Source organism: Stegostoma tigrinum, chromosome 1 (assembly GCF_030684315.1).
Source record: "Stegostoma tigrinum isolate sSteTig4 chromosome 1, sSteTig4.hap1, whole genome shotgun sequence".
In the NCBI taxonomy this organism is placed as follows: domain Eukaryota; kingdom Metazoa; phylum Chordata; class Chondrichthyes; order Orectolobiformes; family Stegostomatidae; genus Stegostoma; species Stegostoma tigrinum.
The window spans coordinates 182,907,745-183,051,923 of NC_081354.1; the positions used below are offsets into that span (position 1 = coordinate 182,907,745).

Below are 144,179 nucleotides of genomic sequence, written 5' to 3' on the forward strand. Positions count from 1 at the left end.
AATTGGGGATTACTCGTCTCATTGTGCCAAGAGATCTGCAATCACAATATTACAAGGAAATCCTGGATGGCAAAACAAATTTATTATGAAGAAAGAATGCTAATATTTGTACAATGTCTTCCACAAACTGAGGAAAAAGCCTTGATTGACATTCCAACTGGCTCAACCCATTTGAAAGTGGAATTAAAGTAGATGAGTTGGCACAGACGAGAGGGAGTGAATTGCTTGTTCCCTGTTGCATGCCCCTATGACTGTCTCCAATTCCTTTTGAACTTCATGCATCCGAATATTTGGAAAATTTGTTCTCTAGACTAAGTTCACTCAACATGTTTGATCAGTGTTGCCAGGTCTCACCAAGTATTAGTCATGGCACAGTGGGCAGAGCTTAGCTGGGGGTGAGATGTTCACTTGTACCCGCAGACCTGGACACAAAATCCACGCTGAGGAGTGCCAGACTGCAGAGGACTGGGCGGCACAGTGGCACAATGATTAGCATTGTTGCCTCTGCCAGAGACCCGGGTTTGATTCTAGCCTCGGGTCACTGTCAGTGTGGAGTTTGCATGGTGTCTGTAGGGGTTTTCTCTGGGTGGTCCGGTTTAATCACAGTCTAAAGATATGCAGGTTAGGCGGATTGTCCATGGTTAATGCTGGGTTATGAGGTGGGGCAGGGTGGGTCTGAGCAGGAGGATTGGTGCAGACTTGCTGAACAGTCTCTATCTGCTCTGTAGGGATTTGATAATACTAGATGTAATTTCTGTGATGAAATGTTGGACCAGGGCCTGGTTTTCTCCCTCCATATCTGCCAAAAGTATCAGGGCCTATTGAAGGAGTTCCAGAAATATTTACCCCTGAAGCAGTATCTCTGAAACAGAGTTAGCTGTGAAGGGAGAGTGTGTGACACTGAAATTGGTAGTGAGCTGAAGACACACACGTTCCTTACCTGCCTCATCCCCCTTTATCCCCACTTTCACAAAGTTTGTCCATGAAACTGTCTGCAAGAGGAGGAAAATTCAGGCAGCCAGTTTTCGATGCTCACTTTCATCTACTTTAATTCCACTTTCAAATGAGTTGAGTCAATCGGAGTGCCAATCAAGGCTTTCATACGAGTCTTAATGACACCAACTCAGGCTGTGTGTTAGCAGAGTTGAATCAGAATCATTGATCATTTAAGAGATAGTAGGAACTGCAGATGCGGGAAAGTCCAAGATGACAAGGTGTGGAGCTGGATGAACACAGCAGGCCAAGCAGCATCTTAGGAGCAGGAAAGCTGATGTTTCTGGCCTAGACCCTTCTTCAGGGTCTAAACGTCAGCTTTCCTGCTCCTATGATGCTGCTTGGCCTGCTGTGTTCATCCAGCTCTACACTAGTTATCTCTCATTTAAAATGAGTATTACTTCCCACTGACAGGATGTTGCAATCAACTCAAAAAATTGTTCTGACCGCAACAAATGGGTAACGAGATTCAATGCAAGTGTGATGCCAGGTATATAGGCCATACATGTCAACTGACCATAATAAACCACATGTCTCCTAGACCATTCGCAATGGGCAGCACTCCAATCATTTGTGTGTGCTAGAAGCTCCAATTCTTCACTCACACAGAAGAGATGATTAGTTAGTATTGCTGCCTCACAGCACCGGGATCCCAGGTTTAACTCCTGCCTCGCGCCACCATTTGTGTGGAGTTTGCATATTCTCCCCATGTCTGCGTGAGTTTTCTCTGGGTGCTCTGGTTCCCTCCCACAGTCCAAAGACGTGCAGCTTAGGTGGATTGGCCATGCTAAAATTGCCCCATAGTGTCCAGGGATGTGTGGGTCAGGTGGGTTATAGGGGAATGGGTCTAGCTGGGATGTTCCGAGGGTCAGTGTGGACTTGTTGGGCCAAAGGGCCTGTTTCCGCACTGTAGGGATGCTAAGATTAACCCAAAGCCTTAACCCTGGCTGGGTCCCACCCACTACCTTGGAGATCATGGCTTCCTATGTCTAACCCTGCTTCATAAACAGAAAAGGCTTTATTTGATAGCTCTGCTGCTTATTATGTTTCGGTAATTAGTCTTTTTGTCTTAATTACCAATTTATTGCTTCCATTTCTTAAAATAAAATCATGTATCATATCTTTTCCAAACTTCTCTTTCTGAAACTTGCCCATCACTCCCTTGAATGACAGACCAATTGAAATGTGGATCCACATGTGAAAAAGGTTTGACAATCAAGCTCTACAGAACAGAAGCCAAAGAATCCCTGCAGAGCAGATGGGAGACATCCATTGGGTCCACACCGACCCTCTGAAAAGTATCTCACCTAGACCCAGCTCCGCCCCACCGTAAACCCATAATCCCACATTTGTATGGCTAATTCGCAGAGCCTGCACATCCCTGCACACAACGAGGCAATTTAGCATGGCCAACCCACCTAACCTGCACATCTTTGGACTGTGGGAGGAAACTGGAGCAGCCAGGTGGGGGGAAATCCATGTAGACATGGGAGGGAGAATATTCAGGCTCCACACAAATGAAGGCACTGGGCTAGAATTGAAGCTGGGATCCCAGTGCTGTGAGGCAACAGTACGAACCAATCATCTCTTCTAGGAAATCTCCTTTGTACCCTCTCCAAAACTCAGACACGTGAAAATGCAGCCCAGAATTGGACACAATATTCTTTACTGTGTTTTGATGTTAACCATTTAAACACCTCACACCAGCGTTTCGGAGCATCATGTACAGGGCACTCTGTGTTCCTCAGCTTATTTTGGTGGAGCTGACGTTGTAAAATGCGGTGGGAATAGCACAGAACCTCAGCCCATTCACCAAAGCACCTGTGCACAGTGATCTGGAAGCAAAGTCCAGTCTTGTGTTTCACCAGTTAACAGAGCACAATGTCAAGTGAACAAATGCAACATGAAGGGAAGCGCCTCAAAGCTATTAACTTGTGGAAGAGACTGCCACCTAGTGCAAGGTTGGAGTAGTCACAGTGGATCATGAAATGGAAAAGTGTATTACTGCAGGCTTGGACATAGATGTCAACTTTTGAAGGCCGTAAAACCTCTCCGAGAAATGGGAGTTGACTTAAATGACAGGAATGAAAGTCAAAAAGCAGCGTGGGTACAGGTGGCACTGCAGGTCGGTGGGTAGCACTACTGCCTCATAGCACCAGGGGCCCAGGTTCAATGCCAGCCTGCGGTTTCTGTCTGGAGTTTGCACATTCTCCCCATGTCTGCATGCGTTTCCTCCAGGTGCTCTGGTTTCCTCCCACAGTCCAAAGATGTGTAGGATTAGGTGGATTGGCCATGCTAAATTGCCTGTAGTGTCCAAGGATGTGGAGATTAGGTGGATGAACCATGGGAAATGCAGGGTTGGGGTGATTCTGGGTGGGATGCTCTCCAGAGACTTGATGCGGACTTGTTTCTCCTTCTATTTCTTTTTTGTTGTTCTGTCATGGCATATCACTGAGTGGATTAGGGTTAGTCTATTGCCCATCCCTAGCTGCCCTTGAGAAGTTGGTGATGAGCTGCCTTCTTGAACCATGTGCTCCAGGTTGACCCACAATGCTGTTAGAACATAGAACATAGAACAATACAGCGCAGAACAGGCCCTTCGGCCCTCAATGTTGTGCCGACCTGTGAACTAATCTAAGCCCCTCCCCCAACACTATCCCTGTTACGGAGGAAATTACAGGGTTTTGACCCAGCGACAGTGCACAAAGAATATGTCGTGTAACAGTGACACATTAACATGAGTAGGATCGGTCAGTTCAATTTGTTGGATAGTGATGCACAGTAACACCAAAAATAGGGAGTGGATTCAATTCCTGCCCCAGCTGAGGTCGTCATGAAGGTCCCACCTTCTCAATCTCACCTAAAGTATGGTGACTCTCAGGTTCAGCATGGCCACAGGTTATCTCTCTGTAATAACGGAGAGTTTCTCTGGGACGATGGTGACTTTACCTGCCCTACCATTCATTGAGATTATGGCCAACCTCAGCTGAGGTCTGGGCATACTGTCGTAAAGGAATTACATACATTACAACTTTAACACAAAGACAGAGGGTTACAGTCCAATAGGTTTATTAACTTTGGCTGACAATTACTTGTGCATTAAACATTGCTGTTGTAATTAATGGCCTGTATGGAAAAAATAAGCTTAAACGATTTGATCTCCTGTTCATTGTAACAATTTTTTTTTCATGACTCTCTCAGAGGATGAGGGATTGCTAGTTAAGCTCGCATTTATTGCCCATCCCTACTCATCCTTGAGAAGTGTTGGTGAGCTGGTGAGCTGCCCTTTTGAACCATTGCAGCTTGTTAATACTCCTTGACAACACAATAAAATGTAGCACTGAAACAAGCCCTTTGGCCCACCAAGCCTGCGCTGATTCCTAGTCCTTATTTAAACAGCTACTTATTGTGCATGGAAGGTTTCTCTCTCTCTGTTTTCCTCCAGTTCACGCGTCTGATCAAGATACGCCTTAAACTTTGCTAACACGTCTGCTTCCACCACCTCCACTGGCAGCATGTCCCAGGCACCCGGCACCCTCTGAGCGAAACAATTTCCCTACACTTCTCCTCTAAGCTTTCCCCTCTCACCTTGAACCTGTGCCCTCTTCTAAGTGGCCTATCCACCCTGGTGGGGGGGGGGGGGGGGGGTAAGCCTCTGCCTACCCAACTTATCTATTCCTCTCGTAATTTTGTAGGCCTCTATCAAGTCTCCCCTCAGCCTCTGTCTTTCCAGTGAAAGCAATCCAAGTTTGTCCAACCTAACTTCATAACTAAAATCCTCCGGACCAGGCGACATTCCGGTAACGTTTCTCCACACCCTCTCCAAAGCATCTATGCCCCTCTGGTGACCAGAACTGCATGTAGTATTTCAAATGTGGCCTCATGCTTTGTACAGCTGAAACATAATTTACTAACTTTTATGTTTGACGTCCAGGCTGATGTAGGCAAGTGTGCTGTATGCCTTCTTGACCAGCTTATCCACCTGTGTTGTTACTTGTAGGGATCTGTGGACCTGTACGCCCAGATCCCTCTATATCAATGCTCCTCAGCGTTCTGCTATTTATTGTACAATTCACATTGGAATTTGATCTTCCAAAGTGCATCACCTTGCATTTGTCCAGATTAAACTCCCTTTGACATCCAATCTATTTACAGATAAATTTCAGTTTGTTGCCCAAAGGTTTCTAATCCAATTTTTTTAATACTAATTCTGGTGTTGCAATGGATTTCCAATCGATTATAATCTCAGGCAAGGACTTTCTACAATACTGCCAAAATGTTATAACTTTATAAGTGTTATAACTTTGTAAATCTGTCCCTGATGTTTCACTATAAGCTGCTCCTAAAAAAAAATTCTTGAACACGAAACTGATCTGCGGACAACAGGACACGTCAGCTCACAAGTGGAAAATCACATATTCACTGATATCTTTTCCTTCCTGTCACTGAGTTAGTCAGTCATTGAGTTCCATGGCCTTCATTTTCTATATGAGCCTCACTTTGTTGAAGGCCTTAGCTCAGCTGTTAACATTCTTGTCTCTGAGCGAGAAATGTGGGGATTTATTTGAGTGCCACCATCTAGGCTGACACACTGAGGAGTTGCCGTTTGAATGGGTAGTCGCAGGAGATCTCAAGATATCGGCTCAAATCTTCCAAGATGGGGCAGTGCTAGTTGGATTGCTACTGTCAGACACTCCCCTGGCCTAACTCTGACACATTGCTGTGGGTCAGGAGTCACGTGTAGCCAGATCAGGTCAGGATGGCAGATTTCCTTCCCTAAAGGACATCAGAGAATCGGTGATAATGGGAACTGCAGATGCTGGAGAATCCAAGATAATGAAATGTGAGGCTGGATGAACACAGCAGGCCCAGCAGCATCTCAGGAGCACAAAAGCTGACGTTTTGGACCTAGACCCTTCATCAGATGAAGGGTCTAGGCCCGAAACATCAGCTTTTGTGCTCCTGAGATGCTGCTGGGCCTGCTGTGTTCATCCAGCCTCACATTTCATTATCTTACATCAGAGAATCGGTTGGGTTTTATCTGAGAGCTGACAACAGTTTCATGATCATCATTAGACTCTTAATTCCAGAATATTTTAAAAATTGAATTCAAATTCCACCGTAGCAGGGTTCCTTAGAATATTATCTAAATCTCTGGATTAATAGTTCAGTCATAATACCACTATCCATCATCTCCCGAGCAGATGCACAGACTGTTTAATGCCCACTTTGACGTACTTTGCAAATTAACATGTTCAGGGACGCCATTACACACTTCTAGAGCAGGTGGGACTTGAACCGAGGCCTCCTGGATCGGGGATAGGGATTTACCTCTGCACTACCAGAGGGCCCAATAAGCTACCGCGAATGTTAGTGAAAGAATGTTAATGGCTTGATCAGCGGCTGAGTGAGTGAATGGGTATATGAGTGATGGGATGAACGGATAGGTGTATGAGGTAGGTGGAGGTTGGTGGATGAGCAGTATGTTGGTGGGGGTGGTGCATGAATGATGAACTGGGTACTTGTAGCGGGGTAATTGTGCCAATGTGTCTAATCGTGTTGAGGAGGGGAAAGTGATGATGTAGCAATAATGTGATCGGACTGGTCACCCAGAACACTGGCGTTATCCAGATCGTATGGGTTGAATGGACATGGATTCAAATTTCATTACAGTGAAATGTGAGTTCAATAAATATCTGGAATTAAAAGGAAATTAAGGCAAATAAAACCGCCCTTTGGAGCATCTCACCCAGACCCATCCCCCCACAACCCACACACCCCTGAACACTACGGGCAATTTAGCATGGCCGATCCACCTAGCCTGCACATCTTTGGACTGTGGGACGAAACTGGAGCACCCGGAGGAAACCCACGCAGACACGGGGAGAATGCACAAACTCTGCACAGACAATTACCTGAAGCTGGAATCAAACCCAGGTCCCTGGCGCTGTGAGGCTGCAGTGCTAACCACTGAGCCATGGTGTGGACTTGTTGGGCTGAAGGGCCTGTTTCCACACTGTAGGGAATCTAGTCTAAAGACCATGTCATCAAGACCCTATTGATTCTTGAATGTGCTTTACGGATGGCCTAGCAAGTCACTCAATTGTTACAAAGTTTGCAGAAAGAATTGGAAGTGGACAGACCACTGTGCCTGCATTAAAAATTGCAGACTGGGGATCCAGGTTCAAATCCTGCCATGGCAGATGGTGGAATTTGAATCCAATAAAATATCTGGTATTAAGAATCTAATGATGACCGTGAATCCATTGTCGATTGTTGGGGAAAACCCATCTGGTTCACTAATGCCCTTTAGGGAAGGGAACTGCCATCCTTACCTGGTCTGGCCTACATGTGACTCCAGGCTCACAGCAATGTGGTTGATTCTTTACTACCCTGTGGGCAATTAGGGATGGGCAATAAATGCTGCATACACAGTGGCTGCCTCATCCCATAAATGAATATAGAAAACAACCTATTCAGATATATTACGGCATATTTCTGGAGCAGGTGGAACGTGAACTTAGGTTATCATGCTTAGAGGTAGGGACACCAGCACTGCACCACAACAGTGCATCAGCTCCTCAGGATGGTGTCCTGGACACAATCATTATCAGCTGTTTCATCATGACCTTCCCTCCATGATAAGTCAGAGATCATTTGCACAATAGTGAGCCCAACTTGCAACTCCTCAGATGATGATGTAGCCCTTGTCTATACACATCAAAATGCTCAGGACAAAACAGACTGCTTAATTAGCACCACATTCACAAACTTTCACTACCTGTAACATCACATATACCAAAGGCGCTGCAGAAACTCGCCAAGGCTCCTTCATTGGCATTTTCCAGTCCCACGGCCTGTACCACCGAGTATAAGGGCAGCAGCTACATGGGAGCAGCATAAGACCAAAAGATACAGAAGCAGAATTAGGCCATTTGGCCCATCAAGTCTGCTCCACCATTCGATCATGGCTGATATGTTTCTCAATGCCATTGTTCTGCGTTCTCTCTGTAGCCATTGATCCCTTCACTACTCATGAACCTATCCATTTCTGTCTTAAATGCAATCAATGAATTGGCCTCCAAAGTCTTCTGTGACAATGAGTTTAGCAGATTCATCGCCGCCTGGCTGTAGAAATTTTTCCTTATCTCAGTTCTAATGCAACTTTGCTCCAAGCCAATGAGAGTTGGGGCTTCACTGCTCCTTCAGTCTGTCTGAATCAAAATCCTGGAACTCCCTTCCTAACAGCAATGTGAGTTCTATAACTGTATCGGTGTCGCCTCCTGCTCTCAAGAGGAGCTCAAGCATATTCATCCACTTCACCAACACAAAAAACCTCAAGTTCACCTGGACCATCTCCAACACATCCCTCACCTTCCTGGGCCTTTCTGTCTCAATCTCCATTTCTGACCTAATAATCTCATCCTGGCCCCTTGACCTGTCCGTCTTCCCTGGGTTGATCTATCCCCTCCCTACCTCCCCACCCATACTCTCCTCTCCACCTATCTTCTCCTCTATACATCTTCAATCCGCCTCCCCCTCTCTCCCTATTTATTCCAGAACCCTCTCCCCATCCCCCTTTTCTGATGACGGGTCTAGGCCAAAAACGCCAGCTTTTGAGCTCCTAAGATGCTGCTTGGCCTGCTGTGTTCATCCAGCCTCACACTTTGTTATCTCGCATTCTCCAGCATCTGCAGTTCCCATTATCTCTGAGTTCGATATCATATGGACCTGAGTACCTCAAGACTGCTGCACCCCACCACTTTCTCCAGGCCAATGAGAGATAGCAATGAAAACAATTCAGATCAACCTGATCAAGGATGTTATGTCACACCTCTGGGGCAGAGCAGACCTGAACCCATAAGTGCTGTGCTAACCAGCCATGCCTTGGTATATTCCATCAAGAATTAATGAAAAGAAATTCCTCAAGCATGAACATTCAAATAAAACAAAGAACTGCTGAGGTTGAACATCTGAAACAAACAAAGTGCTGGAGAAACTCAGGAAGTCTCGTAGCATCTATGGAGAGAGGAAACAGAATGGTCAGTTCCAGGTCAGTGAATGCCCTTAGTCCAGTTTGTTTAATCTTTCATTATTTAACGATGTTAACTTGACAAGTCAAATCTGATGTCGCACTTTGCAATTTCTGGGAAGCTCAGAGCGATTACAGCATCAGACCAGGAGGTGGCGCTCCCCGCACGCGGAACGTGTCAATCAGCCTGAAGACCCGCTTCTGATTGACGGACCTTTCCACCCGCTGAATGGGTAATACAGCCATCAATCGAAAGGACTCCCCGCCTTCATCGTCTATTGGTTACATCATGCGGTAAACAGGATATTTATGTCCCGCCCTCCCCCTCCACTTATTTATTGATTGGCCAGATCCAAACCCCACCCATTTGTTGGTCAGGTGGCGTTATGATTGGTCAATGGCGCTGTCAATCAGCGCGGGGAGGCGGGCGCTGGTGGCCGATGGACGAGCGGAAGGTGTCCGTGTCCGAGCTGCTCAACTCCAGCATCTACCTGTTCGGTAAGCGGCGGGGCCTGGTCTACTCAGCCGGGCCGTGGGCAAGGGGAGCGGCTACAAGGCCTACAGGGACCTGGGCTCGCAACCGCTGCCCAGGATACTCTTCCCTCACGGTCCCCCATCTCAGACTTGCCCACTCCCCCTGGACCGGACACCCCCACCGCCTCCTCCTCCTCCCACACCCCCCCCCCCCCACTTGTACCCTACACCCTCTCCCTTCCCCCATCATCCCTTACCTTGCCGCCCCCACCTTGCCCCGCACACCCATGCTGCCCTCTCCGCCCCAAGTCCCGCTCCGTCCCCCCCCCCCCCCCCCGCACCCCGCACCCCGCACACACCCCGCACACACCCCACACCAGGTGCAGAATGGCAGGTATCAAAAGCGCGACGCCGGACGAATACACCAGGCCCAGCAGCATCTCGGGAGCACAAAAGCTGACGTTTCGGGCCTAGACCCCTCATCAGATGAAGTGTCGAGGCCCGAAACGTCAGCTTTTGTGCTTCTAAGATGCTGCTGGGCCTGGTGTATTCGTCCAGCTCCACACTGTGTTATCTTGGAACTGCAGATGCTGGAGAATCCGTAATCTCTGATCAGGATGGCTGCTTCCTTCCCTAGAAGACATTACTGAATCGAATTTTTTTTCTAACAATTGACAATTTCATAGACATTGGTAAACTGTAAATTCCAGCTTTTCTTCATTAAATTCAATTTCACCATCTGCCATTGTGGAATTTGAACCTGGGCTCCTGAGACGTTGTCAGGGTCCCTGGATTAGTAGACCCACCGCACTTTGTTGAATAACCGTTAAAATAAAATCAGTTGATATTCCACTCACCGTATTTCCTATAATGGCCTCTCACCTTTGCCGTTACCTGTCTCTCTTCTGTTCTCATGGGTTCCGGTTTTGTCTCATGCGTGCACACACAAAGTCCTGAGCCCTGTAGTGGATCATGGGCACTTGTTCTGATAACTGTTGGTCTTGCAGTTCCCGCTTCCACCTTGTCGGGGGAAGGAATAGCTGGCATCTGCAGAAGAAAAGTACTGCTTAGCTCGGTTGAGATTGATGCTCAGCAGGTTGTTTTGGATTTGTGAGGGATGGCAACACCACCTTTCCTGGACAGATCCTTGGGATACTGCCAGCTATGGGGCCTGGTAGGCGGGGCGCTGGTGGCTGAAAGTTTGGGGCAGCAGTTCAGCTCGGTGAGAGACCTTGGCTTAGAAGTCTGAGAAAATGAAGACAATTGGGTCACGTAAGATACTGCAGTAAACAATGTTAAAACTAATCTTGTAATGCTCATTGTGATTTCCTGTCCTATTAACTTAACATTAAAGCTAAAAGATGCTGAAAGAGGAAATGTTACACATAGACCCTTTGTGCTTTGTGTCTTTACTCTTGTCCTTCCACAATGTTCCCAAGGTGGGAATCCTGTCATTTAATTTTCAGCTTCAGTTACAGAGCACATGGGCATGTTTCTGTGCAGATGACTAACCCACATGCCACAATGTTCTGTTTCACCTTTGAAATAATGGAGACCCTCGAGTATTATCAGCTTATCAAGTTCATGTTCATAACAAACAGGGGCAGGAGTCAGCGATACAGCCGAGTCTGTTGTCATTAAGTGTGACCAAGGCTGATCATCTTCCTCCGTTCCATTTTCCTGGCGGTTCATTGTTTCCCTTCATAGATTTTTGATTTCCAAAATACAATTTGTCGCAGCCTCCATTGAACAATTGAGTGCCTTCAAAGAGAAAGTGGTTTGAACACATTCGAGGCTTAGTCCCTCAAAAGGGCCACAGAGAGCAAACAAATCCAGAGCTCCTAGATTAAGAAAAGGTAGGAATAATTAAGATAGAGGGAAAAGTGTGTCAATGTCAGGAAGAAAATGTAATGAAGAAAGCAGAATGCCGGAGTAGAAGAAATACATAAGAAAAGCAAAAGAGTTAACAAACACATGATAACTGACCTAAGAAGGAATCTCAAAGCTTATAATAGTACATAAATAGTGAAAGGATGATCAAAGGAGGAGTAAGACCGATTTAGGGCCCAGAAAAGCGATTTTAAAAATGAGGTTAACCATTTTGGCATGAAGAGATGTGCAGAGTATTTTTTCATTAGTAAGAGGTTAGAAAATTTAAATTTTAGAATTCCTATTGTGTGGAAGCAGGCCATTCAGCCCATCAAATCCACCTGCCCCTTGAAGATCACCCCACCCAGACCTACCCCCTACCCAATACTCGTCAGCCTGCATTTACAAGAGCACCTGGAGGAAACCCATGCTGACTCAAGGAGAATGTGCAAACAGACAGTCTCCTGAGGATGGAATGGAACCCTGACCCCTGTGAGACAGTAGTGCTAGCCACTGTGCCTTATAAAAGGATCTAGGTGTTTTTGTCAACAAGTTAGTGAGGTCTAACATGCGGGTGCTGCAAGAGGAAGTTAACAGAATATTGTTATTTATTGCAAGAGGATTTGAGTACAGGAGTAGTGAAGTCTTGCTTCAGTTGTATAGTTGCTGGTGAGACTGCACCTGGCGTAAATGTGCAGCTTTGGTTGCCTTGTCTCAGAAAAGATGATATCACAATGGAGGGAGTCCAGCAAAGACTCACCAGACTTGTTTCCGAGATGGGAGTCCTGCCATCAAGCCACAGGGTCATACAGCACTGAAACAGACCCTTTGGTCCAACTCATTGGCGTCGACCAGACATGCCAATCTGTTGTAGCCCCATTTGCTAGCATTTGGCTCATATCCCTCTTAAACCCTTCCTATTTGTGAACCCATCCAGACGCCTTTTAAATGTACTTGTACCAGCTTCTGCAACTGCCACTGGCAGCCCATTCCGTACTTTCACCGCTCTCAGCGTGAAAAAATTATCCCTCGGGCCTTCTTTGAATCTTTCCCCTCCTACCTGCATCCATCCAATATCAAGGATAAGATATTTCCCTGGTTGAGGAATCTGGAGCCAAGGGCACAATTTAAAAAGAAGGGGATGCCATTTAGGACCAAAAGAAAAATGGTTGACTGCAGATACTGGACATTAATAACAAAAACAGAAATTACTGGGGAAAAACTCAACAGGTCTAGCCGCATCTGTGCAGAGAAAGCAGTTAATGGTGTTCTGAGGAAGACCATTAGACTCAATGCATTAACTCTGCTTTCTCTCTACCAATCCTGCCAGACCTGCTGAGTTTTTGCAGCAATTTTTATGTTTGGTTTTTATTTAGGACCACAATGAGAATTTTTATTGCCCCGGGTTGTGAATCTTTGTAACTCTCTGCCTCAGATATGTGGAAGCTCAGTCTTCTGCCGCTGTTTAAAACACTTTGATATATTGCTGATTACTAATGGGAGTTTGTGGATAGTGTGGGTGAAAGGAATTGAGTGTTCAATCGGCCATGATTGAACAAAATGGAGTGGACTCATTGGGCTGAATGGCCTTCTCCTATTTCAATTATTCAATTGTTTTTATTTCTCTTATGACAGTTAATGTCCTTTTTTCTTTTACAAACATAATTGCAAAATTTTGCTGCCAACAAAAATGTGTTGTGTGCACCTTGTAAATGAGTTGTCAGGTTAATTTTTCCAATTTGATTCTTCAGGATGTGTGCTGGAAGAAGGAAGAAAAGAATACAAATTCCAGGTGCAAGATGATCGGATGGCGCACCAACTCATTCTAAGGACAGTGAGTGCCCTCCCTGATGGGAATGTCATATTAACATAGAAAATAGCAGCAGGAATAGGCCTTTCAAACCTTCCACCCTGCTCTGCCACTTAGTATAAACGTGGCTGGTCATCCAGTTCAGTACCCTGGTCCTCTTTCTTCCCATACACTTTGATCCCTTTAGCCATAAGAACTATATCTAATTCTTTCTTGAAAAGATTAGATTAGATTCCCTACAGTGTGGAAACAAGCCCTTTGGCCCAACAAGTCCACAACGCCTCTGGGAGCATCCCACTCAGACCCATTCCCCCGTAACCCACACACCCTGAACACTACGGGCAATTTAGCATGGCTAATCCACCTAGTCTGCACATCTTTGGACTGTGGGAGGAAACCGGAGCACCTGGAGAAAACCCACGCAGACACGGGGAGAATGTGCAAACTCCACACAGACAGTTGCCCGAGGCTGCAATCGAACCCGGGTCCCTGGTGCCGTGAGGCTGCGGTGCTAACCACTGAGCCACCGTGCCACCCCAAAAATTCAGCATTTACCCCAAGCCACTTTCCATGGCAGTGAATTCCACATTCTTGTCACTCTCTACATGTAGAAATTTCTCCTCACTCCTAGGTGGCCTACATCATTAATATTTCTAACCATCCTGTCCAGAAATGTTAATACACATTTCTGGCGCAGGTGAGACTTGAACCCCGGTCTATTCCCTCAGAGATAGGGACATTACTACTGCACCACAAGGTGCACTGTAGCCTCTGACATGCCCTTCGACTATGAGTTCTGGTTCTGGGTTCCTGGTCGTCTAGAAGACCATCTCTGCATTTATCCTGTGTGGGTCTGTTAGGATTTTATAGGTTTCTACAGGATTCCCCCTATTCTTGTAGAAGCAAAGTGTGTTAACGCTGGGCTGACATGAAATTCTAAATTCCAGTGACTATAATCCTAATTAATCCAGTCTCTCTTCATCTATCTATCCTGGCAACCCAGGAATCTGCCTGGTAAACCTTCTTGTACTCCTTTCACAAGGAGTTACAAGGATATCCCAGTCTTGCACTGCCCCAATTGCCAATCTATTGAAGGCAATGCTGACCTGTCTTTGTGTTTTCGCTATTAAAGTGGATAACATCTTATTTATCTGCATTACACTTCATCTGCCATGCATTTGTCCTGTCACTCACCTTGTCCAAATCACAGTGAATCATCTCTTTCATATGTCACCCTCCCACCCAGCTTTGTGTAATCTGCAGGCCAAAGGGTGTTCTATGCTAAAAAGAAAAGAATAAATGGTCTTTTCCTGATTGGCAGCCAGGGACTAATGGAGTGTTGCAAGAGCCAGTGCTTAGACCCCATCCATTCACAATATACATTAATGATTTAGTGGAGGCAATTAAGTATAATTGTCGTAGAGTTGTAGTTGTACTTCGGTCCAACTAGTCTATGCCAAATATAATCCCAAACTAAACTAGTTACACCTGCCAGCACCTGGTCTACATCCCTCCAAACTTTTCTTGTTTTTTTTCTTTATTCATTCATGAGATGAGGCTGCCGCTGGCCAGGCAGCATTTATTGCAAATCCCTAATTGCCCAGAGGGCAGCTCAGAGTCAACCACATTGCTGTGGGTCTGGAGTCACATGTAGGCTGGACCAGGTAAGGATGGCAGTTTCCTTCCCTAAAGGACATTAGTGAACTGGATGGGTTTTCCTGACAATCCACCATGGAGTCGTCATCGTCATTAGATCCTTAAGTCCAGAGATTTTATTGAATTCGAATTCCACCATCTGCCATAGAGGGATTTGAACCTGAGTCCCCAGAACATTATCTAGGTCTCTGAATTAATGGTCCAACGATAGTACCACTAGGCCATTCCCTCCCTCTTATTCATACATACATCCAAATGTCTTCTAAACATTGTAATTGTACTCAGGTTCACCACTTCAGGAAGTTCATTCCACACATGAGCCACCTTCTGTTTTTTTTTAAAATTGCTGCTTTTGTCTTTTATTATCAAGCTGGAGGGAGTTTAGAAGAGATTTACCAGCATGGTTCTGGGTATGGAACTTTAAGTTGTAAGGAAAGGATGGGTAGGCATGGATTTTTTTCCTGGAGTGTAGGAGGTTGAGAGGTGACCTTATAGAAGTTTATAAAATAATGAGTGGAGTAGATAAAGTTAATGATAGTTGTCTTGTCCCTAAAATGGGGAATTTCAAGACTGGGGGCATATTTTTAAGGTGAGAGGGGAGAAATTTTTAAAAAAGACATGAGGCAATTTTTTTTTATCCAGAGTGGTTCACATGAGGAATGAATTTCCTGATGAAGGGGGCACGATTACAACATTTAAAAGACATTTGGATGGATATATGGATAGGAAAGGTTTGGAGGTATAAGGGCCAGGAGCAGGCAGGTCGGACTAGTTCAGTTTGGTATTAAGTTTGGCATAGACTCGTTGGACCGAAGAGCCTGTTTCAGTGCTGTATGAATCTGTTATATTTAGTTCCCTCATCTAAATCATTAATACATGCTGTGAATAGATGGGATCCAAGTACTGATTTCTGCAGTACCCCACTAGTCACTGGCTCGCGCTCAGGAAAAGTACCATTTATTCTTCTTTTCTTAGCACAGGAACATGTTCTTTGGCTCACTGTATTTCTGCTAACCTTGATACCATTCTAAACTGCTTGACTCTGCCTGCACACGGTCTGTATCCCGCTGTTCCCTGCCTGTTCATGTGTTAATCTCAATGCCTCTTAAATGTTCCTGTCATATCTGTTTCTCCCCTGGCAGCATGTTCCAGGCACCTACCACCCTCTTTTTGTTTTTTTGTTTCTTTTTGAAAAAATAGTACTTGCCTTGCACATGTTTTAAGAATTTGCTTCCTTTCTGCCAAACAAATCTCTATCCATTCAGTGCACTACCCTCAATCCCGTGTGCTTTAACTTTGCATGCTAATCTTTTGCAACTTATTGAAAACCTTTTGGAAGTCCAAGTAAACCATATCACTGGTTCACCCTTATCAACTTTGCTAGTTACGTTCTCAAAGTATTTCAGTAGATTTGTCGAGCACAGTTTACCATTTGTTTTTCCATGGGGTTCAGTTGGAAGCAAAAACAGAGTTGCTGGAAAAACTCTGTGGGTCTGCCTGCACTTGTGGCGAGAAATCAGAGTCCATGTTTTGGGTCTGGTGACCTTTCAGAACTGATGGCAGCTAGAAAAGTGTTGGTTTATATACAGAAGATAGGCTGGGGGAAATGTGTAAGGAGTAAATGATAGGTGGGGATAGAGCACAGAGAAAGAGAAAACGGTTGGACAGACAAAATAATGAATAACAGTCAGCCTAGGAGAAAGACTAATGGAGCCTATTCGTGGCTAGAGTCCATTGGTAGGTTGTATGTAATACCAGTCCGTGTGACAAGTGTATAGGGGTGGAGGAAAGCATGGGGAAGGTGCTCAAGCATTAACATTGTTAAACTTGATAATTGTGTGGGGAAATTATGTATCACTAACTTGATGCAGTTTTTTGAAGAGGTAACAAAGAAGATTGAAGGTACGCTGTTAGGTATTGTCTTATGGACTTCAGCAAAGCATTATACAAGGTTCTGCATGATAGACTGGCGACAAGACAATGTGGAGTTGGAGGAACACAGAGGGCCAGGCAGCATTAGAGCAGTAGGAAAGTTGATGTTTCAGGTCAGGACCCTTTTTCAGAAATGGGAGAGGGGGAAGGGAGCTCCAAAATAAATAGAGGAAGGGTGGGGGCTGGGGAAAGGTAGGTGGGATGATAGTTGAGTACGGGTATGTAGTGGTGGGGATTGGACAGTGAGGTGGGAGAGATGATGGACAGGTTATGACAGGACTAGGAGATGGGGATGAGAGGGAGGGTTGATCATGAGATGAAGCTGGGACTGGGACTGTTTTGAAACTGGTAAAGTCCACATTGAGACCATGGAATTGGCTTGAAAGTACGACACAGGGTGTTAGTAGAGGGTTGCTTCTTGGAGTGGAGGCCCGTGACCAGTGGTGTGCCCACAAGGATTAAAGCATACATACGTACATAGGATGTGAATATAGGAAGGATTGTTTGTAAGTTTGCAGATGACACCAAAATAGTTGTTGTAGTGGACAGTGCAGATTGTCTCAGAATACAACGGGACCTTGATCAGATTGACCAATAGGCCGCAGAGTGGCAAATGGTGGTTAATTTAGATAATGTGCGATGTTGTATTTTGGTAAGACAAACCAGGACAGGACTTAACTGTATAATTTTGTGCTTTCCCTCTACCTTTGTTTTCCAAATTGTGGAGTTACACCAGCTGCCATCCAATGTTTCAGAATTGCTTCAGAGTCTGAGGATCTTGAAAGTTGACCTCTAATGTATCCACTATTTCTTGGGCCGCTTCCTTAAGTACTCTAGGCTATATATTAATTGGCCTTGCAGATTTAACAGCCTTCAATCCCATTAATTTCCCAATACCTCAGAAGCCCATGTGCAGCTCCAGACGTTGGTGCCAGAAATGAATGCTGGTCGCCTCACACACAATATTGCGAGTGCAGATGTGTAGCAAATAGACGCAGCTACAGGATATCCAGAGAAGCCTATCGAAGTGATTAGCCCCCCTCGAAGTTGGCTGGAGCTGCCCAGTCACAAGACTGGAACCAGAACTTCGTAGCCATATCAGTCCAAGGTAAAGGCTTTTAAGGCCTGAGCTGTCATTCAGTGCCCCTCTTTGACAAGGCAGCACTCCGTTGCTCCCCTGTTATGCATGCCGTTAGGTTTCTCTGCTGCTCCTCCAGGCTTATCTTCTCTTTGACCAGGAATATTACACAAGAACCATTTAAAGTGGGTTAATTAGAGACTTCAAGTCTCCTTCTTCTTTTCGTTTCAGCACTTATTTTTCTTTTCACATTTTAGCCAGAGGCTGTTTGTGTCATTCTTCAGCTAAACATTAACTGTTATTGATTCTCTGAGTCACCATTTCCCATTCGAAGGCCTTAAATTTACAGCACACTCTTTAATTTTATATGATTTTAAAGATGCTGTGGGATATTATTTTGGATAATGAAGGGAAATAGATTGCATAGAACATGGAATCTTGCACTTCAAAGATGATATAAACACCATTGTAGAAAATAAAGTACTGCACTTTTTCTTTCAGATTTTTAACTATTTCCCACAAGTTTCAGAATATTTCTTAAATGGTGAGAGATTGTGAAGTATTGTTGCCTAAAGGGATCTGGATGTCCCTGTTCATAAGTGATTTGAAAGTTAACTTGTACACGCAGTTGGGAAGGCACATAGTATGCTGGCTTTTATTTCAGAAGGATGAGAGTATGGGACTAAAGATGTCTTGCAGATTTTAGAACCTTGGTGAAACTGCATTGGGAGTATTGTGTACAGTTTTGGTCCCTTTACTTGAAGGTGGGTGTATTTGCCATTGAAGAAGTGCAGTACAAGTTCATTCCAGACTAATTCCTGGGATGGAGGGACTACACTTGGAGGGGACTGAGCCTGTATTCTTCAGAGCTTCCAAGAAGGCAAGATGACCGAGTTGAAACAAAAGTTCTTACAGGGTCATATAGGATGGATACAGAAAAGGCATTTCCTCAGGCTGGTTGGCCTCCAAATAAGAGGCAGGCTATTTAGGACTGAGATGAAAAGAAATTTTTTGACTCTCTATGTAGTTATAGTTACTCCCAAGGGCTGTGAAAGCAGTCATTGAATATGTTCAAAACAGAAATTAATAGATTTTTTGGTGCTAGTAAAATCAAGAAATATTATCAGAGAATCAAAGATGTGAGTCTAATCACATTTTTAGATGAAGTAACTGAGAATATGGATGAAAGGAATGCGCAAGGCATTGGTTAGACCACTTTTGGAAACTTGGGTTCAGCTCTTGTCTCCCTGCTAGAGGAAATATATCGTGAAACTGGTAAATCTTTTCTGAACTCTTTCACGGAAGTTGCCAGAGTTTGGAAGGTTTGAGCCATGGGGTGAGGCTGAGTAAGTTAAGGCTATTTTCCCTGGAGCATTGGAGACTGAGGAGTGAGTTTATAAAGGTTTTGTAAAATCGTGAGGTGCATGAGTAGGGGAGCTCAAAACTAGACGGCATAGTTTTAAGGTGAGAGTGGAAAGATTTAAAAGGGATCTATGGGGCAACTTTTTCACACAAGAAGGTGCATGTATGGAATGAACTGCCAGAGGAAGTTGTGGAGACTGGTACAATTGAACATTTAAAAGGCATCCAGAAAGGTATATGAATAAGAAGCGTTTGGAGGTATATGGGTTAAATGCCAGCAAATAGGACTACACCAGATTTAGGATATCTGGTCAGCATGGATGAGTTGAACCAGAGGGTTTGTTTCCATGCTGTACGTAGAGCCATTAAAAAGGTACTTAAGCCTATTGAGTCTATGCCAGTCAAAAATAACAGTTTAACAACTCTAATCCCATTTTCCAACACTAGGCACATGGCCTTTGTATGGCTTGGTATCGCAAGCGCACATCAAAACACTGCTTTAATATTATGAAGGTTTCTGCCCCTATTGACCTTTCAGGCAATGAGTTCCAGATTCCCACCACCTGGTATCTCCTCTAAACCTTCTGCCCTTCGACCAGGAGAAATAGATTTTAAGGTATTGTATCCAAAAGAAAAGTTTCTTCTTGTCGGTCCTATCTAGGGCCCCAAACGGTTATGACAATCCCCTCTGCCCTGGGCAAAACCATCCCCGCTCTGTCCTGTCTCTCTCCATAACTGAAACTGTCCGGCCCAAGCAATCTGGTAAATCTCCTCAACACCCTTTCCAATGCTATCACTTCATTCTATAATGTGCATTCAAGAATTGCACACAATACTGTATATTTAAGGATAGTGTGGGAAAGTGACATTGAAGATTAGCAGAGAAGGTTCAAGGGGCTGAATGACCTTCGCCCGTATTTCTATGCCCCTGTTTTTCTGTTTTTACAACTATTTTCATAATAATTGTCTTTAACACAGGAAAATGGTAGCTTTTTTGGGGAAGTGGGAGGCATGGGATAATAAACCAAAGAAACACAATCGAATAAAAGAACCATAAACTTGAACTGAGCTAAGTTTAATGTGTTCATGGAAACTGGGTGATGCTAGCTGACCAGCATTAATTGGTCACCCCTATTTGCTGTCAAGAACGTGGTGTAGGTAGCCCGCAATGCTTTCAGAGTGGGAGTTGCTGGAGTTTGACCCAGTAAGAGTGAAGGAATGCCGATCTATTTCCACCTCAGGATGGTGAGTGGCTTGGAGGGGAACTTGCAGAAGGTGGTGCAGAGTAACAGAGTATCAGAGTAACACTCATCCAGGCAAGCTGGGAGTATTCTGTCAGCTTCTGATGTGCATCTTGTAGATAGTGGACACGTTTTAGAGTGTCAGGAGCTGTGTTGCTTTCAGAATTCCTAGCTTCTGACCTGATTTTGTAGCTGCAGTATTTCTGTAGCTGATCCAGTTCAGCTTCCGGTCAATGGTAATTGCTAAGACATTGATAGACTTGTTTGTACAGCATGGAAATTGACTGTTAGGTCCAACTTGTCCGTGCCAACAAGATGTCCTAAATTAACCCAGTCCCATTTACCAGCAGTAGGCCCATATTCCTCTAAACCTGAGAGCCAAGCAGGCATCTCCACTTCTGACCTTAATGTGGAGTGAAGGATGCAGCTGAAGATGTTTGGGTCTCGGACTCTGTCCTGAGGGACTCCTGCGTGAGCTGACGTGACTGTTCTCCACAACCATTTTCTTGTATGCCTGGTATGACTTCAGCCAGCAGAAAATTTTCATCCTGATTCTTATTGACTTCAGTTTTGCATGGGCTCCTTGATGCCTTACTCTGTTAAATGTGTTATTGAGAGCAGCCACTTGCCTCACCTCTGGAATTCAGCTGTTTTACCCCATGTTTGAACTAAGGTTGTAATGATGTCAGGAGTTGTGATCCTGACTGAACCCGGCTGAGCTTTAATGAGAAGGTTATTGCGGCTGAGCAAATACTTTTTCTCATTTAAGTCGATGACACCTTCCATCAGTGATATTCAAGAGTAGGTAGACGGAGCAGTTATTGGCTAGATTATATTTTCCCTGCGTTTTGTGCACAGAACATTAGTGGGCAGTTTTCCTCGTTGTTTGGTAGATGTAGCTGTTGCTGTATTGTGACTGCTTTGCTAAGAATGCGGCAAGTTCCAGGGTACAATTTATCACTACTATTGGTGATATGTTGTGTGGGTCCATTGCCTTTGCAGCATCAAATACCTTCAACCATTTTTATCATAACATGTGAAGTGGATCAGTTTGGCTGAGGTAGATCATCTGTTCAACCCTTAATTCTACCTCCAGACAGGAGCGAATATATGGAATTCAGTGCCATCTGTTGCAGTAAGGCAAGTGGCATAAGCCCACTTGAGAGTGAATGGACTGAAGAATATACTCGGGACGTTAGGTGAAATACAGTTATTACTTAACAAATGTCTGTCAGTTCTCAATTTGCTTGATTTTATTGTCAAATGTACTGAGATACAGTGAAAAGTTTCATTTATGAACTGTACAGGCAGATCACAGCAAGCAAAGAATGTACAGATCCAACAGACTTAGAGCCATACGTTTACATTACAGGTTTCGTTTACATTATTTGAGTCTAGAGTCCATTCAGCTGCCTGATTATGGCCAGAAACAAGTTGTTCCTGAACCTGCTGGCGTGTGTGTTCAGGCTTCAGTATCTTGTGCCTGACAGAAGAGGTTGGAGGAGGTCATTACCGACATGATTTTGATTTTTGGTTTTGATCTTTGATTTTTGGCTGCCTTTCTGCTGCTGCGAGTCACGTAAATGGAGTCCGTGGATGGAACTTTGGCTTCTATGATGGTTTGGGCTATGCACATCTCTTTCTGTAGTTTCTTACGGCCCTGGGCAGAGCAGTTGCCATACCAGGCAGTTATGCACCCGGACAGTTTGCTTTCAATGGTGTATCTGTAGAAGTTGGTGAAGGACCTCTTGGATGTGCCAAATTTCCTGAACCACCTGGGAAAGAAAAGGCATTGTTGTGCCACCTTGACTGTCACATTTCTGTGGCAAGCCCGGGACTGGTTGTTAGTTACCATCAGTCTGAGGAACTTTGTTGTCCTCTCAACCTCACTTCCTTTGATGTAGATGGGGACATGTTCTCCTCCTTTCTTTTGTGAAGTTGATGATAAGTTCTTTTAGTTTTGACAATGTTGAGAGACGGATTATTTTTATTTAACCACATCAAGTCCTCTATCTCCCTTCTATATTTTGATTTGTTGTTGTTAGATATCTGTCCCTCAGCCAACTTGTAGATGGTGTTAGTTTGTAATTTGGCAACACAGTTGTGGGTGTACAGGAACACAGTAAGGGGCTAAGGATACATCCTTGGGGGGGTGCCGCAGCGTTGAGAGTTATTGTGGAGAAGGTGCGGTTACCTATCCTCACTGATTGCAGCCGGTCAGAAAGCTGAGGATCCAGTTGCAGAGAGTGGAGCCAAGACCAAGTTCATGCAGTTTTGAGATCAATCTGGAAGGATTAATGGTGTTGAAGGTAGATCTGTAGTCAACAAGCAGGAGTCTGATGTAGGTATCTTTGCTGTCTAGGTGTTCCAGGGATGAGTGCAGGGCTATGGATAAGGCATCATCTGTGGACCTGTTATGAGAGTAGGCAAACTGTAGGGGATTGAGGCAGGTTGGGGGTCTGGAGTTGATGTGAGCACTTCATGATTATTGAAGTCATAGCTATTGGGGGGTAATCACTAAGGCATGCTGCTTGCGTTTTCTTGGGTACAGGGATGATGGTGGTCTTCTTGAATCAGGTGGGGACTTTGGCTTGTAGGAGAGTGCGGTTGAAGATGTCAGTGAATACCGTGTGAAGTATTAAATGTTGTAAAAAAACTCCCTCCGTTGGGACGTTGCGTCAACTTGCAGTACACGGACTACAAGGCAGCTCACCACCACCTTCTTAAGGACAACTAGGTATAAACAATAAATGCTGGCCAACCAGTGATGATTGAAATTTCAATCAAAAACCCTTACCTGTTCCCAAGGTCTGCCCTTGTGTAGTTGCTTGTTGTTGATTTGAATTGATTTGGATTGCTTTCATCTCCAGACTCGCAGTTATTTCTATTACTAGAACTGACCTTTGCAATTCCCCTATCCATGCGGCTTTTCAAGTGTTTCCACAGTGTGGAGGTTTAGTCAAGTTGAGGTGCAATTTTAGTCACTACCTCTTTAAACACTAGCCTAGAAAGTAAATCATGCAGGATCAGAAAATACTGTTACTCTGTCCTTTGTCTTGTCGTTTGGCTAACAACATAAGGTTAAACTTTTATTGATATTCAATATGAATATGAGATTGTACGCTCAAGGGATGTATTGTTACTCCTTTTGTAATCACAGTTTTTATTAATAGAGGGATCGAGTTCCGGAACCAAGAGGTTATGCTGCAGCTGTACAAAACTCTGGTGTGGCCACACTTGGAGTATTGCGTACAGTTCTGCTCACCGCGTTATAAGAAGGATGTGGAAGCTTTGGAAAGGGTGCAGAGGAGATTTACTAGGATGTTGCCTGGTATGGAGGAAGGTCTTACAAGGAAAGGCTGAGGGACTTGAGGCTGTTTTCATTAGAGAGAAGAAGGTTGAGAGGTGACTTAATAGAGACATATAAAATAATCAGAGGGTTAGATAGGGTGGATAGGGAGAGCCTTTTTCCTAGGATGGTGACGGCGAGCACGAGGGGGCGTAGGTTTAAATTGAGGGGTGAAAGATATTGGACAGATGTCAGAGGTAGTTTCTTTACTCGGAGTAGTAAGGGAATGGAACGCTTTGCCTGCAATGGTAGTAGATTTGCCAACTTTAGGTACATTTAAGTCGTCATTGGATAAGCATATGGACGTACATGGAATAGTGTAGGTTAGATGGGCTTCAGATTGGTATGGCACGTTGGCACAACATCGAGGGCTGAAGGGCCTGTACTGAGCTGTAAAGTTCTATGTAGTTGTTAATAATTACATTTGACATGCACCATTACTGTGGGTGCTGCCAACTTGCACTAATATCACCTTTGTAAAGCTTCTCTTTCTGCAATAAAATTTTTCTTTGTTTAAACATTTTCACAAGTTGACCATGTAATTAGGGTGACACTTCCAGTGCAGTGCCATCAGATGTCTATTCAGGTTCAAATTCCTTGACACTATTTGAAAGAACTTTGTGTTATCCCAGCATCCTGTCTGTAACTTTCCCTTGACCAGCGCCACTAGAAACTGATTTAACAGGTCAATCGTTGTCTTTGCTGTTCCTAGCATCTTGCAAATTAGCTGCTCTGTTCATGAACACAAAGAGCAGCACTTTGAAATCAATCAACTGAAGGCAATGCTGTTTGGAGCACAGTGAAACTTTCCATTTTGAGAGACCATGGCCTGTACTGTGGTTATTAACTCTGTTAAACATGGCTCATTGCATCAAGGGTCTAGGCCCGAAACGTCAGCTTTTGTGCTGCTAAGATGCTGCTTGGCCTGCTGTGTTCATCCAGCTCCACACTTTGTTATCTCATTGCATTTTTGTTGTTTTATTCACTGTCATAATTAGTTGAGGCCACTAGGTGGTGACCTGCATTTTGGTTTTGCCAATGCTCAAATACAACTACTGAAGACTCGTGGCTGAATAACTAACTTTTCTCCCTTTTTAGCATGAATGATGAAGTTGATTTATAGACCTCCTTTTGTATGTATTTTTACTTTTTTTGTGAAAAGTCAGTATCACTATTTTTTAATTTTCCGGTGACAGGTATGTGTGGGTCCAGAAACAAAAGATGAGCTACATGTCATTGAGGTAGAGGCTATGAACTCGAATGGAAAAATGATCAAGGTGCCTTTGACATCTCTGAAGCCATCTATTCTAACTACAGTAAGTGCCTCAACATATGCACAAGTGTTTACATTTGATACGTTTAGTGTTAGTAGGTAAGTTGTTTGCAAAGCATAGTGGAAATCCGAAAGATTGCAGATGGCAGTGTCCAGAAAATGGGGCCACCTTCTAGCAGATGATCAAGTGCAGTCATGTGTATCCTTTCAGCAGGACACAGTGATTCCTGACTCACTTATTTGGATGCTAAAGGTTTTATAATTTCATGAGGGGCATGGATAGAGTGAATGCCAAAGGTCCCTTTCCTAGGGTAGGGAGGCCAAAACTAGAGGGCATAGGTTTAAGGTGCGAGGGGGAAGGTATAAAAAGGGACATAATGTGCAGGTTCTTCATGCACTGAGTGGTGTATGTATGCAGTGAAGAAGTGGTGGAGGCTGGTGCAGTTACAACATTCAAAAGGCAACTGGATGGGTACATGAATTGGAAGGGTTTGGGCCAGATGCTGGAAAATGGGACTAGATTAATTTAAGATATCTGGTTGATATGGACAAGTTGGACTGAAGGGTCTGTTTCCATGCTGTACAACTCTGATTCTAGTTCCTGCCCAATCTGTCTGCACCTGCATATTTATTCATGTATTTTTTTTAATGAAGCCACTGTGTGGGTCCAAAATGGAACTCCAAAAGAGAAAATGTACTTTCTTTCAGTTGGAAATGTTGGACTGAGCTGGTAATGTGACAGAGGCACGTTCAGTTGAATCATCTGGAAAGGAATTATTCTTCCCTCTGAAAAAGAAGGTTGAGCAGTGGTAAAGGGAAAAGCACAAGTTTGTTGTTCATTCAAGGAGTTGACACAGACACCATGGGCCAAATGGCCTCCAGTGCCATGAAATCCATGCTTCTGTGACAGGCTACAGTAAATGTTAACTGGTCCAGATATTAATTGAGCTCATCTCAGCCCCCTCTGACAACTTCAATTGTCGAAAGAAAAAGAAGATACCTGGAAATTCTGCAGAAACCGCTTAGGTTTATGCTGCAACATTTCTCTGTTAGAGTTTGCTGAACAATTCATGGTATGGAAGACATGAGCAACATCCCAAAAATTCGAGAGTCACCTTCAGACCTTTCAGTTTTTCCTAGTACCTTCTCCTCAGTGATGGCCACTATATTCATCTCCAACTCCACAACTCGTATTGTAAAATAGGGCAGAGTCAGCGTGGTTTCATCAAGAAGAGACCTTGCCTTATGAATCTTTTTAGAATTCTTTGAGGAGGTAATAAACACGTTAGACCAGAGACAGCCAAAAAATGTTAAATACCTGGTCTTCCAAGAAGATCTTTGATATGGTGCCGCACAGGAGGCTACTGATTAAGATAAGGGCCCATGGTGTTAAAGGCAAGGTACCAGCGTGGATAGAAGATTGTCTGTCTGGCAGAAATCCAGAAAATGGGGATAAAAGGGTTTTTCTGAGACTGGCAGCTATTGACTAGTGGTGTTCCACAAAGGTTACTGTTTGGACCACAAACTCTTAATAGAACATTCTGGCTATGTTTACAGATGTTACAGAGATAGGTGGAAGGGCAGGTAGTATTGAGGAGGCGACAAGGCTGCGGAAGGATTTAGACAGGTTAGGAGAGTGGGCAAAGAAGTGGCGGATGGAGTACAACATGGGAAGGTGTAGACTATTTTCTATTTGAGAACATACAGAAATCTGAAGTGCAGAGGGATTTGGGGGTCCCAGTCCTAGTTTCTGTTAAGGTGAACTTGCAAGTTTAGTCGATAATTAGGAAGGTAAATAAAATGTTGACTCTTATGACAAAAGGACGAGAATAAAAAAGCAGGGATGTACTTCTTTGTAAGGCACTGGTTCAGACAACATTGAGAATATTTGGTGAAATTTTGCGTGCCATACCTCAAATTGAATGTTCCGGCTCTGGACTGGGTCTAGAGGATGTTCAGGAGAACAATGCCAGGAATGAAAGTCTTAACGTATGAGGAATGTTTGAGCACTCTGGGTCTATACTTGATGGAGTTTAGAAAGATGAGGTGGAATCTGATTGAAGCTCAGAATACTGAACACCTTGGATAGAGTAGATGTTGGGAAGATGTTTCCATTAACTGAAGAGACTGGGACTTGAGGATACAGCCTTAGTGTAAAGGGAAGACACATTAGAATGGAAATGAGGAGGAACTTCTCAAGCCAGAGAGTGACGAATCTGTGGAATGCATTGCCATAGAGGGCTTTGGTGGCTAGGTCATTGAGTATCTTTTGGACGGAGACAGGGTCTTGATTGTCGAGGGGATCAGATGTTACAGGGAGAATGGGGTTTAGCAGCCATGAAGGAATGGCAGAGCAGACCGAGTCGAATGGCCTAATTTCTGTTCTCCTGTCTTGTGGTGTAATTGGGAGAGTGCATGAAAACATCCATTTACAGCAAAGGCCGAAATAGAAATGGACAAAGACAATTGCCACATTCATAGATAATTCAAATAAATGTACAGTGGAATTGAGAGGTGACTTCACCATTTCTGTCAGATTATTTTCTTTACAGATTTGTGTTATAAATAAACTTGTATATTGATACTACTTTTTTCAGATGCCTACTGTGAAAGGATCTGTTTCCCGTGTGATTTGTTTGATATGTGTAATAATTTTGTGATTCGTCCTACAGTAGTAGCACCTGCACTGTTCTCTTTTTTACAGGGGAACCTTTTCTGTCTGCACAGCTCATATGCATCTAAAGAATGTTGTTAGCTTAGCTCAGTTGTGGCGCCTTTAATCTCTGGGCTAAGAGTTCGTGGATTCAAACAATACCAGTCCATGTTGTGGATTGAGCAATGGAGTAACACATAGAATATAGAACAGTATATTCAGAACACTGTACAGGCCCTTCGGCCCACGATGTTGTGCCGAACTTTTACCCTCAACCTAAGGTCTGTCTAACCTCCACCCCTACCTTATACTATCATCCATATGCCTATCTAATACCTGCTTAAATGCCCCTAATGAGGCCAACTCCACTACCCTCTCTGGCAATGCATTCCACCCCCCTACTACTCTGACTAAAGAACCTACCTCTGATGTCTCCCCTATATCTACCTCCCCCTACTTTAACAATGCCCCCTCGTAATAGCTGCCTCCACCCTAGGAAAAAGTCTTTGGCTGACTGCTCTATCTATACCTCCGATCATTTTGTACACCTTTATCACGTCCGATCTCATCCTTCATCTTTCTAAAGTGAAAAGCCCTAGTGTTCTCAATCTTTCATTGTATGACCTTCGCTCCGTTCCAGGCAGCAGCCTGGTAAATCTCCTCTGCACCTTTTCCAACGTTTCCATATCTTTCCTGTAATGAGGCGACCAGAATTGGACACCATACTCCAGATGTTGCTGAACCAGGCATTTGTATAGCTGGAGCATAACTTCACGGCTTTTGAACTCAAGCCCTCTATAAATGAAAGCTAACTCGCCATACACCTTCTTAACAACTCTATCCACCTGGGTGGCAGCTTTCAGGGAACTTTGGACATGACCTTTGAGATCCCTGTGCTCCTCCATACTGGGAAGAATCTTTCCATTAACCCTGTATTCTGCTTTCAAGTATGTCCTTCCAAAATGAATCTCTTCACACTTTTCAGGGTTAAATTCCATCTGCCACTTCTCAGCCCAGCTCTACATCCTGCCAATATCCCTTTGTAACCTGGAACAGCCCTCCGCACTATCCAAAACTTGACCCACCTTCATATCGTTCATGAACTTATTAATCCACCTATCCACTCCTACTTCCAAATCATTTACAAAAATCACAAATAGAAGAGGACCCAGGGCAGATCCTTGCATTACACCATTCGTAACCAAGCACCATGTTGAATATTTTCCATCTACTACCCCCCTTTGTCTTCTAAGGGCCAGGCAATTCTGAATCCAATCTGCCACGTTTCCCCCTGTCACATGCCTCCTTACTTACTGCATGAGCCTACCATGGGGAACCTTATCAAACGCCTTATGTAAACACTACTTCATCCATGTGTATAGCCACCTCTTCAAAGATTTCAGTAAGGTTTTTGAGGCATGATCTACCCCTCAAATCCATGCTGACTATCATGAATCAAACTGTACCTTTCCAAGTGATCATAAATTCTATCTGTCAGAGCCCTTTCCAATAATTTGCTCACCACTGACATGAGACTTAACTAACCTGTAATTTCTGGTGTTATCCCTATTCCGTTTTTTGAAGTTGGGAGTGACTTTTGCTTCTCTCCAATCTTCTGGCACTGTATGTGTGGACAGTGAGGACGAAAAGATCATCGCCTTGCGATCTCTTCCCTCGCTTCGCATAGAATCCTTGAATAAATCCCCTCAGGCCTGGGGCTTATCTGTCTTCAACTTCCTCAGAATTCCTAGTACATCTTCCTTACTAACATCCACCTCTAGCCCACCGGCCTGTTTCACACTGTCGTCCCCTACAACAACGTCCCTCTCAGTTATGATACCGAGAAAAAGCATTTATTAAGGACCTCTCCTATCTCTTTAGGCTCCGTGCACCAATTCCCTTTACAATCCTTGATTGGCCCTACCCAAACTCTGGATGTTCTCATATTTCTCACATACATGTAAAAAGCCTTGGAGTTTTCCTTGCTCCTATCTGCCAAGGTTTTCTCATGCCCCCTTATAGCTCTCCTAAGCCCTTTCTTCAGCTCCTACCTGGATAGCTTGTATGCCTCTAGAGCCTTTTCCGATCCTTGTTTCTTAAGCCTTATACAAGCATCCTTCTTCGTCTTAACCAGTTGTTTGACCTCTCTTGAGAACCAAGGCTCCCTCACTCGACCGCATCTTCTGTGCCTGCTAGGGACAAACATATCGATCATACGCAGTATGCATTCCTTAAACAATCTCTGCATTTCAATAGTTCTCTTCCCTGACAGCATCTGTTCCCATTTTATGTTACCCAGTTCTTGCCCCTCAGAATTATAATTACCTCAATAATAATTCTCTTTCTCCCAATTATAAACCTTACCCTGCTGTATATACCTATCCTTTTCCATGACTATTGTAAAAGTAACAGTTATGATCGCTACTGCTAAAATGCTCTCCTACCAATAGGTCTGACACTTAGCCCGGTTCATTGCCAAGCACCAAATCCAAAGTGGCCTCTCCTCGTGTTGGTCTATCTATATACTGTGTGCATACTGTATATACTTCCTGAATGCACTGGACAAAATCTACTCCATCTAAACTATTACAACTAAAAAGTTTCCAATCAATATTTGGAAAGTTGAAGTCACTCATGACTACAACCCTGTGACTTCTGCACCTTTCCAGTATCTGCCTCCCAATCCGCTCCTCTCCTGCTCTGCACCTACTGGGAAGTCTGTTTTGTAAAACAAAAACACCCCCACAAAGTGACTACTCTTTTCTTGTTCCTGACATGAACCCAAACTGATTCTGTAGACATATCATTCTTGAACTGCCTTTCAATATCTGCTTTACTAGCCCTGACTAGCAATGTCACTCCCCTGCCTCTTTTACCACCCTCCAATGTACCAAGTACGTTGGGCGATGTCTTTTGAAAAAATGTCTTTTGTGCTGGATTTTCATGCTGCCTTGACCAATAGTTAGCTCTTACATGTTCCTACATTTAAATTCCATGTGCTGAGTTTTGCCCACTCACTTGGTCTATCATTATCCTCTTGTTGATTTCTTACGTCCTCATCACCCATGCCCTCCCGCCCATTTTCATATTGCGAGGTTTAGGCACAATACATTTTACCTTTTTCCTCCTCCTCCAAATCATTAACATAAATGGTTAGTAGTCTAGGCCCAAGGATTGATCCTCCACTATTTAGGTCTTACCAAACTGAAAAAGACCCATCAATCCAATCTGTCTTCTGTATTTTAATCAGTCCTCAACCCATGCTAAGACATTATCCCCAACACTTTCAACTCCTATCTTGTTACAGTACCTTTTTACGTGGTCCTTCTTCAAGCGCCTAGTGAAAAATCAAATTACACTACATCTCGTAGTTCCCCCTTATCAACTCTGGTTGTATGTCTTTTAAGTATAAATCATAGAATCAATCATAATATCCCTCCAGTGTGGAAACAGGCCATTCGGCCCACCTAGTCCATATTGCTCACACCCCCCACCCCCACAAAGAGCATCCCACCCAGTCCCATTCCTTACTCTTTTCCTTCAACCCGGCATTTTCCATATCTAATTCACCTAACTTGCACACCCCTGGATACTACAGGAAATTTAACATGGCCAATCCACCTAGCCTGTGCATCTTTGGACTGTGGGAGGAATCCGGAGGAAACCCACGCAGATACGGAGAATGTGCAAACTCCACACAGACAGTCGCCAGGGGGTGGAATCTAACCCTGGTCTCTGGCACTGAGGAAGCCATGCTAACCACTGAGCCATCGTGCCACTCCCCAGCATATTTATCAAACATAAAAAGGGAGAGGTGATGGCTTAGTGATATTATCACTGCACTGCTAATCCAGAGACCAAGACAGCGTTCTGGGGGACCTGGGTTTGAATCCCGTCACGGCACGTAGTGAAATTTCAAGTCAATAAATATCTGGAATTAGGAATATAATGATGACAGTGAATGCATTGTCGATTGTCAGGGGGAAAAAAAAATCTGGTTCACAAATATGCTCTGGGGAAAGAAACTGTCATCCTTGCCTGGTCTGGCCTACATGTGACTCCATCCCACAACAATGTGTTTGACTCTGAACTGCCCTCTGGGCAATTAGGGATGGGCAATAAATGCTGCTTAGCCAGTGACTCCCTTACCCCGCAAATTAATAAAGGAAAATCAAAATTTCTCTTTCACAAAAGTATGTTGGTTCTGGATTGCATTAAGCTTTTCTGAATATCCTGCTATTCTTCCTTAATGGACTGTAGCATTTTCCCCACAATGGATGTTAGGCTAACTGGCCTATAGTTTCCTATTTTTCTGACACCCTTCTTTAAAAGGGTTGCCACTTCAGTGGTTTTCTAATCATCTGGGATAGTCCCCAGAATCCACTGTGTTCTCAAACATTTTGAATGAAGTATCCAATAGTTTTGTAACTGCTTCCTTTAAAAGTGAATGTGCATGTTTGGCCTGAAGAATAAGGTGATGCATTTCGAAGTGGGAAAGAGAAGTAAAGGAAGCTCGATGACAAGTATACCTGTTGCTAAAAATCACACCAAGTTAGCAAGGCCATTTTAAAAAAATAAACTATGCTTTCGACCTGGAGGGATAGAAAATAACTAAGTTATACTGAAACTACATCAAACATTAATTACATCAGTGTTGTGAGCAGTACTGGTAACCATATTAAAAATTAATAAAGGTATTGGAGAAGATTCCAACCTTGGCTGTCAGTTTGGAGTTTCCATATTCTCTCTGTATCTGTGTGGGTTTCCTGCCACGCTTGAAAGATGTCAGGTTAGCTGGATTGGCCACAGGAAATGCAGCATTACAGGGATAAGGTGGCGGGTTGGGTCTGAATGGTGAGCTCTTTCGAGAGTTGATGTGGATGCGATGGGCTGAATAGCCTGCTTCCACACTCTAGGGATTCTAATGAAAAGGGCATAGTGAAGGTTTGCAAAACCGATGCCGGAAATGTATGCTACATATAAAATGGGAATGTATTGTTGGGCCTTTTTCCTTTGTTTCAAAAGGAAAACTTCAGTTCGGCAAATAGAGGCCTTCTTAGAAGAATATTTGAGACAAAATTCATGAGGTTCTTCTAGATTGAATTTTTATTCAGGGGAAGAGGGTAATTACAGGATGTTACTTTGGATAATCACAATGCAAAGGTAGCAGAGAATTTGGAAGAAACATTTTTCCCCGAAGGATGGTGAGAATGCCTGGCTCTCAATAGTAGAGGAAGTGATTTGAAGTGCTTGATTTAAGGGGAATCTGGAGAAGCATGCGTTAATAGGGCAAGAGATGGGAGGAGGCATGAGTGAAACTGTCATGGATTTGTTCAGAGGGAATGGAGTAAGAAAATAAGGAATTCTTGCTACATCTGTACCAGGCACAAGTAAGTCCACACCGACAAGTTCTAAGGTAGGGTCACCAGATCCAAAACTTTAACTCTGATTTCTCTTCACAGCCATGCTGAGCTTTTTAGCAGTTTGTTTTTGTTTCTGAGAATACTGTGAACTGCTTGGACTACGCCTATTGTCAGTATACCTTTCCTTGGGCAAGGGGACCAGAGAAGGTTCAATATGTTAGTCCCAGGTATGGATAACAAGGTGTGGAGCTGGAGGAACACAGCAGGCCAGGCAGCGTTAGAGGATCAGGAAACCTGAAGTTTTGGGTCTGACCCTTCTTCAGAAATGGGGCAGGAGAAGGGGGGTTCTGAAATAAATAGAGGGGGACATGGTGATAGAAGGTGGATAGTGGAGCAGAAAGGTGGGAGAGAAGACGGATAAGTCAAGGAGGCGAGGATGAAGCTGAGGCTTTCTTTATAAGGAGAGGTTGGTTAGGTTAAGCTTGTACCTATTGGATTTTAAGAGAATGCAACACAACCTTATGAAAACCTATTAAATTCTTGGTGCACTTGACAGGGTAGGGAGAGCGAGAGAGACCCTGCCACAAAGGGAAATGACTTAAGATCTGAGTAACAGGTCACCCAGTTAGGATAGAGATGAGGAATTTCTCTGAGGGTGATCAGTCTGTAGATTTCTTCACCGCAGAGAGACGTGATGCCTGAGTCATTAACTATTTTCAAGACTGGGATAGACTCTTAATTGGTGAGTGAATACAGGGTTATGGGGAGAAAGGCAGGCAAACGGATTTGAGGATTATCAGATCAGCTATTCATCCATCAGATTCAATGGGCTGAATGGCATACTTCTCCTCTGTCTTATGGACTTATGATAACTCTGGATTCATCCCCACCATCACGAGCTACAAATTAATTGTAGATTAGATTAGATTCCCTACAGTGTGGAAACGGGCCCTTCGGCCCAACAATTCCACACCGCCCCTTGGAGCACCCCACTCAGACCCATTTCCCCTATAACCCACACGCCCCTGAACACTACGGGCAATTTAGCATGGCCGATCCACCTAGCCTGCACGTCTTTGGACTGTGGGAGGAGACCCACAAGGATACTGGGAGAATGTGCAAACTCCACACAGACAGTCACCCGAGGCTGGAATTGAAACCGGGTCCCTGGCGCTGTGACCATTTCTAATATTGCTACAATAGTGTAACTTGGCGCACTACTTTGAAAATTAAGAACCTTCTGCTCTTTGGCCTCCACAGGAAGTTAAGACAGTTTCTGATGAACATGGACTTCATATTGTATGTGTAGAGTGATATGTTTCAGTGCTTGAATACAAATTACGTGCATGCACTTAATAAAACTGCTAATGTCGTCACTATTGAGTCAGTGTGAAATTAACCAGCAGGATAATTGGTGAGTCTGAAAGGGATCTTTAATGTGGTCCTGATAGGTGTTTATTTACTCAATACACTAATTTGAAACAACAAAACATCTCTCTTGTATTCTAGATCGTCCTGGGAGGTTTTGAGGTGTCCCCTCCAGTCTGTTTACGTCTGAAGACTGGCTCTGGTCCCATCTACATCAGCGGAGAGCACATTGTTGGTGAGTTTCTACAGTGCATTACCTTTGAAACCATTGAGTAGAATTTGACTTAGAAATGCAAGAGTGAAGAGGGACATAATGGTGAGAGGGAATTCTGGGGTTGTTCTGGTTTTCCTGAAAATGACTTGTTCATGTGTAGGTAAAATGCCAAATTTTATGAGCTTTTTGTTTCAAATTCTTTCATGGGAAGTAGGCTTTGCTGGCTGGGCTGACATTTATTGCCCACCGCTAGTTGCCTGGAGAGAATGATGTATGGGTTGCCTTTTTGAACTTCTGCAGTCCATTTGCTGTAGGTAGACTTGCACCGAGGGAGTTTTCTGACTTTGACCCAGCGACACTGAAGGACACGCGACATATTTTTATTGTAGAGTGTCTTGGAGGACAAGCATTCTGCTGTGTCCTGCTGAGAACATCTGGGCTCTAGCTACTGAGGAGCCTCACCTAACCTCTGTTAATCACCCTCACCCACTCCTGGAGATGTCAGCGTGCCATGTTTTAGCGATCCCTCCTTGGGCAAGAAGAAGTCGTCCCAACTGATAAAGGCAGCCTGGACAGAGGTGGCTGCACAATTCGGTGCCCATGCACTGCTGTAGCTGTAAGAGAGTAAGTGATCTGTGCTCTGACAGAGTATGGAATGTTTCTACTCGTTATTTCATGTCTGATCAGTGTGATTCACCTGATGAGTTGTCATTGGAAGTCTGCCACTGCAGTGGATGGGCAGACAAGAGGCTGTGGTTAAGGTTAGGTAAATGAACTGAAATGGTACACTGATAGAACTGCCTGGCTCCAAAAATCTTGTCTGTTCCTAAGGTTCTTGAGTAAATTTATAGCTCCGGTTGTGGATGCTGTGGTTGGTTCGTTAGCTCACGGATGTTTCGTTACCCTGCTGGGTAACATCGTCAGTGCAGCCTCTGATGAAGCGCTGTTGTGTTTTCCCGCCTGGTATTTAAACTCAGGGGTACGTTGGATTTGATTACCTCACTTCTAGTTTTCCTTCGCAGTGGTGTGTATATATAAGGCCTAGTTCTGTGTGTTTTATGGTCTTCTTGGTAGAGAACCAGTCTTCTAGGAATTCCTGTGTTTCTCTGTTTGGTCTGTCCTCAGATCCTGGTGTTGTCCTAACTGCACTGGTGGTTGCCCTTATCCATATGAATGGAAATGAGTGAGTATTGTTTGTGTCTTTTTGTTGCTAGTTGGTGTTCATGTCCTCATGTGTCCAGTTTTCTTCCTGTCTATCCAACGTAATGCTTGTCGCAGTCCTTGCATGGAATTTTGTATATTATGTAGGTTCTATCCATAGTGGGTAAGGGGTCTTTGATTCGAGTTAGTAGTTGGCATAGGGTTCACGTGGGTTTGTGTGCTACAGTGATGCCCAATGGTCATAGGAGTTTTTTTCAGTCTGGATATGTTCTTGATGTATGGTAGCATGATGAGTGTTAGGACATGCAGCATCTTCCTGTTATTCGTGTGATAAGCATAGTCTGATCCAGTTGTTCTGCTACCTGCTGTCCTTAAATACGTGGTGGAGGTAATGTTCTTCATTTTTGGCGTAGTTCTGGGTGGCTGCAATGTTTTGTTGCTCGCTTAAATTGTGTTTTTGTGGAACTTCATTTGTGGGTGTTGGGTGGTTAGCATTGAAATTCAGTACTTGGCCACTGTGTGTGGCTTTCCTGTGTACCTTTGTCAGGAATTCCCTGTTGGCCCTGGTGCTACCACAACGCCCAGGAGTGGGAGCGGCTCATTCTTTTCCTTTTCCCTAGTGAATTTGATGCCGGCGAGAGTGTTTATTAGTTGGTGTGTCTCATCTCTAGTTTGATCTGTTTGATGATGAAAATGTCATCCATGTACCAGATCCTTTGTTTGAGTTGGATTTGTGGTAGGGCCATGACTTCAAGCCTCTGTCACCGCTCCTGCTCTTAGTCCAGAGATAGGTGACCTCATGGCTACCCTGTTGGTCTGTTTGTAAAACATAGGGTTATAGTTTGCCTTTTTCCAATTTACCATCTTCAGCCAAAGACAGCAGTTATCCCTGGCCATGAATATCATAAAACGCATGGTATTATGGTCACTGTTCTTGAAATGCTCCCCCACTGAAACTTCACCTGCCTGTCTGTGCTCATTGCCCAAAAGCAGCTCTAACAAAGTGTAGAGCTGGATGAACACAGCAGACCTAGCAGCATCTTAGGAGCAGGAAAGCTGACGTTTCAGACCTAGACCCTTCATCAGTTTACCCCTTATTTGGTCTATTTAAATTACTGTGCCAAGAAACGCACGGAATGGTCCTTACAAATTCTGCCTTACCCAAGACCCTACCACAAAGTGAATCCCGGTCAATATAGGGGAAGCTAAAATCACCCACCACAACAAACCTGTCTTTACATCTTTTGAAATATGCTATAACTAGGTCTACAATGCCTTTAGAAGGAGAATTTCAGGATTTTGACCCAGTAATACTGAAGGAACAGCAATATATTTCCAGGTCAGGACAGTGAGTGGCTTGGAGCTTGCAGGTTGTGATGATCCCAAGCATCTGCTTCTCTTGTTCTTCTAGATTGTCATGGTTGTGGGTTTGGAAGGTGCTGTCTGAAGATTAGAAAAGTTCTTCAGTGTATCTTGTAGATAGTACACCCTGTTGCTGATGAGCTTTGGTAATGGAGGAATGGATGTGATACCAGTCAAGTTGGCTATTTGTCTTGGGTCGATTCAAGCTTCTTGAGTGGTGTTGGAGCTGTAATCGTCCAGGTATGTGGGAGTATTCCGTCACACTCCTAACTTGTGCCTTGTTGATGATTGACAGCCTTCGGGGAATCAGGAGGTGACTTATTGACAGCAAAATTCATAGCTTCTGATCTATAAAGTTTACAAATAAGTGGCCACAATATTTCTATGATGAGTCCAGTTCAATTTCAGATCTGGGTATCTCCCAAGATTTTAATGGGGAATTCAGTTATGGTGATGGGAATGTCAGGGAGCAATTGTTAGAATTTCTCTTTTTTTTAAATTCGTGAGATGAGGTTGCCACTGCTTGGCCAGCATTTATTGCCAATCCCTGTTTACCCAGAGGGCAGAAAGGGCCATCCACCTTGCTGTGGGTCTCGAGTCACATGTAGGCCAGACCAGGTGAGGATGGTAGTTTGCTTTCCCTGAAAGACTTTAGTGAACCAGATGGATTTTTCCTGATAATTGGGAGTGGTTTCATGGTCATCAGTAAATTCTGAATTCTGGATTTATTTTTTAAATTGGATTCAATTTCCACCACCTGCCATTATGGGATTTCGAACTTGGGCCCCCAGAACACTAGCCTATTAATAGGTTAACAATAATACCACTAGGCCATCATCTCCCCTTGGAGATGGTCATTTTCTGGCATTTGCGTGGCATGAATATTGTTTGCTACTTTTCAGCCCAAGGCTGAATGTTGTCCAGATCTTGTTACGTTTGGATGTAGACAGCTTCAGTGTCTGAGGACTTATGAAGGGTGCTGATCATTGTGGAATCATCCTGACTGTTCCCAAACCATCTCCTCTTTGAAGATTAGGAAGAATTCGGCTCAATACCTCTGAGTGAGACTGGGTAGTTCCATACCCAGCAACTATGTTTTTCTACTCTCTAGAGTTTAGAACAATGAGAGGAGTTCAGTGGAAGTATATAAGATACTAAAGGGGAATGACAAACAAGACATAGAGAGGACGTTTCCTTGTGGGGCAGTTTGGAATGAGAGATGAGGGGTAGCTGATGTAAAACAGAGACAAGGAGAAATTCTTTCTCTGAAAGAGTGAATCACTGGGGGAATTCACTCCCCAGAATTTGGTGGATGCTGGGATATTGAATAAATTTAAGGAGGAGATACAGATTTTTCATTTGTAATGGGTTGAAGCGTTATGTGGAGCAAGTGCAAAAATGGAGTTGAGGCTGAAGTGAGATCAGTCATGATCATACTAAATGGTAGAGCAGTCTCGAGGGGCTGAATTGCTTACTCCTGCTCCTAGCTCTTATGAGACTAAACTGTCTTTTGAAAGTATAAGTTAAGCATTTTTGAAACTTGTGCATTTATTAAACATTGAGTCATTATGTTTGCACTAATTTCTTTTAAAGGGTGTGAACTTAATTTATTTTCTTCGTCTTGGATGCACTTTTAATTTGAAACAGAGGCGTAGGCTCTTGTCAGAAATGAATTAACATGTTGATCTATTACCCCAGAACAAGTTAACAGCCTAAGATGTTTTAGGGTGAAAGTCTTCTCATTCAACCTCTAGGCTCAAGGAGGTGGTGTAGAAGCAGGAACCGTCACTTTAAGACTTCGGTTCACAAAGAAAACCTCATACAGCTGAGACCCTGGAGAGAAGTGTTGCCTCAGATCTTGATGGTGTCGGGAATAATCTTGGTAAGTACGTGGTTGTGAAAATTCATTGGAGTGCATTGCTCCATTGTGGCTTGTAAAACTCTACAACCGAAGTCTATGTAATTTTCAGTCTGTGTGAATATTAAAGAAATGACAAATGCCTGGGTAATTTATGGGCTTTACTTTCTGGTTACAGATTGGCCTTGATGTGATGCAAACACATTTTGAAGGACAGGTGACCCCAGTGCATCAGCCATACCTAGCACCATTGCTGGGGAGCCGTGCACCAACCTGAAGCACTTAAAAATACGCTCTTGCATTGCTATGATGGTGCGACTTGCACATAGGAGAAAGTTGATGTCGTTCAGCATCTTTCAGGATGTAAAGGACACATGACACATGTGGAAGATAAGTTGCTTTGGGAAAAGGATTTTGAGCCATCGTTGGGATCTGTCTCAAGAATCTGAAAAGTATGGATTTTGGTGCATCCAAGTTTGAGTGCACTTGACAGCCAAAGGACATTGGGGCTACATGCTGAATTTGCACAACTTGGAGTTGAATTTAAGTTGTTGATTGTCGTTCAGGACTGCCCTCGCTAGTCGAATTTTTCTTCAGACTGCAGCAGAAAAAGCCTAGGAGTAACTTGGCCAGTCTTATGCCACCTTCAAGCATGTGTTCATTAAAGTTGAAGAATAACGAGAACCCCAGAAACTGATAAGTCAGCTATGTGGAGGATGGATAGGTTCCTTTCTGATGTCATTTTTTTCATTGCAAGGAGCATTAAAAACACTAATTGAGCACTGATTTAATGAGAGTACTGACCTTGAATTACTAAAATGTGTCACAAATATTTGCAAATAAACATGATTGCACAAATAGTATGGTGGTTTCCTTATTCCTTCTAAAGTTGATTCAGACTAAGCATAAAATCAAAATACTGTGGATGCTGGAAGGCTGAACTAAGAACAAAATGTTGGAAATGCTGAGTCAGGAAGCACCTGTGGAGACAGTAACAGATTCTGGAGCCCCTTTCTTAACAACACTAATGTCTCCTTTCTCCTCGCACAGAACACAACACAACTACAGCAGTTCAAGAAGGTGTCCCACCCCTACCTCCTTGGACAAAAGTTGCTGGCTTAAGCCAATGACACCTGCATCCTGCGAACAAATAATTACAAAAATAACATTACATGTTGTGATGACCTTTCTTTCCAGGATAGATGGAGGACAGGGTAGATGCAATAATGCAAGATTCCATATGCAGTAACCAGATGTTAATGGAGATAGTAAAGAAACAGGTGCATAAATGAGGAATGAATGGCTATATGAATACCATCTAACTGCAATGTGAAGGAGGGAGTGAAACGACAATACTGAAGCAGCAAAATTAGAAAAGGAAACAACACTCAAAGTGAGATGATCGCAGAGGCCATCGTCTTCTAAAGAAGTTTATGCTGAGTTCTAAATGCTGTGGGAGTACCAAGCTGAAAAATAAAGTGCTGTTCCTCAAGTTTGCTGGAGCCCTGAATGGCTCCGAGATGGAGAGGTTTCAGACATGAGCAAGGTGGAGAATAAAAATGACAACCAGAAGCTTGCTTGTGTTAGGGGATTGAACTTGTGGAAGGTGTTCTACAAAGTGGTCACTCAGTCTTGTTTGTACTCCCGAGGAGCAATTGTGATGTGAGCATCACATACTGTGTAATAAATTGGCGAAGATGAAAGTAAATTGCCTTTTTGCTTGGAGGGGATGTTTGAGGCCTTTGAGAAGAGAGAAGGGAAAAGAACAAGGCAACTAGGGGGTAAGACAGTAAATGCTGGCCCATCCAAGGAAGCTCACAGCGCCCCCTTCTCTCCCCCCCACCCCCCCCCCCCCCAACCCCCCAATGCATTTTAAAAAAGCATCTTACATCAAGCAATGAATACTTGACTGCCTTTTTGCTTTTGAAGAAAATCAGTTATTGCGGCAGTTTCCTGTCCAAGGCCTCAATAGATGCAAGGTAGCATAGATACTTAGTTCAATCAGAACAGCCTTTCCATCCCAGCCTAAAGATTCCATCATAATGGAGCACTTTTACAGGTATAAAAAGACATCTTGATGATACAAGAGACGGTAGGGTGAAGCAGTTGGTAAATCTGGAGTTTTGGTTAGGTAAAGTACAAATCTACCTTTTCACATAAGCTGGATCAGGACAGCAGTGCTGAGATTCTATAGTATGTTTATAAAGACTCCAGGAGTCCTGGAAATGCACTATGGTGACCAGCTCAAAGAGAAGGGCTGGTTATGGTTTTACAAATAGATTTGAGAAAGCAGTTTTTTTTTTGTTAATTAAGTTTTGGATGATAGGAGGAAACCTCTGATAGGTTAAAAATGAAAAGGTTTGTTGCACAGATGCTATTTTTACACAGAAGTACACTTTGGGTTTATGTCTTTGTATCTCAAATAGTCTGTACATTCATACAAAATAAGATACCGTGAAGTACATGTGCCTGTCATGAAAGTGAAATTTGACAACTGAAATGTGCAGTAGGATCTCACTTGGTTTCTCATTTGAGAGTGTTGGTGGTCAGAATAATGGGCAAGATCCCAAACTGCTGAATACTGTTAATAGATCTTTTGATATATGGGTATGTCTACATGGATATATATTGGTGTGGGGTTAGCAATTCTTCAGTTAGGAAATGCCTGTTTTTCTTTCTACAGTTTTCATCCTTGTTTTCATTGCCTTCTGCTGTCTATCCTTAACTTCCTTCAGTGTTTGTCAGTTGTTATGTAACAGTAGATCTGAAGTACCTTGGGCTATTTTGGGCTGAAGCTGGCATGTAAGTAAAAAGTAAAGTGAAAGTCACAGTAGTCATATCAGACCATAGGGCTGCTGTCTCATTAGAGGCAAAGGGTGGTGGTTTGACCTGAGGGTCACCACGCCTCAGACAAGGGCAGGAAAGTCGAGAAGGAGAATCATTCGTGGTGACCTTGGCCCATGGAGAAACTGAATTCATGCTGTTGGTGTCACTCTGCACTACAAACCATCCATCCAGCCAACTGAGCTAATTTATTGTACCATCCATGCAACATGATTTTGATATAGTGTGGATATCTTTAGATTAATTTTAGTGTTGCTGTTTTGAAGTACTGAACAAGTACTTTCTGAAATAATTACAGGTATGTCTGACTCCGACTCCGAATCGGAGTCTGAATCTGAAGAGAATCACCAGATGAAGCTGCCTGTGAAGAAGGAACCTGTCAAACTGGCATTGTCCCCCAGTACACAGCACCCTGTTAAGGTATGGAGCAGAGGAAACTTTCACTTTTGTGTGGATCCTTGTTCAATTATGGATTAATCACTTTAAACCTATGGGTGAAAAATCTGAACTTTTTAAGTTTTAATAAGTGCAGTCTTGTCACATAAACCCTGGTGTAGTAGTGTAGTGTTTTTAGAGGCCACTTCCTGTGAGGTATGAGTCGTGGAGTCATACAGCTCCGAAACAGACCTTTCGGTCCGACCAGCCCGTGCCGAACATCATCCCAAACTAAACTAATCCCAAATGCTGCTGGGCCATAATCCTGCAAACCTTTCCTATTCACTTATCCATCCAAATGTCTCAAGTGTTGTAATGTACCCGCATCCACCACTTCCTCAGGAAGTTCATTCCACATGTGAGCCACCTTTTTGTGTAAAGAGAAAAATAAATTGTCCCCTGTCTTCTTTTAAATCTCTGTCCTCAAAAATATGTCCCCTAGTCTTCAAATTCCATATCTTGGGGAAAAGACAACTGCCATCAACTTTATCTGTACCTCTTGTTATTTTAATAAACTTATAGACGGTCAACTCTCAACCTCCTATGATTCAGTGAAAAATGTCCCACCCTATCCAACCTTTCCCTATGACTCAAACCTTTCATAAAATGCAACATCCTGGTAAATATCTTCAGAGAACAGAGGCATTGATCTTCACTTGAATTCAAGAATTGTTCATTGATCTCCCCTTGTTTAAAAATAATATTTTCCAGAATAATGCAGCCCTAGAGGAAGCAATAGGACAAATTTCATCAGTCTTGGCTTTGGAAAGGATCCTTTTGATTAATTTCATTTCTTCACTTCAAACCTTCAATAAATTTTGCTTCAAATATTTGACCAATTCCCTTTTGACAATTCCTTGTGGCAACTTCCACTTACCCTGGTGGTGCATTCCAGATCATAATAGCTTGCTGTGTTTATATATAAACAATATCTATTTTTCTCTTCTGTTTAGAGTTTTAAAGGTTCACAGCACAGAGAAAGACCCTTCGGCCCAACATGTCTGCATTCAAAAAAATGCCTAAAACACCCACTTAACTATTCTACTGCCATTTTCCAGCCCTTAACCCTTACTGTTAGAAGTGTGCATCTAAATATTTCTTGAATTCATGAGGGTTTCTGCCTCTATCACACTTACAGGCAGAGTTCAAGATTCCAACCATCCTTTAGGTGAAAAAGACTTTCCTCGTATCTCCGCTAAATTTTCTGTTCCTCCTTGCAAATCAGTACTGTCTGGTCATTTTCCCTTGCTGGTAGGATCAGAGTTCCTTCCTGTCTTACGGCCCTCGTAATTTTATATTTTTCCATTATATCCCCTTTCAATCTCCTCTGTTCTAAGGGAAAACATCCCCAGTCTGTTCAAACTGGCTTCATAACTAAAACTCTCCAATATCCTGGTAAATCTCCCCTATTCCAGCTCTTGGTTCTTCTGCTGATTACCTTCCATCTGTTCAATGATTCTGCTGTTGAACTCCTTTCCCATTTCTGTCTGTAAATCTTTGTAAATGTTTATGCTACATACGTATGAACATATTTATCCTGTACTTTCATCATACTCTAGTTCTGTCCTTGCATGTCTCACACCCTCTGACCTGCTGTTCATGAGATTCATCCCCTGTTCATTTCCCCTTTTCCAACTTGAGCGCTGACAATATAACGTCTCTTCTTGGTGCTACTGATGCTGATGTGCTGTCCTGCATCATCTCGCTTGTCAAATCTGAAGACATCTTTCTGCTTAGAGGTACAGTCCTTCACTTTCTGATTGCAAACTGCCACTCCCTTTTCCAATCTTGCTTTTTCTTCGAAATCCTTTTGACTTGTCACCTCCCAAATCTTTCCATCTATCTCAGACCTGGATGCATTGATCCCTCAAGCCAGGTTTTCATTCCTGCCGTTGTAGTGTAACTGGTCTTATGAAGTCAAAAACAGGATTGTATGTAATTGCCACGAAAGGTGAACTGCTCTTCAACCAGTTGTCTTTACCATCCTATAACAGCTGTCTTTTGTTGTCCACTGGGCAGAACTGGAGGTGCCATTGAGTTGTATCTCCCTAAAAGTTTTCAGATAATCATCTACAGTAGCTTCTCTCTTTCTGCTCACTGTGCGCCCCAAAAAATCTATCTATGGCTCCCTCCAGTTCTTCATCTACATATATCTTATGGTGACATTATCTGAAAACATTGCATTAGCTTTCATGTGTAAGTTGATAGCAGCAAGCTACACTGTCTTTCATTACCCTCCATACAGTACTGAAAAACAAATGCCTTCAAGTAATAGGTTATTGAGAATATTGAAGTAATTGCTTGAGTTCCCGTCTCAGAAATCTTTCTGCTTCCAACTCTCTCTCTGCCTGGCAACTGACTGACACCAAACATAGAAAATACATAGGAAAAACGTTACAGGTAGTTCCTTCGAGCCTGCTCTGCCATTCAACTTGGGGATAAATTAAAGGAAAGTCAATGGATAAGCAGTAGTAGACATTTAAGCAGATATTTCATAAAGCTCAGCAAAAATTTATTCTGAACTGAAAGAAAGACTCGATGTAAATGAACTATCTGTGGTTAACAGAGGCTGTCAAGGAGTGCATCCAACCAAAATCTAAGGCGTACAAGTCATGAAAATTAGTGGTAAGTGGGAGGCTTGGCATTGTTTCTAAAAGGCTAATAAACATGGAGACAATTGATCAGAACGATGCAAAACGACTGGTGGTCAAAACTGGCAGAACAAACACAGCAGTATGCAGACACTAGCAACACCAGAGCTTTTTGAGTCTCTGCGCACCATGTATGGACCGACCCGCCAACTTCAGGCCCCTTTGCGCTCTGCTGACGGTGCCAGTTTGCTTACTGACAAAGAAGCCATCGTGGACCGATGGACAGAACGCTACGAGAACCTCTTCGCGGACAATCGCCAAGTGCAAACAGCGTCCATCGAGAGAATCCCGCAGCAGGACATCAGATCCGAACTCGACCGCCCACCAACGCTGGATGAGGTTCAATCCGCCATCTCTAAGCTTGAAACTTCACAAAGCCCCCGGTATCAATGGAATTCCTGCAGAAGTATACACATTAGGAGGAACTTCGCTCCTGAACGAACTCACCAACCTATTTACACTCTGTTGGGAATAGGGTGAGGTGCCAGCTGATCTACGTGACTGAGATAGTCTCCCTGTATGAGAACAAGGGTGAAAAATTGGACTGTTCAAACTACAGAGGTGTCGCTCTGCTGTCTACGGCCGGGAAGATTCTCTCCAGAATCCTCTTGGACAGACTGATTCCCACCATTGTGGAGGACAACCTGACAGAAAGTCAATGTGGTTTTAGAGCGAACAGAGGCACATCCGACATGATCTTCGCACTACACCAACTTCAGGAGAAATGCCGTGAGCAGAATGTTGGATTGTACGATGCATTCATTGACCTCACCAAAGCCTTCGATACTGTCAGCCACGACGGTCTATGGAAAATCCTGGGGAAGCTCGGATACCCTCCTAAGTTCTTAACCATCCTACAGCAACTTCATGAAGGTCAGAGCGGCAAGGTGAAATACAACAGTGACCTATCACACCCGTTCCCCATCAGTAACAGCACGGAGCAGGGCAGTGTCTTGGCACCAACACTTTTCGCCGCCATCTTCAACATGATGCTGCAGGAAGCGAAGGAGGGCATCACGAACAGCACCTACATTTGCTTCCGCCCGGACGGCAATATCTTCGATCTGCATCGCTTCCTCGCTCGTACAAAGACAACACGGGAGCCCATCATGGAGCTGCTGTATGCGGACGACTGCGCCCTACTCTCTCACACAGAAGATGCGCTACAGACTGCAGTGACGCGCTTCTCCAAAGCTGCAAAGGCTTTCGGGCTAATGATCAGTCTGAAGAAGATGGAGATCCTGTACCAGAAGCCACCATGCAGCGCATACAACCCACCTCGAATCTCAATCGACGGCCATCCCCTCAACACGGTCGAACGTTTCATGTACCTGGGAAGCATAATCTCCAACAATGCTACAGTCACAGGAGACGTCGACAATTGCCTTGCAGAAGCGTGTATGGGGAAACCACTCGATAAGCATGTCGACGAAAATCCAGGTTTATAAGGCCGCGGTCATCACCACACTGCTCTACGGCTCCGAGGCCTGGGTTCTGTATTGGAAACAGATGCGGCGGCTGGAACGATTCCACCAACGTTGCCTGCGCTCTATATTGGGCGTCACCTGGCAGGACCGCGTCTCTAACAATAAAGTGCTGGAAAAGGCCCGGCTCCCCAGCATGGAAGCGACCCTTCTCCTGAAACAACTTCGACGTCGGAGCACGTATTGCGGACCGTCAACACCAGAATACCCAAGACAGTGTTCTTCGGGGAACTCTGTGACGGCAAAAGAAACTGCAGTGCCCCGCGCAAGCGCTGCAAGGACCAACTGAAGCAACAAATGTCTCAGGCTGGCATCACCTCAACAGAATGGCAAAAGCTGGCCTCTGACAGGGACGCATGGCGGAAGAAAACTACGACGGCGGCGGAGCAGTTCAAATGTTCGAGGAGAGCAGCTGCAGAGGACAGACCGAAACGCAGGAAGGAGCCCTCATCTCAAGCCCCACTGTCCGGAGCATTCCCCTGCCCGCACTGCCCCAGGATCTGCAGGTCCAGAATAGGACTCTACAGACACCAACGAAATCACGGATGAATCTCTTCCCAACTGAAGAATCTGCCTGATAATTGATCATGAAAGTTAATTGCCAAGAACTGTACAAAATAATTAACAAGACCTTCTACAAGTAAATAAGGAAGAGAATAACTGAAGTAAGTATGGGATCCATAGACAATGTAACTGAGGAGTTGATAGGAAAGCAAGGAAATAGCAGATAATTTAAACTGATATTTTGCATCGGTCTTCATGCTGGATGACACTATAAACATGTTGAAGATTACAAGTAAAGTAGTAATGTGAGGAAAGTAAATCTTATTCCTATTACAAGGGATAAAGTATTTGCCAAACTAATGGGACTAAAGGCAGTTAGCTCCCCAGGATTATGGCATGCATCCAAGAGTTTTAAAGGAAGTGGCTGCAGAGATAGTGAAGGCATTGGTAGAAATATTTGAGATTTTACTGGATTCTGAGAGGGTCCAGAGAACTGGAAACCTGCTAATGTGACACTCCTGCTCAAGAAGGAAAGGAGACAGAAAGCAAGGAACTAAACTACTGTTAGTCTACCATCTATCATTGGGAAAGCACTGGACCCCATTATTAATGATTAAATAGGACATTTAGAAAGGCAGAATGCATTCAAACAGAATCAACATGGTTTTGTGAAAGGGAAATACTGTTTGGCAGATATGGCATTCTGGGTCTTCCAACATCGATTGGACTACAGTTGTCGAGAAGGCGGTTTCCCACCACCAGCCAGCAATGCCCATGTCATATCGATGAATATAAAACAAAAATGCCAGAATTCTTTGAGGATTTGCAAACAGAGATGATAAAGAGCATTGGGATTTCCACAAAGTGCCTCAAAGGTGGCATGATAGCTCAATGGTTAGCACTATTGCCTCACAGCACCAAGGACCCAGGTTTGATCCAGCCTCGGGCGACTGGCTGTGTGGAGCTTGCTCATTTTCCCTTTGTCTGCATGGGTTTCCACCGAGTGCTCTGGTTTCCTCCCACAGTCCAAAGATATGTGGGTTAAAGAATTGGCCAAGCTAAATTCCCATAGGGATATGTAGATTAGGTGGGTTATAGGGTGATGAGTCTGGGTGGGATGCTGAGAGGTTCGATGTGGACTTGTTGGGCAGTTTGTTTCCACATTGTAGGGATTCTATTCTATTCCATAGGAGTTCTTAGTATTGGGGAATTGCATTAGTACAGATTGAGCATTTCTTAAAACACAGAAGACAGAGAGCCAGGATCAATCGCTCTTATTCAGGTTGGAAAGAGTTTGCTGATGGAGTGCTACGATGATCAGTGCTCAGGTCTCAATTATTTAACATTATTGACTTGGAGGAGAAGAGCAGAATATAATGAATCCAAATTTATTGATGATACAAAAATAGGTGGGAGGGCATGTTTTGATGAGGGCATGAGGATATTTTGAATAAGGAGTCAAAAACCCTTGGTAGATGATGTTAAATGTTATTTAAATGGAGAACGACTCCAAAAAAGCACACTAGAGAGAGCTTTGGGTGTTCTTGTGTATGAAACACAAAATAAAGAGCAGGCAGCTGAAACAAGTAATTAAGAAGGCAAATGAAATTTTGGCCTTTATTGCTAGAAGGCTCAATGGTTAACACTGCTGTCTCAAATCCCTAGGGACCCAAGTTCGATTCTCCTCTCGGGCAACCGTCTCTGTGGAGTTTCCACAATTTCATTGTGTCTCTGCGAGTTTCCTCCCACAGTACGAGCATGTGTAGGTTAGGTGGATTGACCATGCTAAATTGCCCATAGTGTTCAGTATGTGTAGGTTGTGTGGACTAGCCTTGGAAAAATGTGGGATTTGGGGTTGGGTGCCTTTTGGAGGGTTGGTGCAAACCCGATGGGCCAAATGGCCTGCTTCCACACTAGGGATTCTACAATTCTGAGAGGTTGGAGTTCAAATCCAGCGAAGTCTTGGTATAACTGTACAGAGTGTTGTTGAGGTTCCATATTCTGTACTGCCTTGGTGCTGTATTTTAAGAAGGGCATCAGAGGCAGTTCAAAAGTGATTTACTAAGTTCACTCCTAGGATGAAGAGGTTGATTTATCAAGAATTGGAGAGTTAATACCTAATGATATTGTCTCTGGATTGTTAATTGGGGGACCCAGGTGGTGATCTTGTCATTTAGTCATTTATTGTCACCTGTATCTTCTAACAAAAATAAAAGTGAATAGTATTTAAGTCACTATGTGACTGCACCTGTATTAATAATAGAAGGCCTGGATAAGAAAAGACATTAAGACAAAGTCTATCTTAGTTCAGTTCCCTGCTCCTGTGTTCGGGAATAGACAGTACTGCTGCAAACTGCCACACGGGGCTACTGGATTACCAGGCTGCTGGAATACTGGGTTGGAAGCCGCTGCCGAAGCTGGCCAACTGCATCAGGCTCTTGTCGATTTTGGGAAGGAAGATGTCTCAAAACACGCCCAAAGGAGTCCCAGGCAGAAACCACATCAATTCTATGTTCTAACTCTGCAGCAGCTGCTAGCCCTCGCTGACGTAGCTGCCGATACCAAGCCCCGTGCTCATCCCTCTGCCAGCCACTTCCTTGACGTTGCTTCTAGAGTCCCACTCTGGACTCGTCAGCTGCCTTACCACCAGTCTCTGGATCCCGCTCTGGGCTGTCTAGCCTGGGGACCTTGGTTCAAATCACAACATGTCAGATGGTGGAATTGAATTCACTAAGAAAAAAATCTGCAGTTAAGAGTCTAATGATCATCACAAATTCATTGCCCATTGTGATGAAAAATCCATCTAGTTCACTAATGACTAATACCCTTTAGGAGGAGAAAACTGCCATCTTTGTCTTGTCTGGCCTACATGTGACTCCAGACCCATAACAATGTGGTTGACTGTTAACTGTCCTCTGGGCAATGAGGGATGGATAATAACTGTTGGTCTAGCAAGTGACGACCTCAGCCCATGAACAAATGAAAAGAAAAATAAGATTCGGAGGGGGTTTGACAGGGTAGTCATTAAGATGTCTCTCCAGTTGTTCAGGTTACCTCACACTAGGGAACAAAGTTATGGAATAAGGGGTCATTGATTTAAAATTCACATGTAAAGAAATTTCTTCTCTGAGTGAATGTCTGAAATTCTCTATCCCAGAGAATTGTGAATACTAGATCACTGAAAATATTTAGAAGTTGTAGATAGGTTTTGGAAATAACAGGGAGTTGAGAACCATGCTAGGGTGGCATGAAAGAGGATTTCTACCTGGGGTACATTAGCCATGATGTTGAATGGTGCGATAGAATGACTGGCTGATTGGCCTACTCCTCCTCTTACATTATGTTCTTTGGAGTACCCTAATTTTAATCTACCCGTTATTTCTGTCCATGCTGTCAGCTGCTTAAATCTTGACCTCCAGAATTCATTCTTAAAACCTTGCTGCCTCCTCTTCTTTCCTCCTTTTAAGGCTTCTCTTAAAATCTTCTGTTTTAGAAACACCGGATCAGTAATAGGCCATTCAGCCTCGTGAGCCTGTTCCACCATTCAATGAGAACAGTGTTAATCTGTGACTAACTGTTTATTCCTTAATATTTTGTTAAACAAATATATTATCTCTTCCAGATTTAAAACTAACAACTAATCCTCGCATCAGTTGCTATTATGGAAGAGTGTTCCAAACATTTACCACCCTTGGTGTGTAGGAGTGCTTCCTAACATCTCTCCTGAGTTTTAGAATCTCCAACCAGTGGAAATACTTTATCTACCTCCCACCCCTTTTTCCTGTTAATAGTTTGAAGACTTTCATCAGATCACCCCTAACCCTTCTAAATTCTAGAGAAAACAGGCTGAATCCCTATAATCTCTCCTCCTATTTTAAACCCTGAAATCTGAGTATCATTCTTGAGCACCTGTGTTGTACTCCCTCCAATGTCAATATGTCCTCCCTAAGATGTTTGGTCAACTTTTTGGCTCCTTACACTAATACCTATACCTTTGTATAAAAATTCCCCTTATAATGCTGCTGCTGCATCTTGAGTCATTGTATTATCTTAAAGATGCTATATGCTGTAGGCTGCTGTGTCTTCTCCCACATTACTTCATTTAAACTTAAGTATCCGATCTACTCCTATCTCTCTTTTTGAGCTACCTACCTTCTCTTCAAATACATCTGTACCACTCACTTCAACCACTCTATCTGCATCTTTCATCACTCACTCTAGGTAAAAAAGTTTTTCCTGAGTGCTTGAATGGATTTTTTTTTGTGACAATACTGCGTTCTGCATTCAAATCCCTTAAGTTTTAATTTCTGTCTATTGTGTCCAATCCTTCATAATTCTAGCAGATCACTTTGCAATCTTTTTCAGAGAATAGAGCCCCAGCATGCTCAGTTTTTGCCTTCAAGTGTGATTTATTATATAATGAATTATTTCCAAGGCTGCTGACAATCTTAATTTCCTCATTGCTGGCCACCCTCTTCAGTACAATGAGTCCAGATATTTTCCAATTAACAGGTTTTCCCATTCTTGGTACTATTGCTGACTCTGATAGTCTTTTCTGTTTATAGAAAAAACCAGAGTTAGAAAAATCATTAAAAGATAAGGTGATGACTGATAAAACTGAAAATGATGATGATGCCGATGATGAAGATGAAGATGATGACGATGAAGATGAGTAAGTGTGTTCTTCACTTCCCCCTTCCATTTTTTTTTAGGGGCATTGAATTAATGAAACTCCTTATCATTCTGGAGATACAAGTACATTACAAGAGGAACATTCTTCTGTGTATACTCATGTAATCTGACCACTATATTATTTCATGTGGGAGCACAGGTGGTGTTCAGTAACAATATAATGAACGCACCGAAGCTGAACAGAGGTTTTGAATAGTTTTTGACAGATTTAATAGATGCAGAGGAGTATTATCAGCTGGAATCTCGTTGAAAATTGTCTGGTTTGGAAATTGACAGAAGGCCGGCTGGTGCAGGTACAGAATGTTTGAAGGAGTCTGACCAGCAGCCTTTATCATGACAAAGTAGAATATTGCTTATATGTAGTGTGTTAGATACTCAAGACTTAGGAACAAGCTTGAATCTAATAGACCAGTTCAACTAACTTTATATTTTACACATAATGAAAAGATGTGCAATTTACCATTCTTTCTGACTCCCGAAATCTGATTTTAGCTTCGAAGTAGTTGCTTGTGCCTGCTATTGCTATTGTTGCGCCTGTGTAACATGTCTACAAACGTTGCTTTTCCGGGCATTTGTCTGATGCCTGGAAGTTACAAGGAAATTAACGGTGTGATTTCATTATGATGTTATAATTGAAATATTTTTAAAAAATTGACATGGCTATTGGATGCAAATTAATGTCACATTGCTGTTTAATTACTAATTGAGCAAAAATTATTGAGGGAATTATTCATAGTTGTTCAGTAAAATAGGTGAAAGGCGCTCATGTTAGTTGTCCCTCAATTCAAGGATCATGTTAATTGAGGATCATGGGTTTCTGCCAGAGATATTCATGACTCTTCAGCAACCTGATTCTTGAACTTTTGTGTGCGTGGGCAGGCAGACCCATGGCATTGGGTAATCCAGAGGGCAGGATTTCCTCCCGAGAATATTACCACTTCAGGGAACTACAACTAGATCGTCCCGGGTTGGGTTTTGTAAGGGAAAAGGTGGAATTCCATGGTTTTGATAAATTGGTCAAGGATGAGCTCAAGCAGGGGTAAGTGCAAAGAATCTTGATTTGAAAGCCATGTGTCTGCATGCTGTAACAGTAAGGGTATGGATGATTAAATTTTCAATGTCACATGGGTAAAAAGGAACAATAAGAAATATCACTTGAAGTATTTTAAAAGGCCATAACTCAAGACAAACTTTTTTACCTGCAAATTAAAATGCTGTAGATGATGTAAATCAGATATGAAAGTAGAAAATGCTGAAAATGCTCAGCTGGTTAAGCTCCTTCTGCGGAGAGGAAAAAAGTTAATTTTTTGATTCAGTGACTGTTGAACTTGAAACATCTGTTTCTCTTCCCACAGATGATGTGTGACCTGCTGAGTTCTGTTATTGCCTTATAAATTGTACTGGAACCCTTAATTGCAGTAGGTATTGTGTATCATTTACTGAAGGTTTGCTGAATTTTATACCTGGTATTCTAGGGAGGAAGATGATGAAGAGGAGGACGAAGATGACGAGGACGAAGATGACGACGACGACGACGACGACGACGACGACGATGATGATGATGAGGAAGAGGACGAGGAGGAAGATGACGAGGAAGAGATTGTGAAGACTACTATTAAAACACCCATTAAAGTGAGTTAACGTTACTCTTATTTGAAACATCAAAAATAGGAACAGACATAGGCCATTTGACTCTTTGTACCTCCATTTCATATAATCGTGGGTGATTATTGTACTTAGTAACCTGTTCCTGCTTTTGTCTTGAACCCACTGATCCCTTTAGCCCTAGGACCTATATCTATCTCCTTAAAAGCATTCAATGCTTTGTCCTCAACTACTTTCTGCAGCAGACAATTCCACAGGTTCACCACAGTGTCGGGGAATAAATTTCTCCTCATCTCAATCCTGAATATAGATAACTAATACTTTTCCTCCGATTTGTGAGGGGCAAAGAAGCTATTGATACTTATAGTTCAGAATCGTGATACCGCTGGATTTGAATATGAAGCCATGAACATGATGGGATTCAACCTTTTCACATTAGTGCAAAGGAAGTCTCAGGGCAAAGGTCAAACTCTGAAGTGTTAGTTCCACATTTTTGTTTTACAACTTCTCAAGATAAGGGAATTTACAAAATTGATCCAGATAAATGCTGTTTGCTGTGGTTGAAAAATCCAGAGACTGAAAGGCATAACTTTTTTGAAAAAATACAATCAGTAGCAAGATGGTAAGATGGAAATAAAACTGCTTTCCAGCCAACTGCTAATGGAGCTGTGGAATATGTTACCAAGTCTATATTAGGCCTTTGAAGGTGGTAAGACGTATTGAAAGAATAGTTGACAACTTCATAAATGGAATTACTGAGTACAAAAGTTGAAGAGATATCCTGAACTGTAGTAGAGATCAGGTTAGGCTACAAATAGTGTATTGCACTCAGTTTTGGTCACCAGGCTGGAGGACAACTGTTAAACTGAAGAAGCTGATGTTATACTTTTTAGGATAAAGGATATTCGTTCGAAATGCTAAAAAATTAAAGGGAGATGGCGGTATCCTGGTAAGGTCACTAACAAGTAATTTAGGGGATCATTGGTTCAAATCCTAGCAGAGCAGCTGGTGAATTTAAATTGCATTATTAAGCCTGGAATTACTGAGACCACTTTTTTTTGTTTTTAAAAAAAACTATCCTGTTCACTCATGTCTTTGAGAGATGGAAATCAGTTGTCCTTATCTAGTCTGGTTTGTGTGTGATTTTAAAATCCACAGCGATGTAGTTGACTCTTATCTGTTCCCTGAAGTAGCCCAACGAGCCACTCAATTCAAGGGTAGTTAGGTATAAGCAATAAATACTGGTGAACCATGGAATTCTTGAAAAAATGAAAATAATCTGTTAGGTTTATGCAATCTCTTACAATTAGTTGACTGGGAAAATGATGTATGATTTGGGATAAAATTTGTACCTGGGTCTTGAGGAAGCTTTAATGACACGGAATTTTGTGTTTAATAGGGTGCTGGATGTGGAAATCATCAAGTATTTCAAATGGGAATTGGGTGAAAATTGTTTGGAAATGAGCCTACAGGCCAATAGGAATAGAGTGAAGATTGGGACTGACTGGATTGTTTTACAGATATCCAAGTGGCCATCTCTGTGCTGTAATTACTCCTTAACCTAAAAAAAATTCCAAGACAGGGGTGGCATCAAGTTAGATATGTTTTTAATAGCTTTATGCAGCACTGTGGCTCTCAGGCGTGCTCCCACATGATTGACATGCAACCAAAATCACTAAAAACAACAGGAAATGTAAAGATCCGATGGATGGATGTCAGAGTTCCTCAGCTCCCTCCCTCTAACCAAAGTTTTTTTGAACCTTTGGTCATTTTTGGTTAAACATTCGTGATACAATTGGCTGAGACAAAAATGCTTTATAAAATGAGGTTGTTCCTTAGATACCTTTTCAGGAGGAAGTACATGATTTGAATACTTAGCCAATTTTATTTATAACTTTAAGGAAACAACTAAATTCGATATCACCGAGTTTAACGTGATCATGGTTTTCAGTACATGGGTTTACACCATGCTGCCACTAGGTTGTGCAGTTTAACTGAAACCACCAGTTGCATGTCTGCAAGATGATCTGCAAGCCTGTAATGTCGTAAGTTCTCTCGAGAGCCATTATAGGGGATTTGAATTGTAAGAATTTGTTTGAATTTTCCTAGTCCATGTCACTTAGAAATTTGCGAAATCTTTCATTTTCTATTCTTTATATTTAACAACTGCTTTTGACTTTGTAGCAGGTGTAATTTCATGGACGTGTAGGTGAGGGGAAATAATGCCGCTATTAAAGTAGGGAAATAATTGCCTATATCATGCAACAACATTAAAAATGTATGTACTCGGTACATGGTCATGTATTCTGCTCTCAGTCACTTAATATATAGTGTAGCTCCATGAGCAATACGTGAGAAATTAGTGCGGTTAAGCCCCAGTCAAGAGGCGTTTTCTACATTGATGGTACATTTCGGCACTCCCTCAGTGCTCACAGTCAAAGCTTTTGTCCTTTACGGGTGAGAGATTCCTTCTGCCATTTCAGGTGGGCATAAAAGATTCCATGGAGACTATTTTCATGTAGAGTAAATGTTATGGCTGATTGTTTACCCTGCAACACAGTTAAGGAGATAACTTGGTTATCACGCTTTTGACTGTTGGACTGTGTTGGGCATAAGGTTGCTGCCACGTTTCAAAGAAAAAAGAAAATTACAGCAGGGGAACAGGCCCTTCGGCTCTCCAAGCCTGTGCTGATCCAGATCCTCTATCTAAACCTGTCGCCTAGTTTCCAAGGATCTGTATTCCTGTGCTCCCTGCCCATTCATGTATCTGTCTCGATCCATGTTAAATGACGCTATCATGCCTGCCTCTACCACTCCGCTGGCAGCGCGTTCCAAGCACTAACCACCATATGGCTTTTCATATGACGGAACAGTGACTACACTTCATTCGTACTTTGTGAGCTGTAAAACACTTGTCTGTCACAGCTTCAGGACTTCCACCATTGGAATGCAAGTCTTGCCCTTTTGCTATTGGTTGGGAAGTAGTCACAATGTATGTTTTGTTCACTCTTCCAACACTGCTAAACCTAGCTTGCATTCCTTCTGTGGAAAAATGTGACTGTATGGGCTAACGTATTTTTGTTTCTGCTTATAATTATGTATATGTCTAATTTGTGTAATCTTCCCTGTCATATTTCTCTGTCATCTACCATAACCATCCCTCCATCCGGTAGGGAAATGGCTAGTCTTTACTGCATAAGATCACCTTGCCATTGACCTGTTCTCTTCTGTCATTTCCATGCAGTTACTTCACGGGGTCGATAAATGTTGAGGCATGATACAGACTGAACAGAGGCGTTCTTTGCTTCTCTAGAAGTGGAGCTCATAGCTTGGTGACTTTTTAATTCTGGCAGTAAAGAGAATGAGCGTGTTTTGACATACATGCACCTTTTGCAAAATGATTTGATAGTCTGTTCTCCTTGGTGGCTGGAAGTAGAGAATGCTGCTGGAGTTGACCAAGTGTTGATCCCTGATGAAGAGGATCAAGTAGAGGAAATGGGGAGCAAGTGATATGATCTGCATGCCTGGCAAGAAGTGGTCCAAAGCTCAAAGGAGAAACACATTTCTAAACCTGTCCGAGAGATAGGGAAATTCAGTTAATTCAGTGCCTACTTCAGTGGAAAGGAAATGATACCTTTTATCAAGTGAAGGAAATGTATTAGAATAACCCGCATGGGTTCAGCCCGTAGAGCAGAAGATACTATAATTCAAGTCAGGAATCTACGCTCCCGACTTTGCCTGGATGAGTACAGTTCAAACAATATTCAATGTCAACGTTCAGAATGAAGCCGCCTGCTTGCTTCGAACCCAGTCCACCATCTTCAACATTTGCTTCCTTCTCTACTAAAACACAAAGACACCAGTGTGTTCTATCTATAGGGTGCAGTGCATCAACCCAGTAAGACAAGCAGAATTCTGGAGGAACTCTGTGCAGATCTTGCAGCATCAGTGGAGAGAGAAGCAGAGTTGATGTTTTGAGCCTAAAGACTCTTTTGACTTGAAGCATTGACTCTTTCTTTCTTTGTCCCCAGATGCTGTAAATCTTGCCAGGTTGTTCCACAATTTTCTGTTTGTTTCAGATTTTCAGCATCTACTGCTGTTTACACTTAATTTCAGCAGTTAAATGACTGAACCTCCTCTCAACCCACTTTCTAAACTGACCACAACTACAGCTTAGAAGGTTAAGGGCAGCAGATGCACAGGAACCCCACTATCTGCAAGTTCTTCTCTAAGTCACCTACCACCCTATGTTGGAACAATATCAGCATTCCTTTACTGCTAGTGGATTAAAACCCTGGAATATCCCAAACATCACTGGGTGTGTCTGCATTGTAGAGAAAGGCAGCTCACTACTTCCTTGTCCAAGGCAATTAGAGGTGGGCAATAAATGCCGGTTTTGCCTGAGGAGGAGGCCAGGTTTCCATCCTCTGATTGCAATCCTGGAAATCTCTGCTAGACAATATGCTTTTGCTGGCATTAAATTTGCTTCAACTGTGATACCTTCCAAAGGAGGAATGGTACAATAGCACCTATTAGTCAGGTTCAATGTAGTGATGTGAATATTGCCCAGAATACACAAACTTCGCTTTTCTTAAAGTTGCCAGCGGTTACTTGGTCAAAGTATTCACAGTTGGTTCCCATCCATCTGTTAGCCAGTGCTTTGAGAAGATGATAGAAATGAGCACAATGGGGGGGGAGAAAAGAGCCGCTCATTTAAAATAAAAATGAACTTGCCATTAGTTGAGGCCACAATTAAGTCACTTGCTTCAGAATCTTGCCTAAGATCTTAAGCTTAAATCATACTCCAGAGACTTGAGGATTTAAATCTTGGGCAACTCTTCCAATACAATATTGAGGAAATGTGCCATAGATGACATGTTGAACAGAGGAACTACTTGTCCTCTGATTTGAACAAATGTAAAGTACAGCGCAGGAGCAGGTCCTCAGCCCTCCAAGTGTGTCACATTGCTGTGCACAAATTGTGTCATTTCTTATAATATTGGCTAGGTGATATGGTGGCCCAGTGGCTAGCACTGCTGCCTCATTGCGCCAGGGAACCAGGTTCAATTCCAGCCTCAGGGTGACACTGTCACATTCTCCCCATGTCTGTGTGGATTTCCTCCGGTTGCTCCTGTTTCCTCCCACAGTTCACACATGTGCAGGTTAGGTAGATCAGCTGTGCTAAATTGCCCGTGGTATCCAAGGACTTGCAGGCTAACTGGATTGGCAGAATTACAGGGATAAGGTAGGGGCGATTGTCTAGGAGGGATGCTCTTTAGGGGATCAGTGTGGACTTGATGGGCTGAATGGCTTGTTTCCACACATTAGGGACTCTATGTACTCTCTATTGAGAATGTCTTGAGGTTGAGAATGGTATGATATAACTGCAAATTATATTCTTTCTTTACACATTCAAAATTAACAAAGTTAAATTCAAGTTTAAAATATTATCAATTAAAAAAAGTCTGAAGTTAAAAAGTATATAGTGAAGAAATAGTTATTAGAGTATGTAAAGAAAAAAGCTAATAGCATGTCCTGCAGAGTCTAAATTGTATGTTTCAATCATTTAACTTGAGACAAACTCTCAACCTGTTGAAATATGTGGTTTTGAATTTAATCATATGGGCCCAGCTTTGTAATCTCTCCTTTGCTTTCAGTCAGTAATTCCTCAGTAGTTCTCCATGCCAAGAAAAAAAGGGCCTAGCTGAACAAAGGATGTTTTCTTTTCCTCCTCTCCAGCTGATGACATGGCTACATTCACTTCCAACTGGTGCTTTTGTTGGCCGCTCTGTGCACCTGGGCTTTTTATTTTCAACTCAGGAGATTAACACACGAATGTGGCAGAAAGAAAGAGGGAAAAAAAAAGGTGCTCTGTGCTGCAGCAGAGCCAACCTTACATCAAAGCGCTACCTGCAACCCCTCTTATTTGTTTGTGTGCGGGATTCCATCTTTTTGGACAAGGGGGGTGGGTGGATAAGGAAGGGAAACAGAAGCCGCAAACATAAGCGTTACGCTTATTCATTATATAATCACCCTGGCTGTTTCTGGAATCATGTTTCAGCCTAAGAACTGGGGTCACCGTGAAGTTTCAGAAGATTGGTGAAGCTTAAGAGAGATGAGCAAAAGCTTTTCTCACCTCTTCTATTGACACAATAATGATTGGTGCCCTATCTTGCTGCTGTTTGGCCCCAAAGTCATTAACCCATAGACACTTGCTGTCTCACTTAGTTGAGACAGACTTTCTGTACTCTTAAGTCCAATTCGGGTGCTGGTCTGACCGTACTCAGAGACTTGAAACATAACCAAAATAGACACTCCAGTGCAGTACCATGGGAGTGTGGCACTGTCAGAAATGATGTTAGGCCAAGACCCTTGTTTACCACCTCAGGTAGTTGTATGTATTCCACAGCACCATTCATAGAGAACATCCCTCCCTATAACAAACCCTAGCGATATCCTTGTAAATTTCTTCTGCATCCTTTCAAGTTTAACGACATCTTCCCTAAAGCAGGGAGGGCAGACCTGAACGCAGCATTCCAAAAATGGCCTAACCAATGTCCTGTCCAGCCACACCATAACATCTCAGCTTCTACAATCAATGTACTGACCAATAAAGGGAAGCGTACCAAATGTCTTTTTCACTATCATGTCTACCAGTGACTCCAATTTCAAGGAACTATGAACCTGCATCCCAAGGTCTCTAAAGACAGGTGCAAGAATCATTTACTTCAGTGGAACTTATGGGAAATTGCTGTGTGCAAATTGACTTGTGTTTCAACAGTGTCTACGGGGCTGCCCCGAGTTATGGATCACGACGCAGTTGAATTCCACACTTCCCAACATATACTTCATTTAAAGCCCAAACTTATTCAAGCCCAACAGAAAATATTAAAAAGTATGGCCCCTTAAATTAATTCTAGATGATACACCCTTATGATTATTCTACATGTATTTCACACAACCTACACTTTCTCTGGATTCTGTAACATTGAGCCCTAAAGAAAATAAAAATCAAAATATGCTAATATTTGTATTGTCATTTGCCAACATGTTACTGACTGACATTTGCTCAATCGTAGTCAGTGATTTTCTATATTGGAGGTGTTCTTTCAGTCATCTGCAGTTTCATCTTCCGTACATATTAACTCATTCAAAACTCTGTTAACTTTACTGTTACTAATCCCTGTTCAGTCATTAACCCAGTGCTCACTGACAAATTGGCTACAACTTAAAGAACAGCTTGATTTTGAAGTCTTCTCTTTGGTGTTCAAATACCTCCATGACTTTGTGCCCTTCCTAGTTCTGTAACCTTCCCCAGCCCTACACACCATTTCTAATTCTTTGCTATAAAATCTTAAAGTACACCTGTAAAAGGGGATGTTAAAGACACTAAGTTAAGCACAGTTTGTTGCATTGTGACTTCCTGTCTTCCATACAGACTCCTTTTGGAAAGCTTTTAGAAACTGTTCTTGCTTTTTATTAATGCAAGAGTAGCCAATTAGTGCAGAGCAAGCTCCATCAAATAGCAATACCATAGAACCTCCTACAGTGTGGAAGCAGGGCATTCGGCCCATTCAGTCCACACTGACCTTCCAAAGAACATCCCACCCAGACCACCATCCTATCCCTTTAACCCTGCAAACTTTTGATTAGCCATGGAGAAGAGAAAGGAACCAGGTAAAGCTCTAAATTTAAAGAGATATAAGTTTGATGGGATGAGTAGGGATCAAATCAGGCTAAAATAGAACCAAGGATTGATAGGAACGTGTAATGAAACAAAGGGTGACCTTTAAGGAAGAGATGCTTCAGGCAGAGGGCAGCAAAGTTCTGACTGTGGCAAAGATAGGGGAACAGAAACTAAGGGGCCCTTGGATGATGAAACCAAAAAGCAAGTCAGTGTGATGTACGAGGTGAATTCTTCAAGTGAAAATCGGATAAAAAGAAATGAAGAAGAAAATAAGACTGGCAAAGAGAGAATGAGAAGGAATTAAAAATCATTATCTGGCTTGTAGTTGAACGAGGTAGAATACAAAGTGCCCATAAAAAAGCTAGTTAACTAAATTGACTTGGATGTCAGTAACAGATTCACTTTACTTGGCTGAAGGGCAAAAAGTAGTCAGCTGTTGAAAATGGTTTTTTTTTGGACTAGAGGTTTGGTGCTGGGGCAGTTTTGCTTTTGAAATGGTGATCAGAATACAGACCAAAAGTTTGAATTTGCCAATAATGCAACAGTTGGAGAGTAGAAGGCTGTGAATTGACGATAATAGGAAATGGATAGGCCATCAGAATGATTGGCAGAATTTAATACAAAGATAAGTGATGTATTTTGAGGGAAGGGTGAGGGTAAAGCAAGTAGCCTTACTGGTGCCATTCTAAATCTGCAGAACAAAGGGACCCAGCAGTGAAAATGCATGGATTTTTGTAGGTGGCGCGACAAATTGAGAAAATGGCTAGCGAAGACCTTTTATTACCAAGAGGTATTGAGCACAAGAGCATGGGAATTATACTGAACTGTTACAAAGATGTGTCAGAGATAATGGGAACTGCAGATGCTGCAGAATCCAAGGTAATAAAGTGTGAAGCTGGATGAACACAGCAGGCCAAGCAGCATCTCGGGAGCATAAAAGCTGACGTTTCGGGCCTAGACCCTTCATCAGATGGGTCTAGGCCCAAAACGTCAGCTTTTGTGCTCCTGAGATGCTGCTTGGCCTGCTGTGTTCATCCAGCTTCACACTTTATTATCTGTTATAAAGATGTGATTAGGCCAAAATTAGAGTTCTGGTCACCACTCTTTAGGAAGGGCGTGAGAATCTTTGAGAGGGTGCAGAGGAAATTTTATCAAAATGGTGCCAGAGATGGTGGATGCAAGGTTATTGAGGTTGAGGTTGTTTTCCTTGGAGCAAAGGAGATTTGTGATTTAATAGAGATCTACAAGATTATGACAGGACTGGAAAAAGGGCTATTCCCATCAGCATGTGAAAACCAAAAGAACTGCAATTGCTGCAGATTGGGAACAAAAACCGAAGTTGCTGGAGAAGCTCAGCAGGTCTGGCAGCATCTGTGAAGGAAAAAAAATCAGAGTTAACGTTTCTGGTCCGCTGACCCTGAGAACCAGTTCTTCCAGACTTGCTGAGCATCTCCAGCAACTTCTGTTTTTATTCCGTCAGCTTATGTTGCATACAGTGGAAGACAAAAGTTTAAGGATTTTGACGAAACATCCCAGGGGAATGTGAGGAAGAACTCCTCAATGCGGTAAGTGATAGCAAATTTGAATTCATCCATTAAGTTGGTGGAATGCAGAGACAATCAGTGATTTCTAAGGAAAATCAGATGACACTTAAAGGAAATTAATTTAAAGACCTACAGAGATACGATGGGGGAATGGGCCTAACTGGATCACTATATGAACAGCCAGCATGGTCACAAGGGGTGATTGAAGAAGCTGAAAAAGAAAATTTTGGATAAAATAGCACTATAATAATAGAAGAGATAGTCGCAGAATTAGGCTCTTTCGCCCATCAAGTCTGCTCAGCCATTCGATCGTGACTGATATTTTTCTCAACCCATTTTCCTGACTTCTCCCTGTAATACTTGATCCTTTTACTAATCAAGAACCTATCTATCTCTGTCTTTATAGACACAATGACTTGGCTTCCACAGCCTTCGCTAGCCATGAGTTCTACTGATTAGCCACTGAATCATTGGCACTGGGCAAGAACAAATATAAATGCTGTCACTTTAAACCTCCTGATTTTCATTCCATAACTTGATCTGTTAACATCTGGATGTTTAAGGTAAACAATATCAACAAACAATGTTTGAATTTAAATAGCACAGAATTTACTCTGTCACCTTCTCTTTGTAGCCCTATTACATTTTGCCACATTTCCTCGCATGTTGTGAAGCTGAAGGGACAAGGTGTGGGGCATCACCATAGGAGAGAGGAGGAAATACATCAGCCAGCAGCATTTGAGAATGCCAAGGTTGCAGAGTATCGCAGATGATGGAGATCTGAAAGATAAACAAAGTGCTGGAGAAGCTCAGCAGGTTTGACTGCCTGTGGAGAGCAGAACAAAGTTATTGTTTCCAGTCCAGTGTAACTGTTGAAGAGTTCTGAAGCAGTTATTTTGGACTCAGAATGTGAACTCTGCTCCTCTCTGAGCAGACTTGCCGAGTGATTTTCCTCAGCACTTCCCGTTTTTAAATCAAACACTCAAGCTGGCATCTCCCTATCACAACCTCAGCTTGTCTCCGATTCAGTCAGAGCTGTACGGTGTGGAAACGGACCCTTTGATCCAACTCATTCATACCATCCAGATATCCTAAATTTATCTAGTCCTATTTGCCAGCATTAGGCCCCTATCCATCTTAAACCCTTCCTGTTCATATTTCTATTTAAGATGCCTTTTAAATGTTGTAATTGTACCTGCCTCCACCGCTTCCTCTAGCAGTTCTTTCCATACACTCACCCTCTGCGTGGAAAAAGTTGCTCCTTTTCACTTTCCACATCAAGCAGATGTTCACCTGCACATTCGCCAATGTGGTATACTGCATCCGCTGTAACCATTGTGGCTCCCTCTACACTGGGGAAACCAAGCGGAGGCTTGGGGACCACTTTGCAGAACACCTACGCTGGGTTCACAGTAAACAACTGCACCTCCCAGTTGCGAACCATTTCAACTCCCCCTCCCATTCCTTAGGTGACACGTCCATCCTGGGCCTCCTGCAGTGCCATAATTGTGCCACCTGTAGATTGCAGGAAAAACAACTCCTATTCCGCTTGGGAACCCTGCAGCCCAATGGTATCAATTTGGATTTCACCAGTTTCAAAATCTCCCCTCCCTCCATTGCATCCCCAAACCAGCCCAGTTTGTCTCCGCCTGCCTAACCTGTTCTTCCTCTCCTCCCATCTCAAGCTGCACCTCCATTTCCTACCTACTAACCTCATCCCGCCCCCTTGACCTGTCCGTCCTCCCTGGACTGACCTATCCCCTCCCTACCTCCCCACCCATACTCTCCTCTCCACCTATCTTCTCCTCTATCCATCTTCGGTCTGCCTCCCCCTCTGTCCCTATTTATTTCAGAATCCTCACCCTATCCCCTTTTCTGATGAAGGGTCTAGGCCTGCAACATCAGCTTTTGCGCTCCTAAGATGCTTTTTGGCCTGCTGTGTTCATCTAGCCCCACACTTTATCTCTATTATAGACTGCAGGATTTGGTTTTCTGTCTCACTGATATTTCTTGAAGGATAAATGCACTGGGAATCTTCCTCTTCTGTTTAATGTACAAATGAGGTCTCAGCAGAAAATTCTCCAAGTCTAAGACTTCCTCAATTCTGCACTGTATTTTCAAGCTAGATTGTCTACCCAAATGCTAGAGTTAGGTTTGAGATCACAACCCTTTGCAGCTGGAGTACTCCTGTGTTGATCTGCCAACTTTAAAAAGTTATTCAAGTTTTTTTTTAATAGAAGAATTGCAGCAGAAATGCATTTGGCAGTTCTGTAGTTCAGTTTGCGTCTGAGGCAATCTTGTAGAACACTGTATACCACTAAATCATCATCAAGATTTACATGGTATTGAATATTACTTTTACAAAACGTAAATATTGATTTTAAAAAAAACTTAAAGAACTGTAGATATTGTGAATATTAGACAAAAACAGAAATTGCTAGAAAATGTCAGCAGGCCTGGCAACGTCTGTGGAGAGAAAGCAGAGTTAACATTTTGGATCATGTGACCCTTCTTCAGACAATAGATATTGATGATCAGGAGAAGCTTTGGACCTGTCAAAACTAATTCTTCCAACACCGTAATTTTTCCATTGTCAGCTTTCCTGACAAAATGCATCGCTGCTTTTTCAGGAAAGTACTGTGAAACCCTGTCTCTGTATAACTAGTAGAAAGTTACTTTAATGTAACTCCTTGAGTATGGCATCTGGAAATGTAGTAATAGGAGTAGGCCATTCAATCCCTTGAGCTTGTTCGGCCATGCAGTGAGATCATATATAAATTAGGAGCAGGCATCTTGGTCCATTGAGCCTACTTCACCATTCAGTTGCATCATAGCTGATTATTCCACATTCCTGCCTACCCCTAATAACCTTACATCATGCTTATCAATAATCTGTCTATCTCTGACCTGAAAGTATTCAAAGCCTTTGTGCCGCCCTCATGTTTTGTCACTATCACACCACTTGGCAAACGTTTATTCTTGAGTTGCAAGAAGGTGCTGGCCCAATAGATTAATTCATGGCCTGGTGTAAGAACCAAGAGTCTTGGTGTAAGAATCAAGAGTCTTGGTTTAAGGCTATGGTTCTGTTAGCTGGAGTCAGTGACCTTGGTTTAGAGTGGGGATTATTCAGCTGAGGTTCCAAAATCTTGATCAGAGAACATAGAACAATACGCTCCTGCAGTGAATACGTATATTAGGCGAGGACAGCGTGAAGCTCATAAAGCAACAACATACTGAAACCTGATGAAGGGTCTAGGCCCGAAACGTCAGCTTTTGTGCTCCTGAGATGCTGCTTGGCCTGCTGTGTTCATCCAGCTTCACAGTTTGTTATCTTGGATTCTCCAGCATCTGAAGTTCCTATTATCTCTGAACATACTGAAACTTAGTGGCTTGCAAGTGACAAATAGCCAGTTAGCTGCAGTTGAACAGGCATCTCCCAATGCAGAGTTAGCATAGCCCATTGAGTGCAAAGGAGAAATTATCAGTGAGATTTTCCGTGATTTTGTCCTTACCCACCCATCACTTCCGACACCCCCATTGCTCCTTTGTTTTCTTTTGCACAGCTGCTAACAGAACGCATTAAACTATCTTGATCCTAAACTAAGGATTTCCCTCTTTAAATCTCTCTGCCTTGCTAGCTCGTACTCTTGCCCTTTTGAGACGCTCCTTAAACCCAGCTCTTTGATCAGGGCTTCTGGTCACCTGTCTTGCTCCCTCCTTATGTGGTCTGGTATTAAACTTTGTTTTGTAACAATCTTATGAAGTGCTTTAGGATGTTTTGTTGTGTTTGCTATTCAAGTTGCTGAGATTTTAAAAGATCAAGGCTGCTGCCCTGAGTTTGAAATCTGTGCACATTTTTTACTTCAATATATGTCTCTACCCAATGTCAAACTCTAGAAATTTTTTAAGAAAACAACTGGGGTTTATAAAATGTACAGTACATTATCTGATATCCGACCCACCTACTTTGACGAGCCCATTCTATTCAATGCAGATTATAGCCCAGGTAAGTGAGAGGGGAGGGTTTATAAACACATTTTTATGCTTCGTGAAAGTATTTAAAAAATATCTAGTTATAAAGTTAATCCCCACACAACTGTTTGCAGTAATCCGCCTTTCCACCCGCCTCGAGTCCCCAACCCCCTCCCAAAAACATGCCAAAAAACATGTTTTGATCTTTTTATTTTAATCTTCTCTTTTCAAATCAAATCTTTCTAAAGAAGATACCACCAAAGGTCAAAGCTGAACCAAAGCTCGATTCAAAGTAGAATGCTACACCTGGGCAGGCAGGCACACTCACTACAAAGCTCAGTGCTAGGGAAATGCAGCAGAATTCCTCCATATTCATCCTTTTCTCTTTTTGTATCTTTATACGCTTTTGTTCTCCCCACTCCCGCCCCACCAAATTGCCCACGACTGGTTCACTTTAAGATGGATGTGAGAGAAGTGTGATTTCCAGTACTTGTTTAGGAGTTGAGTTTCTGACCCTCATTCAACATCAGGTTTTCAGGCACAAAGTATCCCAAAGAAATTTGAAGAAGTGTTTAAGGTCGTTCATTCCTCATTTGCTTCCTTCACTCCTTGAACCCCTCACCTTGTTCCATGAGCGCGCGCACGTGCACACCCAGACACACGCACTACCTCATCCCTCCACTCCACAAGCAAACCACTACCTCTATTAATAACTTGAGTCTTGTTGCAAAATATAGTTCTACTAGCACCATCTGGTCTCTGGACCATCAGTGACTGCCGAATGTTTATAAATCCAGCTTGGACTATAGCAATGCTAAGAAACTTCTCGTGAGGTCATCCTTTGTTTTGTTGACTATTTTTCACTGGTATGCTGTGACAGAGTGGAAAGTTGTGTATGTTTTTTTTAATGGTACAAAGTAAGTGCAACACATTGTTACTTCAGAAATGAATTCAATCTGCACAAGTTGGTTCTGTTAGTCATTAATACCTTTTGGATAATTTGGGCCTGCTTTGAAGGTGGTTCAGCGGGTTCCAATCCCTGGTCTAGGTCCCAACACCTCAACTCTCAACTTCTTCAAGTGCTGCTGTCAGCAAGGCGCAACACTGCAAAACTTTGTTGTGCTTCATCTCAAAGAGATGAGTGCCATGTGTGAATCAAGCCTGAGAACCAATTTCCATTCCACTTCGCTGGTTGCACGATGGTCTGAACCATCTAAATTCTTGGCCCAAATGTCAGTAGGACACTTTGATCTTTCTGAATGTCACCGATGAACTTGACCCTCTTTCTCAATGAACAATAATCTGCATTTTCCAGTTTGTTAGAATAAATGGTGCCAAAAACTTAGTAACCGGACTGATTTTTACTCTCCTCCTCAGTTTGCCAAGCTCATTTGTTTTCAGTTGCCAACATCCACAATGTCAGTTTCAGTATTATACATTTTTAATCAACCTAATCAAGCATGTAACGACTCACCTCCCGGGCAGATGGGACTTGAATTTTCTTGCCTGAGAGAGGGTCGCTACCGTTGCATCCACAGATCTCCTACAGTGTTAATTGTATGTCAGGTCTGCTGTCTTGTGACATTATCCATGTATTTATAATTCAGTATTAACTTCTAAAGGAGTTCCCCTTGCTAATGTAATTCAGACTGGCATTATAATACGAAGGAAATGCTACATTACCTGAGCTGCAGCCTTTCAGGTGAAGTAGTAAACCTGGGATGGACAGAAATGATTCCATGCCACTATTTATATGAAGACTGGGAAGACTATTCCACCGTATCCTTAGCATTGATTATTCTATAATTAATTAACGCCACTGAAATAGATTATGTGACTAGTGTTAGTGGAAGATTGCTATGAGCCACTTGGCCACCGTGTATTTTACTTCTGTACACTTACAAAGTGCTTAAATTCAGGGCTTGATTACAAAAATCAAAGTGCTGTGTTATTGAAGATACCAAATTTCAATTGAGATGTTGAACTGTGGCCTTATCGGCCTGCTCGGGTGGCTGCCAAAAATGCCCCATGGCGCAATAAGAAGAGTAGGAGAATAATCTGTGGGTGACACAGTGACTCGGTGGTTAACATAGCTGTCTCAGAACACCTGGGAGTCAGGTTCAACTCCAGCCTTGAACAGCTGTCTGTGTGGTGTTTCACCTTCTCCCCGTGTCTGCATGGGTTTCCAGTGGGTGCTCCAGTTTCCTCCCACAGTCTGAAGATGTGCAGGTTAGATGGATTGGCCATGCTAAATTGCCCATAGCGTTCAGAGATTTGCAGGCTAGGTGGATTAGCCATGGGATATGCAGGGTTATGGGGAATAAGGTAGAGGGGTGGGTCTGAGTGGGATGGTCTGTGTGGACTCGATAGGCCAAATAGCCTATCTCCACACTGTAGAGATTGTATGATTCTAATACTTGGCATCCTCGACAGTATTTGTCCCTTAATCAATGTCTGGTGCTTGTAAAAATTGAATGTAACTGCAAGTCTTTTTTTTCCCCCAACAGCTTTAATGTGCTTTGGAATGTCCTGAAAGTCATCACATGGATGCATGTCTGTTTTTATAAATTTTAGATAGCATTGACATCTGCTGCTTTAAAAGTTAAAGCAGTGGCTCGTGCAGTATGTCATCAAGTAACAACAAATAAGTTACGGGGTTGTGACTGCCATCCGGTATTTAATCTAGTTTGAAAAATGTTTTACTTAAATGTGTGGAGAAGGTTGTGGGAAGCTGGCTGCGGGCTAAACCATGTGTTGACTGTTCCAAAAGCTTTTTTAAGCCGCGTGAAAGCCAAGAAAGAAAAGAATGATTACCATCACTTGGGAGGACAGTGTTATATTGCAAACCTGAAAATGTACAAGGGATTCATTTTTGTGGGTTAATTACGCTAACAGGGATAGGTGATGGGAAGGAAAGAGCATTTAAAGTTTTAAATTCATACTCCTATTATTTTGCATATACACATGTTGATCAGGTGGGGGAGGAAAAAAGGATGGTCTTTATAATAACTTGCATAGCCTCTGGGAATTGAGAGCATTTTCTAGTCAATTAAATAGCTTTTGAGCCATTATCATTGCTATAATGTAGGAAACGTAGTAGACAATTTGATTTCAACAACTAATGAAGTAATGGTTAAATTGTCTCTCTTCCATGATGTCATCGATGGATTAATATTGGTACAACACAGAGAACTTCCTTTCTTTCCATTTTTCTTTCTTGAGCTGTGGGCATTGCCAGCAAAGCCAGCACTCGTTGCCCTTAATTTCCCTTGAATTGAACATTTCAATGGTCAGTTACCAGTCTATACACTTGCTTACCTCTTCAAAATTCAATTAGTTGTCCCATTAACTAAAGCTTGCTGACTGTTCTTGATTAATCCCTGCCTGTCTAGGAGACCTTCAGAAATAGGCTGAATGGCCTAATTCCACTCCTACCTTGTCTGCTCCACCATTCAGTCGAGGCTGATGTGTTTCTCGGATGTCATTCTCCTGCACCCACCCCCCAACCCTGGACTCTCTTACCAATCAAGAACCTATTTTACCCTGTCTTAAATACACTAAGTGACTTGGCCTCCACAGCCGTCTTTGGTATTGAGTTCCACATATCCTCCTCCTTCTGGCTGAAGAACTTCCTCCTAGTCTCAGTTGGAACATATCAGCCTTTTACATTGAGACTGTCCCCTCAAGTCTTAGTCTCTCCTATCAATGTTAACGTCTTCCCCATACCCACTGTATCCAAGCCTCTCAGCATTTTAAGTTTTAATGAGGTCCACCCCTCATCCTTCTAAACTCCAAATACAAACCCAACATCCTCCACTGCTCCTCATATATGATCAGCCCTTCGTCCCTGTGATCATTCTTGCAAACCTCTTCTTGTCCCCCTCCAACACCAGCACATCCTTGCTTAGATACCGACCCCAATGTGGTCTGACCAGACTCTGATACCGCCTCAGCAGCATTTCACTGCTCTTATATTCTAGCCCACTTGAAATTAATACTTATCTTTGCCTTCCTAACTGCCAACTGAACCTGCATATTAACCTCAATAAAATTCTGAATTAAGACTACCAAGTTGCTTTGTGCTTCAGATTTCCCCATTTAGAAATAGTGTCTGCCTCTATCTTTCCTATGAAAGTTATGATGTGGTGGTGCTGGTGTTGGACTGGGACGGACAAGGTCCAAAGTGTCTCAATACCAGGTTATAGTCCCGATAGACTATAACCTGGTGTTGTATGACTTCTGACCTTGTTCTTGTTGAAGTGCGTAACCTCACACTTTCCCACATTGTAGTCTATCTACCACTTCTTTGTCTACTCTGCTGGACTATCGAAGACTTCTTCAGCCTTCCAGCTTCCTCAACACTAACTGTACCTCCACCTATCTTTAGACCCAGTTGACGTTGTCAGTTACATACTTTGTCTAACTTGTTACCTCCTCAAAGAATTTTAACAGGTTTGTCAGGCATGACCTGCCCTTAACAAAGCTGTGTTGACACCACCCTATTTCACCATACACTTTCAGATGCCCCACAATTTCATGCATTCTAATGCACTCTCAAATTTCACCAGCAGGCAATAAGCGGCCTTATAGCTCCCTGTCTTCTGCCTCCATCCCTCCTTAAAAGGGGTGTTATGTAAACCATTTTCTGGTCCTCTGGGACTCTTCCTGACTCCAGTGATTCTTGGGAGATCACTACCAGTACCTGTACTGTCTGCTCAGCTGTTTTCTTCAGAGGTCTGGGCTGTAGTCTGTCTGGACCAGGTGATTTGTCCACCTTTAGACCTTTCAGCTTCCCTCGCACCTTCTCCTGACTGACCACTACCTTCACCTCTGCCCCTTGACTCTCTTTTTATATGTTCAGGGGTAGGTGGGACCTTTGCAAACAGGATGGTCTACACCTGAACCAGAGGAGTGCCAATATCTTGGTTGGGGGTGGGGTGTGGAATTTGCTAATGCTCTTCGGGAGGGTTTAAACTAATTCAGCAGGGGGATGGGAACCTGAATTGTAGCTCCAGTGTACAGGAGTTTGAGAGTAGTGAGGTCATGAATAAGTTTCCAGGTCGCAGAAGTGTACCAGCAGGCAGGAAGGTGGTTTTGAAGTGTGTCTACTTCAATGCCAAGAGCATCTGGAATAAGGTGGGTGAACTTGCAGCGTGGGTTGGTACCTGGCACTTCGATGTTGTGGCCATTTCGGAGACATGGATAGAGCAGGGACACGAATGGTTGTTGCGGGTTCCAGGGTTTAGATGTTTCGCTAAGATCGGGGGAGGTGTGCCACTGTTAGCCAAGGACATTATTACGGTGATAGAAAGGATGTTTGATGAGGACTCGTCTACTGAGGTAGTATGAGCTGAGGTTAGAAACAGGAAAGGAGAGGCCACCCTGTTGGGAGTTTTCTATAGGCCACTGAAAAGTTCCAGAGATGTAGAGGAAAGGATTACAAACATGATTCTGGATAGGAGCGCTGGTAACACCAGAGTTGTTAGGGGGCCTTTAACTTTCCAAATATTGACTGGAAACGCTATAGTTCGAGTACTTTAGATGGGTCAGTTTTTGTCCAATGTGTGTGAGAGGGTTTCCTGACACAGCCTGTCAACAAGCGGCGAGGCTACATTGGATTTGGAACTGGGAAATGAACCAGATCAGGTGTTAGATTTGGAGGTAGGTGAGCACTTTGGTGATAATGACCACAATTCGGTTAGGTTTACTTTCGCGATGGAAAGGGATTGATATATAGCGCAGGGCAAGAGTTATAGCTTGTGGAAAGGCAATAATGAGGTGATTAGGCAAGACTTAGGATGCATAGGATGGGGAAGGAAGCTGCAGGGCTTGGGCACAATTGAAATGTGGAGCTTGTTCAAGGAACAGCTACTGCGTGCTCTTGATAATTATGTACCCGTCAGGCAGGGAGGAAGTGGTCGAGTGAGGGAACCGTGGTTTACTAAAGAAGTTGAATCTCCTGTCAAGAGGAAGGAGGCGGCTTATGTAAAGATGAGGTGTGAAGGCTCAGTTAGGGTGCTTGAGAGTTAAGAGTTAGTTATGAAGGACCTAAAGAGAGAGCTAAGAAGAGCCAGGAGGGAACATGAGAAGTCTTTGGCAGGTAGGATCAAGGAAAACCCTCAAGCTTTCTATAGGTATGTCAGGAATAAAAGAATGACTAGAGTAAGATTAGGGCCAGTCAAAGACAGTAGTGAGAAGTTGATAACAAAGTGTGGAGCTGGATGAACACAGGCCAAGCAGCATCTCAGGAGCACAAAAGCTGACGTTTCGGGCCTAGACCCTTCATCAGAAGGTAGTGAGAAGTTGTGCGTGGAGTCCGAAGAGATAGGAGAGGCGCTAAATGAATATTTTTCGTCAGTATTCACAAAGGAAAAAGACAGTGTTGTCAAGGAGAATACTGAGATACAGGCTATTAGACTAGGCAGGATTGAGCTTCATAAGGAGGAGGTGTTAGCAATTCTGGAAAGTGTGAAAGTAAAGAAGTCCCCGGGGCCAGATATGATTTATCCTAGGATTCTCTGGGAAGCTAGGGAGGAGATTGCAGAGCCTTTGGCTTTGAACTTTATGTCGTCATTGTCTACAGGAATAGTCCCCTAAGACTGGAAGATAGCAAATGTCCCTTTGTTCAGCAGGGAGAGTAGAGATAACCCTGTTAATTATGAACCAGTGACCCTTACTTTGGTTGTGGGTAAAGGATTATAGGAGATAGGATTTATAATCATCTAGAAAAGAATAATTTGATTAGGGATAGTCAACATGGTTTTGTGAAGGGTAGGTCATGCCTCACAAACCTTATTGAGTTCTTTGAGAAGGTGACTAAACAGGTGGAAGAGGCTAAAGCGGTTGATGTGGTGAATATGGATTTCAGTAAAGCGTTTAAGGTTCCCCATGGTAGGCTATTGCAGAAAATACAGAGGCGTGGGATTGAGGGTGATTTAGCGGTTTGGATCAGAAATTGGCTAGCAGGAAGAAGACAGAGGATGGTGGTTGATGGGAAATATTCATCCTGGAGTTCAGTTACAAGTGGTGTACTGCAAGGATTTGTTTTGAGGCCACTGCTGTTTGTCATTTATAAAAATTACCTGGATGACGGCGTAGAAGGATGGGTTAGTGGAGTTGTAGATAGTGCGGAAGAATGTTGCTGGTTACAGAGGAACATAGGTAAGCTGCAGAGCTGGGCTGAGAGGTGGCAAATGGAGTTTCATGTGGAAAAAGTGAGGTGATTCACTTTGGAAGGAGTAACAGGAATACAAAGTACTGGGCGAATGGTAAGATTCTTGATAGTGTGGATGAGCAGAGAAATCACGGTGTCTGTGTACATAGATCCCTGAAAGTTGCCATCAGGGTTGACAGGGTTGTTAAGAAGGTGTACGGTGTGTTAGGTTTTATTGGTAGAGGGATAGAATTTTGGAGCCACGAAGTCATGTTGCAGCTGTACAAGACTCTGGTGTGGCTGCACTTGGAGTATTGTGTACAGTTCTGGTCGCCGCGTTGGAATGGGTGCGGAGGAGATTTACCAGGATGATGCCTGGTATGGAGGGAAAGTCTTATGAGGAAGGGCTGAGGGACTTGAGGCTGTTTTCATTAGAAGACGGTTAAGACTGGAGAGACATACAAGATGATCAGAGGATTAGATAGGGTGGACAGTGAGAGCCTTTTTCCTCATGGTGATGGCTAGCATGAGGGGACGTAGGTTTAAATTGAGGGGTGATAGATATAGGACAGATGTCAGAGGTAGGTTCTTTACTCAGAGAGTAGTAAGGACGTGGAATGCCCTGCCTGCAACAGTAGTAGACTTGCCAACTTTAAAGGCATTTAAAGGGTCGTTGGATAAATATATGGATGATAATGGAATAGTGTAGGTTAGATGGGCTTCAGATTGGTTTCACAGGTCGGTGCAACATCGAGGGCCGAAGGGCCTGTACTGCACTGTTTTGTTCTGGTGTGCTGCTGGTATGTTTCACTGAAAACCGATTCAACGTACCTATTCAGCTCCTTTGCGATTTCATTGTTCCTCATTACTGCATCTCTAACCTTATTTTTTTCAGTAGTTCAGTGTCGACTGTTGCCATTTTCTTACCTTTCAGATATCTAAATTAACTCTTGCAATCTTGTTTTATGTTTCAGTCTGTGTTGACTGGCCCCTTATCTGCTGAGTCTAAAATTGTGTTCCTGATCCTTTCCATGCTCTCTAACTTATTACTTGTTCTGGAAATTTTAATAACCTCTGCTGACCTCTCCTCCTTTAACTTTACCCGTAATTTCCATGAAACTGCACCCACCTTCCCACTATTTAGTTTAAAATCCCATCCACAGCCCTAGGTACACCATTCACCAGGACTCAGGTCCCAGCATGATTTAGGTGGAGTCCATCCCATCAGAGCAGCTCCCTCCTTCCCCAGTACTGGTGACATTGTCCCAAGAATTCAAACCACACCAATCTTTAAGTTGCAAATTCACCTTTAATCTTGTTGATCTTGTGCCAATTATCTCATGGCTCAAGTAGTAATCTAAGTTCTGCTTTCTAATTTAAGCCCTCGCTGCTCATACTTCCTCAGCAGAACCTTGCCCCTCTTTCCACCAGTATCATTGGTACCTGAGTGGACCATGACAACTGGATCTTTCCCCTCCCGCTCTAAGTTACTCTCCAGCCTAGATGAGATATCCTGCTGGGCACTAGCTGGGCAATGCAGCCTTTGAGACTCTCAATACTGGCCACAATTCTGAGAATTGCTCCCAATAGTTTCTCCATCACCAATGTTGGACAGGCTGTTCCATAGTTTCCTGCTTTATCCCTTTCTTCCTTCTTGAATAATGGTGCCATGTTGGTTGCCCTCCAGTCCTATGTCACCTCTTCCATGGCCAGAGAGGAATTGAAAATCATTACTAGAGCCTCTGCTGCTTCCTCCCTTAATTTACTGAACAACCAGGGAAACATTCTGTCTGCCTCAGGATGTTTATCTAGCTTTTAAGCCTGCCGACCACTCAGAACCTTTTCTCTGTATATGTCAATTCCTTGAATTATATCACAGGCCTTCTCCCTGATTTCTATGTTCATATTTGTGTGTCTCTCACCAGTGAACTCTGGCACCAAGTATTTATTTTTAATGCTACCTACGTCCTGTGAGTCCACACACAAATAACCACTGTGATGTTTAGTAGGCTCTACTCTTGCCATTAATTGCATTCTATCTGCTAAGTTTTTGCCCATTCATTTGATGAATCCTTCTGCAAACTCTTTTTTTGTGTTTTCATTACCATCTTGCCTTTTCCATCTATTTTTAGTGCCATCCATAAATTTGGCTATAGCACATGCACTTTCTTCAGTGGCCATTCTTCAGAAAGGATAATGTCATTGGCCCCAGATCGCCTGGGCCTAGGAGAGTGAATAAAACCTGGCTCTATGCTTGTTATGGATTTTCAGTCTTGCAGGTTTTCTGTGTTTCTACATAGGTTTTGCTCATTTTATTTTTTTCAGTCATGGGACGTGGGCATCGCTAGCTGGCCAGCATTTATTGCTGTCTGTAGTTGCCCTTCAGAAGTGGTGGTGAGCCACTGCAGTTGCTGTGCTGTACGTAAATCCACAATGCTGTTGGAGATGGAATTCAGGATTTTTGCCCCAATGACGGAAGGAAAGTAATAAATTTCCACTACAAGATGGTGAATGGCTTGGAGAAATTGCAGGTCATGATGTTCCCATATGTCTGTTGCCTTTGTCCTTCTAGATAGAAGTGGCTGTGTGTTTGAAACATGTTGCCTGGGGATCTTTGCATTTCTGCAGTTCATCTTGTAGATAGTACACATCGCTGCTACTGAGCGTCCGTAGCAGATATAATGGGAACTGCAGATGCTGGAGAATCCAAGATAACAAAGTGTGAAGCTGGATGAACACAGCAGGCCAAGCAGCATCTCAGGAGCACAAAGCTGACGTTTCGGGCCTAGACCTTTCATCAGAGAGGGGGATGTGGAGAGGGTTCTGGAATAAATAGGGAGAGAGGGGGAGCGGAACGAAGATGGAGAAAAAAAAGATAGGTGGGGAGGTAGGGAGGGGATAGGTCAGTCCAGGGAAGACGGACAGGTCAAGGAGGCGGGATGAGGTTAGTAAGTAGGAAATGGAGGTGCGGCTTGAGGTGGGAGGAGAGGATAGGTGAGAGGAAGAACAGGTTAGGGAGGCGGGGACAAGCTGGACTGGTTTAGGAATGCAGTGGGGAGAGGGGACGAGCTGGGCTGGTTTAAGGATGCAGTGGGGGAAGGGGAGATTTTGAAGCTTTGTGGTATACTGTGTCAACTGTACCTGGTGTGACCACCTCTACATTGGGGAAACCAAGCAGAGGCTTGGGGACCGCATTGCAGAACACTTCCACTCGGTTCGCAATAAACAACGGCACCTCCCAGTCACGAACCATTTTAACTCCCCCTCCCGTTCCTCAGACAACATATCCATCATGGGCCTCCTGCAGTGCCACAATGATGCCACCCGAAGGTTGCAGGAACAGCAGCTCATATTCCGCTTGGGAACCCTGCAGCCCAACGGTATCCATGTGGACTTGACAAGTTTCAAAATCTCTCCTCTCCTCACTGCATCCCAAAACCAGCCCAACTTGCCCCCGCCTCCCTACCCTGTTCTTCCTCTCACCTATCCCTTCCTCCCACCTCAAGCCGCAGCTCCATTTCCTACCTACTAACCTCATGCTGCCTCCTTGACCTGTCCGCCTTCCCTGGACTGACCTATCCCCTCCCTACTTCCCCACCTATACTCTCCTCTCCACCTATCTTCTTTTCTCTCCATCTTCAGTCCGCCTCCCCCGTCTCCCTATTTATTCCAGAACCCTCTCCCCATCCCCCTCTCTGATGAAGGGTCTAGGCCCGAAACGTCAGCTTTTGTGCTCCTGAGATGCTGCTTGGCCTGCTGTGTTCATCCAGCTTCACACTTTGTTATCAGGAGCGGAGGGCTTTGCCCTGGCTGGTGTCAAGCTGCTTGAGTGTTGTTGGGGCTGCACCCATCCAGGCATGTGGGGGAGTGTTGCATCACACTCCTGACTTGTGCCCTGTAGATGGTGGTCAGGATGTGGGAAGTCAGGAGATGAGTTACTCGTGTAGTGTTCCTAGCCTGTGAACTGCTTTGTAGCCACTGTTTATATAGGAAAATTATTGGAGAAGATTCTTGGGGCAAGACTTAATTACGTTTGTCAAAGAATGGCCTTATTAGAAACAATCAACATGGTTTTATGCAGGAGAGGTCTTGTCTCACAAACTTGGTCGAAGTTTCTGAGAAAATGACAAAGATGATTGATAAGGGTAAGGCAATAGGTATTGCCTTCGTGGACTTTACAAAGGCCTTTGACAACATAGAACATTACAGCACAGTACAGTCCCTTTGGCCCTCTGTTGTGCCAACCTTTCATACCGATCTGAAGCCCATCTAACCTACACAATTCCATGTACGTCCATATGCTTGTCCAATGACGACTTAAATGCACCTAAAGTTGGCGAATCTACTACCGTTGCAGGCAAAGCGTTCCACTCCCTTACTACTCTCCGAGTAAAGAAACCACCTCTGACATCTGTCCTATATCTTTCACCCGTCAATTTAAAGCTATGCCCCCTCATGCTCGCCGTCACCATCCCAGGAAAAAGGCTCTCCCTATCCACCCTATCTAACCATCAAAGTAGGAGGGTCCCTCATAGTAGGAGAGATAATAGGAACTGCAGGTGCTGGAGAATCCTCGATAACAAGGTGTGGAGCTGGATGAACACAACAGGCCAAGCAGTATCTTGGGAGCAGGAAGACTGACATTTCGGGCATAGACCCTTCATTGGAAAATTGGCTTGGCTGTAGAAGCCAAAGAGCTGTGTGGAGGGGTGTTTTACTGACTGGACGTTTTCAGCCAGTGTTCTGCAAGGATCAGTACTGTGATCTCTGGTAATTTATATAAATGATTTGGATGAAAATGTTGGTGGTTAGATTAATACATATGCATATGATAAAATTAGTGGAGTTCTGCATAGTGAGGAGGAATGTCAAAGGATGCAGCAAAATATGGATCAGCTGGAAAGTTGCACGGAGAAATGGTAGATGGAGTCTAATGTGTACAAGTGTGAGCTGATGCATTTTGGGAAATCTAATGCAGGAGAACTATTTACTGTAAATGGCTGGAACTTTAGGAGCATTGATATTTAGAGGGATCTTGGCGTCTCCAGTCCAAAGCACCACTTCTTCACAAGAGACTGGTTGAGACTGGGGCTCTATACCCCCTTGCCTTAAAGCATTCAACAAAATGTGTGAATTATCATACTGTGGTACCAGTTTCTGTTCTCCCAATAAGTGTCACATGAAACCAGTTACCTGAATAACGATTTCAAGGATGAAAATTTACCATTCTTGCTTTATTTGGTCTATACATACACCACGGACCCTGGTGAAGTGGTTGATTCTTGATTCTTGCTGCTTGACCTCTGAAGTGGCCTAGCAAGCCACTCCGTGTTTAAAAAAGGTGGATTACTACCACGGTTGAGAGCGATCGTGGATAGACAAATCAAGGCCTTTTGATGTCCAAGTACCATAAATTTAAATTTTTTTAAAAATGTATTCATTACATGAAAAGATTCATTGCGGAATGAGTTTTATTTGGAGATACCTTACTGTTTTGCTTGCTAGCATGCCATAAGTTAAACATGGTTTGCTTTCTTGACCCTTATTAACCTTTTGATAAATATTACTAGGTCTCTGTGACTTGTGCAGAGTTTGATGAGTGGTTTGGGTTGGAGTGACCTGCAATCACTCTCAGTTCTTTCATACATGGCTCTCATTTATAAAGATGGAGCTGATCAGCGTGGCTAAACTGTGCAATATAGAATACATTCCATTCTTCAGATTCATCCAGTCGTGGATATACTCTTCCTCAAAAAAAAATGCTTGGCTTTTGTAGGATATATTTGAGAGATTCTGCTAGGTTTTCACCCTTTATTGGAATCAAATTTATATTAGAACCTTTACAGAGGAAATTGAACCAATTGTGTTGTGATGACTCTGAAAGAACAATGAAACTTAAACCAGCATTTCTGCTAACTGGCCAACATACTTTTAAAATTTCCTATGGACTTGAGCTTTCACAACCTTTTTGAGGTGTTCAGATCCTGATACTTTGTTCAAGTCCAGACCCTGGACAGGTCGGAATTGAGAGCAGGAATAATGCATTTGAGCTTTGCAGCATGCTTCACCATGCGAAAAGATCATGGCTAACCTGGATGTGGCCTCAGCCCCACTTATTTGTCTGCCACCCACCCTGTCTTGTCTGTCAAAAAACATCTAATTCAGTCTTGAATAAATTCAATTGTGTAACTACTGTTATTTTCCAGGGAAGAGAATCCCACACGTGGGTGAGTTCATAGCATAGCAACACCACTGAACTACTGACCTGAAACCTCAGATGTATGTTCTGGGGAATTGGGTTCAAATCCCACCGCAATAAATAGTGGAAATTTGAACTTTAAGTTGTTTAGAACAACAACTGGTGTAATGGCAACTATGTGACCTTTGTCGATTATCATTAAAGCTTAGCTCGCTTATTTCCTTTAGGGTAAGAAATCTACCATTCTTACCTGGTCTAACCTACATGTAACTCCACACTGTTAACATTGTGATTGACTGCTAAATATCCACAGAAATGGTCTAGCAAGCCACTTAGTTCAAGGGCAGTAAGGCAGGGCAATATGATAACCGAAAGGACTGAAGATGCTGTAAATCAGGAACAAAAACAAAGTTGCTGGAAAAGCTCAGCAGGTTTGGCAGCATCTGTGAAGAAAAAAATCAAGGTTAATGTTTTGGGTCTAGTGACCCTTCTCCAACATGGGCTGAGCCAGTATATATTGCCTATGACACCCACATTTCATGAACAAATAAAAAAAATTGGAAAAAAGAAATTACCCCCCATCTCCATCTTTAGGAGCAAGACCTCTTACCCTTGAATGATTTCAAAGAGTACCTATGCCCCCACCGACTGGTGGTGTATGTTGGCCAGACTGGGTAAGGATGACACATTTCCTTCATCAAAGGGCATTAGTCAACCAGATGGGTTTTGCAATGATCGACAATACTTGCCATGGTCACCATTACTGAAACTAGCCCATTAGAATGGACTTAATGCATGTATTACAGGATGAAGTGTATATTGATTGTTGGAATGCTTCATTTAGTTTGCTGAGTTGGTCTACAGATTGGATGGTAATAGAATGTAAGCAAAAGAAAACTAATTTCTAATAGCCTAGAAGCATTTGTATTTCATGAGATTATAGATATAGTTTTAAATATATTATAAGTTTATAAATACATGATTTCTTGGTGTAAAAAAATTTAAGAAGTTTTTGTCTTCAGCCACTCTCAAGGCAGTATAAATGTTAACAATTCTTTGACACTAATTGAAGAACAATTGTCAATTTGCCCAGTGCTCTGTGAACATTCTTGCCTCTTGTCTCCATCGGATCAAAATAACTGGTTATTTAGTGCAATGGTGTTTGTGGGATCCTATTGTGTACTGTGTGACTTGTTGCACGGGCCTTTGTAACAAAGGGAAAATAATAATTCTGTTGTGAGGAGCTTCAAAATGTTTCTGAGAGGGCTAAGGTAGCGCACAAGAGTGTCAGTTTGCTTCCTTGAAAGTACCATGAAAGTTTGATTGCAATCCATCCGGTGACTTCTAACTCCCAGAGCTCAGACTGTCTGGAAGAGTGCAAGTGATCACAGCTTACTAAACCTGATGGCCTTAGCGGGCCTGATTTATTCAGGGTGAACTGTGCTATTCACCATTTTGAGGAGAGGTTGGGGTGTAATTATACTTAAATTTTCTGAAGACAGTTGGAAAGGCTCCCGCCTGAGGCTTCTAAACAAGGTAAAGGTGTAGGGAATTAATGACAGATTAGCCAGCTGTGCTAAAAACGGGCTTGGTCGCAGATATCAGAAAGATATGATAAGCATGTTAAACTTTACACTAAAGAAAAGTGATGAGCGAAAGTTCAGAGACCTCTCTAACTTTTTGCTCTGTCTCCTAAATGATATAAAGGTGAGGGCACGTAACTCATTTAATCAGATGAACCTGACCAGGCTCATTGTTCTGAATTGATTCACCACCTCAACCACAGGGTGAGTAGCACTTCGCTTGGCCTTTTTGTGCAACTGAAACAGGGAAGATGAAAAAGAAGAAGAAATGGTAATTGCTGTAGAAACTCAGCAGGTCTAGCAGCATCAGTGGGAAGAAACCTGAGTTATCATAACCTGAAGTTTCTGACACGGTGTCATGGAGCTAGAAACATTAACTCTGCTTTCTTTCTGCTGATGCTACCAGGCCTGCTGAGTTTCTTCAGCACTTCCTGTTTTTGTTTCAGATCTCCACCATCAGCAGTTCTTTGTTTTATTTTTTGAAAAAGAGGAAAATGTGCCAGGTTTCCCGTTTTTGAGCTCTGCCCATTGCATGTGGCAAGCTGAAAGCATGTCCGAGGAGAGGATCAAACTCCAGTTTGATGTCCTGTTGGGTTGGATGTTGTTAATGTGTTCCTTGAGTAAGAGGATTGCCTGTATCTTTACAACTAGTCTTTAACCAATAAGAGAGTACCTGTGTAGTGTGCTGACTGCCTTCAGTTCATCCAAGGCTGGAAAGGAAATACAAAACCAACCAATCTAAGATGCTGCTTGGCCTGCTGTGTTCATCCAGCTCCACACTTTGTTGTCTCGGATTCTCCAGCATCTGCAGTTCCCATTATCTCCAATACTTACCTCAATTTTATTTTATTCCTAATTTTATTTGCTTTTCTTCAGCATCTCTAATCTCACATGGATACTTGCACACCTTCTGGATCTACTGATTAGTACTCTATCTACTCCAAGTTAGCGTTAACTATAGAATAACGCATAACGGTGGGCATACAGATGCTTTGTGTCTTTCCATTTCAGTCATGGCAGAGCAAGTACTAAAAGAAAATGTGCCCGAGGTAGTACAAGACAGGTTTCATCTTCCCACGCTTGGACTTGAAAATCTGTAGCTTTATACACCAAGGTAAGTAAACAGTTAGTAATTACTGGTGTCTCACTGGGGATTAGAATTAAATAGCAGTGCTGCATCACACTGGAACAAGTGTGATTTTCTGTCAGCCATAATCCTGACAATGCTGCCACTGATTTAAATTGCATTTAAACAATAGTAAAATACAAGTAATGTTTTAAAAATGACCTCTAAAGGAAACTGGGTAGCCACTTAAGGAGAATGGCTCATAGGGCTGGAGAAACTGAATAAATAGTTACACAGTAATTGGCATGGACTTGGGCTGAAGGAGCACCCATGCAGTAATGATTATGACTAGCTGAACCATTGTCATATTTGTGGGACCTTGTGTACAACTTGACTGTCACTTATCCTGCCCTATAACTTGTGACTTCACTTCACAAAGAACTTTTAATGACTGTGAAGAATGTTGAAACATGAAAGGTGCTCTATAAATGCAGATCTGAGTTCTTAAACATGCAAGAAAGAAGAATATTAAGTTCTGTTTATAGGCCCATGCCAGCATGGATTGTCAAAAAAATTGTGCCAAAATAAATAAAGCTGAAGGAGTGCAACATCATTGATAAATTAATGCAAATACCTTTGATTTACATGGTAGGCATTTTTTGAACCAAGATCTACCTTGCCAAACAACAGCTTTTTTTAAAAAAAAAAGATTTATTTCAAAGTACTGGAAATGGGAATGTGCTGTTCTTAAAGCATCAGAATGTCTCACTGTACGTGCGCTGTCCTGTCATTATCTAAAAGTATACCCCCCATAATCAGCAGACATCTGCTTCCGACTGCAAATCACAAGTGCTGTCTCTGTCTGCAGTTGCATCCATAGAAACTTGTTCTTTGCAGGTTCACCCTATTCTACCTTCTTCCACATACCACCCCCTCCCCCATTGTCAAGTTCCTAAGCAAAACCTAATTCAATACCACATTTAAAGAACACCTGAATTTGAAGAAAATAGATACTTTGAAATGGCAAACCTGCAGTGGTGCGAATGTGTCTAGCTTAGCAGGGAAGCACCTGATCATTGCTGTGTGATGCAGTTGAAAGACCTGATATTTGCTTTTGCTACTTTATGGGCATTATACGGAAATTATTTGTAGAAACTTTGGGCTTAGTTTTGTCTCTTGTGTATGTGCTTACATGTGTAAATATTCTTGCACTTGAGTCATTGTGTGTATGGTTCAGATATTTCTGTGAAAAAGTATGTATTGTTTGCATTTATCAATGTGTGTGTATATGTGAGTAAGCATGTGTCTATATATGTCAGGGCTTCCATAACCTCAGGATTACCTGATGAAGTACTTTTGAGATGTAGCCACTATTGTAATGTAGGAAGCATGGATGTCATAGTCATATAGCACAGAAACATACCGTCCAGCCCAACCGGTTCACGCTGACCATAATCCCAAACTAAACTGGTCCCACTTGCCTGCTCCCAGTCAATATCCCTCCAAACCTTTCCTATTCATGTATCTATCCAAACTTTTTTAAACATTGTAATTGTACCCACATCCACCACCACCTCTGCAAGTTTTATTCCACATGTAAACCACTCTCTGTCTAAAAAAAAATTCCCCTCATGTCTTTTTTAAATATCTCTCTTCGAACCTTAAAATTGTGCCCCCAGTCTTGAAATCCCCCAACCTAGGGAAAAGACATCTACCATTAACTCGAGAAAATAATTAGGAAGATAGATAAAGTTCTTCTCCGGTGGAAAAAGTCCCCAGCCCATCCCACTTTTTTTTAATACCTCAGATCTTCCATATCCACTAGCAGGCTGGTAAACCTTTTTCTCAGTTCATCTTATGTATATAGTGGGGCTGAGGTAATATTATAGAGTGTGGCCCTTTTTAAGACAGATGGATCACTATAAGGACGCGGTAATTCAATCTCTTATCTATATTTGTTGTCATACAGTCACCCATAGCCTAAGTGAATCTCGAGTTCAGTCTACATTCTGTGGCTTCATGACACTAATTATCTTTGCTTAATGTTATGGCTGGGGTTGGCAAGTGAACTGATTCCTCCCAGAGCCTTATTCCTTCATTGGTCATTACCATGCTTAAATGTAACAAGGATGGTTATATTGCCAAATACGCAAGTCTAAGCCTGTATTTAGTTCAGTGTCAGAAACAAGTCAGCTAGGTTTCTGTTTTTAAATTCTTCATAGAATTGGGTTTTGCAGGCTGCACCAGCACTTACTTTGCATCTCACATTTCCCTGGAGAATGTGGTGGTGATCAACCTCCTTGAACCACTGCGGTCCATTTGGTGTGGATACACCCACAATGCTGTTAAGAGAGTTACAAATTTTTGGTTAAGTGACATTGGGAAAAAAATGGCAGTGTAGTTCCAAGTCTGGATGGTAAGTGGCTTGGAGCGGAACTTGCATGTGGTGGTCTTCCCATATATTTGTTGCCTTTGTCCTTGTGGACTGTAGTGATCGTGATTTTGGAACCTTAGTGAATTTCTGAAGTGCATCTTAAAGATGGTACATATTGTTGCCCCTGTGTGTCCGGTGGTAAAATGGAGTGAGTATGGTGTCAGTAAAGTAATGGAAGGTGTCATTAACAGTGCTATCAAGCAGCACCTGCTCAGTGACGCTCAGTTTGGGTTCCACCAGGGCCACTCAGCTTCTGACCTCATTACCTTGGGTTCAAACATGGACAAAAGAGTGAGGTGAGAGTGATGGTCCTTGAGAAGGTGACGGTGAGCTACCTTCTTGAACTGCAGCAGTTCACCTGCTATGGGTAGACCCATAATGTCGTTTGGGAGTGAATTCCAAGATTTTGACCAGTGACAGTGAAGGAACAGTGATATATTTCCAAGTCAGGATAGTGAGTGGCTTGGAGGGGGATCTTGAAGATGGTGGTGTTCCATATAACTACTGCCCTTGTCCTTCTAGATGGAAGTGGTTGTAGGCTTGGAAGATGCTGTGTGAGGATCTTTGAATTTCTGCAGTGCATCTTGTAGGCAGTATGTACTGCTGCTACTGAACGTCTGTGGTGGAAGGAGTCGATGCTTGTGGATGTGGTGCCAGTCAAGCGAACTGCTTTGTTCTGGATGGTGTTAAAGTTTGTTGTTTGAGCTGCATTTATCCAGCCAAGCATGGTGCATTCCATGACAGTCTTGACTTGTGCCTTGTAGATGATGGACAGGCTTTGGGAAATCAGGAGGTGAGTTACTTACCGGAGCCTCAGACCTGTTCTTATAGCCGCTGTGTTTATGTGGCAAGCCCAGTTCAGTTTATAGTAAATAGTAACCCCAAGGATTTGATAGTGGTGTTTTCAGTGATGGTAACACCATTTAATGTTAAGGGCCAGTGGTTAGATTGTCTGTTATTGGTCATGTTTCAAGACTGACATTAGTGTGGCACGAATGTTACTTGCCACTTGTCAGCCCAAGCCTGGATATGCCTGCATCTTGTCACATTTGAACGTGGGCTGCTATAGGCGCTATCCATAGACTTATCTCAATAGACACTTCCTTCAACACTTTGGGATGTAGACTCTCACGTCCCAGAAACTTATCAACTTTCAGCCCTTTAATTTCTCCAGTATATTCCTCTTACTAATTCTCATTTCCTGAATACCTGATTCTCCCTAGTCACTTGGATCTTTAGTTCTGAGAGGCAGCTTGTATCTTTATCAGTTAAAACAGACACAAAATAATAAGGATTCAGAGATAGTGGGAACTGCCAATGCTGGAGATCCGAGATGACAAGGTGTAGAGCTGAATGAACACAGCATGCCAAGCAGCATCAGAGGAGCAGGAAAGCTGATGTTTCTGAAGAAGTGCCCAGACCTGAAACGTTAGCTTTCCTGCTCGGTCTGCTGTGTTCATCCAGCTTTATGCTTTGTTATCACAAAATAATAATGTTTCTCTGCCATCTCTTTTGATCCTCATAAATTCTCCTGAGTCAGCCTATAATGGATCCACATTTACCTTCACCATACATTTCTTGTGGAAGCTTTCATTGTTATTTCTTATTGTTTTGCTAGATTGCATTTATGTTTTTCCTTTCCTTATGCTTTTCTTTGTCCTTTGTATTCTTAAACACTTCTCAACCCTCCAGATTTGCTACAGCTGGAGAGCTAGAACAGTTTGGGGTTCTTAGAAAAGTCCTTGTGAACACCTGACAGCAGTCTTTTGAAATGATTTGATTGGACAGATTGGTGCTATAGAGAACATTTCTACCTGTCTGGGAGAATCCAAACTAGGGACTGTAAATTCTAACTACATAAATGAGAAGAAATTTCCTTAGTGAACGGCTAGAATGTGAAAGTTGCTTCCACAGGAAGATATGGAAATAGCTTGACGCTTTCGAAAAGTAATTGTGGCTACGTGAGAGTAAGGGAATAGAAAGATAGTGACTGAATTGGCTGAGACTTGTGGAATATAAACACTGGAGCAGTCTCCAGGCAATGAATGATCTGTATCTGTCCTGTATATTTTATGCATTGATATTCTGTGTAAATTTGAAGTATTGCAGGCTTCAGCGAGACATTGACAGTATGCAGAGCTGGGCTGCGAAGTGGCAGATGGAGTTCAACCTGGATAAATGCGAACTGATGCATTTTGGAAAGTCGAACTTAAATGCTGAATATAGGATTAAAGGCAGGATTCTCGGCAGTGTGGAGGAACAGCGGGATCTTGGCATCCAAGTGCATAGCTCCCTCAAAGTTGCCACCCAAATGGATAAGGTTGTTAAGAAAGCATATGGTGTTTTGGCTTTCATTAACGGGGAGATCGAGTTTAAGAGCCGCGAGGTTTTGCTGCAGCTCTACAAAACCCTGGTGAAACCACGCTTGGAATATTGTGTCCAGTTCTGGTCGCCCTATTATAGGAAGGATGTGGAGGCTTTGGAGAGGGAGCAATGGAGGTTTACCAGGATGCTGCCTGGACTGGAGGGCTTGTTTTACGAGGAGAGGTTGACTGAGCTCGGACTTTACTCACTGGAGAGAAGGAGGAAGAGAAGTGAACTGATCGAGGTGTACAAGATAATGAGAGGCATGGATAGAGTCGATAGCCAGAGACTTTTGCTCACAACTCTGGGTGAAGAACCTCCCTCTGATGTCTCCTCTATACCTTCCTCCTAACACCTTAAAACTATGAACCCTCCTGGCAGTCAATCCAGGGCAGGATTGACTGCCAGGAGGGGTCATAGTTTTAAGGTTTTAGGAGGAAGGTATAGAAGAGGCATCAGAGGGAGGTTCTTCACCCAGAGAGTTGAGTGCATGGAATAGTTTACCAGTGGTAGTCGTGGAAGCGGAGTCATTAGTGACATTTAAGCGACTGCTGGACATGCACATGGACAGCAGTGAATTGAGGGGAATGTAGGTTAGGTTATTTTAATTTTGGATTAGGATTAATCCACGGCACAACATCGTGGGACAAAGGGCCTGTACTGTGCTCTACTTTTCTATGTTCAATGTTCTGTATTTGGCTCCTTTCTGTCATCCACATCAGTCAGTTCAGGGTGGCAAGGTAGCTCAGTGGCTAGCACTGCTACCTGTTAGTGCCAGGGACCCGAGTTTGATCCCATCCCCGGGTCATTGTCTGGGTGGAATTTGCGCATTATCCTCATCTGTACGGGTTTCCTCTGGGTGCCCTAGTTTCTTTCGGCAGTCCAAAGATGTGCAGGCCCGGAGGATTAGCCACTTTAACTTACCTATAGTGCCCAGGGATGTGCAGGCTAGGTGGATTAACCATGGGGAATGCAGGGGTACAGAGATAGGGTTGGGAGTGGGTCTGGGCAGGATGCTCCTCAGAGCCAGGCCGAATAGCCTGCTTCCAAACTGGAGTGCTTCTATGATTTTATGGTCAATACCATTGAGCCTATTCAAAGGTCCATGGAAAAACCAAATTTGAACCCTGATTCTGCTTCTGATATACCTGTCAAGTACTGAAGCAGAAAAAAATATTCAAAGCGCTAAAATACTCCTTTGTGCCCACAGATTCCTCTCCTGAAGAGATGAGATAGACTTCAGTTGTTTTCCATAAAGCAAGAAGACTGATGGGGGACAGCAGTGTGGAGCTGGAGGAACACAGCAGGCCAGGCAGCATCAGAGGAGCAGGAAAATTGGTTTGTGGGAAGACCTGATTGTAGAACTACAAAGTTTAGATGGACATAGAAAAAAAAACTTCCCCTTTGTAGAGGGGTCAGTGATCAGGGGTTAGATTTAGGAGAAGGGAGTTTAGAGGAGAATTCAAAATAGTGTTTCACCCAGAGGGTGGGGGCATCTGGAACTCGGTGCCTAAAAGAATGGTAGAGACAAGAACCAACTAGGCATTTAAGACATATTTAGATGAGCACTTGAAATGTGATGGCATATAAGGCCTTAGGCCATGTGTTGGAAAATGGGATTAGCGTAGGTGAATGCTTGATGACTGGTGCAGACATGGGCTGAAGGTCCATCTTCTGTGTTATAAATACTCTTGATGCTGTCTACTCTGAAAGGTCTGACCACTGTTTAGGGTATGTATGATTGCAATTGTCATACTTAGCCTGTTGCATTCAATTAGTGACTGAACACTACTCAGATTCAAAGAAACCTGCAGTCATAATTTACATGATTTATTTCCTCTGTCTCTTAACGAAGAATGTAAAGGCTGGTCTGTTAGCACATTGAGGTTTCATTCCTGATTAAGGATGATAGTGAACTGGCAGGGGCAGGTTTTGCAGGTGGTCGGCTTTGGTGAACACACCTCCTAGCTGGAAGGTCCATCAATGCAAAGAGAGGCTCACTTATTCTCAGCCCCATCACCTCAGTCATACAAGGTCTGAAAGGTATAAGTGAGCTGCTGTGTCATCCATCAAGTGACAGTGATAACACTGCTTTTACTGTGGACCCAGTAAGACTTTGGTATGCCCAAGGTGACCATGGAACTCGACACTGCATAATTTTACATTAGGATTTCAGGGACTCGTAGGCCGTTGAAGTTTAGCGGCCATTACCAAAGGAGGATCAAGTAAGCAGAGCATGATGAGACTAGAAGTCATAACCGCTAACGGAGCAAGTGAATGGAGAACTTCCAAGGCAGGTGGTTGGCAGCACCTGGAGGGGACAGGAAAATCCCGAGACAGGCAGTCAGTAACACCTCGATGAGCCCAAGGAAGGCATCTGCCTATGCTGGAAATTAGGAAATGCAACAATACGAAATTTTATTATTTGGGGTAAAGATCTAATTTATTGCGGAATTAAATCAGTAATGGTGGTAAGGAGAAGCCCTAATTTTTTTAATATAAAATTATAAGGGCGAAGAAGGAAGTGAGGGAGACTTAGTCATATAAAATAGTGTAGGTTAGATGGGCTTCAGATTGGTTTCACAGGTTAGTGCCGCATCGAGGGCCGAAGGGCCTGTACTGCACTGTAATGTTTTATGTTCTATAGTAACATTGCAGGAAAGTCATGAGTTGCTTGGTGAGTGACAGCTTTTAGGGATAGCATGTGAAGTGCTGAAATTGAGGAATGTAGTTTTGGTTCGGTCAGTAATTACATAGCTTCTCGTTACTTGAGAGTGAAAAGGGAAGTGCTGGGTAGCATTGTGAGAAGGATTGACACTTTTCTGCAGCAAAGAGGGAGAATTCAACAGGTCTGGCAACATCTGTGAAGAGAAATCAGAGTTGGTGTTTTGAGTCCAGTGACTTTTCCTCATTTTTGTTTTATTTGGGAGAGTTTAGGAGCTGTGTTGGCTGCAGGTACCAGGGCTCAGGACATTTACTTAGGGCTGGAGGGAGGCTCCAGTACCTGTCGAATCAAAGGCATAGGGAGGACGTGGAAAGAGATTCCGTACAGTCAGTATGAGGTGTTAGGCCCCAAATTAAGTAGACTGTCGAAGGTTTAAAAAATAACCCTGTATTATTACCTGAGTTGTGTCCACATTGATATATAAGGGAAATAAGATTTTGGAAATGAACACATGGCTCAAAGACTGCTGTGGTGGAAGTGAATTCTGGCTCATGGCACACTGGCTGCCGGTACTCTCACAAGGGGGGCCTTTACAGTCTACACCTGCATCACGCTGATCTGCATAACTAGGGAAGGTTTTAACCTGAGTAATGTGGGCAAGGGACAAAATTTGGAACAATATAGTCAATCAAAGGGTAGAGGCAAGCCAAGAAAAAGTTATTTACATGGCAAATGATGAACAGACTGGGAAAGGGATTACGTGGTGTGTGTAATTTTTTTTTTCTGAAGAGTGTTGACCCAAAATGTCAGCTTTCCTGCTCCTCTGAGGCTGCCTGGCCTGCTGTGTTCCTCCAGCTCCACACAGTTATTTCTGACTCCAGCATTGGCATTTCCTACTACCTCTAGGGAAGGGATTAGCTGGCTAACAAGAAACAAGGCACAAATGGGTCATTTTCTGGCTGGTATGATGTGTGAGTAGTGTGCTTCTGCAATCATTGGAGCTTCACTTTCTTAAATTTTATGTAAATGGTGAAGGGGCTGAAGCTATAGTTGGTATGTTTGCTAATGGCAAAGCTAGGTGAAAGAGTAAGTTATAAAAAGGTGTAATGAAACAACGATGGAATATAGAAAGGCTGAGTGCGTGGGTAAGGATCTGTCAAATGGAGTGAAATATGGGAACAATGTGAAACTCTTTGGCAGGAAGAACAAAAAGATATGTTATTTAAATGATAGGAGATAGCAGAGCTCTGAGATGTAGAGGGATCTGGATGACTTAATGCATGAGTTAGAACTGGTTAGCATGTAGGTTATGATGATAATGGCAAACATGGACTATTTATCATCTGGTATTAATCAAGTGATTTTAAAAAGATCAAATACTGACCTAAAATGGCTTAGGTAATCACCTGACCACAGATTATAGCAAGTGCATGGAATTTGTACAGAATGCATTAACCTGCTCCACTGAAATTAACCTGTCATTGAGATACTGTGAAACCAGACAACTAAATCAGTGTCAAGAAATTCGAATGATAAGTTCACCTGTTTGAAGATGGAAATTGACTGTAGAGTACGCAACTTTTAATAAAACAGAGCTGGGTTCAGGAATATGCTAACAAACCATATTTCAGTAGATTGCTTAACAGAGTGAAGAAAAGTTGGATTTCTAACAAGACCTGGAAGGCTTGGTCTGCCTTATCGCACCTGGGGAAAATTACCACTCATCAAGAAGTCCTGAATTCCATAAATTTCACTGCTGAGGAAACAAGACAACAGCTAAATAGTCAGGAACTCAGGTTTCACTTTCACAACTCAAGGACTCTTAAGAGCTTTAAACTCCATCTGTCTTTTTATTTCTGCTTATACCACTCTTCCCTCCCAATCATTTTGCTATAGTTAACTAAGTTCTATTTGAAAGGCGATATCTGCATGCTAAAAGGAAATAATATTTGTTGGGACCAGCCTAGAGGGCATTTAAAAAGAGGGGAGCAGATTCCCTTTCCTCACCTTGTGACAAGATACAGCAAGAAATTATGAGCACTGATATGAAATCGGGACTTGAGTACAAAAGTAGGTTATTCTTCAGTTATACAAAGCCTTGGTGAGACCATATCTGGAATATTCTGCGCAGCATTGGTGTCCTTATTTAAGGCAGGGTGTAAATGCATTGAAAGCCATTTGGGGCAGGTTTACTAGGCAAGTTGAGAGGCTGGACAAGCTAGATTTTGTATCCACTAAGTTGGTGGAAGCACATAGAACACAACGCAGTACAGGTCCTTTGGCCCTCAATGTTGCGTCGCCCTGTGAAACCAATTTGAAGCCCATCTAACCTCTACAGTATTCCATTATCATCCATATGTTTATCCAATGACCATTTAAATGCCCTTAAACTTAGCAAGTCTACTACTGTTGCAGGCAGGGCATTCCACACCCTTACTACTCTCTGAATAAAGAACCTACCTCTGACATCTGTCCTATATCTATCACTCCTCAATTTAAACCTATGTCCCCTGGTGCCAGCCGTCACCATCCGAGGAAAAAGGCCGTCACTGTCCATCCTATCTAATCCTCTGATCATCTTATATGTCTCTGTTAAGTCACCTCTTAACCACCTCTTCTCTAACGAAAACAGCCTCAAGTCCCTCAGCCTTTCCTCATAAGACCTTCACTCCATACCAGTCAACATCCTCTTAAATCTCCTCTGCACCCTTTCCAAAGCTTCCACATCCTCCTTATAATGCGGTGACCAGAACTGTACGCAATACTCCAAGTACGGCCACACCAGAGTCTTGTACAGCTACAACATGACCTCATGGCTCCAAAACGCAATCCCTTTTCCAATAAAACCTAACACACCGTACACCACCTTAACATCCCTATCAACCTGAGCGGCAACGCAAGGTCATGGCAGTTCTTGACCGGTGTTATTTTCTTCATTCACTCATGGGATAAGGGCGTTGCTGGCTAGGGCAGTATTTATTGCCTGACCCTAATTGTTTGAGTCAACCACATATCTGTGGGCCTGGAGTCTTTTGTCAGCCAGACCAGGTAAGGATGGCATCAGAGATAATGGGAACTGCAGATGCTGGAGAGTCCAAGACAAAGTGTGGAGCTGGATGAACACAGCAAGCCAAGCAGCATCTTAGGAGCACACAAGCTGACGTTTTGGGCCTTCTAATGAGGGGTCTAGGCCCGAAATGTCAGCTTTTGTGCTCCTAAGATGCTGCTTGGCCTGCTGTGTTCATCCAGCTCCACACTTTTTCTAGTGAGGATGGCAGTTTCCTTCCTTAGAGCACATTTTGAACCAGATGGGTTTTTCCACCAGTAACAGTTTCATGGTCATTAGACTTAATTCCAGATTTGTTTTTTATTCAAGTTCTGCCATCTGGCATGCCAGGATTCTAACCTGGGTCCCCATATTTTTATCTGGGCCTCTGGATTCACAGCCTGGTGATAGTACCACTAGGCCATCGCCTCCCCATATTGGATGTTTAGAGAATGTTTCCTATTGTGGGAAAGTCTCAAACTAAGGAGTCACTGTTTAAAAATAAAATGAGATTTTTTTCTCTCTGGAAGTCATGAGTCTTTTGACAGCTTCCTCAAGAGGTGGTGGAAGCAGAGTCCTTGAATAAGCAAGGGATTGAAAGGATACCCAAGGTTAACGGGAATGTGGATTCAAATCAGCCATGGTCGTCTTGGATGGCCAAGTAGGCTTGAGCGATTGAGTGGTCTAGTCCTGCTCCTAATTAATATTTATGTACAACGTAAAAGATCTGTAATACAACTTCAAATGTGTGTCCACAGTGTGCATGAAGTGGTCATTGTTAGTCTTTAATTGCACTTTATTCAAAAGGCAGTCAATGAGTTTGGAGTTTATTTGAAAATTGGATTCCTCATCAACAGTGGGGTGCATTATTTTTATGAATAATTCTTGCAATGCACACAATGTGACTACATTCAAGCAAGGAGCATTGATGCACAGTATAGATCCTCTTGTCTTTGGCTGCAGTTAATTTTGCAATAACTTTTACAGTGTTTATATTGTGGGATTTATTTTTCTTTTTTTGAACTTCTTTGTGTGGCTTGATGTTTGTCACTAGGAAGCTGTTCAACTTAAAATGATGTTCTAAAGGGACACCATGTAGAGCATCATAGCTGTGCCCTGTCTTGTATTGTGACAGTCACTTCTTTCACAGGATTTTCACTTTGCTGACATGGAAACAAAAGTATATTGGGTGCAAGAAGTGATCTCCCAGCACATAATTGCTAACAATAAGAGCTCCTTGGTCAGTGCTCTATGTTCAAACAAGTAAATTAGAGCACGTTTAATGAGGATATGAACAGACCACATCACAAACTGATTCATAAACATTGGTGGAACTAATTCTTAATACATAGCATTAGCAAGTGGAGATCAACAAAATCTCTCAATCTTGCCTTGACACCTAACTGAGGTGCCTGGTGTTACATCATCCATTAAGGATAATGTGAAGCTACGTGACTAATCGAATCTGTTTTGACAAATGTGGCTTCCCAGAAGCAGACCCAAGTCCACTCTTTCAAAATGAAAGGTCTGTGTGCCAGGCTATTTCATTTAAAGCATTAAATATTAATTGTGTCTCAGCATCATCTGCAGTTCACTACATGGCCTTGGATTTGCATTTTGTCGTAGCCCCATGCTGAAAACCAAATGCCCACAAATGGCAATGGGATGAACCCTCTCATTGTAGATGATCACCTTTCTGTGTCGCTACAGCTTCAGTCAAACTCCTTTTTTCATTTCATTTCATTTACACTGCAACTTGAATTAGGGATTATTGCCTGTTTGTTAGATTGGAGCCTAAACCCACAATCTTCTGACTCTGGGAGAGGGGGGATACTGAACTGGATTTTAAAAACAAAATGATCCCAGACTACAAGAGGACTGGAGTTTGAAGATACTGAGGATTAGATAGGCCAAATCTTTGCTGGCTTAATAAATTAGAAATATTGGGAATCCTCATAGTGGTAATAACTTTCCCTTCGGTTATCACAATGATTAATCCAGAATTTGTTTTTGACTATTCTTTCAATATTTATGCCTTCTGATTTTTTTTAAAGAAAGAAATATTTTTCTCTTGGAGTGTGGATTACATAGACATGTTTCTTGCTCATTCCAAGTTGTCTATTACTGAATGACATCCTTAATGTCCTACAGTTGGACGTTGCATCCATCAGGGAGTATATATTGGGAGTCTCACCAGATGAGGTATCCTATAAACAATGTAAGTGAATGATAGTCTGGCAGCTCTTAGGAATTAGTGCAGCATGCTTACCTGGGAAGTCCAGTAAAGTAATCCCTTGCTTGTGAGGCACAAGTAGGAATTCTCATCTTTACGTATTTTATGTAACAGCAACTGAGAATACTGAAGCCAAGTCTGAGCCATGTATTAACAAATTCAAAAACTAAGGACCATGCAGTAAAATCCCATTGTCGTGCTGAGTCATTCTGTTGGAGCAGAACTTCTTTTCAATTTGCAATGCTTGCTTTTTTTTCTACCTTTCTGGATCTGACCTTGGGAATTTCGACCTATTGACAACCCTCACTGCTCCCTTTTGCAGCACGGTCATTGCTGGTGTGTATGAACTCCAGCCCAGCCTAGGAATTGGTTTCTGATGGATGAACAGAGCACAAAAACAAAACCTTGCAGCGGCTGCAGATGTGCCACAATTTCAGCTGTGCAACTTGGTTTTCTACATGTACAGTTGTCCCACTGCTGCCAAATTTATCTCATTGCCAATTCCACAGATTCACTGGTCAAGAGGTTACTGAATCATCTCATATATAAGAAATTAATTAAAACTTATGGATTTGTGGACTTTGACTTCCATTTAGGTGCTATATCTGACACCAGCTCTCTTCTGGCTTCGGCACTTTACCATTTTATTTATTTATAGAACTATTTTTATGCAGTTAGAGCAGATTAACAAGGAAGACGTCATGTTTTTACAACGCACGCAGGTTTGTGTTAGAGTTTTTAAATCCCTGTTAAGTCAACTATTTTGTTTCTTGCAGAGGTGAAATATTTCATGGCAAGCAGGGGTTATTCGCTGAACAAGAATCAACTGTATTGAATTACTACTTACATGGGCTTACATCACAGTATTTAGCCTTTTACCACATGAAATGAATTCCAGCCTTTAGCATCATGTAATTAAGTTTGGCATGATTATGCGAGACAAATTGCGGAATAATGCTTCTTTTAGTTCCCAAACCACAGTGTTCAGATGTCTCTTACCTTAATAACTATGTACTAATCAGAGCGTGACTGCATGGTTAGTCTTGCTACAGGGGGGGCGGAAGATTGCCTTTCAGAGCCATTGTAATAGTATGTGGAGTTTCAGAAACTGTGACCAAAGCCAACACACAATCCTAATACATAATAGGCCATATTACAGTGCAAAATTTGCCGCTGCTCAACCTTGGAGTGTGCCATTGCACCAAGATAAAAACAGCAAAAAAGATGGAACATGTTTTTCCCGAATTTCATTTTTCCTTGTTTACTCCACCCCTGCTGTACTTTTATTAGTCTGGCAGTTTTCACCAATGCAGGATTCCCCTAAAGCTTTTTACAGCTAACGTCTAAGGTTTTTTTTCAGAAATATAACTTAGCAAAGCATAGACAGTTTGCAAACATCAAACTCCATCAGATGGCTGTGTGTACATATCAACCATGTCATCTGTTCTAGTTATAACAATTTATTTAGTGTCTTTGCTTTAATGAAGTGTTTAAAGGAGTTTCACAGAGCATTATAAAACAAACTGCTTTTCCATTAAATCAGATGACAAACAACCTGAGCACCTTTAAAGAAACACATCAAATGTTAGTCACTGATGGTGGTGCACTTAAAATTGTGGACAGGGAAGGAGCCAGGACTGGAGGAAATTAGTGATATGGAGCTCTAAGGCCTTGGAAGCAGTTGAAAACAAGAATGTGCATTTGAAAATCAAATTGAATTGTAATTCAGTTGATCTGGAATTAAAAGTCATGGAATCACTTATGGGGAGCATGTGATGACAGGATCACCATAAAGACCCACCTGCTTTGTTTGACCAGATACTGATTATATAGAACATAGAACAGTAAGTACAGCACAGTACTGGCTGTTCAGCCCATGATGTTGTGCTGACTTATTACCCTACTTTAAGATCAAACTACCCTGCATACCCTACATTTTACTATCATCTGTGTACCTATCCAAGAGTAGTTTAAATGTCCGGAAGGTATCTAACTCCACCACTGCACAGGCAGGGCATTCCGTGCACCCACCGTACTCTCTGTACAGAACCTACTTCTGATACCTCCCCTATACCTTCTGCCAACCACATTAAAATTATGCCTCCTCATGATAGTCATTTCCGCCCTGGGAGAAAGACTATCCACTCTATCTATGCCTCTCATCACCTTGTACACCTTTATCAAGTTACCTCTCATCCTTCTTCACTCTAATGAGAAAAGCACTAGCTCCCTGAACCTTTCCTCATAAGATCTGTCCTCCAGTCCTTGCAGCATCCTGGTAAATCTCCTCTGCACCTTCTCTAAAGTTTCCACATTGTTCCTATAATGAGGCACGCAGAACTGAACACAATATTCCAAGGGTGGTCTAACCAGGGTTTTATAGAGCTGCAGCATAACCTCACAGCTCTTAAACTCAATTCCCCTGCCAATGAAAACCATGCCTTAACAACCCTATCACTTGGGTGACAACTTTGACGGATTGATGGATGTGGACCCCAAGATCCCTCTTCTTCCTCTCTACCAAGAATCCTGTCATTATCCCTGTATTCTGCATTCAAATTCAACCTTCCAAAATGAATCGTGTCACACTTTTTTTTCCTGGTTGAATTCCACCTGCCACTTCTTTGCCCTGCTTTGCATCCTACCAATATCCCAATATAGGTCAGTGAGCAAATGGTGTTGACAAGAGAAATGTACTTGTTGCAATACAGATATCAGAGTTTTGGATAACCTGAAATTTACAGAAAGTAGAACGTGACACCAGTCAGTAATGCATTGGAATGATCACATCCAAAGGTAACAAGGTTATGTGGAGGTGCTGGTGTTGTACTGGGGTGGATAAGGTCAGAAACCACAACACCAGGTTATAGTCCAAGATAGTAGGAACTGCAGATGCTGGAGTCTGAGATAACAAGGTGTAGAGCTGGAAAAACACAGCAGGTAGCATCAGAGGAGCAAGAAAGCTGACGGATCAGGTCTGGATCCTTCTTCAGAAATATATAGAAATATATATTCCAGGTTATAGCCCAACAGGTTTATTCAAAAATGCAAGCTTTTGGAGCCTCGCTCCTCCTCCAGGTAATAGTGAGAGAGATAGCATTATGCACAGACTTTATAAGTAAAAGGTCAAAGGGTCACATCACTGATCAGGATGTATTAAGCAAACCTGAGACGCTGTTAAATAGAACAGTACAGGCCTTTCAGCCCACGATGCTCTGTCGAACTTTTACCGAAACCTAAGGTTTATCTAACCTCCACTGCTACCTTATACTAGCATCCATATGCCTATCTAATAGCCGCTTAAATGCCCCTAATGAGGCTGACTCCACTACCCTCTCCGGCAATGCATTCCACGCCCCACCACTCTCTGAGTAAAGAACTTACCTCGGACATCTCTCCTATATCTACCTCCTTTCACTTTAAAACTATGTCCCCTTGTAAAAGCTATCTCCACCCTAGGAACAAGTCTCTTGCTGTCTACTCTATCTATAACCTCTGACCATTTTGTGCACCTCTATCAAGTCACCTCTCATCCTTCGTCATTCTAAAGAGAAAAGCCCTAGGGCTCTCAACCTTTCCTCTTAAGACCTTCCCTCCATTCCAGGCAACATCCTGGTAAATCTCCTCTACCCCTTTTCTAACACTTCCACATAAACAAACATAGAGCCTAACTGAGCACCATGTAGAATATTTTCCGTCCACTACCACCCTTTGTCTTCTAAGGGTCAGTCAATTCTGAATCCAATCTGCCACATTTCCCCCTATCCCATGCCTCCTTCTGCATGAGCCTACCATGTGGAACCTTATCAAATGCCTTACTGAAATCCATGTATACCATATCCGCTGCTCTACCTTCGTCCAAGTGTTTGGTCACCTCTTTGAAGAATTCATTAAGGTTTGTGAGGCATGATCTACCCCTCACAAATCCATGCTGACTATCACAAATCAAGCTCTGCCTTTCCAAGTGATCATAAAATCCTATCCCTTAGAGCCCTTGCCACTAATTTTCCCACCACTGATGTAAGACTAATTTGGCCTGTAATTTCCAGGGTTATCCTTGTTCCCTTTTTTGGACAAGGGAATGACGGTTGCCTCTTTCCAATCTTCTGGCACTATGTTCATGGACAGTGAGGATGATAAGATCATCACCGAACCCTGCGATCTCTGCCCTCACTTCCCATAGAATCATTGGATTAGTCCCACCAGGCCCAGGGGACTAATCTATTTTCAACTTTCTCAGAATTCCGAGCACATCATCTTTACTAACATCGACCTCCTCTAGCCTACCAGCCTGTTTCACAACGTCCTCCTCTACAAGTAGGTCCCTCTCAGTTGGAATCCTGAAGAAAAGTATTCATTACGGACCTCTTCTATCTCTTTAGGCTCTGTGCACAAATATTCAATCACTTAGAAGGCTTTACTTGATTAATATGTATATGCAAATACCTGAATTCCTTACAGTTCACTGTCCTGAGAGAACTAAAGGTTTTATCATCGTAAAGAGGATGTGACATTTTAGATCAGACAATGCATGTTAGGTTTGAGGCCTTGTTTGAACCTGTTTGTGTTTTGGTTTGGAGTCAGACTGGCTTTACTTTTAAAGTAGGGAATTATAAAACACCACATTGACTGACTATCTATAAGTTGTGTGCTTTTTGAACAAAATAGTTGTTTTGCGAATATACATTCTCCCCATAGATTCACATGTGTGTGTGTGAGAGAGAGAGAGAGAGAGAGTGTGTGAGTGTGAGAGGGTATCTGGGTGTGAGTTTGCTCGCTGAGCTGGAAGGTTAGTTTTCAGACGTTTCGTCACCATTCTAGGTAACATCATCAATGAGCCTCCGATGAAGCGCTGGTGTTATGTTCCGCTTTCTATTTTTCTGTTTCGGTTTCCTTGTGTTGGTGATGTCATTTCCTGTTCTTTTTCTCAGAGGATGGTAGATTGATTTGGAGCCAATGTGTTTGTTGATGGAGTTCCGGTTGGAATACCATGCTTCTAGGAATTCTCGTGCGTGTCTCTGTTTGGCTTGTCCTAAGATGGACACTTTGATTGGGACAACACATCCATCCTAGGACAAGCCAAACAGAGACACGCACGAGAATTCCTAGAAGCATGGCATTCCAACCGGAACTCCATCAACAAACACATTGATTTGGAGCCAATCTACCATCCTCTGAGAAAAAGAACAGGAAATGACATCACCAACCCAAGGAAACCTAAACAGATAAATAGAAAGCGGGACATAACACCAGCGCTTCATCGGAGGCTCATTGATGATGTTACCTCGAATGGTGACGAAACGTCTGAAAACTAACCTTCCAGCTCAGCGAGCAAACTCACATCCAGAAACTCAACCTGAGCTACAAATCTTCTCAAAACTCGCTAGTGAGAGGGTATGAATGAGGGCTCCTGCAGCAGATGAGCTGAGACAGGCAAGGTCAAGAAATGATGCAATCTTAAAAATGACATGAGTGTAAGATGGGAAGATCATTTGTGGGTCAGTGTGACAGCAAATTTGCAAAACAAACTGACTTGCTCTTAGATAACAAGGTGTAGAACTGAATGAACACAGCAGGCCAAGCAGCATCAGAGGAGCAGGAAAGCTAACATTTCGGGCCTAGACCCTTCTTCAGAACTTGATCTCAAAGAACATAGAACAGTACAGCGCACAACAGGCCCTTCGGCCCTCGATGTTGCGCCAACCTGTGAACTAATCTAAGTCCCTCCCCCTGCACAATCCCATCATCATCCATATGCTTATCCAAGGACTGTTTAAATACCTCTAATGTGGCTGAGTTGACTACATTGGCAGGCAGGGTGTTCCACGCCCTTACCAGTCTGAGTAAAGAACCTGCCTCTGACATCTCTCTTAAATCTGTCACCCCTCAAATTGTAGCTATGCCCCCTTGTACAAGCTGAAGTCATCATCCTTGGGAAAAAGACTCTCACAGTCCACCCTATCTAATCCTCTGATCATCTTGTATGTCTCTATTAAATTCCCTCTTAGTCTCCTTCTCTCCAATGAGAACAGACCCAAGTCCCTCAGCCTTTCTTCATAGAGCCTGCTCTCCAGACCAGGCAACATCCTGGTACATCTCCTCTGCACCTTTTCCAATGCTTCCAGATTGTTACTAAGCAAGAGAGTTTGGAGGTAGGGACTGCAAACAGTATTCAGTCCTCCCAGTATTTAGTTGGAGGAAATTAGTGTTATCCACCGCTGGATGACAACTATGTACTATTACGATTTAGTAATATTTGATGAATCAAGAGACATAGTGGCGAGAGAGAGCTTGGTGGTGTCAACCTGAATTGAAAAGCTGACACTGTGCCTTCAGATGATGTCGGCAAGAGGCAGCTTGTAGGTGAGAAAATGGATGGAAGGAGTTGAGATGAGTTGTGGAGGAAGAGGTGATGTTTGGGAACAGGCAAGAAGCCATCATAAGTTGTAGAGCTGGATGAACGCAGCAGGCCAAGCAGCGTCATAGGAGCAGGAAAGCTGATGTTTTGGGCCAAGACCCTCCTTCAGAAAAGAAGTTTTCCTGAAGAAGGGCCTAGGCCTGAAACATCAGCTTTCCTGCTCCTATGACACTGCTTGACTGTGTTCATCCAGCTCTACGCCTTGTTATCTCATAATTCTCCAGCATCTGCAGTTCCTACTCTCTCTGAAGCCATTACAAGTAATTCTCTGGTTGCAATTAGTTAAGAATGGAACCCAGTGAGAGTAGTCCTGCCTAACTGGCAAACACTGGAGAGATGTTCCAGGAGGCTGGTGTGGTCAACCATGTCGAATACTGCAGTTACCTCAAGAAGGATAAGGTTTTCACTGTCAAATTGGATGTTATGAAAAACAAAAAGAAGCCCTATAGGTTAGCTAATGGATTTGGGATGATTTTTGCCTTTCAATCAGGACAAAATAGGCAAATCCATTTAAAGGACGTGTGAGTGATTCTTCCCCCTCCTTCCCAATTATTTCTTGGAACCCCCTAATATATAGCACTGAGGTAAGGCCAAATATTGAACATCGGTGAATTATTTTCCGAAGGTGCCACAGCACAGTGTTTTGACACTTTTTTTCTGAGAATGAAAATGGGAATCATTACGATTGAGAATAACGTGTCTCATTACTAAGATGCATTAGTGAATCCGTAGTTCATGGGGTCTAAACTTGCAATCTGTGGGTTCAAATTAAAATCCCAATACATAACAAGAAATTTTAACTTAATTTTAATTTAATTTATGAAATGCCTCCGGAGTTGAAAAGCTCAATCAGTTATGGTAAGAATGTAGTGACTGGATCATCATAAAAGCCAATCTTGCTTTATTAATATCCTTCAAGGAGGGAGCTGTGCAGCCTGTCACAGTTTTGCCATTGACTATTCATATTCTGAAATGGTCTAGCAAGCTCTCTCATTGTATTTGAGGCAGCTGACCACCACTTTCTCAAAGGCAATTAGACATGGATTACAAATGTTGGTCTTACCAGTGACACCAATGTCATGAGTGAGTTTAAACAAAATTCTGGCCATTTAATCATTTATCTTAATAAAAACTGTTAGAATTGTGTATGCTGTAAATTAGGAACAAAAACAAAGTTGCCGGAAAAGCCCCGCAGGTCTGGCAGCATCTGTGAAGGTAAAAAACAGAGTTAATGTTTCAGGACTGGTGGCCCTTCCTTGGAACTGTTCTATTTTATCTGTTTTATCCTTCGCATTTTTGGACAGTGGGAGGAAACCGGAGCAGCCGGAGGAAGCCCTCAGACACTGGGAGAATGTGCAGATTCCACACAGACAGTCGCCTGAGGGTGGAATCGAACCTTGGTCCCTGGTGATGTGAAGCTGTCATAACTTGGGCATTGTTTTTGATGACTTAGCAGCACAGCTATGAGCTCATGAGACTAAGATGAGTTTTAGTACTGAGTTAGTATTATGTAAGTATTTTCAACCTGTAACCTTTGCTAAGTTGAGTTACTTTTCTTTCGCAGATTGGTCAGACTAGCTGTAACTTGAGCAGGGATCATCTTGAATGGTTTGGGTTAAAGAAAATGCCAGGGGCCAAATAAGAGATGCTAGAGGGGGAGCAGCCACTGCAAACGACTCACTGGCTGCGTTTTGTTAAGAATGGAACCACATGAGAGTGGTCCCACTCAGCCAGACAATATTGGAGCAATGTTAGAGGAGGCTCAAAGGGTTTAGGCCCACTGGTCTTGGCTTAATTTCCATCCACTCCTTTTAAAGCTGCTTTCAGAAAGAGCTGGATCTTCATACTTCCCACAGCCTGAGAACTTGGCCTAACCCTTACAACTCCAATTTAAAAACCTCAGAAGTGCAAAAGTGGGTCCTCGATCCAAATGGAGCAGCCAGGTTGAAACTTTAAGATAAAATGAAAGAGCTTTGAAAATAATGCTGGATCAGTCCACTTACAGCAAGTGGCAAGAGATGCTGGGTGAGGAAGCAATTGATAACCACTCCTGTCAGTTTAATTGACACTTGGCACCAAACTTGCCTGCATTTTAGGGCTAATCGGAGCCTGCTATACCCCGTGCAAATCCTTTTCCTGCCTATATTCTATCGTCCTTTTTACTGCTCACATGTGGCACTGGACAGTCGTTGCATTGCAGCTATTACAGCTAGGATTCCTGCGGTTGTGACCCATGGATTTTCAACAGAAATGCCTTCCAAATGTCATGTGATATGTGAAGGAATTCTGAAGAGAAACAGGCAGGAAACTTTGCAAGGAGCTTGAACCCTGGTGGAAAAGGCATATTGTTTTTGAAATAAGCTATTCCTGCTGGTCACGTAGTGGTTCATGTCGCAGTCCTTTGAAGAATCAAAATCTACTGTGCTGGCCGTAAGCCAGCTTCCAAGGGATTTGAATGTGGTTTCTGTATCCTATAATAACATTGCCTTTGATCTGACTGATGTAAGAAGACATTGATGTGATGCATTCGTTTACAATTGGAATTTTTGTTTTGTTGTTAATTCTCAAGGCTCTTCATTACTTTTCTTTATTTTTCAAAAGGGAAAGCATCATTAATTTACTCATTCAGGTGAGTGATGACCATATTAGGGAATGGAATGCCTTTTGTCTCCTGGCATCTAGTGTCTAGAGTTTTTGTTGGGTCAGGTATAACGCAGGCCACAATGAATTGCAGACAAGCTTCTCAACTTGAGAATTAATGGCCACCTTTCAATAAATTATTATTATTGAGAAACATTCGTGTGAGGCACAAGGGGCAGTTGTGTAGGGCAACACGAAAGTTGAAAAGAGTAATGTCAGTTTACTGATAATAAGGTTGAGCTTTCAAATGGTATAGATTGTAGCAGGTGGGGTATAATAATGGACCAGACTTGAGATGCTGAAAAACTATTGAATAAGACAAACTTTTGGCTCTTGATTATTTCAACTCTGAGGAACACTGAGAGGGAGAACTTGCACTTTATTGTCCTAGGTAGGAAGTGGAAGAAGATTGCATGTAGAATGGATAAAACTAAGCGCAAATAATGTTAAAGAAAATCCACTTCTAATTGCACCCTCCAGTTTACATCAGTCTGGAACTTACCAAGCAAGATCAGCATATCTCAAATACAATTTCATGCTGTGGTTTGGTGACTGTTTGCAACAGCAACTTATGTAGTGCCTGTAGCATAATGAAAGTGTCCCAAGACATTATGACACTGCACCACATATGATGATATTAAAAAGGTATTTTTAAGAGAGGGGTGACCCTACAGAAGTTTATAAAATCATGAGGGGCACGTAAGGGTGAATAGTCAGTCTTTTTTCCCAGGGTAAGGGAGTCCAAAGCTGGAGGGCATAGGTTTAAGTTGAGAGGGGAAAGATTTAAAAGGGAGCAATGGGGGCAACTTTTTCATGCAGACGGCAGTGGGTGTATGGAATGAGCTGCCAGAAGAAGTGGTGGGGGTTGGTACAGTTACAACACTTAAACATCTGGATGTGTCCATGAATAATAGAGGGGTATGGGGAAAATGCTGGCAAATGGGACTAGATTAATTTAGAGTATCTGGATGGTCTAGACTGGTTGGACTGAAGAGTCTGTTTCCATGCTGTGCAACTCTATGACTTTATGACTTTAAATTCCTCAAAGGAGGAAAGTAAGGGAATGAAGCAGACAGTTGCTGGAAAGGAATTCCTGAGCTTGTGACCCGGGCAGCTGAGGGCACAACCACCAGTGGTGGAGTAGTTATAATTGGGAGTGCCTAAGGGGTAGAGTTAGAGAAACACATATCGTGGAGGCTTGTGTAGCACATTATGGTGAGAGGTAAATACAAGGCCACGGAGCATTGTGGAAACAAAAATGAGAATGTTGTGTGGTAGAACCAGTGTGGATTAATAAGCGCTGGGGTGTTAGAGAAGCAGGATTTGTTGTGAACTATGGCAAGGGCAACATAGTTTTTGAAGGCTTGGAGTTCACGGAGGATAGAATGTGAAAGACTGTCCAGGTGTGTACCGGAATAGAGTCTGAAGGTAACACTGGTATGGATGAAGGTTTCAGTAGCAAATGAGCTTAAAAGGGGGGTAAAGCCAAGCAATATTACAGGTCTGGGCACTTTATTTAAAGAAGGACGTTAAAGCACGAGAGCAAATACAAAGGAGATTCACTAGAATGATACCAGGAATGAGGGATTTTAGATACAAGGAAAGATACACGGCTTTGTGAGGGGTAGGTCATGCCTTACAAACCTTATCGAGTTTTTTGAGGATGTGACTAGAAAGGTTGATGAGGGTCGAGCTGTGGATGTGGTGTATATGGACTTCAGTAAGGCATTTGATAAGGTTCCCCAAGGTAGGCTCATTCAGAAGGTCAGGAGGAATGGGATACAGGGGAACTTAGCTGCTTGGATACAGAATTGGCTGGCCAACAGAAGACAGCGAGTGGCAGTAGAAGGAAAATATTCTGCCTGGAAGTCAGTGGTGAGTGGAGTTCCACAGGGCTCTGTCCTTGGGCCTCTACTGTTTGTAATTTTTATTAATGACTTGGACGAGGGAATTGAAAGATGGGTCAGCAAGTTTGCAGACGACACAAAGGTCGGAGGTGTCGTTGACAGTGTAGAGGGCTGTTGTAGGCTGCAGCGGGACATTGACAGGATGCAGAGATGGGCTGAGAGGTGGCAGATGGAGTTCAACCTGGATAAATGCGAGGTGATGCATTTTGGAAGGTCGAATTTGAAAGCTGAGTACAGGATTAAGGATAGGATTCTTGGCAGCGTGGAGGAACAGAGGGATCTTGGTGTGCAGATACATAGATCCCTTAAAATGGCCACCCAAGTGGACAGGGTTGTTAAGAAAGCATATGGTGTTTTGGCTTTCACTAACAGGGGGATTGAGTTTAAGAGTCGTGAGATCTTGTTGCAGCTCTATAAAACTTTGGTTAGACTGCACTTGGAATACTGCGTCCAGTTCTGGGCGCCCTATTATAGGAAAGATGTGGATGCTTTGGAGAGGGTTCAGAGGAGGTTTACCAGGATGCTGCCTGGACTGGAGGGCTTATCTTATGAAGAGAGGTTGACTGAGCTCGGTCTCTTTTCATTGGAGAAAAGGAGGAGGAGAGGGGACCTAATTGAGGTATACAAGATAATGAGAGGCATAGATAGAGTTGATAGCCAGAGACTATTTCCCAGGGCAGAAATGGCTAGCACGAGGGGTCATAGTTTTAAGCTGGTTGGTGGAAAGTATCGAGGGGATGTCAGAGGCATGTTCTTTACGCAGAGAGTTGTGAGAGCATGGAATGCGTTGCCAGCAGCAGTTGTGGAAGCAAGGTCATTGGGGTTATTTAAGAGACTGCTGGACATGTATATGGTCACAGAAATTTGAGGGTGCATACATGAGGATCAATGGTCGGCACAACATTGTGGGCTGAAGGGCCTGTTCTGTGCTGTACTGTTCTATGTTCTATGTTCTATTAGAGAACAAAAACAAATTTGCTGAGAAACCTCAGCAGGTCTGGCAGCATTGGCGAAGGAAAAAAACTGAGTTAACCTTTCGGGTCCTGTGACCCTTCCTCGGAGCAGAGATTTGAGAAATTGGACTGACCCTGTATGGAGCAACAAGATTAAAAGTTGATCTTACTGAAGTTTTCAAAATTTTTAATCATTTTTACAGGGCAAAGAGTGGTAATTTGCTTTCACTAGTTGGTATGTCTAAATAGACTGCCATAGTGATGACATCAATACTGAGTCAAAAGCTCATTTAAGAATCAAATATTGACATTGTGTTTGTGAACTAGTTGGCTTCATCATCTGAGGTGGCTGTCCGAGAGAGGTCAAATCGTAGAATTGATGACAGTCAGTGAAGCGTGAGTAAGATGAGCTCCTTTCAGGATTTGGAAAATTTAAATTAGTAGCAAAACACACTCAAGAACCTTAAGGAAGAAAGGTGGTCTGCCTTCCTCCTCTCCCCTCTCTTCAGCTTCAAAAGCCTTGTCGCCAAATCTAACACATTTTTTCTGATCTTATAAGGGATAGAGAAATTGAACCTGTTTGTTTCTGAGGCTCACTTTCTAGTTGGCATTGTTTTCACTGATGAAGCCTCGAAAAGTACTTTAGTATGATTCTTACATTTTCAATCCCTGTGTCGTTTGCTTAATTTTTCAATAACTAAAGAAGGCTCTTCATTGGGGCAGCATTTAGACAACATGGTGGCTCAGTGGCTAGCACTCTCAGCACCAGGGACCCGGGTTCAATTCCACCCTCTGACAACTGTCCGTGTGGAGTTTGCACGTTCTCCCTTGTCTGCGTGAGTTTCCTCCAGGTACTCTGGTTTCCTCCCACAATCCAAAGATGTGTATGTTGGGTGGATTGGCCAAGCAGAATTGCCTGTAGTGTTCAGGGATGTGTAGCTTAGGTGGGTTATAGGGGGAATGGGTTTGTGGGATGCTCCTTGGGTCAGTGTGGACTTGTTGGGTTGAAGGGCCTGTTTCTCACTGTAGGGATTCTGAAATTCTTCTGGCTCCACCCCGAAGGGGAAAAACAGAACCATCTGAGGCAGTCCCTCATCCCTGGAACCCATTCTCTTATTTCCTATGTTCATTCATGCTGTCTTGAATGGTCTCCTTCTGTGCAACGCATTTCTGTGAAACGTAAGGAGGTTACTTTGGAGAAAACTTTCTCTAGCCAGGTCTATCTTTTGAGGCCACAAAGGTGTAGGAGAGCTTTAAGGAGGTATGTTCTGAGGACCACTGGAGCCTAATTATTGCTGCTTTTGTGGAGATTTAAGATTGCTCAGTTGTGATCTATAACTTTATTATGGCAGGTTGCAAATTTGATTCTTGCTGTGTGATATATTCCTTCTTATATATCTTTTTATAGCCAGATTCTTAGTAGGAGCCAAGTTCAGAGTTTGAAAAGCTGCGTGACCATCAGTTCGGTTGCTTGTTTATTATGATATGAAGTAAACCAATGCTGTATGTCTCTACCTTTGATAGACTCCAGATACAAACCTAAAGCAGGAAGACAAATCAAAACAAGTGAAACCTGCCAAGATTTCACCCACTGTTGATGAAATAAAAGACAAACTGAAGGACATGGTTGAGAAGGTAACCACTTCTTTTATTCAGAGGTGTTCATGGCTTAATTCATTTTGTTTTGAAGAAATCTGTTAAAATTCATTCAGGGGCAAAGTACTGCAGGTGTTAGAATTCTGAAATGCAAACGGTAAATGCTGGCGAGACCTGAAACAAACTCACTTTCTCTCCAAGTGCTGCCTGAGCTGCTCGGTTTTTAATATTTTCAGGTTTTGTACAACATTCATGTTGGATAGCAAGATTTGTGTTTCTTTTCATTGCTATGTGTGGCACAGTCACCGTTACCGTCAGAGACCTGTGTTCTCCTGTCTTCGGGCATTCTTTAAAAACCTATTTAAAAAAAAAACACATCCTTTTCCAGCACTGCACACCTGCCAACGCCACCACCAAACTCACTTTTCACTTGACTTTTCCTTTTGCTCTATCTTTTCGTCTGGGTACTCTGGTTTCCTTCTACAGTCCAGTGATGTACAAATTAAGTGGACCGGCCATGATAAAATTGCCCAAAGTGTCCGGGGATGTGTAAACTAGGTGGAAAGTGCAGGGTTACAGGGATAAGGTAGGGGGGAGTGGGTCTAGGTGAAATGCTTTTTGAGGGTCGTGGTAGACTCAATGAGCCTAATGACCTGCTTCCACGCTGTGGAGAATGTGGTTCCCATTGATTAAACAGCATCAGATTGTAAATGTTCTCCACAGCAGTCTGTCACCCATTCACTCGCAGTGCTTGCCCGTACTACCACTTTCTGCTTTTCTTTGACAGAGCATATCTTTTATATGCATGTCATATATTTTGATTGTTTTAGTACTGATCCCATTCGATAAAGTGCAAACAATACTTTACTTTCTGTGACACTGACTTACTTCATTCTACTTCCTAGGGGCAGCACTTACCGAAGACGAAACAGAAGTTTCAAAACTTTATAAAAAGCTCATTACGATTTGGAGACCAAAAAGTGAGTACCTGAAGTATTCAGAAAATATTTTGAAGTGAGTGCTAGTCCTAACTATGGCTTGCGGTGGTGATGTGTTTTATGTTCATATGTGGGTGCCATTGGCCATTTATCTCTCATCCCTAATTGCATTGGAGAAGTTGGTGCTGCAGATATCAGGGTATAGAAACACCCACAGCGCTATTAGTGAGGGAGTTCTAGAATTTTGATCCAGTGACATGGAAGGGATAGCGATATATTTCCAAGTCACGATGGCAAATAGTTTAGGGTGGGGAAACTGAAGGTGGTGTGCTCTTGAATCTGCGGTTCTTATCCTTTATAGGAGTTCATGATTTAGAAGGTGCTGCAGTTGGCTTAATCTTTTTCAGTTCCTTTATAGGAAATGTTGGCTTCCTAAGTATACATATGTGGATGTGAAGACAGTATAGAATGTAATTGAGATTCGTCCTTCCATAGAACCACGTGACTTAAATGCTCTCTATCTAGTCTAGAACATAGAACATAGAACATAGAACAGTACAGCACAGAACAGGCCCTTCAGCCCACAATGTTGTGCCGACCATTGATCCTCATGGATGCACCCTCAAATTTCTGTGACCATATGCATGTCCAGCAGTCTCTTAAATGACCCCAATGACCTTGCTTCCACAACTGCTGCTGGCAACGCATTCCATGCTCTCACAACTCTCTGCGTAAAGAACCTGCCTCTGACATCCCCTCTATACTTTCCACCAACCAGCTTAAAACTATGACCCCTCGTGCTAGCCATTTCTGCCCTTAGTCTAATGCACAGAATGGCTGTAAGTGAGGTTCCAGATTGTTGCTAGTGTTTTTAATCCTTGTCACACCTAGCTCCTGCTAGTGAGTTAGTCATAAAGTTGTACAGCACGGAAACAGACCCTTCCGACCAGGTACTGTAATTTAACCTGGTCCCATTTACCAACATTTGGTCCATATCCCTCTTAACCCTTTCTAATCATGTAGCCAACCAGATGCCTTTTAAATGCTTCAGTTGTACCAGCCTCCACCATTTTCTTTGGCAGTTGATTCCATACACGCACCACCCTCTGCATGAAAAGGTTGCCCCTCAGGACCCTTTTAAATCTTTTCCTTCTCTCTTTAAACCTATGCCCCCCCCCCCCCAATTTTTGGACTCCCCTACCCTAGGGAAATGACGTTGACTAGTTCACCCAATCCATGTTGCTCGTGATTTTATAAACTTCTATAAGGTCACTTCTCAGCCTCCGAAGCTCCAGGGAAAATAGCCCCAGGCTATTTAGCTCAAACCTTCCAAACCTGGCAACATCCTTATAAACCTTTTCTGAACCCTTTTGAGTTTCACAATGTCTTTCTGTACCAGGGAGACCAGAATTGCATTCAGGAAGCACTCTGCCTTAGCATTAAAAAATAAACTCGACGGTATGTTGCTCATGTTATCATTCAGTACAACCCATAGAATTACTCCTATCATAACATTGAAAGACCCTGATTATGATTAGGTAGGCCTGGCTAAAATTATATAAGACGCTAGTCAGACCACAGCAGGAAAACTGAATAAGACCAGTCCCCTAATTTTTTTAAATTCATTCACGGATCAGGGTGTCACTGGCCTGGCAGCATTTATTGCCCATCCCTAATTTCCCAGAGGGTAGTGAAGACTCAGCCACATTGCTGTGGGTCGAGAGTCACATGTAGACCAGACCAGCTAAGGTTGCCAAGTTCCATCCTAAAGTCATGAGTGAACTAGATAGGTTTCTCTTTACTGCAGAGGACTGTTGAGACTGGTTGTTAAGTATGTTCAAGGCCGAAAGACAGATGCTTAATCAGTAATGGAATCAAAGATAATGAGGAAGAAAGGCAGGAAGGTGAAATTGAGGATTATCAGATTATTAGGGAGTGACAGATTCACTAGTGGAGGGACTGCTGTGGAAGAAAAAGACTCCGGTACTCTACATGCTGCGCAGTCCTCCAGCTGAGATCTAACCAGTGTGTCATATGTATTTAGCAAAACGCCTCAGCTGTTGTACCTTTATACCCATACAATAGAGCACCTGAATACTATTTAAATAGAAAAAGACTGCAGACCAGGATAGAGGGATGTGGAGTCCTCATCTCCATGAGAAGCTAAGATCGACATTGAGGCCACATGGTACTTTTTGCATGTATGACATACCTTTCTTGCTGTTGTCTTTCATGCCCCTATTAAAAGAGCCCAGGATTCAGAATGCTATATTAACTGTACTGTTAATCTGACTTAACATTTCCAATGGTTTATGCATATACCACTGGGTCCCTCTGCTTCTGCACTTCCTTTGTGGCCGAATCCTTTATTTTATAGTGTCTCTACCAAAATAAATCAGTTCAGACTTCTCAGCATTGAATATTGTCTGCTCGTTCCACCAATTTGTATATTTCTATATGAAATTCCATGCTCGTTTTGCAATACTTTCATATCATTCTCAAATTTTGAAGTTTTGCCCAGAAGTCTAGGTCACTAATGTATCACAGACGTGTATCTGGAAGAGCACAGGTCCATACACTGACCCCTGAAGGACTACGCCACAGGCCTGTCCCCACCAACCCAAACAGCATCTATTTAACCTCAACTCTATTTTTATGTTAATCAGCCATGTTGCTTCTGTCCGTTTTATCCTTGCCTATCTGTTTAACAATATTTTAGCATAGCATTTTGGACGTTCACATGTACTGCACCAACGGCATTACCCTCCTCAGAAAAAAAACTCTAAGCTGAACACAATTTTCCTTTCCTTAATTAACACACTTTTGTCCACGTGACAATTAATTTGCTCTGAATTATTGTTTGTAGAAGATTGCCCATAACTAAAGTTAAACTGAATTGGCTGTAGCTGGTCTTACCTTTGCATTCTTTTTGAATAAGGTTATAACAAAAGTAATCACAATGGGTGGCGTTGAAGATGGTGGTCACAACAATACACTCTGTACTTTATGCACACTGACTTGTACTGTCTTTGTATTCCATTGTTGTAGACCCCAGATCTTAGCATTCTGGTTGCTGTATTGGCTGCTGTGTACCACTTGACCTCCACTTTGCAATGCCAATGCAATTGCAGGAGAACAGTGACTTGGTAGTAATATCACCAGACAGCTAACCTAGAGGTCCAGGCAGGAACATGAGTTCTGATCCAACTATGGAAACTGATGGATTTTAAAATTCAATAAATAAGTCTGAAAATGCTGGCTAGTAAACGTCATTGATCGTGGTGAAAACCCATATCCTTTGGGGAGGATATTATGCCATCCTTACCCGGTCTGGTGTGACTCTAGACCCAACCATGTGATTGATACATAACTGCCTTCTGCCTTGTCCTATGAAGCTACTCAGTTCAAGGGTAATTGGAGAGAATAAGAACATAAAAACTACGAGCAGGAATAGGCAATTCAGCTTCTTGATCGTGGATGATCTCACCTCTGCCTCAATCTTAAGTTCACTGGCCACTCTCCACAACTCTTTCACCCCTTAGCTTTAAACCATGATGTCCTGTTCTAGGAAAACATCCTTTGTACATCTGCTTTACCAGTCCCCTGTAGCATCTGTATACCTCAGTTGGATCTCATTTCATTCTTGTAACCTCTACCGAGTACTGGCCTAAACTGCTCAATCTCTCCTTATAAAACAAGCCTTTAATCTCTGGAATTAATCGAGTGAATTTACTGTGTACTGCCTCCAATGCAGTTGCATGCTTGCTCAAGTAATTTGGTCAAAATGGTACTTAGTACTCCCTCAGTAGTACCTAGTACAATTGCAACAGCACTTCCCTACTTTTATACTCCATTCTTTGAGCAAGAAATAATAAAATTCCACTTTCCCACTTAATTATCTGCTGTACCTGCATATGAGGTTTGCGCAACTCATGTATGAGGACACCTGGATCTCTCTGCACTGAAGGGGTTTGAAGTGCCTCTGCATTTGCTGCTCTTGACTGTGACACCCACTTCTGTTAAAAGAATAAAGAAAAATAGCTTAAGGTGGAAGTATCACAGTGTTTACTGTTATGTGCTGAACTTTGCATGTGAATGTTGATGGTGATGGGGGTTTTGATCTGTTTTAACATTGTTCTCTAAATTTATTTGCAGGTCATTGGAGAACTCTGGGTCTGGGGACAGAAGTTGAAGCAGATCAAGTGAGGGATTTCAGAAAGCGGCCAATGAGTTTTTCGAGTGAATAACTTATCATTTCAGAATAGTCAATAGACTTCCTTTGTTTCCCCAAGCAACGTTTATTTTCTTGTCAAGTCTTTTGCTCAGCTTAGGTTGCTTCAAGTTGACAGCCTCTAAGCTATTTTTATTCTCATTTCCAAGAAGCTGGATGACCGCGTTGGTAGGTGGCAAACATCTCAATTCTTCCTTTAAAACACAAGGTTGCCTGATCAAGTCCATTTGTAATAACCTGAAACCCAGAGACACTGGAGATGTACAGTGGGTGTGTAGCATGTGTAAAAATACAGATTTAACATTTCAGAACTTTTTGATAAAACTAAAGAAGGATAAAACTAACTCCTTACCTCTTCCCCCACTCATTTTTTTGCATCAATTCTGATATGCCTGCTGTGTATTTTCAGCCTTCTCATTACGAATGTCTTAATGTTTTCAGTTTACTTTTCTAATCTCATTGGTAATGTAGTTCAGCAGCCAATAACTCCATGGAACTTTGAAACAAAAACAAAAGTTTTTGATTAAACAATTCAGAATCCACAACTCCTTAGCATCTTCTCCTTGCTATAATTATAACTCTAACCTGTTAACCCAAATTTACATGGCATTGTGTCAAAAGTCCCAGGTTTGTGACACTGCTGTGTAGGTTTGGACAGCCTTGGGTTGCAAGAAATGACCTGTGCAGCAGGGGAGAGAGATTGGGGAGAAAAGTCTGCATTCCTCCAGTTGACTGGCAGTCCTTTCCAGATGCAAATGAGGTTTAAGTGGACTGGTTGCCACCTTTGAACTTCCATTTTCGAGAGCAGCTTATTGTAGAATCTTATGCTAAACCTCTTCTGTGAAGAGAAAGCAGGGTTTTGGCTTTGAGAAGTACGACACCAGTAGTAGGTAGATGAGAAGTCATCTCATTTCTGCCTAAACATGGCCTTCATAGATACTGATGAATGGCACTATAAAGGTCCAAGCCTGCCTGTCTCTCTTCACCCAGTGCTTGTGCTGCGCAGTCTTATATTTGTGGGATTAATTCAACACTGAATCAGCTTCAGTTTCGGCAGTACCTTCAGTGGTACACGTGTACCAGGTTGTCTATGTGAGATAAAATAGCCACTTAGCAGGATATTGCAAGGCAATTCTTAATTCTTAATTAGTCACAAGTATGAAACACTTGCACCTGTGTTTGAATTGCACCATTTTGAATCTCTCATCCTTTTAAATTTGGCCAGTTTCAACACCCCCCCCCCCCCCCCCAATCCCTTTCATCATCATCTCCCCAAAAAGACTCATTCATGGTAAGAGGAGACTGTCTAATAGGAACTGAAAACCTTCCTATGTTTGTTATAGTGGCCATTATTCATTTCCATCCAGGGAAGCTGTTGGTGAAATAACTGCACAGTGAAACACTGTCACCAAGTCCCACTTTATATGCTGATGGAAAATCCTTGACACTCCTCCAGCTCTCAGAGCCAGCTCTGAGTGTCAAAAGGTCTGACACTCCTCTTTGTCTGTAGGCCTGGGCTTCCTGATTGGACCAGATGAATCACTCCAATCAGAGAGCTGTCAGTCATGAGGTCCACCTGGCTGACCTCATGACAATGGCTTCAGTTTGGCACAGTGGTATCATCACTGGCCTAGTAATCTGGAGCCCCAAGCTAATGTTCTGGAGACATAGGATCAATTCCATTATCCCATCAATAAAAATCTGGCATAAAAGCCTGAACTCGTCTGGATCACTGACATCCTTTTAGCAAAAAAAATTCTGCCTGTACCTGGTCTGGCCTATATATGACTCTAGAATTGCAGCAATGTGATTGACTCTTATCTTCCTTTCTGTACAATTAGGAATGGGCAATAAATATGAGTATATGATGCCCGCACCACATGAATGAATTTTGTTTTAAAATGGAATCAAGAATGCTTTTCAACTTAAGGAGCATCGTAATGGAAATAAATTTTCCCCAATTTAAGGCAGGGTGTTACAGAAGAGCGTTTTATTTTGGCAAGGGAGGACAAGTTGAACCGAAGGGTCTGTTTCCACGTTTTACAACTCTTAGAGTGACAGGGCCAGAACCCTGCGCACTGGCCCAGGACATGGATGCACTTTGTACTGCTCCAGTTATGTAGTTGACATTGAGATCAGTAGTCTTGGCACCGACCATCACATTAACCATCAAGGCCGGCTTAGCTGGGCAGCTCTGTGCTGAGTTTTATTTTGATTTGGTTCTAATTTTTTTTTCAACCTAGCCTTGTTGAGGATACCTGTCCTTTAATTGTTTAGAGACGGCCTGGGTGGCATCTTAATGCCAGTACAAAGACGAGCTAAGCTTGTCTGATTACTGTGCTTTTGCATGGTAAATCCTCTTACTTTATTGAGAATAATTACTTTGAATTAGCATTTCTTTTTAAAAAGAGAGGGCTGCGATCAAATTACTAGGAAGCACCTCGAAAGGTTTTGATGTGGAACAACGTTACACAGTGTGGAATATGACCAGAAAAGATGGCAATGTTTCAAAGCTGGCAGCATAACAGTGGAAACAAACGAGAGTCAAGGCAATTAGGTTTCAGACTACAAAGGGCACCCGTAGTTTTTATTTATCTCTAATAATGCTACTGAGGTGTTTTCACAATATAAAACATTTTGCATACCAATCACTATTTAAAAGTAAAGAGGTAACCATAGCAATGTCATAACATTGTTACTGTTAGAAGCACATTATGGGATAAACATAGAAAAGAGTCATGGAGCCGTACAGCGTGGAAACAGATGCTTCAGCCCAACTCATCCATGCCAACCAGATATCCTAAATTAACCGAGTACCATTTGCCAGCATTTGGCCCCTATCCCTCTCTGAACCCTTCCTATTCATGCACCCATCCAGATGCATTGTAACTGCACTTGTACCAGCCTCCATGTCTTTCTGTGACATCTCATTCTGTGCACACACCACCCTCTGCGTGAAAAACTTGCTCCTTAGGTCCCTTTTAAGTCTTGCCCCTCTCACCTTAAACCTGTACCCTCTAATTTTTGAATTCCCCCATCTCAGGGAAAAGGCTTTGAATATTTATCTTACCTGTACCCTTCTTGTAAATTCCTGTAGGGTCACCCCTTAACCTCTGACGCTGCAGGGAAAATATCCCAAATACATGTAAATCCTGTCCCTCAGCATCTGCTCCAACGACTTGTCCAGCGCTGATGTCAGGCTCACCAGCCTATAGCTCCCTGGCTTTTCCTTAGCACCTTTCATAAATAGTGGCACCATGTTAGCCTGCTTCCAGCCCTGGAGTCTGTGACATCTGTTACTAAGGCGTCATCTTCCCTCACAGGAAGAAGCAAGAGATCGTGTGGCACTATTCTATATAAGAAAAAAAGAGCAGGGGTGTCACCATCCATATCAAATCCTCAGCCAGCATTGTTGAAACAGACTACCTGGTCATTTATTTTGTTGCTATCTGGTGACATGTTGCTGTAAAATTTAGCTACTTCATTAATAACTATATATCAAGAGTCCTTGATCGACCAGAAAAATAATTGAAATGATGCAAGTTGATTCTTTTGGATAGTACGATAGTAATACTTTACAGTTATATTTCAGGGGAAAAGACTTCACCCAACTGATTCTGCATAGCATATTTAAATTGAAAATATTCACTCTAATTTTCCCTCTGTTTTCCCAATCCTCCGGCAATGTATTTCTTCAGATGTATATTTTCAGTAGGTACTAGTTCTAATGCACTTCATATTCTAATTTCCCTTTGCAAGGAAAGCATATCTTATAAGAAATTTTATAGCTATGTAAAGAGAAGGTGGGTTGTTAAAAGTATATTGGCCCACTGAGAGTGGGAGGATTGCCAATGGCCATGGGGAAATGGCAGAATACTGAATGATTACTTCAGTATTCACAACAGAAAAGGAGGATAGCTTGCTGGAAGTCCCTGAGAAATTAACAGACGATCACGGACAGGGTCTAAGTAAAATTAGCTTAAGTAAATCATCAATAATGGAACTGAAGAGTGACAAATCTCCAGGACCTGACGGTTTCCTTCCGCCCGTGTTAAAGGAGGCAGGACAGCACATTGTGGATTCCCCAACCAAAATCTTTCAGAGTTCCCTGATTTCAGGAGTTGTACCTGTGGATTGGAAATTTGCTCATATCATTTTTTTTAGAAGGATGACAGAAGGAAACTGGGAAATTACAGGCCAGTTAGCCTAACATCTGTAGTGGGGAAATTTAGAATTTATAATCAAGGGTAGGGTAACCGATCACCTCAAAAAAAATCTCTGAAGAAGGGTCTAGACCGGAAATGTCAGCTATTCGGCTCCTCTGCTGCTTGGCCTGCTGTGTTCATCCAGCTCTGCAACTTGTTATCTCGGATTCTCCAGCATCAGCAGTTCCGACGATCTCTCTCTCTTGAGAAAAAAAAATTGTTTGATTAGAGTCAGTGTGGATTCATGAAGAATAGGTCTCACCTGACAAACTTCAGAATTTCTTAAAGAAGTGGTGGACAGAGGTAAGTCAATGGATACTGTCTGTATGGACTTCTATCAGGCTTTTGATAAAGCCCACATTAGTGTGGAAGCCAGCTAAGGTGGAATCCCATGGAATGGAGGGCAAATTACTGACGTTGATGGGAAATTGGTTGTGTGGAAAGAAACGGAATTGCAATATATTTAAGTGTTCGAGAAGGCATACAGCGTACTTTCATTCATTGGATGGGGTGTTGAGTACAGGAGTTAGCAAGTCATGTTACAGTTGTATAGGACTTTGGTTTGACCACATTTGAAATACTGCATCCAGTTCTGGTCGCCACATTACCAAAAGGATGTGAATGCTTCGGAGACGGTACAGAGGAGGTTCACCAGGATGTTGCCTGGTATGGAGGGTGCTAGCTATGAAGAGAGGTTGAGTAGATTAGGATTATTTATATTAGAAAGACGGAGGTTGAGGGGGGGACCTGATTATACACTCCTCTCCACCTATCTTCTTTTCTCTCCATCTTCGGTCTGCCTCCCCCTCTCTCCCTATTTATTTCAGAACCCTCTCCCCCTCTCCCCATCCCCCTCACTGATGAAGGGTCTAGGCCCGAAACATCAGCTTTTGTGCTCCTGAGATGCTGCTTGGCCTGCTGTGTTCATCCAGCTTCACAGTTTGTTATCTTGGATTCTCCAGCATCTGCAGTTCCCATTATCTCTGATCACAATTTTAACCTCTTGCTTATTTATATGCTCATTTCTGTCTCGGAAGTTGAATAGCTGAGGTCTCATCCTCTTGTCATGTGAAGAGGAGATAATGGTGTGGTGGGAAGACGGACAGGTCAAGGAGGTGGGATGAGGTTAGTAGGTAGGAGATGGAGGTGCAGCTTGGGGTGGGAGGAAGGGATGGGTGAGAGGAAGAACAGGTTAGGGAGGCAGAGACAGGCTGGACTGGTTTTGGGATGCAGTGGGTGGAGGGGAAGAGCTGGGCTGGTTGTGTGGTGCAGTGGGAGGAGGGGACGAACTGGGCTGGTTTTGGGATGCGGTGGGGGAAGGGGAGATTTTGAAGCTGGTGAAGTCCACATTGATACCATTCGGATGCAGGGTTCCCAAGCGGAATATGAGTTGCTGTTCCTGCAACCTTCGGGTGGCATCATTGTGGCGCTGCAGGAGGCCCATGATGGACATGTCATCTAAAGAATGGGAGGGGGAGTGGAAATGGTTTGCGACTGGGGGGTGCAGTTGTTTATTGCGAACCGAGCAGAGGTGTTCTGCAAAGCGGTCCCCAAGCCTCCGCTTGGTTTCCCCAATGTAGAGGAAGCCTCACTGGGTACATTGGATACAGTATACTACATTGGAAGATGTGCAGGTGAACATCTGCTTAATATGGCAAGTCATCTTGGGGCCTGGGATGGGGGTGAGGGAGGAGGTGTGGGGGCAAGTGTAGCATTTCCTGCGGTTGCAGGGGAAGGTGCCGGGTGTGGTGGGGTTGGAGGACAGTGTGGAGCGAACGAGGGAGTCACGGAGAGAGTGGTCTCTCCGGAAAGCAGACGAGGGTGGGGATGGAAAAATGGCTTGGGTGGTGGGGTCGGATTGTAGATTCGCCTGCTTCCAACACAAGTCCTCCTCCTGGACACCACCCACAGGCCTCCTACCTTCCATCGATCTCTTCATCTCCAACTGCTGTCGAGACATTAACCGCCTCAACCTCTCCACCCCTCTCACCCACTCCAACCTCTCCCCCGCAGAATGGGCAGCCCTCCGCTCCAAACCCAACCTCACCATCAAACCCGCAGACAAGGGTGGCGCAGTGGTAGTATGGCGCACTGACCTCTACATTGGCGAGGCCAAACGCCAACAATCCGACACCACCACCTACCACCCCCTCGATCATGATCCCACCCCCCGAGCACCAAACCATCATCTCCAACACCATTCATGACCTCATCACCTCAGGGGACCTCCCACCCACAGCCTCCAACCTCATTGTTCCCCAACCCCACACGGCCCATTTTTATCTCTTTCCCAAAATCCACAAACCTGCCCGACCCATTGTCTCAGCCTGTTCCTGCCCCACCGAACTCATCTCCACCTATCTGGACTCCATTTTCTCCCCTCTGGTCCACGAACTCCCTACCTACATCCGTGACACCACCCATGCCCTCCACCTCCTCCAGGACTTCCAATTCCCTGGCCCCCAACACCTCATTTTCACCATGGACGTCCAGTCCCTATACACCTGTATTCCGCATGCAGATGGCCTCAAGGCCCTCTGCTTCTTCCTGTCCCACAGGCCCGACCAGCCCCCCTCCACCGACACCCTTATCCACCTAGGCGAACTTGTCCTCACCCTCAACAACTTCTCTTTCGATTCCTCCCACTTCGACAGACAAAGGGAGTGGCCATGGGCCCCAGCTATGCCTGCCTCTTTGTAGGTTACGTGGAACAGTCCCTCTTCCGCACCTACACAGGCCCCAAACCCCACCTCTTCCTCCGTTACATTGATGACTGTATCCGCGCTGCCTCTTGCTCCCCAGAGGAGCTCGAACAGTTCATCCACTTCACCAACACCTTCCACCCCAACCTTCAGTTCACCTGGGCCATCACCAGCATATCCCTCACCCTCCTGGACCTCTCGGTCTCCATCTCAGGCAACCAGCTTGTAACTGATGCCCATTTCAAGCCCACCGACTCCTACAGCTACCTAGAATACACCACCTCCTGCAAAAACTCCATCCCCTATTCCCAATTCCTCTGCCTCCGCCGCATCTGCTCCCAGGATGAGGCATTCCACTCCCGCACATCCCAGATGTCCAAATTCTTCAAGGACCGCAACTCCCCCCCCCCCCCCCCCCCCCACAGTCGTCGAACGCCCTTGACCGCATTTCTTGCAACACATCCCTCACACCCCGCCCCCGCCACAACCGCCCAAAGAGGACCCCCCTTATTCTCACACACCACCCCACCAACCTCCGGATACAACGCATCATCCTCTGCCACTTCCGCCATCTACAATCCAACCCCACTACCCAAGACATTTTTCCATCCCCACTCTTGTCTGCTTTCCGGAGAGACCACTCTCTCCATGACTCCCTTGTTTGCTCCACACTGCTCTCCAACCCCATCACACCCGGTACCTTCCCCTGCAACTGCAGGAAATGCTACACTTGCCCCCACACCTCCTCCCTCACCCTATCCCAGGCCCCAAGATGACATGCCATATTAAGCAGAGGTTCACCTGCACATCTGCAAATGTGGTATACTGTATCCATTGCACCCGGTGTGGCTTCCTCTACATTGGGGAAACCAAGCGGAGGCTTGGGGACTGCTCTGCAGAACACCTCTGCTCGTTTCGCAATAAACAACTGCACCTCCCAGTCGCGAACCATTTTCACTCCCCCTCCCATTCTTTAGATGACATGTCCATCATGGGCCTCCTGCAGTGCCACAATGATGCCACCCGAAGGTTGCAGGAACAGCAACTCCTATTCCGCTTGGGAACCCTGCATCCCAATGGTATCAATGTGGACTTCACCAGCTTCAAAATCTCCCCTTCCCCCACCGCATCCCAAAACCAGTCCAGCTCTTCCCCTCCACCCACTGCATCCCAAAACCAGTCCAGCCTGTCTCTGCCTCCCTAACCTGTTCTTCCTCTCACCCATCCCTTCCTCCCACCCCAAGCTGCACCTCCATCTCCTACCTACTCACCTCATCCCACCTCCTTGACCTGTCCATCTTCACTGGACTGACCTATCCCCTCCCCACCTATACTTGCCTCTCCACCTATCTTCTTTTCTCTCCATCTTCTGTCCACCTCCCCCTCTCTCCCTATTTATTCCAGAACCCTCACCCCATCCCCCTCTCTGATGAAGGGTCTAGACTTGAAACGTCAGCTTTTGTGCTCCTGAGATCCTGCTGGGCCTGCTGTGTTCGACCAGCCTCACATTTTATTATCCCACAATGTTACATTGTTTCTGGCTTATAGGTCCGGTAGCAATAACATGACACTAAGTCCCCATCATCCCCGAGATGTAAAGAGCCAAAGCAGGCCTCTCGGCCCATTGAGTCTGTTCTGCAATTTGTGAAAGCGTGGGTGATCTGATAACCATAGCATCCCTATAGCATGGCAGCAGGCTATTTAGCCCATCAAGTCCACACTGACAGAATACCATCCCACCCAGACTGACCTACCCTCTCTTTCCCCCCCCCCACCCCCAACCATCATTTCCCCTGACTAACCCACCTAGCTTGCAAACCCCTGGATACTGTCTGCAATTTAGCATAGGCAATCCATCTAACCTGCACATCTTTGGACTGAGCGGAAACAGGAACATCTGGAGGAAACTCACACAGACACAGGGAGAATGTGCAAACTCCACATAGCCACCTCATGTTGGAATTGAATCCAGGTCCCTGGGACTGTGAGGCAGTGGTGGAAACCATCAAGCTACCGAACCAACCTCAGTCAAGCCTCAATTCTTCACTTTCTTGCCTTTTCTCCATGACTCTTGATTCCTTATTAATTAAAGTTTTGGCTATCCTAGGCCTTTACTACATATATTTCTATGTTGTTATTGACTCAGCCTCTAAATTTCTCTGCCATATTAAAAAGAAATCCACAAATTCACTATCTTGTGAGAGAAGAGATTCCTCTGCAGCTTTGTTTTTGAGATGATGTACTCCGGCCTTAGACTCTTCCAACAGGGGAAACCGCCTTCCAGCCACCCTGTCAAGTCCTCTAAGAATCTTGCATCTCACCTTCTTCACAACTCCAGTCAGTACAGGCCCAAGCTACTTAGCCTCTCCTCACAAAAAGATTTTCTACATGCCCAGCATCAGCAAAGTGAACCTTTTCTGACTGCTTGCAATGCTAGTATATATTCCCTAGATAAGGGCCCAAAAACTGTTCATCGTATTCTGACTCTGGGCTGACTCGTGCCTTGTATAATTTTAGCAAAACCTCCCTGCTTTTATATTCCATTCTGTTTGCTTTTCCACTGAATTTGAATGCTATCTCTTTTGTGATTTTGCACAAATACTCTCTCACCCCTCTGTGCTATAGCTTTCTGCAGACTTTCTCCATTTGAGTAATATTAAGTTTCTTTATTCTTCCTGCAAAATGCATAATCTCATTTTCCCCACATTATACTCAAACTGCCAAGTTTCTTCTCACTCATTTAATATGTCTATACCCCTTTGTGCAATCACATCATTCTCAGCACTTGCCTTACCACCAAGTTTAGTGGAATCTGCAAACTTGTCTATTATACATTCATTTATATTATGCATTTCTAAATTATCTGCAATTAATAAACTCGTAGCGTTTGTTGTTAGGAGAATGCTAGTGAACTGGCCTACAGGTTTTTATTTTGTTTCCTGCCCTTTCTAAATAAATGATGTACGTTGCCAGTTTTCCAATCATCTGGAACCTTCCCAGAATCTAAAGATTCTTGCAAGATTGCTGTCAGTGCATCCACTATCTCTACAGTTTAATAATCTTAATATCTGAGGGTGAATGTCTATTTATTTGATTTATTTGTTGTCACATGCATCTTGTCACAATATCCAGTGAAAAGTGTTGTGTAGTTTTGCTGTTCTCTGGTGCCATCTTAAAGCACAAAAGTAAACAAAAACGTAGAATATAAAGGCAGAAAAATAAAGAAATAAAGGAAGTGCAAAACTTATGGTCCTTATTCTTTCTCAGTCATGAGCCTGGTGGCCAGGCACAAGTCCCCTTCACTGGGTGACTGGCATTGGCGTGAAGGTCACGAGTCTTCAGCACCATCTCACCTCCACCAAAGCTCTTGTCACTGAATCCTCGATGAACCGCATTGAGGAAATGTTGAGAGAGCTCGCAGTTTTCTCTTTAGAATGAGAAAGGATAGGAGCTGACTTGATAGAGGTGTACAAAATGATCAGAGGTATAGAAAGAGTGGACAACCAGAGATTTTTTCCTGGGGGGGGGGGGGAAGTAGCTATTACGAGGGGGCATAGTTTTAAAGTGAGTGGAGGCAGATACAGGGGAGACGTCAGAGGTAGGTTCTTTCCTTAGAGAGTGATAGGGGCGTGGAATGCATCGCCAGAGAGGGTAGTGGAGTCTGCCTCATTAGGTGCATTTAAGCAGCTTAGGCATGTGGATGATAGTATAAGGTAGGGGTGGAGGTTAGATAGACCTTAGGCTTAAGGTAAAAGTTCAGCACACTATCATGGGCTGAAGGGCCTGTACTGTTCTCTGTTCTAAACTGGACTCCAACACTGCCATGAGTCTGCTTCAGGCCCACCTCGCCAATGATGCCACTGCTGGGTCTCATACTGGGCCTAAATGCACTTCAGACACCACTTCCTGTCAATCTGCGCTGGACACACACACATGCAAACTCATCCCCTCTGCAGCAGCCGTGAGTTGGCATTGGGATCTCCTCGATGATGCAGAAGCTGCTTGGAACCCAAACTCGCCTCTGATGCCACTGCCATGAGCCTGCGCTGCTGGGCACACCGATGCCATTGCCATAGCCAAGCTCTTCACCAACAGGTAAGTAAAATAAAATAGAAAAAAGTGAAACTAAAGAGGGAGAAAAGAGAAAAGTGAAAAGAAAAGCAGACAGAGCGGAAGACCCCTGGCCTCAGAAGCCATTACTCCAGCACCATCCTACTGGGCGTAAGACCAGATCCAGTCATCAGCAAGGTGTTCACAAGTTCTCAGTTTAGGTCCTTCCAGGGTCAGAAACGCACGAGATTTCCCAAATAAAGTTCAACTGAGGTGAATTTGAGAGGGCAAACTGAGACTGGGTGACTTTGGCATCAAAGCAGCAATTGATGGATAATGTCATTAATTAACACCAATAAAATGGAGTTTACTGGGAGCTAGAGAAGTATTTCTGAGAGATAGCAAGAACTACAGATGCTGGAGTCATAGACAACAGTGTGGAGCTGGATGAACACAGCAGGCCAGGCAGCATCAGAGGAGCAGGAAAATTGATGTTTCAGGTTGGGCCCCTTCTTCAGGAATGGGTTTCTGCTGTTTGGAGATAAATCATCTCAAAGACAGAAGGTGTGGTTGTTGGATGCCAATCATGTTAACCTCGGGAGCATTTTGAGGAGATCTGCAAGAGAGTGTACAAGCCAAGCCCAACTTCATATTCATCAATGACTTGCCCTCAAAGTCAAAATTTGGGATATTTGCAGATGATTTCACAGCATTCAATATCATTCATAGTTCCTTGACTACTACAACACTCGATGTACACTCGATGTACAGGACCAACATTCACACTTAGGCCTATAATTGGCCAGTAACATTTACATCTTACACGTGACGGGTAGTGACCATCTGTTGATTTTTAACAGCTTCATTATCACAGTACCTTCCATCTTGAACATTCTGGGTTATAATTAACCAGCAGGTGTACTGGACCAGTCTTGTAAATACTGTGTTTATAAGAACAGACCAGAGGCTCGGAATCCTGTTGCAACAACATTCAAGAAGCTCATCCATCTTGCTTTATTAGCACTGTGTCCATAACTTTAAGCATTCACTTGTTCCATCTAAATTTTTTGAGAAGATTTGTAGCTCGGGTTGTGGATGAGGTTGTAGAGTTGCTCGCTGAGCCGGTGTGTTTGGTTGCAGACATTTCATCACTCGCCAGGTAACATCGTCAGTGCGCCTCCAGTGAAGTGTTGATGTTCTGTCCCACTTGTTATTTATATGCCTCGGTTTGCTGGGATCGTTGTTATTACTTCTGGTTTTGTTCTTTAGTGGTTTGTATATCGGGGCCAGTTCAATGTGTTTGTTTTCTGAGTTCCAGTTGGAATGCCAGGCCTCCGGGAATTCCCTGGCATGTCTCTGTTTGGCTTGTGCTATTATGGATGTGTTGTCCCAGTTGAATTTGTGTCCTCCTTTATCCGTGTGTGTTGGTCATGTCTTGTGGGGGCTAGTTGGTGCCACCACACAGGAGCACTTGCACGGAGTTTTTAAAGGGAATGGATACTTTAAAAGCACATTCCACCATTACTTCTGCAACAGACCACAGCAAGAAAACACAACATGGCCAGACACACTAGCCACCCTTCCGTGCATCAGGGATGCATCAGAGATAACCACAGGATTACTCATACCCCTAGATATCAGGCTAGTCCACAAACCAACCACCACCCTGCGACAGCTACTGATGAACGTAAAGGATACCGTACACACAAACAATAAAACTAATGTAATATACAAAATACCATGCAAGGACTGTGAGAAATATTAGGGCAAACTGGAAGAAAACTGGCAATAAGGATAGACGAACACCAACACGCTACCAAAACACACGACCAATTCTCCCTGGTCTCAATACACACGAAGAAGGATACAAATTTGACCAGGACAGCACATCCATAATAGCACATGCCAGGGAATTCCTGGAGACCAGGAATTCCAACCAGAACTCCATCAACAAACACATTGAACTGGATTCATAAGACACAGGAGCAGAAATTAGGCCATTCAACCCATTGAGTCTGCTCCACTATTCAATCATGGCTGATAAGTTTCTAAACCCCATTTTCCTGCTTTCTCCCTGTAACCCTTGATCCCTTTGATATTCAAGAACGTATCTATCTCAGTCTTAAATATACTCAATGACCTGGCCCTCACAGCCTTCTGTGGCAGTGAATTCCATAGATTCACCACTGTCTGCATAAAGAGGTTTCTCCTTATCTCCGTTCTAAAAGGGTCTTCTCTTTACCCTTAGGCTGTGCCTTTGGGTCATTGACTCTCCTGCCAATGGAAGCATCTTCCCAACATCCACTCTCTCCAGGTCATTCAATATTCTGTAAGTTTCAATTGGATCCCCCCTCATCCTTCTAAACTCCAACGAGCATAGTCCCAGAGTCCTCAAATGTTTTCTCATATTTTAAGCTTTCCATTCCTGGGACCATTCTCGTGAACCTCCTCTGAATCTGCTCCAGGCGCAATCCATCCTTCCTGAGATATGGAGCCCAAACTGCACATAATACTCCAAATGTGGCCTTATAGAACCTCAGAAGTACATCCCTGCTTTTATATTCAAGTCTTCTCAAATTAAATGCCAAAGTTGCATTTGCCTTCCTAACTGCTGACTCAACTAGCAAGTTTGCCTTGAGAGAGTCCTGGACTAGAACTCCCAAGTCGCTCTGCACTTCAGACTTCTGAATTTCTCCCCATTTGAAAAGTAGTTCATATCTCTATTCTTCTTACCAAAGTGCATGACCTCTCACTTTCCCATGTTGTTCTCCATCTGCCACTCCTTTGCCCACTCTCCTAACCTTCCCAAATCCTTCTGTAGCCTTGCCACCTCCTCAATACTATCTGCCCCTCCACCTATCTTTGTAATGCCTGCAAACTTAGCCAGAATTCCCACAGTTCCTTCATCTAGATCATTAATGTATAAAGTGAAAAGGTGTGGTCCCAACACTGACCCTTGCGGAACTCCAATTGTCACCAGCTACCATCCTGAGAAAGACCCCTTTATCCCCGCACTCTGCTTTCTGCCAGACAGCCAATCCTCTATCCATGCTAGCACCTCGCCTCTAACACCGTGGGCCCCGATCTTACTCAACAGCTTCCTATGCAGCATCTTGTCAAAGGCATTCTTGAAACCCAGGTAGATGACATCCATTGGCTCTCCTTGATCTACCCTGCTCGTAACTTCCTCATTGAACTCTAGCAGATTTGTCAGGCATGACCTCCCCTTGATGAAACCTTGATGACTTTGCCTGATTTCACTATACACTTACAAATATTCAGCAATCTTATCCTTTACAATGGACTCCAAAATCTTACTCGTGACTGAGGTTAGGATAATCAGCCTGTAATTTTCCATCTTTTGCCTTACTCCCTTTTTAAACAAGGGTGTCAAGTTATCAATTGTCCAGTCCTCTGGGACCCTCCCTGACTCTAGCAATTCCTGAAAGATCATCACTAACACTTCCACTATATCTTTAGCTATCTCCTTTAGTACTCTGGGGTGTAGCCATCTGGCCCAGGTGATTTATCCACCTTCAGGCCATTCAGATTTACTAGCACCTTTTCCTTGGTGATGGCTACCATACTTAACTCTGCCCCCTGACTCTGTCAAATTTTACTCGTGTCTTCCACTGTGAAGACTGACGCAAAGTAATTATTCAGTTCCTCAGCCATTTCCTTGTTCCCCACTGCTATCTCTCCAGCATCATTTTCCAGTGGCTCATTGCCCACTTTTGTCTCTCTTTTGCCATTTATATATCTAAAGAAACTCTTACTGTCCTTACAGAGCAAATAAACAGACCACTGAAGAACAGAACCAAAAGTAATACCAACCACTCCAGCAAACCAAGGAATATAAATAATAAATGGGATGGAACACTAACACTTCACTGGAGGCGCACTGATGATGTTACCGAGCAGGGAGACAAAACATCTGCAATCAAACACACCAGCTCAGTGAGCAAGTCTACAACCTCACTTTCTCCATCATTGGGAGTGCTGTGGACCATCTCTAAGATAGCTTGCCAAGTATCCTTCAGTTTCACTTTCCATACCTAGGACTGCACCCCTTACAAGGACAAAGACAGCAGATAGATAAGAACTGCACTGCACTGTCCTGCAGTAGGAAAGATATTGTGAAACTTGAAAGCATTCAGAGAAGATTAACAAGGATGTTGCCAGGAGACTTCGAGCTATTGAGAGAGGCTTTTCCTGATCTGTCGAACGATGAGGGGTGCCCTTATAGAAATTTATTAGATTATACAGGGCATGAATGGGGTGAACCTTCAAGATCTTTTCCCCAGGGTAAGGGAGTCCAAAACCAGGGGGCATGGGTTTAAGGTGAGAGAGGAAAGATTGAAAAGTGACCTAAGGGGTAACTTCACATAGAGGGTGGTGCATGTATGGAATGAGCTGCCAGAGGAGGTGGTGGAGGCTGGTGCATTTACATCTGGATGGGTGTATGAACAGGAAGTGTTTGGAAGGATATGAGCCAAATGCTAGCAAATGGGACTAGATTAATTTCTGGTCGGTATGCACAAACTTGACAGAGGAGTCTGTTTCCGTGCTGTACATCTGATTTTCTTAAAGGGATAGCTCACACACTGTCAACCTGTGCAACAGCTAAGGAGATGGGGGTAGAATGAGCCAAAATCATTATTATACAAAGAAACCTACAGCACAGGAGCAGGCCCTTCGGCCCTCCAAGCCTGCGCCGATCAAGACCTTCTGTCTAACCTGTCATCTATTTTCTAACCATCTGTGTCCATTTGCTCCCTGCCCATCCATGTACCTGTCTAAATATATCTTAAAAGACGCTAACGTGTCTGCGTCTACCACCTCTGCTGGCAACGCGTTCCAGGCGCCCACCACCCTCTATGCAAAGAACTTTCCACGCATATCTCCCTTGAACTTTCCTCCTCTCACTTTGAACTCATGACCCCTAGTAATTGAGTTCCCCACTCTGGGGAAAAGCTTTTTGCTAGCCACCCTGTCTATACCCCTCATGATTTTGTAGACCTCAATCAGGTCCCCCTGCAATCTCCGTCTTTCTAATGAAAATAATCCTAATCTATTCAACCTCTGTTCATAGCTAGCACCCTCCATACCAGGCAACATCCTGGTGAACCTCCTCTGCACCCTCTCCAAAGCATCCACATCCTTTTTGTAATGTGGCAACCAGAACTGTACACAGTACTCCAAATGTGGCCGAAACAAAGTCTTATAGAACTGCAACATGACCTGCTAACTCTTGTACTCAATACCCCGTCCGATGAATGAAAGCATGCCATATTCCTTCTTGACCACTCTATTGACCTGCGTTGCCACCTTCAGGGAACAATGGACCTGAACACCCAGATCTCTCTGTTCATCCATTTTCCCTAGGACTTTTCCATTCACTGTATAGTTCGCCCTTGAATTTGATCTTCCAAAATGCATCACCTCGCATTTGCCCGGATTGAACTCCATCTGCCATTTATCTGCCCAACTCTCCAGTCTATCTATATTCTGCTGTAATCTCTGACAGTCCCCATCACTATCAGCTACTCCACCAATCTTAGTGTCATCAGCAAACTTGCTGATCAGACCACCCACACCCTCCTCCAGAACATTTACATATATCACAAACAACAGTGGTCCCAGCACAGATCCCTGTGGAACACCACTGGTTACAGGTCTCCAATTTGAGAAACCCCCTTCTACTACTACCCTCTGTCTCCTGTTGTCTAGCCAGTTTTTTATCCATCTAGCTATCACACCCTGCACCCCATGTGACTTCACATTCTCCATCAGCATACCATGGGGAACCTTATCAAACGCCTTACTGAAGTCCATGTATATGACATCTACAGCCTTTCCCTCATCAATCAACTTTGTCACGTCCTCAAAGAATTCTGTTAAGTTGGTAAGACATGACCTTCCCTGTACAAAACCATGTTGCCTATCACTGATAAGCCCATTTTCTTCCCAATGGGAATAGATCCTATCCCTCAGTATCTTCTCCAGTAGCTTCCCTACTACTGACGTCAGTCTCACCAGTCGATAATTACCTGGATTATCCTTGTTGCCCTTTTTAAACAAGGGGACAACATTAGCAAGTCTTCAGTCCTCTGGGACCTCACCCGTGTCTAAGGACACTGCAAAGATATCTGTTAGGGCCCCGGCTATGCTTTGGAATTATTTTGTTGTTCAAAAACCTGAAGCTCTGTCTCTAACAGAACTATGAGTAAACCTGCACCACATGGACAACAATAATTCAAGAAGGCAGCTCAACATGACCTTCTAAGGAGCAGGCAACAAATAGGCAAGCTGCTTATATAGTGATAATGTTACTAGCCTAATAATTTCTTGTTCATGCCCTTGGTTCATGGGTGTGAATCCCACCATGGTAACTTGTTAGTGATGACCAAGTAACTGCAGTCAATTGCCATAAAAGCTGACCTGGTTCATTAATGACCTTCAATGAAAGAAATCTGCCATCCTTACCTGGTTTGGGCTTCATGTGACTCCAGATGCACAGCAATGTGGTGACTCTTAACCACGCCATTTAGGGATGGGCAATACATTTTGACCCAGTCAGCAAAGCCTACATCTCATGGATAAAGAGTAAAAAAAATGCTGGCCTTGCTATGAATGTTGCACATGCAATGTTGCACCATAGTGCCATTATCTCAGTTAGAGAAATATTAGAGATTGGTTGAAGCAAGCATTTTGTGTGTTATGACAAACAAAGAAAGAGTTACATTGACGTAGTACCTTTCACTGTTTCAGGATATTGCACACTAAGGCTAGTAAAATACTTTAAAAGTGTTGTCTCTATTGGAAGAAATACAGAGTGATTGGCATTGCTGCCTCATAGCGCTAGGGATCAGGGTTCAATTCCAGCTTTGGGTGACTGTCTATGTGGAGTTTGCATGTTCCTCCTGTGTCTGCATGGGTTTCCACCAGGTACTACAGTTCCCTCCCACAGTCCAAAGATGTGCTGCATGCTTCTGTGTGCAGGTGAGGTGGATTAGCCGCAGTCAATGCAGGTTTATGGGGAGGTGGGTCCGGTGTAGGCTCAATGGGCTGCCTGGCCTCTATTGGCACTGTAGGGATTCTATGTAGGATTCTATGATTCTAAAATGAATATCCCAGATATAAATGCAAGGATAATCTGATTGATTTGTTTGGAGCAGCACAGTGTGGGCTGGAAAGCCGGGAGTGGAACTCTGATAGCAGTGGCATGCTGTCGTAGCGGAACAAGGCTGTTGGGCTCTCTTTAAGTTAGAGATAGTAGGAACTGCTGATGCTGGAGTCAGAGACAACACAGTGTGAAGCTGAAGAAACGCAGTAGGCCAGGCAGCATCAGAGGAGCAGGAAAGCTGACGTTCTGGATCAGGACCCTTTTCTGCTGCTCTGGTGCTTCTTCAGCAGAAGAATGGTCCCAACCAAAAAGTCGACTTTCCTGCTCCACTAATGCTGCCTGGCCTGCTGGGTTCCTCCAGCTCCACACTGTGTTGTCTCTCTCTTTAAGTTATCTCCTTTTTATTTTATTCTAAGTTAATGTAAATGACGCTTAAGCACTAGTGACGGTGCATGCTTTCCATTGTATTTTATATTGAATACATGTGACACTAAAGGATATTTTAAAATATTATAGACCGATATCAATATGAAGGGGACTGTCTGCATTGAGTATTTTAACCTCATTTACTTCTATTGAAGCCTTTAATTTGAATTGGGGGTGGGATTGGCCAGTGACGTCCTTGAGAAATCAGATTTAGAGTTTTCCACATTAATTTTCCGTAGAAAAGTGAATGAGGTGAGAAACTCCACTCTGTCTACTGTTGTGTTAAACATGGTGCAAAGTTCACTATTTGGTTTGGTTTGAACTGTACAGCTTGGAATTTGTTCATTACATTCGCTGGTATGTCCACGGTACCAGCTTTTAATATGATACAGAAGGACCATTTTCATTCACATTATCAACAGCAACAAATTATGGCATTAATATTGCAACTTTATGCAAAAAGCGCTAAAGCACTTCACAAGAATTCTTTCAGACAAAAACGTCCAACACAACAAGCTAAAAAGTAACCTAAAAGGAGGCAGGTGTGATTTAAAAGAAGAAAGGGATTTTGCCCCCCGAATCAATCTATTGCAGATCGTTCTCAAATTGCAAAGCCATGCACTGTCAATCACGAAATGTCTGCAACGCGACTGCTGACATTTAATAAGGTAAACCTGCCCCTGTAACACAGAACTCTAGTAAGAAAGATAGAAACATTGTAAGTAAGGACAGGAGTAGGCCATTTGGCCTCCTGAGCCATCCAATATAAACGGCTGATCATCCAACTCCATGCTCTGTTCCCACTTCTTCACGATTTTGAAATTTGGCATGACAGCTAGAATCCCTACAATGTGGAAGCAGCCCATTCAGCCCATCAAGTTTACTCTGCCCTTCTGAAAAGCATTCCATGCAGTCCCATGTCCTACCCTATCCCTGTAAGCCTGCATTTCCCATGGCTAATCAACCTTACTTATACATCCCTGGTCACTATGGGCAATTTAGCATGGCCAGTCCACCTAGACTGCACATCTATGGTGGTGTGTGTGAGGATGTAATGACATACTTTTAAAAGGAAACAATTTGTTTTTCTATTGTTGTATGTATTATAATCATTCAGGAAAAGTGTTCTCCATGCTGAGCTACAGAGGCAGTGCAAAGGTGAGTGAGAGTGGAGGGGAGGGCACTTGGGTAGGAAATTCAATTCAATGCTCTGATTAGATCACATTCAGAATATTTGGTGTATTTTTAGGTACCATTCCTCAGGATGAATGTACTGGCTCTGAAATGGGTCCAAAGGAGGCTCACGAGAATGATCCCAGGAATGAAAGGCTTGACATATGAGGAACGTTTGAGAAATCTGGGTCTATAGTCAATGGAATTTAGAAGGATGAGGTGGGATCTAATTGAAACTTGCAGAATACTGAATGGCCTGGACAGAGTGGATGTTAGGAAGATGTTTCCATCAGCAGGAGAGACTGGAAATCGAGGCCTTAAAGGGAAGACCCTTTAGAACCAGAGAGTGGTGAATCTGTGGAATTCATTACCACAGAGGACTGTGGACGCCATGTCATATTTAAGGCAGAGATAGATATGTTCTTGATTGTCAGGGCGCTCAAAGGTTATAGGGAGAAAGTGGGAGAATGGGGTTGAAAAACTATCAGCCCTGATTCAATGGTGGAGCAGACTCGATGGGCTGAATGGCCCAATCTGTTCCAATGCCTTATGGCCTTATGGCCTTATCTTGTCAGATATCACTCTTTTTTAGTTCACTATTTGGGCTTCGTTGTCATTAACAAAGTCAACATCTGTTGCCATCCCAGTGACTCTCTGAAAACGATCTATGGAACTTCTTCCCAAGTCAACTTATAGACATTTCCCGGCCTTTATTTTAACAATTTGATGTGACTCAGTGACTTGCCAGGTGACTTCAGAGATTATGTAGCAATCATGGGATTATTCAGCACAGACAGATGTCACTCTACCATTCCTGCCTCTATCAGCTGTCTGAGTAGTTCCATACCTCCACCATTTCACCACAGCCCAGCAGTTTTATTTCCACTTTCCTTATTTATTCATCCTCTTGGGAAGTTAATTTTTAATCTGCTACCTCCACATATACCAACCGTGCATTCCAAAACTCATTGTTGGGAAACCAGAGTCACATAGAAGCTACAGAGATAGTAAGAACTGCCAATGAAGCTAAGCAGGTAAGAACTTGTAAAACAAAGAACTGCAGAGAGAAGAAAAACTGCAGATACTGGAAATCAGAAACAAAATCAAAAATTGTTGGAAAAGTTCAGCAGGTCTAGCAGCATCTGTGGGCAGAAAGTAGAATTAACATTTCAGATCCAGCGACCCTTCTTCAGAATGGTCAAGAACTGCAGACGCTGGAGATCTAAAACAAAAAACAGAAAACACTGGACAAAATCAGACCATCTTTGTTTCTGAAGAAGGGCCATTGGATTTGAAATATTAACTCTGCTTTCTCTCCCCAGATGCCATTGGAGCTGTTAGTTTCTCCAGCAATTTCTGTTTTTGTTTCAGGATCGGACCTGTGTTACTGAAAGGACATTCATTAAGACATTCATCAGCCAGTTGGGCTTTAATGGCAATAGTTGCATGTTACTTCTACAGGTACTGAGAGAGAAGTCTGGTTGATTTTAGCCTTCTCAGAAGTCCTGGAACCAATTCTTAAGCCCCTAAATCTGGTCCAGCAATATTAAGCAGCCTGCAAAACAAAACAGGAATTGAACTTAGATATTTCCTGGTCCATAAACCTACCTTTCTTACCAAACTTTTTGGTGAATTATCTCACAATATTTCTTTACGCATTTTAATGTCAAATTCATTCTTTGAGATAAAACTCCTGTTAAATGCCTACAGTTGTTTTACTGTAGTAAGTGAAGTCTCATAAATTCAAGTTGTACTTATAAATAAATAGCACTTGCTTAACAAATTCTGAAAAGTTTTTTTTCATTTAGCTCAAGCCTGCCTCTGTAAATGATTCACTCATGAGATGTGGATGTCTCTGGCTAGGCCAGCATTAATTTCCCATCCCTAATTGCCCATAATGCAGGTAAGAGCCAACCACATTGCTGTGGGCCTGGAGTCACATGTAGGCAAGACCAGGTAAGGATAGCAGATTTCCTTCCCTAAACGATGTCAGTGAAGCAGATGGGTTTTTCCTGACAATTGATTTGTGGTCATCATTAGACTCTTAATTCCAAATTTTTATTGAATTTAATACCACGCTGTGGTAGGATTTGAACCCAGGTCCTCAGAGCATTAGAGATAATGGGAACTGCAGATGCTGGAGAATCCAAGATAACAAAGTGTGAAGCTGGATGAACACAGCAGGCCAAGCAGCATCTCAGGAGCACAAAAGCTGACGTTTCGGGCCTAGACCCTTCATCAGAGACGGGATGGGGGGAGGGCTCTGAAATAAATAGGGAGAGAGAGGGAGGTGGACCAAAGATGGATAGAGGAGAAGATAAGTGGAGAGGGGGCTGGGGAGGTGGGGAGGGGATAGGTCAGTCCGGGGAGGACGAACAGGTCAAGGAGGTGGGATGAGGTTAGTAGGTGGGAAGTGGAGGTGCGGTTTGAGGTGGGAGGAAGGGATAGGTGAGAGGAAGAACAAGTTAGGGAGACATGGACGGGCTGGGCTGGTTTTGGGAAGCAGTTGGGGAGGGGACGAGCTCGGCTGGTTTTGGGATGCAGTGGGGAAGGGGAGATTTTGAAGCTTGTGAAGTCCACGTTGATACCATTGGGCTGCAGGGTTCCCAAGCGGAATATGAGTTGCTGTTCCTGCAACCTTTGGGAGGCATCATTGTGGCACAGCAGGAGGCCCAGGATGGACATGTCGTCCCAAGACATTTTTCCAGCCCCACCCTTGTCTGCCTTCCGGAGAGACCACTCTCTCCATGACTCCCTTGTCTGCTCCACACTCCCCTCGAACCCCACCACACCCGGCACCTTCCCCTGCAACCGCAGGAAATGCTACATTTGCCCCCACACCTCCTCCCTCACCCCATCCCAGGCCCCAAGATGACTTTCCATATTAAGCAGAGGTTCACCTGCACATCTGCCAATGTGGTATACTGCATCCACTGTACCCGGTGTGGCTTCCTCTACATTGGGGAAACCAAGCGGAGGCTTGGGGACCGCTTTGCAGAACACTTTCGTTCGGTTCGCAATAAACAACTGCACCTCCCAGTCGCAAACCATTTCCACTCCCCCTCCCATTCCTCAGACGACATATCCATCATGGGCCTCCTGCAGTGCCACAATGATGCCACCCGAAGGTTGCAGGAACAGCAACTCATATTCCGCTTGGGAACCCTGCAGCCCAATGGTATCAGTTTGGACTTCACAAGCTTCAAAATCTCCCCTTCCCCCACTGCTTCCCAAAACCAGCCCAGCTCGTCCCCTCCCCCCACTGCATCCCAAAACCAGCCCAGCCTGTCCCTGCCTCCCTACCCTGTTGTTCCTCTCACCTATCCCCTCCTCCCACCTCAAGCCGCACCTCCATTTCCCACCTACTAACCTCATCCCACCTCCTTGACCTGTCCGTCTTCCCTGGACTGACCTATCGCCTCCCCACCTCCCCACCTATACTGTCCTCTCCACCTATCTTCTTCTCTATCCATCTTCGGTCCGCCTCCCCCTCTCTCCCTATTTATTTCAGAACCCTCTCCCCATGCCCCTCTCTGATGAAGGGTCTAGGCCCGAAACGTCAGCTTTTGTGCTCCTGAGATGCTGCTTGGCCTGCTGTGTCCATCCAGCTCCACACTTTGTTATCCTCAGAGCGTTAACCAAGTTCCTAGATTAATAGTGTAGCCATAATACCACTAGGCCATTGTCCCCCAGAGGAATAAAGAATCCTGGTCCAGGTCATTTTAAATTCAGTGAACTGACAATCTACTCCACACAAAACACTTTAAAAAAGAGCAGATTAGCAATTTCACTTACAGTCTTTCTAAATGATGGTCTTCATATTTCTGTTTATCAAGGTAAGGGACATTAGTGTTGAGAATTCTTATCAACTTAATTCTGTTAAACCAGCCTTTTTAAACGGAATATTGTAACATGTTCAGTATTAAATTGCCAGAAACTAGCTCTTTAAATGTGCTACTTATTTAGTGTGAATCTTAACAGATATTATTGCATTAGTGCTTTATACTAACTTGTTAGTAATTATACAGTCCAGTTAAAGCTCTAAAGAAATTGAGAAAATGACGAGGCCACAGTACGAGCGTAGTATTCTCTAACTTAAGCATCCACTCTCTACAACACTGCCACACCTTATCTGCAGTGTTTTTATTCACGCTGAAGTAATTCGCAAAGGCTGTTCTAGCAAAACTGTAAGCTTCAACCGGAATTGTTAAGTGCTTTCCTTTATCCTTTATATATGCCCAGGCTGTCTGTGCCACTGCATGCTGCCCTTTGAAATGGCTGCAGGGGGTGGAACTAGAGACTGTCACACATCTCCTTCTGGAATGTGCCTTTGCAAAGGAGATCTGGAGAAAGATACATTTTTTTTTCTGCCGAGGTTTGTCCTGAGCAGCTCTGTGACCTGGGAGCCTCTGCTCCGTCATCTGTTCCCCAGGATGTACACTGAGGCAAACAACAAGTGTGCCTAGAGGACCATCACCTCAGTGAACGAAGTTCTTTCGTCTGCTTGAAACGTGTTGGTTTTCCAGAACAAGGAGTTAACCTTGACCAAGTTTTGCAGACTGGCGTGTTCCAAGGTCCAGGACAATGTGCTGAGGGACGCACCAAAGTTTGGGATGGCTGCAGCCAAGGTGCAATGGGGAAAGACCATTGTCCGGGGTCTTTCAGCTGAAGCATAATGGGGGTCTGTTCAGTTTTTAGACACTCCCAGTGCCTCAATACATGTAAATATAATCTTGTACAGGCACAAAATGCCTTGAATTTGTTCTACATATCTAAAGATGTATACAGAATCAAACTGCTGTAGTGACTATGTGTGTGTATAAATATTTTAATGAATACAGTATATTTTTGAAATTAAAAGAAAGCTGGCTTTTGACAGACAAACATCTGATGGACTGAAGAGCCTTTTCTGTGCTGGAGACTTCTTTCTGATCATTGGAAGATGGTCATGGTCAACCTCTCCATCTAAATCATAGAAGTCATGGAATCACAGAACATTTAAGACACAGAAAGTAGCCACTTGGCCAATAATGTCTGTGCTGGCCAAAGGCTGAGCCACCCAAATTATTCTCACTTTCCAACATTGGGTCTGTAGCTCTGCAGGTGACGGTTTTGGCAATGCATATCCAAACACCGTTTTGATATGATGAGGGCTTCTGTCTCTACAATCCTTCCAGGCTGTGAGGTTACAGACCACTACCACCCTCTGGGTGAAAAATCCCTTTCTCCACTTCCTCATTAATCTTCCTACCAAACACTTTAAATCCTTGTGACTAAGATAACAAAGTGTGAAGTTGGGTGAACACAGCAGGCCAAGCAGCATCTCAGAAGCACAAAAGCTGACGTTTCAGGCCTTGACCCTTCATCAGAGGAAGGGTCTAGGCCTGAAACGTCAGCTTTTGTGCTCCTGAGATGCTGCTTGGCCTGCTGTGTTCATCCAGCTTCACACTTTGTTATCTTGGATTCTCCAGCATCTGCAGTTCACATTATCTCTCATCTCAAATCCTTGTGACTGGCCATTCTCCACTGAGGAAAATAGGCCCTTCCCATTAACCCCAGGCAGGCTCCTCACAATTTTGTATATTTCCCCTCAGCCCCAGAAGAACAAACCCAGCCTGTTTGATTGTTCCTAATCATTTTATGGTCTTGGCGACATCATCTTGATGGCAAGTCAAAATCCTGGAACTGCTTCTAACAATATTGTGCGAGTATTTTTACCACACAAGACTGTTTGCAGTGGTCCTACCTTAGGGCTGTGACACTCTAAGCCATCTTGTCTGGCTAGTATCACAGCAAGTGAGTCTCTGTCCTAATGAGGAGCATTATTAGGTATGATCAAGAGTTTCGGGTAGGACTACAATTCCCTGCCCAAATTCTCTCACCTGTGCAGCTTAGTGGCTCAGTGGTTAGCACTGCTGCCTCGTTGGGCATGGGTTTGATTCCAGCCTTGGGCAAGTGTGTGAACTTTGCACATTTTCGCTGTGTCTGCGTGGATTTCCTCTGGGTGCTCCAGCTTCCTCCTACAGTCCAAAGATATGCAGGTTAGATGGATTGGCCATGCTAAATTGACAATAGCATCCAGGGGTGTGCAGGCTAGATGCAACAGCCTTGGGAAATTGCAGGGATAGGATTGGGGGATTAGGTCTGGTTGGGATGCCCTTCAGAGGAGGGGTGGGGATTCAGTGGGCTGAATGGCCTGCTTCCACACTGTAGGGATTCTCTGCTTTCTACCAAAGACACCAGGTCACATGAAACTATCCTCCACTGCCTATTCTTTGCCATGGTCAGTGCGACAGAACTGGAAATGGAACTGCACATTGGAACCTTGGCTGATTTCCTTTTTTTCCATCCTAAACTTTGGGTAATGAGGCCAATGGTAACAACAGACAGCTCTGCATAAACTAAAGCTCCGATCTGGGAATGTGTTATCCATTCCACCTAGAAAGGCAATAATTACCCAATTCACCCTTTGAAAGATTAGAAGAGTTCCTGAGTTCATTGGTGTTATGACAGAGGATCAGAGCCTTTATAAATATTTCCTTTTATTCCAAAATGTTTGATCTTTAAAAGGAGATTGTTATAGAACAAAAGAACTGCAGAATCGAATTCTTGACCCTGTGACAAAGATCCGTGCGAAGCCTATGAAATATTGCACGTGTAACTTGTCAGAGAAACTTCAAACAGGGAGAGATTTACCAAAAAGAGAAAGGCTGATGATCCACCCTCTCAACGGAAAGCTACCTTTTCAAGACATGCCTCTTTTAACCTTCAGGAATGTACATGAACAGGGCTAATGAAGTTAGTTTTAAGTCTACTGGAGTGGACTAGTGGGACTGAACGCCATGGTGTGTCCCATGTTTGAGGTTCAGCAGGCTGTAAAGGTCACAGCCAAGTAATAAGATCCTAGTTACCCCTGTACTGCAGGTAAAGAAAGACAGTCTTTCCCACTTTTAAAAAATGGAACCGGAACAAAAGAGCTTCCATCAGCCTCCAAGACCAAGAATCTTGAAAATGTGCTGTTCAACACATAATGTCCATACCATTGGTGCAACTCAAAACACTGGCAAAGTCATCTTATCTGCTGTTCACAAATAATTTGGAGATTGATCTGTGTAACCTCTTTCTCATCTGAATTTGTGGACTTAAGTCTTATTTTTAATCTGCTGCCTTAATATTGCTCGTCACATGTAGTAACGAACCAATTCAATAATTTTGTTAAAAGGCGAAAGGGAAAAAGGGAGACACAAGTGAAGAGATCCTTTTTGAACTGACCTTGTTGCAACTGAAATGTTAGCGTTTATTATAAAGGATGTAATTACAAATCATTTAGAATGCATAATATAATCATACAGAGTCAGCATGTCCTCATGAAGGGGAAATTCGGCCTGAAAAATTTACTAGAATTGTTGGAGGAAGTAACAAGCAGAATAGAAAAAGGGGGAGTAGTGGCTGTAATATATTTTGATTTTCAGAAGGATTTGATAAGGTAGCACACCTTAATTCATTAATATACATTGAAAATAAATGAGGCCCCAGTGGACATTCTTGTGGCACACCAGTAATTACAGTTTACCATTTTGGAAATGTCCCCTTATCCCAAATCTACCCTGGGAAAAAGACTGACTATCCGTACCTCTCATAATTTTGTAAACTTCTAACATCCTTTGACATTCAAGTGGAAGCAAACCAAATCTGTTCAATCTCCCTCATAGCTAATACCCTCCAAAACCTCCAACGTCCTGATAAACCCTGTCTGTCTCCTCTCCAAAGCCACCACATTCTTCTGTAAGCGTGGCAACCAGAACTGCACACAATATTCCACTCATGGCCATATGAAAGTTCCAGACAGCTGCAACATGACTTGCCAGTTTTGATACTCATAGAATCATAGTGCCTACACTATCAAAGCAGGCCATTTGGCCCATTGAATTCACACTGATCCTCTGAAGAGCATCCCACCCAGACCCACCCTGTCCTTGTAACTCTGCATTATGCGTTTCCCAGCATTTCACCTGGTCTGCACATACCTGGGCACTATGGGCTATTTAGCATGGCCAATCCACCTATCTGCACATCTTTGGGCTGTAAGATGAAACTAGAGCACCTGGAGGAAACCCACACAGACACAGGGAGAATGTACAAACTTGACACGGACGGCTGCCCTTCCTCAGAATGGACAGTTCGGAGGAAGGGTCATCAGACCCAAAACATTAACTCTGATTTTTTCTTCACAGAATCTGCCAGACCTGCTGAGCTTCTCTGGCAACTTCCACCCAGCCAGATACCTTTTAACTGTTATGATTGTACTAGCCTCCACCACTTCCTCTGGCAGACCATTCGATACATGCACTACTGTCCATGTGGAAAAAATTGCCCCATAGGACCCTTTGAAATCTTTCCCCTCTCACCTTAAACCTATCCCCTCTAGTTTTGGACTCCCCTACACTGGGAAAAAGGCCTTTACTCTTCACCCTATCCATGCCTCTCGTGATTTTATAAAACTCTATACAGTCACCCCTCAGCCTCCATCGCTCCAGGGAAAATAGCTTTGGCCTTTTCAGCCTCTCCCTGTAGCTCAAACCCTCCAACCCCAGCAACATCCTTGTAAATCTTTTCTGAACCCTTTCAAGTTTGACATCATCTTTCCTACAGCAGGGGGATCAGAACTGAACGCAGTATTCCCAAAGTGGCCTGACCAATGTCCTGCACAGCGACAAATTGCCATCCCAAATCCTATACACATTGCACTACTGGTCCAGTGACATTCAGCACTGTCGTCTCAACATTGGTCAGGATTCTTTTCCAGTTTTGGAGCAGGGTCTCTTTGAATAGCAGTTGCCTAGTTTAAAGAGAATTGGCAACAGTATCCCAAATTTATTTGAGCAGTAGTGCATCTTAGCACAGGGCTAAGACTTTATAAGGAACACTTTACCAACTTATCAAGAAATTACGTTTTTTGCTTTTTTTAAATTTATTTTGGCAAAATAAATGATGATTTAACCAAGGACTTTGCTAATGATTACCTTGCACAAAGTCAATGAGAGCTGGATTCACATCATGAGATATTGCAGTCGGTTTAACCTGGTGTTGGTGGTGAGTTGGTGAGATCAACAGAATAAGGAGTACTAAATAAAAACTTGTGCTTCTATAGCGATATTAATATCATAAACCACTCCAAGGCCGTTTGAAGTGTTAATGAAATAATATTTGATACCAAGAACCATGAGGGAGTATCAGATAGTTATTTTTGACTGAACAGCAAGTTTGAAGTGTGTAGGGAGGGCTTAGGTAATAAAGGAACAGTTTTGGTAGATGGTTAAGTTCATAAGAGAATGTGAGGATTGTACTAAAGGTATCTCAAAGGATAGCACGGCTAGTGTAGGCTACAGAGATGGGGAGTTGTAAGGCTAATGGGGACAATATTTCAAAACCTTGGAGAATAAGAACTGGGCTGATACATGAGTGGGTCATGGTGTATGTTCTGATATGGTCCTATATAAAGCTATATTTGATAACACATGTTGCTAGCTGAAAAATGTTACTGAGCCCATCAGTGTGAAGTTCTGGATTCATGACAGAAGAGATGCAGTCAGTGAATCAATGGAACGGCTGGGAGCAGATTCTGAACAGAGTGGTTCCAAATAGTTTGATCATTTTCACTTCTTAAGCAAATAATCAACCCAAATATGTTCACTAGAGCCATGCAGTTGCATTTTCAGCGATTTTGGAGAGTTTTGAAAGGTCTGAAATAAAGTTATACTGAATATTGAAGCTAACGTTTTAATATGATTCTGTCATTCAGTGCTATTCAGCACTAGGGGGCAGTAGGAGTACACTCCAGAGTCAAATTAGCTCATCTGAGAGAGAGCTCTCTGTCAGAACTTTCAATTTCTGAGTTTAAAGAATGAATAATCACCAGGCAGGCTTGCTTGTGTATGGGGAAATCTCAGGAGTACACTTATAACTCATTCAGAACCAGTCAGTATTGGTAAAAGGAATGGCTGCTTTGTGATAAGAACATAATTCGTTTTCAAATGTTACTGCAGTACATTTTTCTATTTTACCTCATCAGTGACAACACCAGTGAAGTATTTCATTGTCAACAAGTGTTTTGGGCCATCCTGCAGTTGTATGTTTGCTTGGGAACGGCAAACTGGCACCTTTATCCAATCTGTATTTTCAGAACCACAGAAAGGAGGAGGTCACATCTCTACCTACATCAATGGACCTGGGACAGAGAGGGTTGAGAGCGTCAAGTTCCCATGAGTGCCATAACCGACAACCTATCCTGGTAGTTCCACGTGGATGCGACTGTCATGAAGGCACCACGATGCATCTTCTTCCTCAGGAGGCTAAGGAAATTCGGCATGTCCATAAGAACCCTCACCAACCCTTACAGATACACCACAGAAGCCATTTTATCTGGATACATAATGGCCTGGTACAGCAACTGCTCTGCCCAGGACCATGAAAAAGTACTGAGAGTTTTGAACACAGCCCAGGCCATCACACAGGCCAACCTTCCATCCATGGACTCCATCTACATTTCTTGTTGCCATGGAAAGGCTGCCAATATTACAAACACCCCTCCCACACTAGTAATGC

The 144,179-nt window shown here is 43.3% G+C and overlaps 1 protein-coding gene across 1 annotated transcript; it reads left to right on the forward strand.

Moving 5' to 3' along the window:
* The first annotated feature begins 9,406 nt into the window (after positions 1-9,406).
* Positions 9,407-114,437, forward strand: npm1b (nucleophosmin 1b). The gene is made up of 10 exons (XM_048546555.1): positions 9,407-9,523; positions 13,120-13,202; positions 24,993-25,112; positions 34,595-34,688; positions 42,191-42,312; positions 51,532-51,638; positions 53,134-53,290; positions 108,652-108,762; positions 109,629-109,703; positions 113,817-114,437. Exons 1-10 carry the CDS (start codon positions 9,412-9,414, stop codon positions 113,865-113,867), a joined length of 1,032 nt encoding a protein of 343 aa, XP_048402512.1. The 5' UTR covers positions 9,407-9,411; the 3' UTR covers positions 113,868-114,437.
* The last annotated feature ends 29,742 nt before the right edge of the window (positions 114,438-144,179 follow it).

Excerpts from the sequence above, each read along its gene's own strand:
- npm1b (XM_048546555.1), top strand. The coding sequence starts at position 9,412 with ATGATTGGTCAATGGCGCTGTCAATCAGCGCGGGGAGGCGGGCGCTGG. Across the intron at positions 13,203-24,992 it reads ACCAACTCATTCTAAGGACA|GTATGTGTGGGTCCAGAAAC; the intron begins GTGAGTGCCCTC and ends TTCCGGTGACAG. Across the intron at positions 34,689-42,190 it reads CAGCGGAGAGCACATTGTTG|GTATGTCTGACTCCGACTCC; the intron begins GTGAGTTTCTAC and ends AAATAATTACAG.